This window comes from Bombus terrestris, chromosome 3 (genome assembly GCF_910591885.1).
Source record: "Bombus terrestris chromosome 3, iyBomTerr1.2, whole genome shotgun sequence".
Taxonomy (NCBI): Eukaryota; Metazoa; Arthropoda; class Insecta; order Hymenoptera; family Apidae; genus Bombus; species Bombus terrestris.
Genome location: NC_063271.1, coordinates 15,952,787 through 16,096,965, shown reverse-complemented (window position 1 = coordinate 16,096,965; position 144,179 = coordinate 15,952,787). Strand labels below are relative to the sequence as shown.

The window sequence follows — 144,179 nt, the reverse complement described above, 5'->3', positions numbered from 1 at the left end:
TGCGTTATATGCGTGCCGTTCAATAGGATGTTTGGTGGTGTCTTTTTCCGTAGCGTGAATGTAATATGGTTGCATTTATTGGGGTTTGCTTTTATTTGTTTTTCTCGTAGCCAATTTTCTATTTTTACGATGTGTTCTTGTAGTATTTTGACTGCCGTTTCTGGGTTAGTATGCCTGACTAGTATAGCTGTGTCGTCCGCGAATGTCAATACTGTGCTGTTGGTAGTTGTTGGTATGTTCGCCGTGTATAATGTGTATAGTATTGGGCCTAGGACGCTTCCTTGTGGTACCCCGGCCTTGATGTCTTTAACTTGAGAATGTGTGTCCTTGATTTTTATTACGAAGGTTCTGCAGCTTAGGTAGGATTTTATTAAGTGGTGTATTTGCTCCGGGAGTTGTTTCCTAATTGTTTGTAGTAGACTTTCATGGTTAATTTTATCGAATGCTTTTTCTATGTCTATGAAGAGGGCTGTGCAGTATTCCTTGTTTTCTAGTACTACTATTATTTCGTTTATAAGCCTGTGCATTTGCTCTATCGTGGAGTGTTTGTTTCTGAAACCAAATTGGTGATCCGGTATTAGTTTTTTTGTCTCTATTATTGGTTTTATGCGGTCGTATATTATCTTTTCCAGTATTTTGGAAAATACTGGAAGCAGTGATATTGGTCTGTAAGATGCAGTTTGGTGCGGGTCTTTGCCTGGTTTATGTAACATTTTGATCTGTGCTAATTTCCATGGTTTGGGGAAGTATTGAATTCTTAGAATTGCGTTGAATATTACTGTTATTAGTCTTATTGCTTTTGGCGGAAGGTTTTTTAAGATTTTACCATTAATTAGGTCGATTCCTGGCGCTTTGTTGTTTTTTGTTTTATCAATTATGTTTCTAATTTCTTGTGCCGATGTTTTAGGTATGGTGTATTCCTTGTCGGCTGCGGTAGCAGTGGTTTGTGGATCCTCCTCCGTATGACTTTTGAGGTTGCTGTTGTTGGTAATGTGTGGTGTGAATGTGTTGTAGAGGTGGTTGGAGAATTCTTCAGCTTGTTCTTCGTTGCTTCTTGCCCATGTGTTATCTGCTTTTCTGATTGCCGGGACGGGTATTATAGGCTTCCTTATTTTTTTCGCGGCTTTCCATAGTGAATAGTTGGTGTTCTCGTGTGTGGAGAGTGTCCCTATGAACTTTGAGAATTCGTTATCGTTGTGCTCCTTTATTTTGTTTTTTATTTCCTTTGCAAGTTTGTTTAAGTGTTTTTTGTTTTCTCGGGTTCTGTATTTTTGCCATTTTGCTTTTGCTTTTCTTTTTTCTTTGATTTTGTCGAGTATTTCTTGCGGTATTGTTATTGTTTGTCTGCTGGTTGGTTCGGGAGTAGTGGTTGTCCTTGCTGCTTCCTGAATAGTTGCTGTCAATGTTGCTACTGCCTGTTCTATGTGTTCAGGAGTTTTTAACGGGATGTTGCAGTTTATTTTGCTTTCTATTATTTCTTTGAAAGTTTGCCAATTGGTGGTTTTATTGCATAGTGTTTCTGGTTTGCTATAGTGAATTGGTTTGTTTCTGTATTCAATTATTATGGGTGTATGATCGGAGCTGAGCTCGAGGTTGGGTGTTATTTTTAGTTTATTTGTGTTTAGTCCCCTTGTAACTGCAAAGTCCAGAAGATCTGGTTTTTTGTTCAGGTCAGTCGGCCAATGTGTCGGTGTTCCTGTGGATAATATATTGAGGTTATTATTTCTAATGTATTTTTCCAGTGTTCTACCTCGAGGTGTAATGTTTCTTGATCCCCAGAGCGTGTGCTTTGAGTTGTAGTCTCCCGCTGCGATGTACTTGTCCCCTAGGTCCTGGAAGTATTCTTCCCACATTTGTGTTGTTATTTTGTGTCGCGGAGGCACGTATACTGCCGACAACTGGAAGTAGTTGCTGCTAGTTTGAACTGTAACAGTGGTTGCTTGTAAATATTCTTTGTTAACTTGGCTGTGAAGATAATGTTTGATATCGTTTCTGACTATCACTGCTGTCCCTCCGTGAGCTTTTCCTGAGGGGTGTTTGGTATCATATATGGTGTAGTATGGTATTTTCAAATAGCTTTTTGTAGTGAAGTGTGTTTCTGAGACAAGTAATATGTCTATATTATTATTGTATATGAATGTTTTAGTTTCGAGGGCCCGTTGTTGTAGGCCGTTTGAGTTCCAGGCTGCTATTTTTAGAGTGTCCGTTTTTATTTTTTGCTTAGCACGTTTGTAATTAGTTGTAGCATGACTGTGATTTGTTGGGTTTGCTGTTTGAGTACTGCATTTTGTTCGCTTATCATTCTGGTTAGCATTTCGGTGTTCTTTATGGATTGTTTGAGCAGTTCTTTGATTTCTGCAGTGTCGTTGTTACTATTGCTGTGGTATTGGTTATGTGTGTGTGTTGGTTGGCTGGTTACTTGAGCATAGCTTAGACCACCAATGGTGTTGGTGCTGATAGGTTTGGTGTTTATTGCTTGCTCTGTATTTGGTAATGTTTCAGGTTTTGTGCTGTCATGATGGGCTTGTGTGTTAGTGCTTGTCCTGCTTCGTAGGGGCGGGAACAGTTTTCGTTGTAGTTGTTTTCTTACTTCACAGCCTTTATAGCTGGCTGGGTGGTTACCGTTACAGTTGAAGCATTTAACTTTTTCTATTTTTCCTGAATATGGGCAGTGTGCAGTTAAGTGATTTTTTGCGCACTTGACGCAGGCTGGGCTTCTGTTGCAGTAGTTTTTAGTGTGTCCGTATTGTTGACACCGAATGCATTGAGGTATATCTTTTTTGTGTCGTGGTGGTTCGACTGTTACTATTGTGTTTAGTATTTGTTTGATATCATATATTTCCTTGTTATTGATTCTGGGTTCAAGTTCTATTAAGAATAGTGGTAGTGGTTGCTTAGTGTCGAATCTTGTTATATTGTTTATTGTTCTAGTTTGATGTCCAATTTTAGCTAACTCATCGCTTAGTTTATGTACGTTGGTTTTAGGATGCAATCCTCTTATGACAATTTTATAGCTCCTTTCAGTTTTAAGCTGATAAGTGTGGTAGATGGCATTTTTTTCTTTTAATGCTTTTATAACTTTCCTAAATGATTCTGGTGTGTTTGTTTGAATTTTTACTTGATCCAATTTTGTTTGCTTTATTGTGTAATTGTTTTTCTCTTCTAGATTATTTAGTAGATCAATGAGCGGGTCTATTATTTGGGCCTCGACAAAGATTGGTGGTGGTTTTGTAATATGGTTTGTTTGGGTAATGGTTTTACTTACGGGGTCAGAGTCTATTTCTTCAGTTAGTGAGTTGAAGGAGTTACTTAGTGGTAATTCTTGCAGCCATCGCTGCTTTTCTGTGACTGGGTTTCCTATGGCACTTGTGTCTGTGGTTGTTTTACGTTTTTTGCTAGCCTTCACTGGCTTTCAGCTTTCATCCTGGTAGTATCCTTCATGTTCTGAATTGCTATCTTCCTGTCCCCGATGCTCTTTTGTTTCTTCTGTCTCCATGTTGGTTTGTTTGGTTTTTATATAATATGTTTCTCCTTTTGTTGCTATGTTTATAGTTGGTATCTGCATTGTTATTTTATTTCCTCCTCACTATCACTTTGCAGCACTATTACTTTGGAGCACTTTTTCACTATTCACTTATACCTGGAGAGGACGACCGTCTAGACACGTCCGTCCTCCTCGGCTGTCCGAGCAGGAGTGTCTGAAAATTGTAGCGTATATCGAAAAACAAATTTTCGTTCTGCGTAAAATCTCGAGAAATTCTTCCTTTCTTCGTCCGTGTTACATGATAGACGAATGACGCATCAGATGACTGGTACGATTCCTTAGCATAGAAGAGTGAATTGAAATATTCACGAAGCGCGATGTACTGTTAACCAGTTAACCGTGGAATTTAGTTTTAGAAATCAACGTGAATAAAATGCAAATAAAAATAAACGACGACGAGTATACACGTCGAACACAAAGAAAATGTGTTACGTGTTCCTGTTATAAGTTTTACGACGACGTTAAACCAAAATGACGATGGCTTACATTTTTCTTCGAAAAAATGAATTATTTCCCACATAAAATGTTAAAATTGTAACAAAATAATAAAATTCGTAAACAAGAAAAATGTGAAAAGATAGAAGAAATTCAGTGGATCCTCCCAGTGTGGTATTTCTCGAAACAGAATATCGCACAAAGTGGCACTTCGCAAATCTAACACCAGCAACGTGAAGTGGATTCGATCAATGATATAACTGGTATAAAATTGGGGAAATGTTTTTTGATAGGAAGCGTAGGTTTTACGGTTGAACTCGTAGATGGTGGAGCAACTTTCGAAGCTCGTGTTCGTGGAATTGCATATTCGATAATTTATTCAACACACCTTCGACGAAAAAACTGAATCGCATTATATTTTCTGTATTATATTTCGATCGTTATCGGGGAATACCGGACACACGCAGTAAAACATCCACTCAATTTGCAAGCAGACAAAATTGCGTAAACAATTCGGGCATAGCCGATATATCGGTGAAAATAATCAACTGAGTTTATAAAAAGGAATACGTTGTACAGGGAATAACCGATATAACAAAGGAACAAATCAAATTTTTCAGTTTTACTGACAAAGCGAACGTACCACTAAATAACATTCTTAGCGCTTCTTACTAAAATTTGGAATTTTTATGGTAAATGGTAATGTTTTATATTATACGACAGATGAAACATACCGAGATTAACATTTTTCTCGACGTGTTTAATTCATGAAACGCGGTTAACTGTTTAAAAACGCTATCGACGATAGCTTTTCAAAAGATGTATAAATAAAACGAGGAGATAGAGCGAAATGAAATAACAACGAGTCGTTCGATTTCTCGTTATGTCGTGTTGTTAAGAAGCAACAGAAATGAAATTTCAATTTTCCATTAGAATCGACGGAAGGATCAAACGACGATACGGTAAGAGAAATCGCATGATTCCATTCAAGTGGCACCGTTTTGTCAACGCAGGCTAACGCGTGACCTTTCGTCGTTTCGATCAACATGGTTCAACATGGGTCATACCGCCTGTGCTGTCAGATGTTCAGCCAAATGGTGTTTGCATTTGTCGTAGATAAAACGCTTGGAAAACTCGTCGCGCACTAGTGCGCTTCTCCGTTTTCGCATGAAATCTCCGACTTTTTTCTACTTTCCTAGTTTCCTATTTTTTCTTTTTATCCGTTCTATACGATTCGCCTCTGAAAGATTATTCTTGCTGTACCGCTACTATTAGGTTGTCCGGAATGTTTCTCTCGTTTTATGAGGAAATAATAGACGCACGTTCTTTCTTTTATATTATTTTGTCGAATTACGTACGATCCGTTTTGTTCTGTTGAGATAAACACCGCGATATTTCACAGACTTACTTTCACGTTTGTACGAAGGTGCACTGTTGTAAAAAATTCTTTTTGCGAAAGAAAGACACTTTTCGGGCAACTTAATACGTTGTGTTCGTTTTATAAAGAAATAATAGACGCGCGATGTCCTTTCTTTTATATTAGTTTATCGAATTATGCACGAACATAATAATAGAGATATAAGGAAATGGATCGCACCTAATTCGATAAAATGATATAAAATAGAAATTGTTGCTCAACTATTACCATTTTATGAAACGAAAGAAACTTCTCGGACAACCTAGTACATCGAACGACTACCGTTGAATAAATTCTCTAAAAACGAAAATGTTTTTAATCGAATTAAACGATCGAGATGGCTGTAATACTTTTGTAGGATTTTACGAATACTTACCGAGCGTTGAAAGTTCGATGTGCTCAAATACTTATAAGCGATTTTTCTTTCTCGAGACGATTCCCTTTCATTCGCGAACAACCTGAAAATGGAAAAAATATCGTTAACGGGTGTATTCGTGATAATCGTAACAACGTCGTTAATCGATTTATCGATGAATCGTTACGTGTGCTTTACGTTCTTTGCGAGATTCCACGACAAATATCGTTACGCGCGAGTTAATCGAGTAAACGACGTTTAAAACGGTTTAAAGTTATTCCCGATATCGCAACTATAAATAGGGAAATGATACAAAGAACAGTGTTTTAACCCTTTGAGTGCTGTGGGCGCATATAGGTGTCTGGCGAAAGCTATCGGTGTGGACTAAGGACATATATATGCGTTTTCTGTAAGTGCTCGGCATGGACTAAGGACGCATGTATGGGTTTTTTTTAATTTTTCACACACAACTAAATTATTAACTCGTGTTATATTTATAAGGTTCAATAATGCGATAATTCAGGGATCGATTCTGAAGTCTGAAAATCGAGTTTTTTTTATTATGAAATGATTTGATAAAATATAAAAATGAACAACAATTAATATGCGTCTATAACAATCAATAACGATGATTATCTAAACGGGAAATTATAAGTCTTTGGTGCAATGTTTACCTGAACGTCCTGAGCTACCGATCTTTCTTCTTCAGTCTTTAAATCTTAAATCTTCAGTCTTCACAATCTCAAACAACTATTCTATAACCTTGTATGTCTCTCTAATGTAATTCTCTGTCCATCCGTCTGGGGAACACGTGCTTCTGCAACTGCTCGTCCGTGCAATAAAGGAAGATCGGAAGATCTTGTATCTTTGAATCTATCAGATTTGTTTTTAGATACAAAAGAAAATTAATAAAAATGTGACTTATTTTTATTCATTCTTTTGTACTGTTCGATCGTTCTCCACTATGATACGGTTTCAACGAAGAAACGTTTTATTTATGTTCAAGTGAGAGTTTTCTAAATCAAGATGAGAAGACAATGGTACAGCCCGAATGTGAATGTGGCAAACTATGGCGAGCCTCAAATCGTCATAGAGGAAAGCACATCGGGCGAAGAGGAAGAGGAAGGGCGAAGGAACGAGTCGCCTTCGCGTTGCATGGATCCCGATTCGACACCCTTAAATCCTCATCTATTGTCTCCCTGGCGAGAGGTCAGGAAACGCTCTCTACCGACTCCGCAATATACTTCCGAGATAACCGCATCACAGGTACTGTCTGATTGGTCATATCTAGAAGAACATACTTGCTTACGGGCCACATCCCCTTTCTTGATAATGTACTTTTAGTGTATCCTGTTAGCTTAACAAAACATAACGTTGTCCAACGTTTGCATAATATATTTAAATATATTCCTATTAGGTCATTTGTTGTCTGTATATTTTCCCTTTCGATTTTGTCCTGGACTTCGATAGGTAATCCAATGACAATCAGGTGTATCCTCACCTCTTCATCCATTTCCCTTTGTACTTCCAATATTAGTCGTTCTTTCTCTATTGCATATTCTACGAATGAATCTGAAAGGTATTTAAAGTTGTAAGCATATCGTATTGCCGGCCAACCTTTATTCTTAAAGGCTTTGAGAAATGCTTCTTTCCAATCTTCCCAGTTGTGTCCTCCAGCTTTCAATAGATTTGTCTGGTACCACCTTTTTGCTGTTTTTCCTAGGTACTTTCTCAAACCTTTGACTTTTTCCTCATCGCTTTTCATTTTGTATTTTTTGCATTCCTCTTCATACTCTGATATCCAGTTTGTGGCTTTCTGAGTTCCTTCAAATCGTTCTATATTGAAGTTTATTTCCTCTATTTCCCTCTTATCTCATCTTTGAAGGGTCTCTAGAAGTTTTTCCATGTCCAGGTTGAGTTTCTCGATTTCCGTCTTTGTTTTTCTTGTGGAGGTTATTTCTGCTTCCTCTAAGACAATGTCTCAGAATACGAAGTTTGAATCCATATCGGTATACAGTGCTGCTGTCTCATCGTCTATTGTGAGTTTAATATTTCTATATTGGCCTACCTTGGTTAGACTGTTTGCGGTCTTTTTCACTGTTGGTAAACTGAATAATTGTTGATGGTACTTTCTTTCTTGATATTCCGGGGGGAAAATATAGCACATTTCGTCTTTTGGTCCTCTGATAGATTCTATACTCTCTATCTTCTCCCCTTTCGCGTTCTCGGTCATGACGACGCGTAGGTTAACTCTCAGCGGCATGACGTGGCGAAAATCGATTTATAAGGTTCAATAATGGGATAATTCAGGGATCGATTCTGAAGTCTGAAAATCGAGTATTTTTTATTATGAAATGATTTGATAAAATACAAAAATGAACAACAATTAATATGCGTCTATAACAATCAATAACGATGATTATCTAAACGGGAAATTATAAGTCTTTGGTGCAATGTTTACCTGAACGTCCTGAGCTATCGACCTTTCTTCTTCAGTCTTTAAATCTTAAATCTTCAGTCTTTACAATCTTAAACAACTATTCTATAACCTTGTCTGTCTCTCTAATGTAACTCTCTGTCCGTCCGTCTGGGGAACACGTACTTCTTCAACTGCTCGTCCGTATCGATCTCTCCGTTAAACACAGCCTGTCGTGCTACCCGTAAAACAAAAAGAATCCCTATCCTACATGAACTCTAGGGATTTTACATATTTACTAAATTTAGTTTTCTAGTTTATTACCCAAATTCTAGTTAACTGTAAATTTCAATGTTTATAATAAATAATTAAAAATAACTAAAAAATAACGCTCTTGAATCATTTAATCTCTTTCATTTTAATCATTTAAACTACTATAACTTATTACGATTTGCGCTTTGAATAGTTAATCAACAGAGTTCAGTCTAACGAAAAAGTATTCCGTCCACAGCGATCGTCAGCGCTAGACACGCGTCGTCCGTATGGACGACATAGGCCGTGAGTATTCAGCACTCAAAGGGTTTATCGTCTGTGATAAAGCTTTTAGTTTCGAAAGCTCTGTTAAACTCGTTATGGTAAAATTAATAGACACTATAATCTTAACGAATTATCTTTTGTATTCGTAAGAGGCCCGACGATTTCTTTATTATGGGAAAATAATTTCAGCGATATTTTTCGCTTTTAACGCGTTTGCAGCGCGTACGCGTATATCCTTGCCTGTTGCGCGTTATACGTTTTAACGTATGTGCATAATTTTCTATCTACCAAATACGCGCAGCTTTTAACGAAGCAGAGCGAAACGTTTGTAAAATTGAAATGTTAGAACGATGTTTCCGATAAAATTCTTTGTTCCCGGCAGGTTGAACTGCGAGACCGATGCGTTTAAAAGTGCAATTTTCGAGGAATTAAACGCACGAAATTCTGAATATTAGTTCCTTCGTTATGCCTTTGTCATATTCGTTTCTATCTTTATCATTATTCGACAGGTTATTCGCAACTCGTGCAACGAAATAGAAGGATATCCATACGTTGATCCAAATTTCTTCTTTCAATCATATAATTGGCTTTCTTTTGCATAAAACGATATTATCGAAACGTTATCATAGATATAATCTGGTTCTGGAAAAAATCGAAGAACGTCGTGTGAAAATCGATTTTAATTTAAATTGTCTTAAATATCCTTTAACGAATACGTCGTATTCTTTCGTTCTATTACGTTTAAATTAACAGTTATCGTCCTTTATGTTGGCCATTTCCTTCGTTTACGTTCTTTTTCACTTTCTACCGTAATAGATCAGCCACGGATAGTCCATTTCGACGAATAGTTTCTCTCGATCGACGTGGAAACCGTCGAAAAGAAAGATTCAGGATATTGTAGCCGTTCGCCGATAAGGAGCGCCATTTACGCCGAAGGAGATCCGTTCTCTTAGAACGTTCATAGAGCTCTGGGTCTTTTCGTTCTATAGTATTAATATAAATCTAGAAATTGTACAGCCCAACTTTAAGTCTATCGCAGCTTCGTTCGAACGACGCTACTTCGTCCTGTACAAATTTCGATTCCTCCGATGAAACGTGTATTCACAGCAAAGTACTTTTTTCTGTAATCTTATTATGGCTTGCGAAAGTGTTCGAATAATCTTGATCGTTCCGAGGTGACGCGTATCACACGAACAATAGAAAACTCGGAAAATACCGAAAGGTCGGATGATACCGGCGTTCGTACGGTAAAATCGTAAAATTGATTTCGATAACTTAACATCGTACGTGCGTTTCAGTTTAGTTGACTATTTGATCGATTAAAAGTTCAATTAATCTACTTACTTTGTTCGCGCGGTGCCGGCGTTAAAATTTCGAAAAAAAAACGCGCAGTTAGGAGAAAGCTGGAAACACATCGTATAATACGAGACTCGGATAGCCGAAACTTCACTGAGCTGGCGGAAATTTTGCGTAGGATCGCGTATTATGCCAAACATTTTGAAATCCCGTTAACGCTGTAACGAGACACGACTATCGTGATTATGTTCGTTACATCAGTTGCGACTCTTCAATTTTTGTACTTTCGAGTCTGTCCCTATTTTAACGATAATAAAACATATTTGTAACGTTGGGAGAAGAGGTTTAATCAAGAAAATTGAAACGAAAATGTGCGATCTTTTTTCATTTTCTTCAAAACGAAGGTATTCTCTAACGTTGTAAGAACGTAATTGGGTCGACCCACACATAACTGGACCTGAAATGATCGAAAGGGCGTAGCAGGCTTTTTTTTTATTTATTACAAGCGTACAGTTTTGTCAGGTTCAGCCAAATATTAGGTTGCCCCAAAAGTGTCTTTCCTCTACGAATATGTCTTTTACGACAATGCATCTTTATATAAACACGACAGCTAATCTGTCAAATGTCGTGGTCTTTACCTTAATAGAACAAAATGGAACGTACGTAGTTCGATAAAATAAAGGAAACAAGAAACGTCGTGCGTCTATTATTTTCTTATAAAACGAAAGACTCTTTTGTTGTACAACCTGATATTTGAACTGTCGATAATTTTCGAGAAAGGTCCTGTAACTTCCATATACATTTTCCGATCCATTTCAAATTTTTCCAATACAATACTCGCGTCTCGTTACAGCGCCAGCGAAATTTCCAAATATCTCGCATGACACGCATCGCACATTCGTGAAAACATTCCGTGATAAACGTTGGAACGCTTTCTCAAGCCATTGGGTATATCGCACCGATGAATTTCGAAATTTCACTGGCGCTGTAACGAGACAAAACTATGCTGATTATTATTATTATACGTGCAAAATGTGGAACGGATTTGAAAATGTATCACACAAGTATCGGGAAAAAGATCATCGAATTATTGGAAAAACCAATTTTGTTTGCTACGTCGATAAGCCACGGTAAATAGCGAGATCGTTTTTGAGACTAATAGTGCGTTTAAAACTACTGTTCATACCGTGTGCTAATTTTTCACTAATACTAAATAAACTACGTTCGCAAGTAAATGTCCAGAATAACGTAATTTCCATCTGCATTGTTGGTTTCGTTTCAAATTTCACTGTTATAATTCTCGCAGCGATTCCTGTCTCGTTACAGCGTTAACAAACTTTCGGAAAGTGTCGCGTAATGCGCATTTGGAAAAAATTTTCCGTTGCGAACGTTGGAATAGCAGCGCGAGCCACCGCGCAAATAGCGGGAAACAATTTTTCCTTGGGAAACTTGGAAGCTCGTGTCATCGTTTAGAACACGTACCTGCGTTGTGTTTTATCTATGTTTGGTACTTTGAAGTCTAAGTATAAACCTTGTTTGCACGGTGCAACTAATCCGTGACAAATCGAGCAAAGTAGAGGCTGCATTTCATCGAATCAAGGAACGTTTGACGTGTACACCGTGACATACAGAAACTTGTACATCTCTGAAAGCCAACGCTTTGATGTTTAACGATGAATGCTCAATTCTCAGAAACGATGCTGTCATTGAAATTAAGCTAGTCGTTTCTGCCGGTGTACGCGGAATTTCCTTTCTATGGGCTCTCGCGTACAAACGTGTTTATGTTCATTTACACCGTCTTTCTATACGAGAGGTCTAATCAGTTCGTAGAGCCGATTTATCGGTTTCTGTGCGTACAGCTGCGTTACCGTTCGTCGAACGAATCATGCAAACCAGACAATTGCCCGATTTTAAGACGCGACGCGATAAACGCGAACAACTGGTTCAGTGGGACGACGATAATATCGATCAGAACGTTCTACGTAAAATTAGTTAGAAACGATCCGCCTGTTACGATCGAACTTGGGCTATTGGCATCGATTGTGGTAGTTACACTTGGCTAGCAAGTGTAATTAGAAGAATACGAATCCTTGGCAAATTAACGAATAGTTTCTTTCGAAATTTACTCTTAACCGAAGCATTTATCTTTTATACGATATCATACACAGCAACTGGAGAACCCGGAGAAGCGTTACCACTGCGAGAATTACGCTCAGCTAATAAACGCAAACGAACGAGAGACAAATATTCTGATAAGTTCGGCAAGCAAATGTTATCTCGTTTCTAGAAATAATTGTTAATAAGGAATATGCTAACAAGGAATTTGCTAATAACCGTAAGGTTGTATTAAGCGTACGATTTATGCTAAATATAAATTGCACGAATGCGACGACAGTTCGTAACAAATTGAGTTCGATAACGACAATGTTAATTGTTTATCGTTTGTGCAACGCCATGAGGCGATTCTTCTCGAAAAATTGCAAGTGCCGAAACGACGGTAATTAACGCCATATTATTATAAAATAAATTCTAGGTAGTTTTAACGCGAAAGATTTATACTGTTTGAATAAATTCTCGTTCGTAAGTATTTGCCCGAATGCTGGTCTCGTGCGAAACGTGATAATTAAAATTGCGGATTTTTAGCATACGCAATACACGCAAGAAGATATAAAATTGCACAAATATTTGAGATATAATTGTAGATGAAACTTTCAGCCTGAGATCCAATCGAACCGGTAGCCTTTCTAAAACCGATCTCTACTTTCAAATCAACTTTAAATTTCAGCCTGTTTTTATGAGAAAATTCTCAAACTAATATGATGCTCCTCGGACAGCTCTTCTCTGCCTTCTCTTTCGCTCTCCACTCGTCTCCCCCTAGAGAACAGCGTAATAGGACTACGTGTGCTCGTAGTCGGAGACAAAATTGGCGTTCAGGTGATATTCTACGGGAGCTTATTTTTCTAGATGACTCGTAACCCTGGCAAGTGTCAGTCTTTAATCTCTTAACGTACAATTTTGCTCCGCCTAACCGATCAAAGACGCGCAATTTCTTCCTCGATCTACGTTCGCGATCTAAAGACGCTCGATTATACGCACACAGAGACGCACGAAGATACTCGAAGACTCTTAGAAACTTTTCACTTTTCCTATATTACACGAAATATTTAGAAACTTCATTAACAGCACGACGAGCCACGATTATACGTGATTATGAAATTTCTAAAATTTCTAATTTCTCTGCAAAACCGTATCCAGAAGTTACATAAAATATTCGTCGCGCAAAGACGATGAAAATATTTGAGCAGTCAATTATTCGCTGTGTTAAGCCACGATATTTAGCGAAACGATCTTTATCACCAGTTGTAATGTTTAAGACTACTTCTATTCATGCTGTATACTAATTTTTCGCTAAATGTATATTTGCCATAAATGTTACAATTACAAGACATCATAACTGTTACAAGAGAAGTTTCCAAAGTTGCGATATGAAGGTTGATGTTTTTAATTAAAAAATTTTTGATCGCGAATAACCGTTAAAACGGTTTAAAGTTTTTTTGATTGCTGGTAATCGTTATCGACGAGAGAAATTTCACTTTGGTTACCAATAACCAACATAAATGACCGGATTTTTAAAATATTTTTTTTTTTTCTTTTTTCTGTTACGAGTAACTGTTATCCGTGGCGAGAAAATTTTATTTTGGTTATCGATGACCATTATCGATGGCAAAAATTTGCTCTACATTGTCAATTATCACTGGCTATGTTATCAATCGTTATTAACGTCACTGATAATTATTGGGTTGGAAACTAGGTGATTGCGAATTTTGTCAATATCATCTAATGACAAAACTCGCAATCACCTAGTTAACAAGCCAATAGTACGTGTGTTCGCAGTTATTCATAAAACTTGTGTGTTTTATCGAGCAAACAAAAAGATATGAAAATATATGAAACGAATAAGATGAAAGATATCGCAGTAGAATATTTTTATTAACAGTTGCGCCGTGATATCTTTTATCTTATGCTTTGTTTCGTACATTTTCGTATCTTTTTGTTTGCTTAATAAAACATATCAGTTTTATAATTAGGCTTCTTTACGTTGCCAGTGAAAACCGATTATCAGCAATGTCAATAAATATCGACGATAGGCGAATGTGACTAGAAAATATTTTTTTCATCGATATTGCTTGGCGATAATCGAAAATCAATTTCGTCATCGATAATGGTTATCGGTAGCTAAAGCAAAATTCGGTTTTCCTTGATAATGGACACTGTTCGATAACCGAACAAAAATTCAGGTCACTTCCATTGATTACTGTTTCAAATTAAATTCCCATGATCTAAAATTATTATCGAGCGACCGAGGAACAAATGGAATCGTTCGTAATGATTATTCGTAATCAGAATTATTAACGATTAAAATTCTTGAATCGTATCGCTTTTGGAGAAATTGAAAACTGGCTTTCGTTTAAATAAAAACTAGTTTCTACCCAATGATTTTCCTGCCAAAAAATATTTAACGTAGTTGTTATTTTGGAGCTTCGCTTGTAACTTCCACGTAGATTTCCAGATTGATTTCTAATTTTCCTATTGTAATATAACAATTAATACGATATAATATAATAATCTTAATATTAGATTATAAATATTAACATTGTAGGATTTTTTTATTTATTTATTTTATTTGGGTATGGTCGTTGTCACAAGATCACCGGCGATCTATCGGTTTCGTGATTTCTTGCGTTTCCGACGTGATACTGGCAACCTCACCATACACGCCTATTACATCAATGCACTCGTGTTCAGTGTCTCCATACACTGCACTCGCATTCAGTGTCTCCATACACGCCTATTACATCAATGCACTCGTGTTCAGTGTCTCCATACACTGCACTCGCATTCAGTGTCTCCATACACGCCTATTACAACAATGCACTCGTGTTCAGTGTCCCCATACAATATAATTTAGCTAAACTATAAAGGAACAAAATACCAGTTATATCAAGTTTAATGTTAGGAAAACCCAATATTTTAGATCCACCCGAGGACGTGTGATAATCAGAATGGCCGTGTCGGAGATGAAAGAACACCGGAGCCTCCCCTTTGGAGCGGTGGGAGGACCCCCTTAGTGCTGTAATCCAGATTTCATCATAGCCGCACTAAGAAACTGTTGTAATTCGATCCGACTGTACTTATTCGAAATTTATGATAGTGAGCTCGGGCTCGAGGCGACAACCGGTCGCCGAACGTAGTCGCGGTCAAGGGATGAACGTTTTATCTAACAAAGGCATGAAGTAACTCTATAGCTTTCCTTAAAAGAAATACTTGGGACGGGGCACGACGGTAAACATTTCAACGATTTCTGTCCCGTGGCTCGCCACACGCAGACTTTGTCCTTCGGGTAAGACGATTGCCAGATGCCAACGCATCTTCACAGTATATGTTTAGCTGGGCGAATATTAGCTACGAATATTAAATTTCAATTACACAAAGTCTCTCAAATAGACAAATGGCCTGTGCCTCAACTACGGGAAGATAAGAGAAATCTATTCTTCCACGAACGACGCTTCTCGCTAGCAACTTTCCCCAAGGACAGCTAATATCTTTTTCTAACCACCAACATGGAAATTGACCAATTAACAGCAACGTCAATTTCCCTCACCCTTCGAACGAAGACTTTTCTCCGCGAATCCGATGATCTCGTGCTCTTAGGTACACCCATCATAGTTTTCTTCGACAGCGTCACCGCGACGGAGAGTCACTCTCTAGTGCGATCTCATCAGTAATCGACCTGTCTTTCGTACACGTAATAATTGCCCCCTTGCTCTAACATACAGTGTAACTTAGACGCAAACGAAGGGTAAAGTTCAGCATCCGTTGACCGCGGAAACGTTGCCGGAGCCGAGACCATTGTCATAGTGCCGCGAATATCGAAACCTTGCGATTATCTATCGACGCTGTAATCTCCCTAATTTGTGTCAATAAACTCAACTATTGTTACACCGCACCTATGGCTAATTTCAACGAAGATTCACCGAACACCCCCACCCCCAATCCTGACGTGCATCCGACATATATATTATTATATTATTATATATTATTATATTAAATCTTCAGTTGGTTTAGTTGAATGTTCAGTAATGTAATTTTCACAAGGTGGTTTCGTATATTAGATGAGTAGTTGGTCGATATAATAATATGTGAATATATATATATATATACATTTCACAATGTAATTTTCCATTATGTAAAATATATATATGCATATGTATATGTGCGTGTATTGTTATTCTCATTGTTTCTCGGATCGTTAAATTTTCAAACTTTAAACAATATAGTAGTCGCTGCCACCAGAAACAGTCTAAGGACTGTTTCAATTAGATATTTCTTGTTAGATTAAGCAGCGTTGATTGGAGTTTAGGCCACTGGTCAACAATCTCCACGTTTCGGCTAACCTGCTATGCGCAGGAATACTAGCACTAGCACGGGAGAGGATTGTTTGGAATAAACAATTATATTATAAACAATTATTACTGGCGGAATTAATGACGAATTATACTAATTATTAATATTATTTATTATTTTAGTTATTAATTATTAATAATGATTAAAAGTTGACTCACCTGACGTTGGCCTCCGCTGATGAACGGGCAGGCCGCTGGGGTGATTCCGGTTTTACAAAGATTGACACTTGTATAATTTTTTTTTTGTTTTAATCTTTATTTAACTATTTCTTATTCTAACTGATAACAATTATTCTTCTTTATTTTAACTAAATTATTCTACTGAACCAACTAATCACAATTACTCTATTCTATTTCTTTATTCTAACTGAATCAACTGATCACAATTACTTCTTTTTAATTTCGTTAAATTCTCCGGAACGCTAACAATTTCTCTGACTCTGATTATTCTCTTATTCAACTGAACCGCTAACAATTTCTTTATTCTAACTGATAACGATTACTCTTCTGTAATTTCGCCAAAATCTCCCGAACAGCTAACAATTACTCTTACTCTATTTTCGCTAAATTCTCCCGAACGCTAACAATTACTCTTACTCTATTCTAACTGAACCAACTAATGACAGTTACTCTCTTTTCACAATTACTCTTCTTTATTCTAACTGAACCACTAACAATTACTCTCCTTATTTTCGCTAAATTCTCCCGAACGCTAACAATTAATCTGATTTGAATTGTGTCGCTACGTTTTTTATAATGACATCCCCAATGGGATGACAGTCATGTGACAGTTCGTTCCGGTGGGAATCGCAATGCTGCAGGTTTTTTAGAGTTTCCATGAGAGAACGTGGATTTTGATGATTGCTGATGTCTTGTTTGCTTCATCCCACGCCGTGTCTTGATTTCTCTTATACCTTTTCGATGCTGATGGAAACACTCAAAATACGTGATAAAATATAGATATTGCAGTGGTTTGTCTTTCGTCGAGATTGCGTCTGCAGTCCTTCCGAATCCTTTCCTGCTGATGCCAATGGGAACGATCAAGGCACGTGCAATCCGTTTTGTCAAAATTGCAAGGACTTTCCATACGCGTGTAGCAACGTGTCTTTGCCGAAGTTGCATCTGCGATGCTCTTGTAACCCTTCATAGCGGTGGTCATCTCGCAGTTCCGCCGTGGCTTTTGTATGTGTAGCACGCGTTATTTCTTGTTTCTTCCAATAAAATATTTTTACATAATGGTAAGTTTTAATATATCATTTTGAAGTCGTTGTAGTGTGATCGTGAGGGTTTGATTTAATTATAAAGTTGTATAGTTTTATATTTTGAGGTTATCTTGTATTCACAATGGCGTGCTATGAACTTTGGTTATATGAATCTCGATCAGTGATTTTTAATATGCGATCGCTATTTCGGTATTTTAGTTTATTGGGGTTTTTATCTTCTTTTGGTGATTACAGGTTATGTTGAGTCATGGACACAAAAGCGTCCGCGCCTGTGCGAACTGTGTGAGTATGTGTTTTTAGTATTCTATCTCGTTTCGCATGTTGTTTGTTTCCTTAAACTTGTGAATTTGTTTTAGCGCAAGAGGAGGAAGATATGTGAATGGTACAAGATGACGTGATCGACGTGCGTGTGTGAATATGTGCGAAGGATGATGCTGAAGTGGCGGTTTTCCACCCAAGTAGGCACAGTGGCACCTTCGTTGGCGTCGTGTCCTGATGATCTTTTGACAATTTGGTTTTATTTGACAATATGAGATATATTTTGCTCCTTGTAGATTTATATGTCCATATTTGTTATATATTAAATCGTGTATATTTTATATTACTTTCTTGTTATTAGGTTATTAGTTGTGTAACTCCAGTTTCTGATCTATGGAAAGTAGTGAAACGTCTTCACGAAATACAATTTCATTCGTTTTCCTCCCTTGCATTGGCACGCTGTGAGTGGTGTCGACTTCCAAATGAGGTTTGTGCATCTTGATTATTATGCGTTTAATGATAGATACGGAGGTATCTTTGTCAGAGGTTTCCATGCGGACTGTCTCGGTGTGTATCTTGTTATGATTTCTTTTATTTAGTTCATCCTGCTTCTTTCGTGTTTTATTCACTGCATATGATATTTCAGTGCAAGAAGAAGAAGAATTGTAAAGAATCCGTAAGTGGCCCTAGAAGACGCAGTCATCGTGTGAGGTGTTGTCGGCAGGAACGAAGAGTCGAAGTTGTTGAAGAAGTCGTGTGACATTTGTATTGTTTCTGGTTATATACAACGCTATTTCACATATCTATGTATATATATATATATTATTATATTATTATATATTATTATATTAAATCTTCAGTTGGTTTAGTTGAATGTTCAGTAATGTAATTTTTACAAGGTGGTTTTGTATATTAGATGAGTAGCTGTTCGATATAATAATATGTGTATATATATGTCGGAGATGAAAGAACGCCGGAGCTCCTCCTTGGATTCGCGGGAATATCGCAACTCTGTAACTTGGATTAAACAAATGCCGCTCCGATTGTTCGAGATTTATGATCATGAGCTTGGGCTCGAGGCGACAATCAGTCGCCGAACGTAGCCGCGGTCAAAGGGATGAACGTTCTATCTAACAAAGGCACAGAGTAACTCTATACCTCTCCTTAAAAGAAATAGTCGTAGCGACACGTGGCAGTAAATACTTCAATAGTTTCTATCCCGCGGCCCGCCACACGCAGATTTTGTCCTCCGGGTAAGATGATCGCCGGGTGTCGGCATGCCTTTGTGGCGTATGTTTAGCTAACGTGAGGACCCGCTATAGATCTTAAGATTTAGTCAAGCGAAGTCCGTCAAATAGACTTTGTTGCAACTACGGGAAGATAGGAGAAACCTATCCTCCACGAGCGTTGCCCCCCGTCAACAACCTCCCCTCAAGGGCGGCCAGCATCTCTTTCAAAACGCCGATATGGAGATCGATAGCAATAGCGCTAATTTCCCTCACCTTTGGAACGAAAGCTTTCTTTGACGAATCCGAGGATCTCATGTCCTTAGACCCACCCATTATAGTTTTCCTCGACGGTATCGTCGAGACGGAGAGTTACTCTCCGGTACGATCTCGACGACGATTCAAGTAACTCTCGGATACGTAGTGATTGCCCCACGCATTAACATTGAGTACAACTTAGACGCTAAAGAAGAGTAGAGTTCGTCATTCCGTTGACCGTGGATTCGTTATTGAGCCTAGGATCATTGTCATTAGCTTCTCGAGTATCAATTTATCGCGATTACTTGTCCAATTCCAACATGGTCATGTTTGCACTAGTAAATATCTCCTCTATTGCATAGTGATCACGTCTAGTGTCAATAGGGATTCGTTTACGCCCTTAACCCTAACTCTAATCGTAACGCCAACCTGACATATATATATATATACATTTCACAATGTAATTTTCCATTATGTAAAATATATATATGCATATGTATATGTGCGTGTATTGTTATTCTCATTGTTTCTCGGATCGTTAATTGGTTGAATATTCCATAATGTGGATTTCGTATATAATTCTCTAGGTTCGTAGAAATGTAATTCTATATATTTATTTCTTTGCGTTTTAATGGCTTAATAACGTATACATACATACATATATATATATAATGAATTTTTCCGAAAGATACGCGTACGCATGTGTATATCTATATATGTGTGTGTCGCAGAGCAATCTTGTATACAATTTTCACTTTTATTAGAATGCTGATGTAGTGTAGTATATTTTATTTCTTTTATTTATTTTATTAGATTACCAATTATTCAGATTCACGAAGTAGGTCACACACACAGATATGCATACACGTGTGTGTATATACATGTGTTTTCGCAGAGAAATCTCATACATTTGATTCGCGGCTTGTTTTATTTATTGGTTCATTTAATTATTTCATTTTATTTGTATTTTCTATGTCATTGCTGATTGGTTGTAGTGTTTCTTCTTATTGATTCATTTATTTCATTTTGATTGTCTGTCGTATAATTCTTTTTATTTTGATTGGTTAGTTATTAGTTAATTTATTATTATTGGTCGTGTTTAATTATTCATAAGTTATTGATTCGTGGCGTCACGTGCGGAACGCGGGACGTGACAATGTCCTGTCGTGACATGTCGTGACTGTCTTTATACGATCGTTTGCCGTCTAACGTTTTTAAAATATATCTATCTCCTTCCAAAATCTCGGTTATTACGAATGGACCCTTGAATTTCGGCTCTAGCTTGGTTTGGTTTCTTTCCTCGTTCTTGCGTAGTACGAAGTCGCCGAGGTTAAACTTAACCACTTTAGCTTTGTTCCTATCAAATCTTTCTTTGTCGTATTGGGCGTTACTTTCTATGTTCTGTACGGCCTGCTGTCTTACATCGGAGATATCGACTTCTTTTTCTTCGATATTGTCGGGTAGCAATAGGTCATACGGTCTCGCCGATCTACCGATTAGTAGTTGTAAAGGGCTCGAATTAGTCACGCGGTTGACGGTGCAGTTCAACGCTAGCTGCATTTCCCCAATCGCGTCTTGCCACGGCCGCCCGGTCGTCTCTACTGTCGTGAACATGTTTTTCAACGTGCCCATAACACGTTCTACTTGTCCGTTAGCCCTACTGGCACCAGTCGCTATCAAGTGAACTTTAATTCGTTTGCTTTCGCAGAACTCGCGAAATCCTTTACCCGTAAAACATCTTCCCTGGTCCGCTATTATCCGACAGGGACTCCCGAATAAAAATATAGCGGATTTAAGCGCTTTAATGGTGTTAAGAGAATCTATCCTACGAGTATGATGCAGGAATACGAATTTAGTGAAGGCGTCGATCAACACAATGACGTACTCCTTCGAATCGCTTTTACCGCTCAGCTTGCCCGTTATATCCATGTGGACCGTGTGCCAAGGTATGCTGGCCTTAGATATGGGATATAGTTCGGCTTGTATCTTACCTGAACTAGCCTTCGAAACTCTACAAGCATGGCAGTTCTCTACGAACTTGCGAACGTACTTCGCCATTCCTTCGAACCAGTAATACTCGTACAGTTTCTCGAGCGTCTTATCCCAACCCAAGTGCATAATTGACTGATGCACATGGTTAATAACGGACCACCTAAACCCTCTTGGAACAATAGGTAAACTGAGAGTCCTGCCTCTTCACGAATTTTACGTTATACGTTAATACGTAATAGTATATATCGTTATACGTTATATGGTAATACTATATATCGTTATACGTAATATGGTAATACTATATAACGTTAAACGTTATTACGTAATAGTATATAACGTGATACGTTATTACGTAACAGTATACAACGTTATACGTCATATGGTAGTACTATATAACGTTATACGTTATTACGTAATAGTATATATCGTTATGCCTTATATAGTAATAATACATAACGTTATACGTTATTACGTAGTAGTATATAACGATATACGTTATATGGTAATAATATACAACGTTATACGTGATATGGTAATACTACATAACGCTATACGTTATTACGAAATAGTATATAACGTGATACGTTATTACGTAACAGTATACAACGTTATACGTCATATGGTAGTACTATATAACGTTATACGTTATTACGTAATAGTATATATCGTTATGCCTTATATAGTAATAATACATAACGTTATACGTTATTACGTAGTAGTATATAACGATATACGTTATATGGTAATAATATACAACGTTATACGTGATATAGTGATACTATATAACGTTATACGTTATTACGTAATAGTATATATCATTTTACGTTATATTGTAATACTATATAACGTTATACGTAATATGGTAATACTATATAACGTTATACGTTATTACGTAATAGTATATAACGTTATACGTTATATGGTTATAATATACAACGTTATACGTGATATGGTAATACTACATAACGCTATACGTTATTACGAAATAGTATATAACGTGATACGTTATTACGTAATAGTATATACCGTTATACCTTATATGGTAATAATACATAACGTTATACGTTATATGGTACTAATATACAACGTTATGCGTGATATAGTGATACTATATAACGTGATACGTTATTACGTAATAGTATATAACGTTATACGTTATATGGTAATAATATACAACGTTATACGTAATATGGTAATACCACATAACGTTATACGTTATAACGTAATAGTGTATATCGTTATACGTTATTACGTAATAGTATATAACGTGATACGTTATTACGTAATAGTATATAACGTGATACGTTATATGGTAACACTATATAACGTTATACGTAATATGGTAATCCTATATAACGTTATACGTAATATGGTAATACTATATAACGTCAAACGTTATTACGTAACACTATACAACGTTATACGTTATATGATAGTACTATATAACGTTATACGTTGTTACGTAATAGTATATATCGTTATACGTTATATTGTAATCATGCACAACGTTATACGAGATATGGAAATACTATATAACGGTATACGTTATTACGTAATAGTATATAACGTTATACCTTATAGTGTAATACTATATAACGTTATACGTTAAGACGTAATAGTATATGACGTTATGCGTTATTACGTAATAGTATATAACGATATACGTTAATGGGTAATAGTATAAAACGTTATGCGTTATTTCGCAATAGTATACAACGTTATACGTTATTACGTAATAGTATATAACGTGATACGTTATTACGTAACAGTATACAACGTTATACGTTATATGGTAGTACTATATAACGTTATACGTTATTACGTAATGGTATATATCGTTATACGTTATATGGTAATACTATATAATGTTATACGTAATATGTTAATACTATATAACGTTAAACGTTATTAAGTAATATTATATAACGTGATACATTATTACGTAACAGTATACAACGTTATACGTTATATGGTAGTACTATATAACGTCATACGTTATTACGTAATAGTATATATCGTTATACGTTATATGGTAATAATACACAACGTTATACGTGATATGGTAATACCATATAACGTTATACGTTATTACGTAATAGTATATATCGTTATACGTTATATGGTAATACCATATATCGTTATACGTAATATGGTAATACTATATAACGTTAAACGTTATCACGTAATAGTATATAACGTGATACATTATTACGTAGCAGTATACAACGTTATACGTTATATGGTAGAACTATATAACGTTAAACGTTATTACGTTATAGTATATAACGTGATACGTTATTACGTAACAGTATACAACGTTTTACGTTATATGGTAGTACTATATAACGTTATACGTTATTACGTAATAGTATATATCGTTATACGTTATATGGTAATAATACACAACGTTATACGAGATATGGAATTACTATATAACGGTATACGTTATTACGTAATAGTATATAACGTTATACGTTAATACGTAATAGTATATATCATTTTACTTTATATCGTAATACTATATAACGTTATACGTAATATGGTAATGCTATATAACGTTATAAGTTATTACGTAATAGTATATATCGTTATACCTCATATGGTAACAATACATAACGTTATACGTTATTACATAATAGTATATAACGTTATACGCTATGTGGTAACAATATACAACGCTATACGTGATATAGTGCTACTATATAACGTTAAACGTTATTACGTAAAAGTATATAACGTGATACGTTATTACGTAACAGTATACAACGTTATACCTTATATGGTAGTACTATATAACGTTATACGTCATTACGTAATAGTATATATCGTTATACGTTATATGGTAATAATACACAACTTTATACGTGATATGGTAATACCATATAACGTTACACGTTATTACGTAATAGTATATATCGTTATACGTTATATGGTAATACTATATATCGTTATACGTAATATGGTAGAACTATATAACGTTAAACGTTATTACGTTATAGTATATAACGTGTTACGCTATTACGTAACAGTATACAGCGTTATACGTTATATGGTAGTTCTATATAACGTTATACGTTGTTACGTAATAGTATATATCGTTATACGTTATATGGTAATAATACACAACGTTATACGTGATGAGGTAATGCCATATAGCGTTATACGTTGTTACGTAATAGGATATAACGTTATGCTTTATATAGTAATCATATACAACGTTATACGTGATATGGTAATACTATATAACGTTATACGTAATATGGTAATACTATATAACGTTATACGTTATTACGTAATAGGATATAACGTTATGCGTTATATAGTAACAGTATACAACGTTATACGTTATTACGTAATACTATATAACGTTAAACGTTATTATGAAATAGTATATAACGTGATACGTTGTTACGTAACAGTATACAACGTTATACGTTATATGGTAGAACTATATAACGTTAAACGTTAATACGTTATAGTATATATCGTTATACGTTATATGGTTATCATATACAACGTTATACGTGATATGGTAATACTACATAACGCTATACGTTATTACGTAATAGTATATACCGATATACCTTATATGGTAATAATACATAACGTTATACGTTATTACGTAATAGTATATAACGTTATACGTTATGTGGTACTAATATACAACGTTATACGTTATGTGGTACTAATATACAACGTTATGCGTGATATAGTTATACTATATAACGTGATACGTTATTACGTAATAGTATATCACGTTATACGTTATATGGTAATAATATACAACGTTATACGTGATATAGTGATACTATATAACGTTATACGTTACTACGGAATAGTATATAACGTTATACGTTAATACGTAATAGTATATATCATTTTACGTTTTATCGTACTACTATATAACGTTATACGTAATATGGTAATACTATATAACGTTATACGTTATTACGTAATAGTGTATATCGTTATACGTTATTACGTAATAGTATATAACGTGATACGTTATTACGTAATAGCATATAACGTGATACGTTATTACGTAATACTATATATCGTTATACCTCATATGGTAATAATACATAACGTTATACGTTATTACGTAATAGTACATAGCGTTATACGCTATGTGGTAATAATATACAACGTTATACGTGATATAGTGATACTATATAACGTTATACGTTATTACGTAATAGTATATAACGTTATACGTTAATACGTATAGTAATTGTATATATCATTTTACTTTATATCGTAATAGTATATAACGTTATACGTAATATGGTAATACTATATAACGTTATACGTTATTACGTAATAGGATATAACGTGATACGTTAATACGTAATAGTATATAACGTTATACGTTATATGGTAATATTATACAACGTTATAGGTGATATAGTGATACTATATAACGTTATACGTTACTACGTAATAGTATATAACGTTATACGTTAATACGTAATAGTATATATCATTTTACTTTATATCGTAATACTATATAACGTTATACGTAATATGGTAATACTATATAACGTTAAACGTTATTACGTAATAGTATATAACGTGATACGTTATTACGTAACAGAATACAACGTTATACGTTATATGGTAGAACTATATAACGTTAAACGTTATTACGTAATAGTATATAACGTGATACGTTATTACGTAACAGAATACAACGTTATACGTTATATGGTAGAACTATATAACGTTAAACGTTATTACGTAATAGTATATAACGTGATATGTTATTACGTAACAGAATACAAGGTTATACGTTATATGGTAGTACTATATAACGTTATACGTTATTACGTAATAGTATATATCGTTATACGTTATATGGTAATAATACACAACGTTATACGTGATATGGTAATACTATATAACGTTATACGTTATTGCGTAATAGTATATAACGTCATACGTTAATACGTAATAGTACATAACGTTATGCGTTATTTCGTAATAGTATATAACGTTATACGCTATGTGGTAATAATATACAACGTTATACGTGATATAGTGATACTATATAACGTTATACGTTATTACGTAATAGTATATAACGTTATACGTTATATGGTACTAATATACAACGTTATGCGTGATGTAGTGATACTATATAACGTTATACGTTAACACGTAATTGTATATAACGTTATACGTTAATACGTAATAGTATATATCATTTTACGTTATATCGTAATACTATATAACGTTATACGAGATATGGAAATATCATATAACGGTATACGTTATTACGTAATAGTATATATCGTTATACGTTATATGGTAATAATACACAACGTTATACGAGATATGGAAATATTATATAACGTTATACGTTATTACGTAATAGTGTGTAATGTTATACGTTATAGTGTAATACTATATAACGTTATACGTTAATATGTAATAGTATATAACGTTATACGTTATTACGAAATAGTATATAACGTTATACGTTAATAGGTAATAGTATATAACGTGATATGTTATTACGTAATAGTATATATCGTTATACCTTATATGGTAAGAATACATAACGTTATACGTTATTACGTAATAGTATATAACGTTCTACGCTATATGGTAATAATATACAACGCTATACGTGATATAGTGATACTATATAACGTTATACGTTACTACGTAATAGTATATAACGTTATACGTTAAAACGTAATAGTATATATCATTTTACTTTATATCGTAATACTATATAACGTTATACGTAATATGGTAATACTATATAACGTTATACGTTATTTCGTAATAGGATATAACGTTATGCGTTATATAGTAACAGTATACAACGTTATACGTTATTACGTAATAGTATATAACGTGATACGTTATTACGTAATAGGATATAACGTTATGCGTTATATAGTAATCATATACAACGTTATACGTGATATGGTAATACTATATAACGCTATACGTTATATAGTAATAATATACAACGTTATACGTGATATGGAAGTACTATATAACGTTATACGTTATTACGTAATACTATATAACGTTATACGTTAATACGTAATAGTATATAACGTTATGCGTTATTACGTAATAGTATACAACGTTCTACGTTATTACGTAATAGTATATAACTTCATACGTTATATGGTAATAACATACAACGTTATACGTGATAAGGTAATACTACATAAGGCTTTAAGTTATTACGCAATAGTATATAACGTTATAGGATACACGGTAATCATATGCAACTTTATACGTGATATGGTAATTCTACATAAAGTTATACGTTATTACGTAGTAGTATATAGCGATATACGTTATATGGTAATAATATATAACGTTATACGTGATATAGTGATACTGTATAACGTCATACGTTATTACGTAATAGTATATATCATTTTACGTTATATTGTAATACTAAATAACGTCATACGTAATATGGTAATACTATATAACGTTATACGTTATTACGTACTAGTATGTATCGTTGTACGTTGTATGGTAATAATACACAACGTTATACGTGATATGGTAATACCATGTAACGTTATACGTTATTACATAATAGTATATAACTTTATACGTTATATAGTAACAGTATATAACGTTGTACGTTATAACGTAACATTGTATAACGTTATACGTTATTACTTAATAGTATATATCGCCATACGTTATATGGTTATAATATATATCGTTATACGTTATGTGGTCATACTATATATCTTTATACGATGTAACGTAAGAATATACAACGTTATACGTTATTACGTAATGCTATGTAACGTTATACGATATATGGTAATACTGTATAACATTATACGTTATAACGTAACAATATACAACGTTATACGATATATCGTAACACTATATAACGTTATACGTAATATGGTAATACTATATAACGTTATACGTTGTAACGTAACACTATATAACGCTATACGATATTACGTAACAATACACGACGTTATACTTTATTACGTAATAGTATATAACGTTATACGTTATAACGTAAGAATATACATCGTTATACGTTATTACGAAACAGTAAAAGGTATGTAAATATGAAACCGGAATTTTTGTATAGAAAAATACACGTGTATTGTATGATAATTATTCGTCATAAGGTAACACCATATAACGTTATACGTTATAATTTAACACTATATAACGTTAAACGTTATGTGGTAATGCTACATTACGTTATACGTTATAACGTATCACTATATAACGTTATACGTTATATTGTCATACTATATATCGTTATACGTTATAACGTAACACTATATAACGTTATACGTTATATGGTAATACTATATAACGTTATACGTTATAACGTAAGAATATACAACGGTATACGTTAATACGTTATAGTATATATCGTTATACGTTATATCGTAATAATATAAAACGTTATATGTTATATAGTAATATTATACAACGTTATACGTGAAATGGAAATACTATATTACGGTATACGTTATTACGTAATAGTATATAACGTTATACGTTATATGGTAATAATATACAACGTTATACGTGATATAGTTATACTATATAACGTTATGCGTTACTACGTAATAGTATATAACGTTATACGTTATTACGTAATAGTATACAACGTGATACGTTATTACGTAATAGTATATATCGTTATACCTTATATGGTAATAATACATAACGTTATACGTTATTACGTAGTAGTATGTATCGTTGTACGTTGTATGGTAATAATACACAACGTTATACGTGATATGGTAATACCATGTAACGTTATACGTTATTACATAATAGTATATAACTTTATACGTTATATAGTAACAGTATATAACGTTGTACGTTATAACGTAACATTGTATAACGTTATACGTTATTACGTAATAGTATATATCGCCATACGTTATATGGTTATAATATATATCGTTATACGTTATGTGGTTATACTATATATCGTTATACGATGTAACGTAAGAATATACAACGTTATACGTTATTACGTAATGCTATGTAACGTTATACGATATATGGTAATACTATATAACGTTAAACGTTATTACGTAATAGAATATAACGTGATACGTTATTACGTAAGAGTATACGACGTTATACGTTATATGATAGTACTATATAACGTTAAACGTTATTACGTAATAGTATATTACGTGATATGTTATTACGTAACAGCATACAACGTTATACGTTGTATGGTAGAACTATATAACGTTAAACGTTATTACGTAATAGTATATAACGTGATACGTTACTACGTAACAGAATACAACGTTATACGTTATATGGTAGTACTATATAACGTTATACGTTATTACATAACAGTATATATCGTTATAGGTTATATGGTAATAATACACAACGTCATACGTGATATGGTAATACCATATAATGTTATACGTTATTACGTAATAGTACATAACGTTATACGGTAATACGTAGTAGTATATATCGTTATACGTTATATGGTAAAACTATATATGGTTATACGTAATGTGGTAATACTATATAACGTTAAACGTTATTACGTAATAGTATATTACGTGATACGTTATTACGTAACAGTATACAACGTTATACGTTATTACGTAATAGTATATATCGTTATACGTTATATGGTAATAATACACAACGTTATACGTGATATGGTTATGCCATATAACGTTATACGTTATTACATAATAGGATATAACGTTATACGTTAATACGTAATAGTATATATCATTTTACTTTATATCGTAATACTATATAACGTTATACGTAATATGGTAATGCTATATAACGTTATACGTTATTACGTAATAGTATATATCGTTATACCTCATATGGTAACAGTACATAACGTTATACGTTATTACGTAATAGTATATAACGTGATACGTTATTACGTAACAGTATACAACGTTATACGTTATATGGTAGTACTATATAACGTTATACGTTATTACGTAATAGTATATATCGTTATACGTTATATGGTAATAATACACAACGATATACGTGATATGGTAATACTATATAACGTTAAACGTTATTGCGTAATAGTATATAACGTGATACGTTAATACGTAATAGTATATAACGTTATACGTTATATGGTAATAATATACAACGTTATACGTGATATAGTGATACTATATAACGTTATACGTTACTACGTAATAGTATATAACGTTATACGTTAATACGTAATAGTATATATCATTTTACTTTATATCGTAATACTATATAACGTTATACGTAATATGGTAATGCTATATAACGTTATAAGTTATTACGTAATAGTATATATCGTTATACCTCATATGGTAACAATACATAACGTTATACGTTATTACATAATAGTATATAACGTTATACGCTATGTGGTAATAATATACAACGCTATACGTGATATAGTGCTACTATATAACGTTAAACGTTATTACGTAATAGTATATAACGTGATACGTTATTACGTAACAGTATACAACGTTATACGTTATATGGTAGTACTATATAACGTTATACGTTATTACGTAATAGGATATAACGTTATGCGTTATATAGTAACAGTATACAACGTTATACGTTATTACGTAATACTATATAACGTTAAACGTTATTATGAAATAGTATATAACGTGATACGTTGCTACGTAACAGTATACAACGTTATACGTTATATGGTAGAGCTATATAACGTTAAACGTTAATACGTTATAGTATATATCGCTATACGTTATATGGTTATCATATACAACGTTATACGTGATATGGTAATACTACATAACGCTATACGTTATTACGTAATAGTACATACCGATATACCTTATATGGTAATAATACATAACGTTATACGTTATTACGTAATAGTATATAACGTTATACGTTATGTGGTACTAATATACAACGTTATACGTTATGTGGTACTAATATACAACGTTATGCGTGATATAGTTATACTATATAACGTGATACGTTATTACGTAATAGTATATCACGTTATACGTTAATACGTAATAGTATATAACGTTATACGTTATATGGTAATAATATACAACGTTATACGTGATATAGTGATACTATATAACGATATACGTTACTACGGAATAGTATATAACGTTATACGTTAATTCGTAATAGTATATATCATTTAACGTTATATCGTACTACTATATAACGTTATACGTAATATGGTAATACTATATAACGTTATACGTTATTACGTAATAGTGTATATCGTTATACGTTAATACGTAATAGTATATAACGTGATACGTTATTACGTAATAGCATATAACGTGATACGTTATTACGTAATACTATATATCGTTATACCTCATATGGTAATAATACATAACGTTATACGTTATTACGTAATAGTACATAACGTTATACGCTATGTGGTAATAATATACAACGTTATACGTGATATAGTGATACTATATAACGTTATACGTTATTACGTAATATTATATAACGTTATACGTTAATACGTAATAGTATATATCATTTTACTTTATATCGTAATACTATATAACGTTATACGTAATATGGTAATACTATATAACGTTATACGTTATTACGTAATAGGATATAACGTGATACGTTAATACGTAATAGTATATAACGTTATACGTTATATGGTAATAATATACAACGTTATGCGTGATGTAGTGATACTATATAACGTTATACGTTAACACGTAATTGTATATAACGTTATACGTTAATACGTAATAGTATATATCATTTTACGTTATATCGTAATACTATATAACGTTATACGAGATATGGAAATATCATATAACGGTATACGATATTACGTAATAGTATATATCGTCATACGTTATATGGTAATAATACACAAGGTTATACGAGATATGGAAATATTATATAACGGTATACGTTATTACGTAATAGTGTGTAATGTTATACGTTATAGTGTAATACTATATAACGTTATACGTTAATATGTAATGGTATATAACGTTATACGTTATTACGTAATAGTATATAACGTTATACGTTAATAGGTAATAGTATATAACGTGATATGTTATTACGTAATAGTATATATCGTTATACCTTATATGGTAAGAATACATAACGTTATACGTTATTACGTAATAGTATATAACGTTCTACGCTATATGGTAATAATATACGACGCTATACGTGATGTAGTGATACTATATAACGTCATACGTTATTACGTAATAGTATATATCATTTTACGTTATATTGTAATACTAAATAACGTCATACGTAATATGGTAATACTATATAACGTTATACGTTATTACGTACTAGTATGTATCGTTGTACGTTGTATGGTAATAATACACAACGTTATACGTGATATGGTAATACCATGTAACGTTATACGTTATTACATAATAGTATATAACTTTATACGTTATATAGTAACACTATATAACGTTAAACGTTATGTGGTAATGCTACATTACGTTATACGTTATAACGTATCACTATATAACGTTATACGTTATAACGTAAGAATATACAACGGTATACGTTAATACGTTATAGTATATATCGTTATACGTTATATCGTAATAATATAAAACGTTATACGTTATATAGTAATATTATACAACGTTATACGTGAAATGGAAATACTATATTACGGTATACGTTATTACGTAATAGTATATAACGTTATATGGTAATAATATACAACGTTATACGTGATATAGTGATACTATATAACGTTATGCGTTACTACGTAATAGTATATAACGTTATAAGTTATTACGTAATAGTATACAACGTGATACGTTATTACGTAATAGTATATATCGTTATACCTTATATGGTAATAATACATAACGTTATACGTTATTACGTACTAGTATGTATCGTTGTACGTTGTATGGTAATAATACACAACGTTATACGTGATATGGTAATACCATGTAACGTTATACGTTATTACATAATAGTATATAACTTTATACGTTATATAGTAACAGTATATAGCGTTGTACGTTATAACGTAACATTGTATAACGTTATACGTTATTACGTAATAGTATATATCGCCATACGTTATATGGTTATAATATATATCGTTATACGTTATGTGGTTATACTATATATCGTTATACGATGTAACGTAAGAATATACAACGTTATACGTTATTACGTAATGCTATGTAACGTTATACGATATATGGTAATACTATATAACATTATACTTTATAACGTAACAATATACAACGTTATACGATATATCGTAACACTATATAACGTTATACGTAATATGGTAATACTATATAACGTTATACGTTGTAACGTAACACTATAAACGCTATACGATATTACGTAACAATACACGACGTTATACTTTATTACGTAATAGTATATAACGTTATACGTTATAACGTAAGAATATACATCGTTATACGTTAATACGAAACAGTAAAAGGTATGTAAATATGAAACCGGAATTTTTGTATAGAAAAATACACGTGTATTGTATGATAATTATTCGTCATAAGGTGACACCATATAACGTTATACGTTATAATGTAACACTATATAACGTTAAACGTTATGTGGTAATGCTACATTACGTTATACGTTATAACGTAACACTATATAACGTTATACGTTATATTGTCATACTATATATCGTTATACGTTATAACGTAACACTATATAACGTTATACGTTATATGGTAATACTATATAACGTTATACGTTATAACGTAAGAATTTACAACGGTATACGTTATTACGTAATAGTATATAACGTTATACGCCATGTGGTAATTCTATATAACGTTATACGTTATTACGTAATTGTTTATGTCGATAAACGTTATATGGTAATACTATATAACGTTATAAGGTATAACGTAACACTATATAACGATATACGTTATAACGTAAGAATATACATCGCTATACGTTATTACGTAATAGTAAAAGGTATGTAAGCATGAAACCGGAATTTTTGTATAGAAAAATACACGTTTATTGTATGATAATTATACGTTATATGGTAACACCATACAACGTTGTACGCTATAACGTAACACTATATAACGTTATATGTTATATGGTAATGGTATATAACGTTATACGTTATAACGTAACCCTATATAACGTTATACGGTATATGGTAATACTATATAACGATATACGTTATTACGTAATCGTATATATCGTTATACGTTATGTCGTAACACTATATAACGATATACGTTATTACGTAATAGTATATAACGTTATACGCCATGTGGTAATACTATATAGCATTATACGTTATAACGTAACATTATACAACGTTATACGTTATTACGTAAGAGTAAAAGGTATGTAAATATGAAACCGGAATTTTTGTATAGAAAAATGTACGATTATTGTACGATAATTATTCGTTATATGCTAACACCATATAACGTTATACGTTATAACCCAACCGGCGAAAGTGATCACAACGTGCTCCTATCCTCCGAAGTGTTTCCTATCCGCCAGAGAGAAGAAAATCCCTAACGCATCTAACCCCTACCCAAACCTTACCTCATAGCCTCACGACTAGTTATTTATATTGAAATAGCTAGCTCGATGATGGCTCAGCAATCACCACCAGGCTCGCCCACGCAAACTTTCAACTACCCCGCACTACTCCTCCCGTGGCAGAAGTGCAGCAGATCCCCACGCGCCAACGACGCCAATAAGGCGAAAAAACGCAAAATTGAATCACCAAACACAAACTCAAACCAACAGCAAACAACACAAATCAACACCCACAATATGTTCGCAATACTAGAATCCTCAAACGACGCCATGGAAATCGCAGGCCCGCCACCATACCAACAAGCACAGAGAAGCCCCCCTCCCCCACCAATATTTGTTAATGATGTCATCGACATCCAGACAATGATCAAGTCCTTAGAGAGAGATATCTCCAAGGAGGACTACAACCTGAAGATAACCAACAACCAAGTAAAAATCCTGCCGACAAATCCAGAAGCCTACAGGAAGCTCACCAAGACACTTAGGGCCCTGAACGCCAATTTCCACACCTACCAACTCAAAGAAGAAAGACCTTTTCGGGTGGTGCTACGAAACATCCACCACTCCGCAGACATCGACGAACTAAAAATAGAACTATCGAAACTCGGCCATGAAGTCACCAATGTTAGCAACATAAGGCATAGAGTCACAAAAGACCTGCTATACCTATTTTTCATCGATTTAAAACAGAAACCCAACAACAAGGAAATCTACAACATCAGCCGCCTAATGAACGCCATCGTAAAATTCGAACCACCGCAAACCAAAAAGGAGATAGTGCAATGCAAAAGGTGCCAAAGATACGAACACACGCAGAAATATTGCAACCATACCTTCCGCTGCGTCAAATGTGCAGGAACACACCCCACCGACCAATGCAGGAAATCACCGGAAACCCCAGCGAAGTGCATCCACTGTCAAGGTGACCATCCTGCCAACTACAAAGGCTGCTCAGCCTACAAAACTCTGTACTCAAGCAAATACCCCAAACTTAGAACAAAAGAGGTAAATTACCAAACACCCAGCTCGCCGAAATTCACCTTTACCCCAATCCCCCCAACCAATCAAACACCCAGCCCTATCAAACTCACCACTCCCTCAAACTCCTATGCCCAAGCGGTACAAGGCACTCGAAATACACCAAATAGCCACAGGGATCCTCCCCAAAATAGTGCCCCCACCTCACCTAATACAGACAACATCTCTAGACTTGAAAAGCTAATGGAGAAACAATCAGAGCAAATAAACAATTTGCTATCGTTATTAACACACATCATGGATAAATTAATACGCCCCGACACAAAATAAAACCAAGACGCATAGCTCTGTGGAATGCCAACGGTCTAGCGCAACGCAAACTTGAGCTAGAACTCTTCCTAAAACACCAGCTAATCGACATAATGCTCATATCTGAAACCCACTTCACCGACAAAAACTACCTGAACATAAACGGATACAAGTTCTACCACACCCAACACCCCAGCGGAAAGGCCCACAGCGGCACCGGAATCATAATCAAATCAAACATCAAGCACTACGAACTTCCACCATTCCAGAAAGACTACCTCCAAGCAACAAACGTAGCAATAGAAGACTGTCATGGTACAATCACCACTTCAGCTGTATACTGCCCTCCCAGACACTCCATCGCCAAAGAAGACTTCGACAACTTCCTGGACACCCTGGGCAATAGATTCATAGCCGGAGGAGACTACAATGCTAAACACACCCAATGGGGCAGCGGACTGGTTACAGTAAGAGGCAAAAACCTCCTCAACAGCATAATAACAAACAACCTCAACTACCTTACCACATACGAACCCACACATTGGCCCACCGACAAACCACAAACAAAATACCCGATCTCCTTGATTTCCTCATAACTAAATATATCTCGTCAAGACACGTCCAAATCAATTCCTCGGCTGATCTCTTCTCTGACCATTCCCCCGTGATAGTAACAATCAGTTCAACTATCATCGAGAATACACCTAATGGCTCCATTCATAACCAACACACCAACTGGCAGCTCTTTAGAGAAATCTTCACACACACAACTTCAGCCTCAACTTCACTAAAAACCAATGAAGAAGTCGAAGCAGCCACGGAATATCTAAACACGAGCATAATAAATGCTATCCGCTTCTCCACGCCGGCAATAACGTCCATCAGCAAACACGAATATCCCCAGTACATATTAAAAAAAATAGCAGAAAAACGTGACTAAGAAGAGTATGGCAGACCCATAGAACACCGGAGGACAAACGCAAACTAGACAACGCAACTAGAAAACTATCCAAAACCATAAAAAACTACAATAATGACTGTTTTCACAAATATCTCGCCAGCTTGTCCCCCATCAGTTCGTTCGTGAGTGCCGAGGCGTGCAGACGTGTGTCCAGTGCCCTGTGAAGTTCACAAAACTCCACGTGACGCCCATCTGTCGAAAGCGAATCCAACTAACCTAGCCAGGGGTGAACAGCCTCTCGACTAGTTCTTTCACACTGAATTAACTAGCTCGATGATGGCTCTATCATTTCCAACAAGCTCCCCGGAGCTAAATTATCACACCGCCATTTTTCCTCCCCCGTGGCAAGAGGGCAACACATCCATCCTGGTAAACGACCAGCACACGAAAAAACGGAAGCTCGAACCGACCATGACAAACGTAAACAAGAATCAAACCAAACCATCAGCCAGCCAAGTGACCACCTACAATAGATTCTCAATACTGGAGTCCACGGAAGACCCCATGATTACAACCGAAAAGGTAAACAATCTCCATACTCAAAGAATTCCCCCTCCCCCACCGATATTCATAAACGACGTAATCGACATTCAGTCAATGATTAAGACTATCGAGAAAGAAATCAGCAAAGAGGACTACAAACTAAAGATTAACAACAACCACGTGAAGATACTGCCGACCCACCCAGACGCCTATAGAAAGTTAACCAAGCTATTAAAAACATTAGACGCTAAATTCCACACATACCAGCTCAAACAAGAAAGACCATTTCGAGTGGTGCTACGCAACATCCATCACTCAGTCGATCTAGACGAACTAAAGTGCGAACTGTCAAACCACGGCCACGAAGTAACTAATATCAGCAACATTAAGCACAGAATCACAAAAAACCCACTATCCTTATTCTTTATAGACTTAAAACAAAAAACAAACAACAAAGAAATCTACAATATCAATCGGCTGATGAACTCCATAGTTAAGTTCGAGCCACCTCTTGTAAAGAAAGAAATAATACAATGCAAAAGGTGCCAAAGGTACGGCCACACGCAGAAATACTGCAATCACAACTTCCGGTGCGTAAAATGTGCAGGTAATCACCCCACTGACCAATGCACTAAATCCCCGGAAACCCCCGCCAAGTGTATCCACTGTCAAGGAGAGCATCCTGCGAACTACAAAGGATGCTCAGCCTACAAATCGCTACATAATATAAGGTATCCAAAACTGAGACCCAAGGACATAAACATACAAGAACCTAAACCCCAAAAACTCACCTCACCAACAGTATCCTATGCGCAGGCAACGCAAGGAAACGTATACAACTCGAAAACACACAGTGTACACACAGAAAATAGAATTCCCACCCCACAAAGCACAGACAACTTTACCAGACTCGAAAAACTTATCGAGAAGCAAACTGAGCAAATTAACAACTTGCTGTCACTACTCACACTCTTCATGGACAAATTCATAAGCACAGAAGCAAAATAAAACCAATGCGAATAGCTCTGTGGAACGCCAACGGTCTAGCTCAGCACAAATCTGAGCTAGAACTATTCTTAAAACAACAGCAAATCGATGTGATGCTCATATCCGAAACCCATTTCACCGACAAAAACTACCTCAAAATACACGGCTACAACTTCTACCACACGCAACACCCCAGCGGAAAGGCTCACGGTGGCACCGGAATCATAATCAAGTCAATCATCAAGCACTACGAACTTCCACCATTCCAGAAAGACTACCTCCAAGCAACAAACGTAGCAATAGAAGACTGTCATGGTACAATCACCACCTCAGCTGTATACTGCCCTCCCAGACACTCCATTGCCAAAGAAGACTTCGACCACTTCCTGGACACCCTGGGCAACAGATGCATAGCCGGAGGAGACTACAACGCTAAACACACCCAATGGGGTAGCAGACTGGTTACAGTAAGAGGCAAAAACCTCCTCAACAGCATAATATCCAACAACCTCAAATACCTTACCACATACGAACCCACACACTGGCCCACCGACACAAACAAAATACCCGATCTCCTTGATTTCTTCATAACTAAAAATATCTCGCCAAGACACGTCCAAATCAATTCCTCGGCTGATCTCTCCTCTGATCATTCCCCCGTGATAGTAACAGTCAGTTCAACTATCATCGAGAATACAACTAATGGCTCCATTCATAACCAACACACCAACTGGCAGCTCTTTAGAGAAGTCTTTACCCACACAACTTCAGCCTCAACCTCACTAAAAACCAATGACGAAATCGAAGCAGCCACGGAATACCTAAATGCGAGCATAATAAACGCTATCCGCGTCTCCACACCGGCAAAAACGTCCATCAGCAACCACGAATACCCCCAGTACATATTAAAAAAAATAGCAGAAAAACGTAGACTAAGAAGGATATGGCAGACCCATAGAACACCGGAGGACAAACGCAAACTAACCAACGCAACTAGAAAACTATCCAAAACCATAAAGAACTACAATAATGACCGTTTTCACAAATATCTCGCCAGCCTGTCCCCCACAGCCGACTCAAACTACTCACTATGGAAAGCCTCCAGGAAACTCACGCGCCCCCCACAAATAATACCACCAATCCGCCGCCCGCAGCGTGGATGGGCGCGTAGCCCTATAGAAAAAGCCAACCTATTTGCCAAACACTTGACTGAAGTATTCCAACCCCATTCCTCCATAGCTGCAGCGGACGTCACCGAATACCTGCACACTCCCTTCCAAATGTCCCCTCCTATCCAACCCTTCACTTCTGCAGAGATCATAGAAGCAATCAGTCGCCTAAACCCCAAGAAAGCAGCAGGTCACGACCTAATAGGAAATAAAGCAATCAAGGAACTCCCCATAAAAGGGATTGCACTCATCGCATCAATCTTTAACGCCATCCTCCGCCTTGAACACTTTCCTAAGGCGTGGAAAATCTCACTAATCACCCTCATCCCCAAACCCAGTAAACCAATATATGAAACCAGCTCCTATCGCCCAATCAGTCTCTTACCTACCCTGTCTAAACTATTCGAGAGGATGCTCACGAATCGTCTCCTCCCACTCCTAGAAGAATTGAAAACACTCCCAGACCACCAATTCGGCTTCCGAAAACAACACTCAACAGTAGAGCAAATCCACCGCATAACCCACATGATCAGCCAAACCCTTGAAAAGAAAAAATACTGTTCAGCGGTATTCCTAGACATCCAACAGGCATTCGACAAAGTATGGCATGAAGGGCTACTCTACAAGATCAAAAAGATCCTACCCCATCCATACTACTCCATCTTAAAATCCTAGCAAAATCCAAAGCAATTAAAGGAAAAACTAAGAAAATTCTATTGGCTCACGGGCCGACGCTCCAAACTAAACATACAGAACAAAATAACCCTCTACAAGGCCGTAATAAAACCTGTCTCGACCTACGGAATCCAACTATGGGGAACAGCAAGTAATTCCAACATTGAAATACTCCAACGCTTCCAATCGAAAACGCTAAGATCCCTATTAAATGCACCTTGGTATGTTACCAACGAAACAATCCACCGTGACCTCAAGATACCTACAGTCAAAGATGAAATACACAAGTCCAGAAGCAGATATAACACAAGAGTGAACAACCACCACAACCCACTAGTCACCCAACTACTGGACACGACGGACCAGATCCGCAGACTAAAAAGAAAATAACCTCTAAATTAAATCCTTAGTTTCTACTAGAATCAACAATATAAAGCTATTATAATCCATGTCATTGTATCACGCCAAATTAAGTTACTGAAAATTCTCAACGAGAATTGATTGTAAATATTCTAATAAATTAAAAAAAAAAAAAAAAAAAAAAGCTTGTCCCCCACAGCCGACTCCAACTACTCACTATGGAAGGCCTCCAGGAAACTCACGCGCCCCCCACAAATAATACCTCCAATCGGCCGCCCGCAAGGCGGATGGGCGCGTAGCCCTATAGAAAAAGCCAACCTATTTGCCAAACACTTGTCTGAAGTATTCAAACCCCATTCCTCCGTAGCTGCTGCAGACGTTACCGAATACCTGCACACTCCCTTCCAAATGTCCCCTCCTATTGAACCCTTCACTTCTGCAGAGATTATAGAAGCAATCAGTCGCCTAAACCCCAAGAAAGCAGCAGGTCACGACCTAATAGGAAATAAAGCAATCAAGGAACTTCCCATAAAAGGGATTGCACTCATCGCATCAATCTTTAACGCTATCCTCCGCGTTCAACACTTTCCCAAGACTTGGAAAATCTCACTAATCACCCTCATCCCTAAACCCGGTAAACCAATATATGAAACCACCTCCTATCGCCCAATCAGTCTTTTACCTACCCTGTCTAAACTATTCGAGAGGATGCTCACGAATCGTCTCCTCCCACTCCTAGAAGAATTGAAAACACTCCCAGACCACCAATTCGGCTTCCGAAAACAACACTCAACAGTAGAGCAAATCCACCGCATAACCCACATGATCAGCCAAACCCTTGAAAAGAAAAAATACTGTTCAGCGGTATTCCTAGACATCCAACAGGCATTCGACAAAGTATGGCATGAAGGGCTACTCTACAAGATCAAAAAGATCCTACCCCATCCATACTACTCCATCTTAAAATCCTAGCAAAATCCAAAGCAATTAAAGGAAAAACTAAGAAAATTCTATTGGCTCACGGGCCGACGCTCCAAACTAAACATACAGAACAAAATAACCCTCTACAAGGCCGTAATAAAACCTGTCTCGACCTACGGAATCCAACTATGGGGAACAGCAAGTAATTCCAACATTGAAATACTCCAACGCTTCCAATCGAAAACGCTAAGATCCCTATTAAATGCACCTTGGTATGTTACCAACGAAACAATCCACCGTGACCTCAAGATACCTACAGTCAAAGATGAAATACACAAGTTCAGAAGCAGATATAACACAAGAGTGAACAACCACCACAACCCACTAGTCACCCAACTACTGGACACGACGGACCAAATCCGCAGACTAAAAAGAAAATAACCTCTAGATTAAATCCTTAGTTTCTACTAGAACCAACAATATAAAACTATTATAATCCATGTCATTGTATCACGCCAAACTAAGTTACTGAAAATTCTCAACGAGAATTGATTGTAAATATTCTAATAAATAAAAAAAAAAAAATGATACATGTTTCGATGATTGAGCCGTTAAACGTGATAAAGCGATGGAATTGTTTTGCACAGAAATTCTGGTTCTAAAATTATGTTAGGGATTCTAGGGCGTAATAACATCTTGGAACGCAAAGTTATCGATGTGTCGATGAAAGTTAAGCGAGCTTTATCGAAGCACACGTTCGAGTCTTTGGGCGATTGCTAGGAATACGCGTAATGTTCTTTTCTGTGAGCTGAAAAGTTGAACGACTATAAAAGGCGTTTGTAGAGGATTTCAAAGCGGAAGAAGAGGCAGATTATTTAATACATAATATCTTCCTTTATAATATATCTAATATCCTAATAATTAGATGAACGTAATACAAATGTTTAGAATCAGAAATTATCTGTTTATATAGAGATCTGTTTGATGCAAGATCTAAAATCAATCAAATCGGATTGTATGGATTGTGTATTTGTCTGTGTTAATCCTTTGACGTCGATACCAACGATGTATATAGCGAATGGCGGTTATCAGCCAAGATTATGAGCACGTACGCAAATAGACTAGAATATTTTGCAAGAATGAAATGTCTTGGTATGGTACGCTTTAATCTATCTATCCAAGTCAAAATAAGTATAAAAATCGCGTGGCAATCAACATATTAAAAAAAAAAAAAAAAAAAAAAAGGAGAAACAGATGCTTCTGATTGTTTTTTTAGTGCATTTTCATAAAATCCTCTAAATGTTTAATTCTCATGGAATAAAAGGGAGAGCATACGTTTGAATCTCAGCAGATTTTATTAATTCTTTGAAACCATAAATACAATATGAGTATTACATCAACTTTAGTTCATACATGTAACAACATATTATTCTGCACGTAACAGTTACATTTAATGAAACATTTACTTATCCAGTAAATCCATATTCTCTACTAAACGTTCGTTTATTGATAAAACTGCCATAATCGTCCACGCATTGTTCGCTTCCTTAATTATTTTTCAAAGTATAACGATAATCAATGATGCAACAGAAATATCACGTAACATCCCAACAATCTTACATGAGATTTTAGCTGTTTTTACTATACAAATTAAGTCATTATTAAAATAAGTCATTATAATAATATATATGTCGGAGATGGAAATACACCGGAACCTCTCCTTGGATTCTCGGGAATACCGTAATGTCGTAATTTAGATTAAACAATTGTCACCCCGATTGTTTGAGACTTATGATAGTGAGCTTGGGCTCGAGGCGACAACCAGTCGCCGAACGTAGCCGCGGTCAAGGGATGAACGTTTTATCTAACAAGGGCACAGAGTAACTCTATACCTCTCCTTTAAAGAAGTGGCCGTAGTGACACATGGCAGTAAATATTTCAAAGGTTTCTGTTCCGTGGCTCGCCACACGCAGATCCTATCCTTCGAGTAAGATGATCTCCAGATGTCGATATACCTCCGCAGTATGTTTAGCTAACGTGAGGACCCGCAATAAATTTTAAGATTTAGTCAAGCAAAGTTCTTTATTTAGACAAACAGTCCTTGTCGCAACTACGGGAAGATAGGAGAAGCCTATCTTCCACGAACGATGCCCCGTCAACAACCCCCCCTTAAGGGCGGCCAGCATCTCTTTCAAAACGCCGATATGGAGATCGACCAATTAGCAACAGCGCTAATTTCCCTCACTTTTGGAACGAAAGCCTTCTTTGACGAATCCGAGGATCTCACATCCTTAGACCCACCCCATATAGTTTTCCTCGACGACATCGTCGAGACGGAGAGTCATTCCTTCGTGTGGACTCATTGACGAGTGACAGTACTATCTTACAACCAGTGACTACCTCACGTCTAGTTAACAAAGAGTTAGACTTGAACTGTGCGATAACATACGTTCATCATCCCGTGACCGCGGATTCGTTCGAACCTAAGGTCATTATCACTAGAGCTACGAGTGCTTAATCTTGTTAATAAGCCTGTGCTAATAAACTCTCCGTTGTATCACAACAATGGCTAATTCTAATGAAAATCCATTAAACGCCCATCTCCTTAATCCTGACTCTAATCCGACATATATATATATTTATATAATATATTACAATCATTTAATAAACTTTCATTTTCATTTAATATTTTCATTTAATAATTTAATAAACCTTCGTCCCGCAAAGGCAAATAAATTCACGCATAACATTTCTCTTCAGCGGCATTGTTCTAGGATTGTATTTGTTGAAAGATGGATAGCATTAAGCGCTGGAATAAAGAATGACGAATCGTTATTCTTTAACCATCGTACTTAGACACATATTTATTGAGCTACTTGTATTTTAATCGAAGTTTAATATCCTCCATCTGTAGGCGTAAATATTACTGCCGTTGTTAATGTTATTTAAGTTTTACTACTGGAAAGGACATTTAAGTTTGAAGGCAGGCAAGTCTACTGTTCTTAAAGCTGACATTTTGACATCTAAGATTTTTTGTGTCTTTATTGACAAAAATATATTTGACTTTGCATATCTAAAATAAAGGATTTGCGTTATCTAAAATAAATAGTTCATCTTCCTTTAGAGAATTCAATGTGGTGAAATTAGGATATGAGATAAAAGAAATACTATGCATATGATTTGATTGAAATTTTGAAAGTGTATAGACCCTGTTTTAGAAATATCAGTATTAATTCGGTAGACTATAAATTTATATTACAAAATTGACTGTTTTCTACTTTTGTTGTACTTTTCTTCTACTTTCTGGACATTTTATTGAAAATGCTGGAGATTTTAAATCAGTAATTAATAAAGTAAATTCATAAAATAACTTTTAAACGCATTGCTATCTAAAGTACAAATTCTTACGTTTTTAAAAATATATTCTTATAGTTATTGTATGTAACGTACTTGAATCTTTACGTGTATGGTTAAAATATTTTGTCCGCATTTTATTCAGTCATTTAAAATATCAAAGCAAACTTATTTCAAGTGAAAAATAATCCTTATTTCTATAAGCAGTATTCATTACAAGAACTAATTTTACATATATAATCGTAACAAAAAAGAAACATTAAACAGGCATTTATAGTTATTGACATTTATCTTTTGTATGTTCATTTACGAGGAAATGGTACTTAATGTAAAAGCGACTGGATTTCATATTTTTAACTATTGTGTACATGTATTGAATCTTATTGTTCTTCTTAAAAATTAAATGAATACTCATAATCCTAAAACATCCTTTCTCTGTTGTACTAGATATATATACAATTAAAATGTGTAATAATGCGAATGATAAACTAGTTCGAATAATTATTTTGCTTAAACGTAAGTTAATTGAAATCAGATAAATGTTATACACGCATTATACCGTGCATTATGAACTATTGATTGATTGATGCTCATATTTAATTATTAACGAGAAAATTAGAAAAATCAAATTGAATTTAATCTGTCCTTCTTATATTTATTAAGGTGAGTTCTGGGACTTGAAACACTCGAGATTAGAAATTTTGATTAATGTTTCACATTATCACTGGACGCTTGTTGTAATATCTTTTGTACGAGATACACTATACATACACAAGATCAAAATGGAATTTCGAAACGGTCGTATCGTTCAACAAAAATCTCTTTTATCTTTGATCCTCTTCATAAAAATGCAATTCTCCTTTACAGAACATCATATAACATTTATTGTACGATATATTGTTCAATTATATTTCGAAATTTTCAGCTTCGAATCTTTGCTTAATTATACTGTAGAATTAAATATCATGCGTTATTTAAATATAGAGATAGACTAAACTTTTGTCCACATTTATTAAAGCTGTATCAACTGAGATGTTTAAATTTGCGAAATTTCATGGACTTTTATATTTAATTTTTCGTCATGAATCCCGCTTTGCGATACAATACATATTAGATTTATAATATCTTAAATTTACAGTACCAATGCTGATTTTATCGGAAGCTATTTGTTTGCAAATGATATCTTTCTTCGTTGGAATTACCCTTCACTTATAAATTAATAATTATTAACATTGAACAGTATTGTTAAACTTCAATAAAAATAGGATCGATAACTAAATGTTAGTTAAAGAAACTTCCTATTACAGGTATAACAAATCATATTGAATTTTATTTAGAAAACAATAATAAAAATGGGTGTCTTTTTGTGATAATAATTTACAGCATATCACTCGACTTATTCATATAAGAGATATTAGTTTGTTTAAATACCCTGTTGCACCATTTTATTCATTTTCAACCCAATTTTTTCACAACATTAAAAAATATTTTAAGCCTGAAGAAAAACATGAAAAACTTCTTATTAGCATGATTTCATGCTAAACATCCTCTTAAGATATTATAAATCTTTCTTGTTTACTAAAACCAGAGCCTAACTGAAATATACGAGTATCGCAACAGGATTAATCGTAATACATGATTAAATACAAGCAATATGTAAGCTATATTTTTACTTTTTACTTCAGAAATAAATATTTCACGAGCATCGTCTTTAGCTTAAGGAAAATAAACTTGTGAAATTTAATTTAAAGCTTCGTAAAACATGGAAATGTTGCAGGATAACAAATCAGGAAAGATATATTAAATAAATCACAGTTCAGGTATCTATAACATGTGATTCTCTTAACAAATCTGTTTCATTCATCAAGCAACTGCAAAATTTCCGTAAAATCAGAAGCGGTTTCACAAATTATAGGCATTCGTAAACATGATAGATAAGAGTTAGTATCGCGGCGTTTTAGAGTATCTATGAGCGTAATATGGAAAGTAAAAAGATGTATAATAAAAATAGTTCACTTTCCAAGCTATCACTAACATTGTAACGAATTATTATACATATAACGGCTCACGAAAGTACTCGGACGCTTACAGAAACTTTCCATGAATATTTTGTTGAAGCTTTTCATGAATTTCAAGATGCATTAGGCTGTCTCAAAAGTTTCTTTCGTTTTGTTCTATTACTACAAAATAGTTCATACATAAATCGATAAAATAATATAAAACAAAAAGTGTCGTGCATCTATTATTTCCTTATGAAACGAAAGAAACTTTTGAAACAAATGTAAATAGGAATTATAAGATGCTTATTGATTACCATCGGTATTTGGACAGTTAATTATGTATTGTATAAATAAGTCACAATATTTTTAGTAGGAGCATTTTTGCTACCTAATCAATCATATGTTAAAAAATACTCTTTACATTGTACATTAGTTTTTTGCTATGTGTACGTCTGCAATAAGCAACTTCTAGCTTCCATATATATATTTCCAAATTAGTCTCAATTTTTACCGGTGTAATCATGATAGACACGTCTCGTTACATTGAAGTGAAGTGAAGAAAGACACTAACACACATAATATATATTCGCAAAAATCTTCTATCTAATATTTTCGTCAACTACTGTATACACATTTATTAGATATTTGTGTGAGATTAAAATCGACAGATACGATAAAAGAATATTGTAGAGGTATAGCAATAAGAAAGTACAAGGAAAGTATAGCTCGTTAATTTGAATTACACCAGATTGTCAGTCATCTATTAGGTCGTGTTAATCTCTGAATAAATTCTTAAATAAATAAGTGTTAATTAAACGAGAGAAACTTAGCATTTATTAGTATTTGTGCTTCTACATTACATAATGAATAGGTCTTTTAGGGAAGAAATTCTTAGATAAAGAAGTGTTAATTAAACTAGAGACACTTAACATTTATTAGTATTTGTTCTTCCCCATTACTTCTTGAATAGGTCCTTTAGGGAAGCACAGAGAGACGGTTCGCTGAATTCCGTCTGCTTTTGGTTCTTGCTATTCCAAAACAAATTTGTCACTTCACCTGACATTGGTTTGTTCGAAGATACCGAGGGCTTTCCGCTCGACCCGGAAGCCCTCGGTATCTCCGTATCGTTTCCCTTCTGCGCCGTTAATATCTTCTCAATTGCGCTACCAAATACCTACGGACAAAATTGTTCTTATAAATTTATGAATATTATGTGTTTACGTATTTGAATGAAAATTTTTATGAAACGAGATTTCGCGTTAAAATACGTAATAGTAAATACGATAACTTACATGCTCTTTTTACCAAGATGAAAATGTATATGTAAATTTACTTGATGTATATGTAAATAGAAATATTTATATGTAATATTTATATGCTTGTATTTAAAATATTTTCATGCTTAAAGAATAAAGGTCATAATGTTATAAATATTTAAATCCTTGCACCTCTCCTTTATCGCGTAAGAAAGAGAAACTAAAAGTTTCACTCCAGAGAATGAGCTTCGTTCTAAAACAAATCAAATAACATATATTCAAGTATTTAACTGTTATTTAATATTCCTATATTATTAATATAGATGAGAGGTCGATAAGATAGTTTACAATCATTAAGTACAGTATCGCAGATCCACCATCAGAGATCAGTAATATTAAAATAAAATTCATGTTGGATTAAAAGTGTGGTTAAGTTGGGGCTAACCCCAAATTTGCAAATTTTGACCTAAGTCAAAAAGTGGCCATTTTTGCATCTCCTCGCGAACGAAAAATTCTTGTGCGACGTTTAAGAGAATTTATCAAAAAAAAAAAAGAAAGAATTATTAGCATTTATACGAAATGTGACATGGAAGTTGAAAAAGATGAGTGTAGAGATGAAAAAATTAAGCAGAGGTCAAACTTACGCGCTACACTTGATCTTCATTTTCTTTAAATTTTGATCCAGCTGATAAATCAGTAATTAAACCAAGGGAACTAAGTTTGAAATCAAGCGAATCTGAAATACTATCAGACTGTTGCTACGTGAGAACAATAGCCATCTTGTACTTCGTATTTGCTCGATTCCAAACTCTAATCGATATACCAGCAGAATTTACCAGCAAAATAATTATTCAGAGATTCTGTCGGTAAAACAATTGAAGTTTAAAATCGAACGAATCCGAATTACTGCGAGATCGTTGGTGGCTATTGTTCTCGTAGCAACAAACTGATGGTACTTCAGATTCTTTTGATTTCAAACTACAATTGATTTATCAATAGAGTTGTCGAAGAATTATTTTGTCGATATCGGTGTAGAACAATAGCCAACAACGATCTCGCTGTACTTCATATTTCCTCTATTACAAACGTCGATTCATTTACCAGCAGAGCATCTGAAGAATTATTTCACATGGATCATGTAGAAAAAAAAAAAAAAAAAACGAACACGAAAATGGAACTGTAATAACATTTTTTATTCCTTGTTGAGAGCCGTTCTTAAACATTTTGCAGGAATTTTCCCTTCGCAAGAAGATCGAAAAATAACCACTTTTGACGCTCTGTTTTCATCCCATATGAATTTTATCTTTAATATTACCGATTGATAATAATGTCACTGCGATATTGTCCGCAATGATTGCAAATTATCTTCTCCACGTTTCACCTATATCGATAATACAGAATATCAAACAACAATTATTTAATTTCACGTTGTTGTTGACTTTATTAATTTTTACGATAAAGTGCATTCTCTGGAAGAGATTTTACGATTTACGATTTTCTTTTTCATTCCTCCTTTCACCTATGATGGCTCTTAAACAAGAAACGATATCGTAACGAGAAATACAACTTACCTGAGCGTCCACTTTGGTTCCACTAGTGTTGTCCCATACGACCTCGCTATTAGGGGACTTTTTACCGAACATTTTCTTCATCGCCTTCACTACCTTCAATTCATCGAACCTAAGACTTGAACTGGCCGTTGCTAAATCTTCCGGCTTCTTCGACATTTCCGTCGCGGAAGACCCTACCGAGCTTAGGATCGATATCAGATCCCTATTAGAGCAGACCATGCCCGCAGCACCGAAAACGGGTGTTCTCGCGGCTCTTGGCAGTTCCGAGACGCGCTTTCGGAGAGAAGACGTCGGCGAAACCGACAGAGTAGGCATTTCAAAGAATCGTTGTTTCGGCTGTTCAGTGTAACGTTGAACAGAACTGTTACCCTCCAGCGGCTGCATTTCGTACACTTGCTCCGTCGACGTCCTGTACATCCTTAAGCGCACCTGGCAAACGGATTGCTTTTATTCGAAAGACAGTTTCTTTTTTATCATAATTCGTGCGTTATGATACATGTTTCGATGATTGAGCCGTTAAACGTGACAAAGCGATGGAATTGTTTTGCACAGAAATTCTGGTTCTAAAATTATGTTAGGGATTCTAGGGCGTAATAACATCTTGGAACGCAAAGTTATCGATGTGTCGATGAAAGTTAAGCGAGCTTTATCGAAGCACACGTTCGAGTCTTTGGGCGATTGCTAGGAATACGCGTAATGTTCTTTTCTGTAAGCTGAAAAGTTGAACGACTATAAAAGGCGTTTGTAGAGGATTTCAAAGCGGAAGAAGAAGCAATACAAATGTTTAGAATCAGAAATTATCTGTTTATATAGAGATCTGTTTGATGCAAAATCTAAAATCAATCAAATCGGATTGTACGGACGTATTTGTCTGTATTAATCCTTTGACGTCGATACCAACGATGTATATAGCGAATGGCGGTTATCAGCCAAGATTATGAGCACGTAGGGAAGAACAGAACTGAACGCTTGCTGTTCCAATAATGACGATCCATAAAAGTCTGAACTCTAATAAAAAAAACGCATGATAACGAATACAGCGCGTATTCTTTCGTATGTCTTCAATGAATATGTATAAGTTTGCTCGTAACAGAGTTGAAAAATGCCTGTAGCGTTCCAAGTTTGAACAACGTTTGTGTCGCGCGAAAGTTGATCAATATCTGAACCGCTTGAACGTTAACAAGTATCTTTTTCTGTGTTCGAGGTGTGAATGCCGCGAGTGTCATGACCAGCCTTTCACGTGCTCTTGGCGCGCCTTCTACTGGCAAAGATGGGTCGCTACTTGAACTAACACGAGATGTTAGTTTTCCGAGAAGATCACGATATCTCTGCGGGTGAGGAAGTTCGGCAACTTGTACCGCTGTAATATAATTCCAAATTACCCTGCGGAGATACCGAGTTTACGACACGTCCCTGGCGATTGAGCGCGGGATGAAGCAAATTTCTATGTTATTGCTTAATAATTTATGATTCCAATTGAAAAATAAGCTTCTTCGCGACCATGCTATAAGCTTCACCGACGAAGACGTGCTTCCTTAGCGAGGCTCCTGACGAACAAGGAATGAAAACCATAGCGACTCGATTCGTCCGTAATTTTAACTGTTAATTTTCGCCTATTTAATAATTGTTCTAACTCCATCTAAAAAAGAAGAAAAAAAAAGTAATTGATGAATCCACGTATGCGTACATTGTTATAAAGAACGATATGATGTGTAAATAATTATAAGTTACAAAGAATAAAATAATAAATAATACGATGAAAATTGTATACCTGGAGAGCAACGAATATGTGGTTCTTTCAAATCTTAACTTCGCACGATCGTATAGAAGTTCGTCAACTTTAAACTCGGTTTTTCTTAGTCTGCAAACTAGCGGAGATAGAGCGACTAAAATAAACGAAAGATCCTTACCTTCCTCGCTTTTAGGTCTGCGATGTTGTCCATAACGTCCAACTGACGATTACTGCCAAACAACGTCGATGACACTCTTTCCATCGTAACGACCGAATTTCTTCGGCCATCTAGCTGAGGAGCTGGTCCTGATCCTTCTCCGCCACGATCGCTCATTCGTCTCATCTGTCGACACAAACATCAAGATAGTTTCGATACGCGAGAACTGTCGTAGTGACGATCGAGCCTGGCGAAAGTCAAATTGACCAACTTCATCTTTGGACAATCTCATAATTTCGCAATTTCATCGTCCAAATACACGATTGATTCTCACAAAACCTCTAGTTCCTTAGAGCTTAACGCCACGCTCATCTTTTCACTTTTATCGCATATTGTCTCACCACTTGCGATACTTGTAATTACTTTTCACTACTTTTCAATTTTGGAGTTGGTCAATCTGATTTCCGAATGGCTCGATTGACTATGCGAGTCATGGATAAAGATGACAATTAAACTATTCAGATTAGTCATGTTGCTTCGTCAAACGATTTGAATTCAAGCAATTCGAAACCATTTTGTCAATGTGAACCTATTATTTTACCAATGTGAATCTGTAATTTTGTTTGAAATATCCTTCCAAGTTTTTATGATGATTCAGACTGGTCAAGTTACCTGAATCAAGCAACTAATTTCAAGTTACTTGAAACTATTTTGTTAACGTGTACAGTTGCTTGAATCAAGCAACTATTTTCAAGTAAGTTAGAATCATTTTGCCAATGTGAACCTGTAATTTTGCTTGAAATATCCTTCCAAGTTTTTATGATGTTTCAGAATGATTGCCACGTTAGAACGAAGTAGCTTCAATAAATAATTGATATGCAGCGACATAAAGAAAGTAGTGGCAAAGTAAAAATTTTAATGTAAATCTTTCGATGGATTCAAAGGCGTAATAAAAAAAGGTAATAAAAAGATTTCGAAGCAGAACTAGATTATTTGAAATTCTCTGACGAAAATGCTACGATAGAAGGTCCTTTAGTGCGGAAATTACGTTACAGAATTTTTTCGAATGGAAAGAACACAATGTAGTTATTGATTTTGAAGAACGTTCCATAAAATATTGAGTTACTTAAGCTGCTTATATTTTGATTTTTGTAAATAAGCAAACGCGTATTGTTTATCATTTTATTGTTAACTTATTTATTCCATCTTTTCTATTATTCGTTATTTAATATTAAAAATTATACTTATTTTCTTAAAGTTGATTCATATAATTATCATGCTTTCCTTTATGAATTAATTGAATGTTAACGCGTCGCGTAATTTATAAGTATTAAGAAAAATCGTTTATTCGAGTACATTATTCACCTGGTGTAATGTCACTCAATTAAGAAGCACGAAAGAATATATTCTTGTTCGATTTATCGCGAAAAATAAAATCTTGCACGTGTGTACAAGCTGTTGGTTTCATCCAAAAACTACGACGCATGGGATAGAGAAACAGATATATATGCAAATGCACGTAATATATAAGAGAAAAACGTATGTACGAGTCCATAAATCGAAGTACGAACTGAAAAGGGAAATTTAAATTTTATCGAAAATTCTACTTCTAATCGACGTCTGCGTAAGATACGAGGACTAGCTGTTGGCGAGATACGGAAGCAATTTGTAGGTTCGAAGGGGAATATCGAGAAACTGGTGGAATACGCGAAGCTGTCGCCAAATTTTAACGTCTAATAACTTCCAATGGCTGTCTGATATCCGCACGGTAACACTTCCAACGAAATAACGAGAGCGATTCGCAAAAGAAAATATCGACTCGCAACATTCGCTCTGGGCACGTGCTGCGTGAGCGCGTCTGCGTAATCCGTTTTTAACGGGCGAAAAAGTCAGTGTTATTGCTAAAGCGAACGTACTAGGAAAAAGGTAGCGAAGCGTAGAACTTTAAAAATAAAACAACATTTTTCCACGTTATATTCCTTCTGATATTTACGAAGCCTTCGTGTGCCAAAAGAATCTGACATTCTAATGTGACAATAAACAGGACATCTTTTAAGCAAAAAGAAAAGAAAAATACATATATCTCGAGTTCTCATTGGGATTAGGGGCGTGTAACGAATCTTCATTTGGATTAACCATTGTTGTTATACGATATGGATGATATTTACTGGTACCGATATGATTACAGTACCGATATGGTACAGAGTTTGACAAGTAACCGTGGCAATTAGATACTCGAGATGCCAATGACAATGATCTTAGGTTCAATAACGAATCCACGGTCAAAGGGATAACAAATACGTCTTCTTCCAAAGTCTAAGTCGTACTGAGCTTACTTGTCCACAATTCAAGTGTAACTTGTCTACTTACTTGTCTACAGTATAAGTAGAACTCCCTCAGTCCAAATGGAACTGCACTTATATACTCGTCTCTGTACCCCTCGGGTCAACTATATTTTTAAGGAGATCTATACAATTACTCCATAGCTTTGTTAGGTAAAAACGTCCATGCCATGACCGTGGCTACGTTTAGCGACCAGTTGTGTCACTTCGAGCCCAAGCCTACTGTCATAAATCTCGGGTAAACATAGTCGGATTAAATCATAAACAACTACTTCTGAGTTTTATTATTTAAGTGCAGCTATAATAAAAAGTCTAGACTAAAGTATTGGGGGTCTTCCCAAAAATTCCAAAAGAAAGGCCCCGATGTCCTTTTATCTCCAACATGTATATAGGAGAAATAAAATAGTATAGTAATTTTTTAATTGCACACTAAATTAGTATTAAATTCCATACGATATTTTCAAAGATCTTGTATCTTTGAATCTATCAGATAATTTTCGAGAAAGGTCCTGTAACTTCCATATACATTTTCCGATCCATTTCAAATTTTTCCAATACAATACTCGCGTCTCGTTACAGCGCCAGCGAAATTTCCAAATATCTCGCATGACACGCATCGCACATTCGTGAAAACTTTCCGTGATAAACGTTGGAACGCTTTCTCAAGCCATTGGGTATATCGCACCGATGAATTTCGAAATTTCACTGGCGCTGTAACGAGACAAAACTATGCTGATTATTATTATTATACGTGCAAAATGTGGAACAGATTTGAAAATGTATCACACAAGTATCGGAAAAAAGATCATCGAATTATTGGAAAAACCAATTTTGTTCGCTACGTCGATAAGCCACGGTAAATAGCGAGATCGTTTTTGAGACTAATAGTGCGTTTAAAACTACTGTTCATACCGTGTGCTAATTTTTCACTAATACTAAATAAACTACGTTCGCAAGTAAATGTCCAGAATAACGTAATTTCCATCTGCATCGTTGGTTTCGTTTCAAATTTCACTGTTATAATTCTCGCAGCGATTCCTGTCTCGTTACAGCGTTAACAAACTTTCGGAAAGTGTCGCGTAATGCGCATTTGGAAAAAATTTTCCGTTGCGAACGTTGGAATAGCAGCGCGGGCCACCGCGCAAACAGCGGGAAACAATTTTTCCTTGGGAAACTTGGAAGCTCGTGTCATCGTTTAGAACACGTACCTGCGTTGTGTTTTATCTATGTTCGGTACTTTGAAGTCTAAGTATAAACCTTGTTTGCACGGTGCAACTAATCCGTGACAAATCGAGCAAAGTAGAGGCTGCATTTCATCGAATCAAGGAACGTTTGACGTGTACACCGTGACATACAGAAACTTGTACATCTCTGAAAGCCAACGCTTTGATGTTTAACGATGAATGCTCAATTCTCAGAAACGATGCTGTCGTTGAAATTAAGCTAGTCGTTTCTGCCGGCGTACGCGGAATTTCCTTTCTATGGGCTCTCGCGTACAAACGTGTTTATGTTCATTTACACCGTCTTTCTATACGAGAGGTCTAATCAGTTCGTAGAGCCGATTTATCGGTTTCTGTGCGTACAGCTGCGTTACCGTTCGTCGAACGAATCATGCAAACCAGACAATTGCCCGATTTTAAGACGCGACGCGATAAACGCGAACAACTGGTTCAGTGGGACGACGATAATATCGATCAGAACGTTCTACGTAAAATTAGTTAGAAACGATCCGCCTGTTACGATCGAACTTGGGCTATTGGCATCGATTGTGGTAGTTACACTTGGCTAGCAAGTGTAATTAGAAGAATACGAATCCTTGGCAAATTAACGAATAGTTTCTTTCGAAATTTACTCTTAACCGAAGCATTTATCTTTTATACGATATCATACACAGCAACTGGAGAACCCGGAGAAGCGTTACCACTGCGAGAATTACGCTCAGCTAATAAACGCAAACGAACGAGAGACAAATATTCTGATAAGTTCGGCAAGCAAATGTTATCTCGTTTCTAGAAATAATTGTTAATAAGGAATATGCTAACAAGGAATTTGCTAATAACCGTAAGGTTGTATTAAGCGTACGATTTATGCTAAATATAAATTGCACGAATGCGACGACAGTTCGTAACAAATTGAGTTCGATAACGACAATGTTAATTGTTTATCGTTTGTGCAACGCTATAAGGCGATTCTTCTCGAAAAATTGCAAGTGCCGAAACGACGGTAATTAACGCCATATTATTATAAAATAAATTCTAGGTAGTTTTAACGCGAAAGATTTATACTGTTTGAATAAATTCTCGTTCGTAAGTATTTGCCCGAATGCTGGTCTCGTGCGAAACGCGATAATTAAAATTGCGGATTTTTAGCATACGCAATACACGCAAGAAGATATAAAATTGCACAAATATTTGAGATATAATTGTAGATGAAACTTTCAGCCTGAGATCCAATCGAACCGGTAGCCTTTCTAAAACCGATCTCTACTTTCAAATCAACTTTAAATTTCAGCCTGTTTTTATGAGAAAATTCTCAAACTAATATGATGCTCCTCGGACAGCTCTTCTCTGCCTTCTCTTTCGCTCTCCACTCGTCTCCCCCTAGAGAACAGCGTAATAGGACTACGTGTGCTCGTAGTCGGAGACAAAATTGGCGTTCAGGTGATATTCTACGGGAGCTTATTTTTCTAGATGACTCGTAACCCTGGCAAGTGTCAGTCTTTAATCTCTTAACGTACAATTTTGCTCCGCCTAACCGGTCAAAGACGCGCAATTTCTTCCTCGATCTACGTTCGCGATCTAAAGACGCTCGATTATACGCACACAGAGACGCACGAAGATACTCGAAGACTCTTAGAAACTTTTCACTTTTCCTATATTACACGAAATATTTAGAAACTTCATTAACAGCACGACGAGCCACGATTATACGTGATTATGAAATTTCTAAAATTTCTAATTTCTCTGCAAAACCGTATCCAGAAGTTACATAAAATATTCGTCGCGCAAAGACGATGAAAATATTTGAGCAGTCAATTATTCGCTGTGTTAAGCCACGATATTTAGCGAAACGATCTTTATCACCAGTTGTAATGTTTAAGACTACTTCTATTCATGCTGTATACTAATTTTTCGCTAAATGTATATTTGCCATAAATGTTACAATTACAAGACATCATAACTGTTACAAGAGAAGTTTCTAAAGTTGCGATATGAAGGTTGATGTTTTTAATTAAAAAATTTTTGATCGCGAATAACCGTTAAAACGGATTAAAGTTTTTTTGATTGCCGGTAATCGTTATCGACGAGAGAAATTTCACTTTGGTTACCAATAACCAACATAAATGACCGGATTTTTAAAATATTTTTTTTTTTTTTTTTGTTACGAGTAACTGTTATCCGTGGCGAGAAAATTTTATTTTGGTTATCGATGACCATTATCGATGGCAAAAATTTGCTCTACATTGTCAATTATCACTGGCTATATTATCAATCGTTATTAACGTCACTGATAATTATTGGGTTGGAAACTAGGTGATTGCGAATTTTGTCAATATCATCTAATGACAAAACCCGCAATCACCTAGTTAACAAGCCAATAGTACGTGTGTTCGCAGTTATTCATAAAACTTGTGTGTTTTATCGAGCAAACAAAAAGATATGAAAATATATGAAACGAATAGGATGAAAGATATCGCAGTAGAATATTTTTATTAACAGTTGCACCGTGATATCTTTTATATTATGCTTTGTTTCGTACATTTTCGTATCTTTTTGTTTGCTTAATAAAACATATCAGTTTTATAATTAAGCTCCTTTACGTTGCCAGTGAAAACCGATTATCAGCAATGTCAATAAATATCGACGATAGTCGAATGTGACTAGAAAATATTTTTTTCATCGATATTGCTTGGCGATAATCGAAAATCAATTTCGCCATCGATAATGGTTATCGGTAACTAAAGCAAAATTCGGTTTTCCTTGATAATGGTCACTGTTCGATAACCGAACAAAAATTCAGGTCACTTCCATTGATTACTGTTTCAAATTAAATTCCCATGATCTAAAATTATTATCGAGCGACCGAGGAACAAATCGAATCGTTCGTAATGATTATTCGTAATCAGAATTATTAACGATTAAAATTCTTGAATCGTATCGCTTTTGGAGAAATTGAAAACTGGCTTTCGTTTAAATAAAAACTAGTTTCTACCCAATGATTTTCCTGCCAAAAAATATTTAACGTAGTTGTTATTTTGGAGCTTCGCTTGTAACTTCCACGTAGATTTCCAGATTGATTTCTAATTTTCCTATTGTAATATAACAATTAATACGATATAATATAATAATCTTAATATTAGATTATAAATATTAACATTGTAGGATTTTTTTATTTATTTATTTTATTTGGGTATGGTCGTTGTCACAAGATCACCGGCGATCTATCGGTTTCGTGATTTCTTGCGTCTCCGACGTGACACAGGCAACCTCTTGTACCATGGCTCCGGTATACACACGTTCCACAGAGGTGGATGACCCATGGTCAAGTAGACTTTCTTAGTTAATCAAGGTTTTCCCCGATATTACAATATTACAGCAACGATAGTTCCAATGCGGTGCATTTGATACACGTCCGGCAGTGAAAAATGACGAGGATACAACAACAACAACGTTCGAAAAACTTTGAACCGCAAGGCGGGTAATGCTTCGAGAATTCCTCTTTAAACGAAGAACTTCGATGCAGTTGAACGTTCTCAAATTAAAATTACGCCAACTATGTTCGAGTAGTGCGCTTTCCAGCTTTATGCTGTTTTTACGTTCTGAAGAGAAAAATGATTTAAGTATTTCGGGTGGAAATTCTGCGAGTAGAACGAGAGTTTTAGTTCTTGCTTTTCCAGCAGTTGTCGTTTTAATAATTTTAACCTTCTTAATACAACCTGCATGCGATAGTTTCATAGTTGAAACATTTATTCCCTGGCACAGCACTTAAAAATGATATATGTACGGTTTTCATTATCAGATTCGAATACGCGCGTATTGAATTTAGTTAAAATTTTAATTGAATATAAAATACATTATCGCTTGTTTCATTGGATAATGTAACGAATTTCTCGTAATAATATAGGAATTTCATCAAAACGAGTAAATCAACACGTTGATTGACGAAGTTTGAACTACCTGTTGAAAAGTTTAACAATAATGTATTATATATGTATCTGTTCATCAACCATCACGAATCAGCCAAATAATAATTGGAAATAAATTTCATTGATATTTCGTTCCGTTAATAATTAATATGATATTGCCTATAAAAGCGAACATACTTCTTTATTAATACGTTGTCTCAGCGTAGTTTTAATATGTAGATAGATATGAGAAAGACAAAAATAGCGGAGATAGTTCAACGTGCAAGTTTGATGTACGGTGCCCGGGCCGAGTGATACGAAGAAGCAAGCACCGCGTGATTCTTCGTGGAAATATAAATGAAATATATATAGCATAAAAATTTTTGCATTCTCGACGTGGTTGTCGAGAAAATTGAGTTTGAAAATTTATCAAGCATACCGGAACGTGGGTAATTCCGGACTGGACGGGACTGAATAATCGACATGGAGGTCATTTTACGTGTGGAAACAAGTCGAAAATGTGGAGTAACATGTTCCCGTTTAAGGCTTCATTTTCGAGATAATAAATGTTAACGATTAAATGAGAAATTTTCAAATTTATTTTTCTGGGAAACAAAGCGTTCTACGAAGAAATGTTATTTTACGTTTTCGACTTATTTTCACACGTGAAACCACCTCCTGTCGATTATCTAGTCCTACTTATTCCGGAACATACCGTCGTTTAAGTATACTTGATAAATTTGCAAATTCGACTTTTTCGCCAACTAAGTCGAGTTAAAACTAGCAAAATGTTATTTTTAAAATAAAAATTAGATAATAGAAAGTAGATAGAAAATAACATTTTGTCAGTATATATATAATTATATATATAATTTATCAAATTTCATCTGTCGGCTACAAAATGAAATTCATTTACGCACGTGGAGTTCTCATTCACATTTGTCGGAGTTATCATTCAACCTCAATGCACAGATTAAACATAGATTATTATATAGATATATAGTACACTCTATACAGCATAAACATTGTATTAATTATCGGTTTATTATTATTATTATTATTACCTATTTATCGCAGCAAGGTTTAAAGGATAGTGCTGTCTGTGTTACGAAACACGCGCGTTGCATGTTAATTGGTGAAGTAACTTTACATGTGAGAACGACGAATGTAATTTCTCTTTAATAGACAGAACATTGTCGAAATTTTCGACAAATACAAACCCGTAACACGTAAGTAGGAAAGCGATAAAAGTCAACGATTCGTTTATCGCAATTTCCACTTTTAACAACGTCTCAAACGTTATTCCAGCGTATATTGCTCGAAATTGAATAGAAATTTGTGCAAGTTCTTAGTTAATAACGTTAGAGAAACGAATAGCGCGTTAATAATTTGCAACTCGTATTAGTTGGTGAAAGTTTGCGTATTACGTGTTCCGGTCGAAAAGTTTATCGACTTGATAAATTAACATAGCATTGTGACAGCGTAGCAAAGAATACGTGCTTAACATTCGATTAATATTACCATTCGCTTGAAATTAACTTCTTCGTGAAAATTTAATATCGATAGGATAAAGAGGATATCACGCGGATTATCTCGAGATCAGAAATTAAATTACTTGGTAATTTGATGTTAAAATTTCTTATTATACACAATGTGTTTCAGTAATTGAATATACGCGAAATTAACTTACGATATTATTCATCGAATTATAATGAAACAATTAGCTAGCAATTCGTTTATTCTATTATTTTATTATGTGTATGTTGAACAGAATTTTATACGTTTCTCGTACCTACTACGTGGTAGACATAATTTATTATTATGGTTTATCATCGTTTATAATTTAATAATCATTTAACGTTGAAATTCGATATAATATTCCGGCGGAATTATTCTTTCACTATCATAATGAATTTAATAGCAGCAAATTTTATATATAAACGTAATAATGAATGCAACGAAAGTAAAGGTATTATATTCACTTTCGTTAAAGTAATCGGTTAATCATTAGAATACAATCTAACGATTATCAATATTAAAGAGCATCGCTTGTTTACTTCTTATAGCTTCGCCGCCTTCCGCATATTTTATATCTTCGTTCAACGTTTTAATTTTAGTACACGAACATTAACTTTCATAAATCGTCAGAGCTAATCTGTTACAATGTAATCAGGAAAGATAATTAAAAACTGAGCAGGTTAATTAGCCTAGTTCCATAAAGGACCAAATTAAAAATCCAATCAACAACGTACTTGAGCCAAGCTTAAATTCGATGCATGTGTTAAATTAACATTTCAACTTATTAATAATTCAACGATACTCTCCGCTGCAATGATCCTTTTTTTTTTTTTTTTTTTTTTTTTTTTTATTATTTTATTTAGAACGAAATACAATAGCCTGCTATTTTATTTATTGCCGTTACACGCTGTCGCTATTATCAGTTGTTTCGGAAAACTAGAAATAACAGGGAACTACATTTCTATATATCCGTCGCTCGTTACATTACATTGACGTTTCATAGATATTTATAACGACGGTCTCTGACATTTACGTTGTCGATCGATGTAAGATAAATGAATTTCAGGAAGGAAGAGAATTGACATTTGATCATTTCAATTGCAATTACACGTAATCACAAACCATTTCGATAAAGGGAAATTTAATTTTACAAATACGAAATAAACCGAACAGATCGTCAACATATTTTTAACCCTTCAATAAATAGACACAGTAGAGGCCATTCGATTCTGAAATTGAAATCTGAATTTTCATTTCGGTTATCACGGTATAACGGAGAACTTTAGAATCTTTAACGTTCATGTACGTCCGAATATAAAAGGAAAAACTTAACGAGTAAACGCACGTTAGATTGATTTTTATGAAACAGAAATTACAATAAATGAAATTATCACTCAGAAACATTCACTCAGCGTTTCGTCTATCCTTGGTTCGTACGAATACCGAAAAATTCTATTTTATCATATCATTTATCTAGTAATCCTGATCAATTATTTTCTAATGTTATAGAAAACCAGCAGGTGTTGCAACGTTCATTAACGAGCATGTACACATGTTAGCCATGAGATGTAGATTATACCTTTTAGTAAACAATTTCATTTGCCGTGGAAATTGAAGTTAGGACGTTTTAACGCTTTTTATTCCCCTTTTTTGCTTCTTATGACGCTATAACCATAACGCACTGGCAATGGTGATAATGTTTTTAAACTTTCTTTCTTTTGTTCATATTATGTTGCACATAAATATACGTGAAATAAGGTAATAATAATAATAGTAATAATAATAATAATAATAATAATAATAATAATAATAATAATAATAATAATAGTCGCTTATAAGTTTCCACTCACAGGGATGTTGTTACATTAGGCTGTTGCAATTTGTTTGAAACGACAAGTATATTCGTCAAACACAAAGTGACTGCTACAATACAGAATTAAGTTGTAATAAAACGACCGTTTCATTTTTTAATGTTATTACCAACAGGGCTCGTCGTGAGGCAAAATATTACCACTTCTTCGTGACGACTATACTCGTCGAAGACGGCTAACTGGTTAAGTCTATCCGTTTAATGTACTTATCATTTTCCACAGCTGCCTGCTGTCTTCCTATGAAATGTTCTACTTTTCTCTTATAAAATTTCTACGGAGACGAGTTCCATTGTCGCAAATTTCGCTCCTCGATCAATCGAATTATTTATGGGATGCTCCGACAACCATAATAGGTAGAGCAACGCGATGAAAATAATATAATACGTTGATATAACGTATAAATTAATTATATCACGTATCATGGAATGATATATCATCGATAATGTCATTACCAAAGCGTCGATCTGAATAGTTTCGTTTAAGTTTGATAGCTAATCGCTAGCAAACTGCGTCGTAATAAATTGTCCTGGCTGATAGGAAGCAATTATACAAATTGAACGCGCGAATAGTCCGAGGAATTGTCTGAAGAAAGCATTATCTCTTGGAAATTTCATTAGAAGGTAAACACTGCGTGGGTGGAACCCTATCTGTAAATTTGCAGTTATTTCTTATTGGGTGATCTCCTCATTAATTTTACAGGGGGTGCTAACAAGCAGACTGACGAACGAGGGTAACATTCCCTTTTGAACGCTTCTGCGAATTCTCCGTTGCCTTTGCCAGCTTTCTGTCCGATTATACAAAATCTATCAAACGAGAATTTATCAATAAACCGCAGATTGTCGTACAAATTAATATAATTGTATACATTAATATAATTGTAAATATTATTGGCGGAACGCACAAATTTTCTAACAAACGTATAAATATTAGCGGCATACTTGAAAACCACAAATACGATAAGTTCGTGTTTGTTCATTCGATGACCTTCGTGTCGCTTGTTGACTACAAAGAAATATTTTGATAAATAAGACATAATCGATAAATAATAATTATAAAAATAAACGAATAAGTAAATCTAGAATATTTTGCAAAGGAACAGTAATACTGGAGCAACTCTTCTGTTGGTCCAACTTAATAAACTTGATTGCAGAAGATAAAATTCTCGATCGTTGATCAAAGCAAAGTCGAAGACGAAGTGCAAAGACACCTCTCTACACGCTGGAAGCATAAAACTTCACAAGATAAAATAAAAGATCGAAATCGTAAATTTGAAGGGATAAAGTCGCTGTTCCGATGTAAGCGAGATATCATTAACTTTCACTCTCACCTACGAATGGTCATAAATGTCTCAAAGCGTACAGAAGACACCAGGGAGAAACGATATAGCATCGATAAAACTTTTATTATTAAAAAAAAAATTACCACATTCGAAGTTTTTATTGAAACGCTCCCTGCTAAAAACCTTTAACGCCCCCCCCCCCTATATCTTCTTCTTTTTATACCTCGGAAGCAGTTTCACAAGTTTCCTGCCCTTTTCATTATTTTAGACCTAATAAGAAGATATTTTTAAGGTGAAAAAGACAGTACGTTTATCATCGATGTCAGTCCGGTTAGATTCTATGGTAAATTCATACAGAATATCTTAATCAGTTAATTGTCTTTGACGAGTATACTCGTCGTGCGTAAAAAATAGTTAAAACTTGCTGTTTTCAATTGCGATAAATTTCGGCAATAAAGTTGAAAAATAAAAAAGTCGTTTCGTTACAACTTAACGCTAGAACTACCGATAGTTGACACGAAGCTATTTCTACTAAAACCAGCGAAAATGACTGGTCTTTAAAAAATACGTAACAATGGAATATTTTTATATTTAGTGATTTATTACTTTCTTACAGAAGGAATTCCATGTTATGTAGTGCATTTTTGGGATTATTAATCCATCTGGGACCATCATCCCTGAACTAGGATTGATACACTTATAATAGGATTGATACACTTCCTGATAAATGTTATCATTATATCGAATGACACGCAGTAAAAATTTTAAGAACGCGTGGCAAGTTGTACAAAACGAGGCAACTGGTTAATTGGGATTCAGATTGTGGGAAACAGATTGTGGGACCTTTTTACCCTTTTACACCTTGACAAGTACCGGTAATTTTAACTGATATTGGTATAGGTAGCCTTGATACATTATTTTGAGTTTGAATACATAAAAAACAAAACAAGATTCATTATATTATTCTTTTAGTTATCGTTGCAAAAGTCATTACATCATTGCGGAAAAAAATATAACATGAAGTAGGAATTTTAAAATAAAATTGTAAAACCAGTCAATTTCACTAGTTATTCTGGTTTAGTTTATTTGACAACTTAATTCCATACTACACAGTTGTACATACCCTGTGTTTGAATATACTCGTCATCGCTTTTTAGGAAAACGTTTTCCAAACAGGTGGCAACAGTCGACTGGCCAAGTAGATTATTAGCAACTTCGTCAAGAAAGTTTCTAATTTTATGAAGGAAACGTAAAATGTAGAAATTGGTAATTTTAAACACGAAAAAAATGTAAAGATTGTATAGCTTCAGTATAGGTTCAGTCGCTATCTCCCTTTCAGAACATTTTAGAAATCATCTACAAGATCATATTGACCATTAATTCTCAATCTTTTCGTCCCCTTCGTGTCTCTTATGTCAGATTGAAGGGAATGTCAACGATAATTTACCTTCTACCCTTGGTGAACAACTTTCAGATAGAAATGGCGGAACCTTCAAGATATATCGAATGATATTTATTAAGCCGTCCCATTAGGGTGAACGAGAACGGAATGTAGCATTAACTTGGTACATAAAATCCCACCCCACTTTGTCTCCAGCATATTGCTTGTACGGTTCTGCAACCATGTAACATTTGCCCCTAATGCGATACAAGTATGAGAAGAGCTTCGGTATGTTGCAGCCTAAGTATCGTGAATTACGAGCGCAATAAAAATGTTAATGCTACAACAAGGAAAACAACGTTCCGATTTGTTTAATTCTTTTAATTCGAATCACGAAAAAAGCACATGTTCATTCAAAATGATAGTAATCCGTGTTATGAAAGAAGCAAGGACGAGCATATAAATTGATTTGAATTTTTCAAAATATTTGTTCAGATGGCGAATCGAAGAGATGAAAGGCGAATCGAAAGTTGAAAGATTTCGGAATAAATTATTTTTTTAACGTTCTGTACGTGTGCGAATCTTCGAAAGATTTTCAAATTTCCGTTGCTCTAAACCCAGATAAAGAAAGCTTGAAAAATAAACCTCTACCTTGTTCATCGCAAAAACTCAAGTCGTTTGATCTGACCTTACGAAGAAATTATTCAATTGCGAAGGATGTTGCGATAGTATTGCCGTTCACTGTACATGACCATTCTATGGCAAATCGATCATTTTTTCACGTCGATGTCAGGGATTCTTTTTTTTTCCAACTTGCCAACTCGAGAAAGCGAAAAAACTTTCGACAGATCTAACTCACGAAGATGGAAGAGATCGATTTACGTAAATGGAAAGATGCGTAGCTATCTTTGAATAAATAAAAAACTTACATATTATTTAAACGAAAAAGGTCGTTTCAACAAAGATCCATTTTGAGATCAAAACAAAGATCCAAAATTTCTCCCTATCGCGCTCTCTTTTCTCTCATCTTTACACACTCATTGTGTAATATCATGGTCATATAGCAATTTCAACAATGTTTCGACCATGTAACGAGCTATCCTAATCACATCGAACTACCACGGAAAATGCAGTCGAACAAGCAGACTAACGCCAATGATTCATAGACTCGTGGCAAACGAAAATTAATCGCTGCGAGTCTTTTTCCTGTCGTTGCTATATACTATGTATGTATGTATATATGTACGTACATTTATATATGTAGCTTGCTCCGGACATACAGACTAACAGATAATAACCGAAGAGAAATATCCAGGCTGTGTCACACGACAAAAGCCACTAGCATGATTTAGGATGCCACCAGTGTTAAAGGATATGCATCTATTATTTATAGTGATAAAAATTCTATTACTTTCTTCTCACAGTACTGTGTCTAACTAGACTGTGAATATTTATTGCGCGCTCATATTTCCACGAAAATAATTAAGAGAGACACTTGAACCGGAAGTTGCCGTTATTTGTTAAATATTATATTAGATCGTGGCAAAAGTTTCTTTCGTTCTATAAGGAAATCATAGACGCGCAACATTTTTCTGTTTTCTATTATTTTATCGAATTACGTACGATCCATTTTGTCCTATTAAGATGAAGATCGCATTGTTTGACTGAATTTTCGTGTTTGTATAAAGATGCGTTGTCGTAAAAGATACGTTCGTAAAACAAAGACGATTAGGGGACAACCTGCTGTTGTTACAAGCAACAGGTACTCTACTTTAGATATTTTATACGTTTACGTATACGACATCCGATACGTTTTTACACGTTATGAGCACGTTGTATCCATTTCTGCATGATTTCAGATTTCTCTTGAACGTATAAAACGACCACGATATACATATTCCAACGAAAATAAATAAAAACGCGCTTCATTAACCAGGCACACGTCAACGCGTAAATTCAACAAATTGTGGAACTTTGAAATTGCACGCAGAGAATACGTGGATGCGTATGGCGCAATTTTTATTTTCTGCCACAATTCACCCTCGGAGAGTGAAATCTACCTCTGAAAATTTCCCGCTATTGCTGTAACATTGACGGATACTTTTATCGAACGATAGGCGCTGATCGAAAGATGTAACTCTCGTCCGAAAAGTTTCTTTCTATGTATACTTGTGGCTTGAAAGCTATAACGGAAAATCGGAAAGTAGGCCGATTCTCGGAGGTGAATTTCATCCCCTTAGAGCAACTTTGGACAGCGAAAGAATGTCCTGTACGCGTCTCGGAAGTTTCATAATCTTTCGAAACTTGTCTTGTAAGTAGAAAATTTGCTTATATCTGTTTTGAATATTTTATACGCTTCTGCATTATTTCGTACACTCTGTGTACTCGTTTTCGAATTTCTCATAAACGCAGAGAAAACGTACGCGACGACTGTTCTATGCATCTCGTTTTTTGAAAATGAACGATAATCGCAAGAACTTGTAACGTTGAAGAACGAGCCACTGACTGTCGTCGTTGATCTTTCAGATCATCCTCGCTTTTATTTAATTACAGCTAAGTGGAAAACATCGGTAGCGAACACAACGTCGTCGATATCCCGTACAATACGTCGTGTTACGATATTACGGTGAACATCATTTGTCAGCATAGGCTTCCCGTTGCTTCGGCTTGCCATCTGATCTTTACAATTCTTGCGAATACGCCTTTCAACGACGCTTTAAACTCGTGGCCGTATTCCAGGACAACGCACACCGCGCCCGATAGAAATATCGAAAGCGAAAGCTTTCTCTTGTTGGCGGATGAATGCCCGTGAAAGCTCCGGATCGATAAGGGACACGGTATGTTAAATTCTTTTTCTTCGAAACAGGTCTGATGCAGCTTTCGATTTCCCGGAGAAGCGATTCACGCGATAATCGTTTCCCTTTGCGACGATTCTGTGAAAAGCTTCACACGCTTTTCCGCTACACACGACAGATCGTCACTCTTTCTATCGAATAATCCAAGCCGAATCCAAGTTCGACAAGACCAATTCCGCAAAATTCCTGTCTCTCGCTATTCCTCGTGTAGAAGATTTACTAAGTTGAAATTTCACAGATCGTAGCTGCTAAGCTACTCGTAAATTACTCGCAAATCCTTTCGTAACTTGTATCTCGTCCTTGCATCGTGTTTCTGCATATTCTTCCCAATAAATTCTAATTAAACCGCGGATCCATATTTTGGAGAATGTAAAAAGGTAGAATCTCGGTTGAAAATTGCCTTACCAACCAATTGCTGTAGAAAACGCTACTTTATATATTTTTTCGTGTTCCATTTCGAATTTCCTATGAATGGAATTCAGGAATCCTAGGAATGGAATAAATGGAGTATTAAAATCTTTCCGTTTAATTACAAGGTGGTCACAAAGCGGAAAGGTCAATGAAAATATTCTTGTCGCGCTTTTTCTCCTCTGCGATCTTCCGAGACGTTAAGAAAATCGAAATTGTAGGATTTTAAAAACGAACGTAAGACTTTGACGTTATTGAGAAAAATATTTTGACGTGAAACGATATCGCGATAAAGCCCGCTTAAGCTCGGTATTATCCTCGACGTAGAATAAACTTCTGCCCTTTTTTTAACTCGTCGAAGTTGCCTTAAGTTGTTTTAGCTGTCATCCTGCGCTACTTTCACTATCACTAAAAATTTCTCTCAGAAATTCCAACGAGAAGCAAAATTAAATAAATCGGCGTGCATAGTAATTGATTGCGTTTTGTTATCACGACAAGAATCACGTTAGTAGGAACGCAGTTTCAGCTTTTTTATTCGCCGCCAAAACGTTCATTTTTAATACTGTCAGTTTCGTTTGGATGGAAAAAGGGAAAAAAGAAAGGGAGATAATTCGGACGTCATACTCGGCAACTTTGCCTTCTTAATTAGCAGCGAGTCAACGACTTGTACGAAATTCTCCACATTAGTCGGCGGCAGCTAATCGCGACAAATGGCGTGCAACGATGTGCAACTTGTCGTACAGCTGCGAAAAAAGCTATTCAGCTCGTTCGAGCAGGTTCAGTAATTTTAACGGCATAAGACATGTCCAACGTTTCGTGGAAAATTTTATCTGCGCTCTGTTTTTCTTTTATCGTTTTATTTCCGTGACTTGGAGATCACTTCCAGGCTGAGCAAAGGGAATATTTTAATACCAGATCAAAAAGGGAAACAGCCTATCAAATCGAACGATGGAAGGTTTTTTAAAATAGATGACAAATCTGCCAAGTTCTGGGTCCCGTTAAGAGCATAACTAACTTACAACTGCGTGATAACTAGATCGCTGGTGTTCACGCGTAAATTCATTCGTACCTTCATCGAAGCGATAAAAAATATTTTTTAATAAAATTTCGGATCGATGGAATTACGAATTTCCATAAAAATATGCGAGCCAAATTAAAATTTGTTTCGTCCACTACCGATATTGCCACATCTACAATGTGTTTTCCGCTTCTCACGTTTCGCGTATATTCTTTTTTTTTTTTTTTTTTTCATGCTACACGAATTTCCATAAATATATAAACATCGGCAGTCTAATTGAAACCCTGAAACCCTCGAACCGATGTATTTCGTTCGAAAATCAATTAAAGCGATGTTTTTCGATAATTCGAGAAATTAGTTAACAACGAATTCGATTTGATATGTTTTCATTGGACGCGTTCGCTTTAATTGCCCTTTCATCGAACGCTTTGCCTCGGTCCCCTGTCTTAAACATTTCCTCGGAGGATGAACTTCTTAACGGACTTGATGAACGGTGTGGACTTAACGAAGGTAATTTTTTATACTCGCGGAATGATCTTTTTCAGAGAATCTTAACGATGGTCGAGCTGATAGAAGGAGCAATGCATGTCTTTTAAACGTCTTCGTTTAAATCATTACGAGATATTCGAATGAGTTGTAATCGACCATAAGCGTATCGTAATTGAATTATTAATTATTTATTAGAACAAACGATAATTAATATATATTTCTCGATGATACGTTTCTACGTGATATATCTCTTTTTCGTGAAAATTATCTCCTGAATTTTCCACCGTTTTGTACACCATGGTAAATATGTTCGTGAAATAGCTTTCACGATAAAAGTCTCTCGTACCTGCACGATAATAAAACTGTTTTTATTAAATCTCTTTCATTGTTTTCGAACAGAAAATCTATTCTCTGTTGTTTCTTATACGACGCGAAATACGTTCTACGACAGTGCGTTACCGTATAAAGGTTAAACTGTGTACCGTAAAAGGTCAGACCACAATTGTTGAAAAAGTTGTTTTGAAAATAATGGAAAACGTCAAGATAAAATCAGCATTTCTATCGGTTTAATATCTTTGCATGGAATACAAATTTTATTAATTTTAAAACAATTGGCGTTATTTTCAGCAAATTATTCGGTAAAAAATTCGATCGATATTTCACAAACTGGTTGTTCAACGGATATTCCTTTCTCCGTGGTTGCACAGAATACACATTATTTTTTCATTTTTTTTTTTTTTTTCCTTATCGAACCTCTGAATTCGTATCACAGTTGCATATAAATATGCACGACGTAAAATTGCGTTAGACGCTTAATTTGCAATTCTTTCGAAGAATAAAAACACGCGAGTAGTATCTCTGCAGTAAATTAATAAATTTACTTGAAGGGTACTTGCGCGAAGAAAACATTGTAAATTGCAAAATTGAATAATTTTGATGTTTTACCGGAGAACGTTCTACGTACCGATAAAAATACCGTATTATGAAATTTAACTGTGATTTCCCTTACCGAATAAGCTACCACTAACACTGGAAGATTGTGTCGCAACGTCGTTTCTGTGAAAAAAGAATATAAATTTCAATAAACATTGGTCGATCGTTTCTTAGCTTTCGTCTATGCCATCGATCTCGACGAATAGAATTTCCTTTGCAAGTAACAGCCGACACACACACACACGCCTCTCTACCCGTACGCTTCCCTCGTTCGTGAATCTGGAATATGTTAAGGCTGAACTACATCAAGTTTTCTCCTGCTGGCGAAAAAACTTGTTTCTTGGCACTCGAGGTGATTTCTACGAGAACTCTTAGCTTGGTACGTTAAGAGCTGTACAGGCTACGCCGCCAAACTATACGTCGCTTGATAACTCGAATCACTTTGAATCGCAAACAACTGCAACACGAGCCAGAGAAGCGTTAATGGATTGCCGATCCCCGAACCGAGTGCCAAAACGCACTCTACGCGCACTGTTTTTACTCTGCTCAAACCGAGGAGGAAAAAAAAAAAAAAAGAAATAAAGGCACCTCATCCTCGTTGATCGATAGAATCGTTCTGTTTTGTGTCTGTTGGGGTAAACGAAGTAGCACAAGGTACGTTCCATCACGTTGCGAAACTCGTTCGCACATCGAAGGTAAATGAAGATACGTTTGAAGGAATGAATCCAATTAACTCCGCGAATTGGATGTGAATTCGAACAAAGCCAATAGGAAGCTGCGTCGATTCTCGAATTCTTCCAATAATTGGACAATAATGCCGGCCGCGGGTCAAAGATTGCCGCGCCGGGTTGAACGATAATCGATACTCGGCAATTTTATCAACGAACAATACGCAAACTGTTGTTTCGCGACGGACACTATCGATAGAACTGACGGTCGATGACGCCACTCGAGAATCGTGCAAGGAACAGCAGTTATTTCTTTGCTATTATTCGGATTAAAGGTTTCCATGCACTTCACCACATTCGAATTGTTAAATTGTACCGCTGTTGACGTACTTGCGTCATCTGCTCCCATTGCCACGCGCTCGAGCGTCGCATCGAATTTTTGTTGTTCGCTGTTATTCAAAGTCACGTCAATCACAAAGGCTTTCGGCTGCTATTTCGCGTTAATTCAATTCGAGGATCAAAAAGCGGAATAATCGCGTACCAATAATCGCGACATTGACGCGAACGAGGCGAGTTATTGTTCCCTCGAGTTTGCCAGCAACCTATATGTTTGTTTTATATTCGCTTCTCATTATCCTCGCTCTCCTGGGTAGCACAGAATTTCAGTTACGTTTCTCCTTGGTTTACGTCCATGGTCTACTCTTTCAACCAACGACCTTCGCGTCTCTCCTACTGAACATCTACGCTCGAAGCTTGAAACTTGAACTTCACCTTCGAACGTACCTCTAACTACTTGTACTATCGCTGCGCCTAAACTTCGACAACGTACAGACGTACAAGATGTGAAACTCAGTGTGAGAATATGCAAAAGACGTATCAACACGACGGACCACGAACAGGCCACGAAGGTCTATTACGAAACTTCAAGACACAAACGGAAGTTGTGTAATTAAAAGAAAATAGTTCGACGTATTACTACGAAGTAGCTCAATTTCCTTAACACTTTGACTGACACGCCGAAATCACATGTTTCACTCAGCACGCCACGGGAATATTTTTATTGTTCCAAGCATATAATGGCAAAATAATAATAAAATGACGATGTAAGACAACATTGTTCCCCAATGGACCATTTATCTTATTGGTGGTCAGGGGAGGCCACTGTGGCGCCTTGGTAACAATTGATAGCGACGCATTATAACAAGGCTTCGTTTATTTCAACAAACCAGTCTCATTCGTTATTTCGTCGCAAGCAAAACGTCCAGAATATATCGTTGAAACGTGTAGAAGATATTAGTAAACAGTATTTGCTCATTCTATATATAATAGTAAGGTATGTGCACACTTCTAACTTGAATTATATGATTATAAAGCAGCATTTACGATTATTTTCTAGTAATCTTAACTTAATGAAGAACGAAAAAGATTTCAATTTGAACGTTGAATCGCGAAAATTTTAAATATAATATAAATTAATATAAATTTTAAATCGCGAATTTTAAAAAGCAGGAAGGGCAGGCAGGGACACGGCGCAGCACGCGCTGGAGCTTTGTCCGGCGTGGGAGCTACACAGCTACTTCCTGCGGCACGTCATAGGTGAAAGATTGACACACCCTGGGCGATTCTAAAAACGATGTTGAGAGCGAACCATAGGAATACGAGGCTATCCGCCTCTTTTGCGAGCGAGCAGAAAGGGAGAGAAAGAAGAACTCTCACCCTTGTAGGATAACGCATGCAGGGGGATGGCGGTCAGGCGGCCCTAGAACCGCTTCATCGCCGTCCCAACGGACCCACGACTAAAACAGGGGATAACGCTAGGGGCAATGCCCCCCCTCCCCATCCTAGCATCAAATTCAACAGTCGGAGAATTATTAGGATTGGCTCGAACAAGAGGACGACGGAAAAGGGTGCAACTGAAGACAATTCATGAGAGGTTCCTGGAGCACTCCTGTCGTACGCGTAGGATGATCATCGTGAAATTTTAGTCGGTAAGAGTCCGACACTACTCTACTGTTACCGATTATTAGCAGCAGCGGAGTGTTCATGAGGATTTCTTCACGTACAAAAAGAAAGAAAAAGGTGGAAGAGTAATAAATAGCAAGAAGAAAAATACCGACTAAACAGTCGCAAATTCTTTTCATAGTTGCAACGTGAATCCCATAGAATTGGATAAAGTAAATTGATCGAAAAAATGACGAATGTTAATGTTACGCATGAACGCAACTATCCTGTTATCGGGTTCAAGAATGCGCATGGGTCGTGGCTTATTAACGCGTATATCGTCAGGCACATAGCTGTGCTGTGGTACTCCGGGACACAAGGACCTCTGTTTTCGTGTTACCTAAGGGTAGTTACGGTACAAACGGGTCGATTGAGCGGTCGATGAGAAATTTGAGTAAGTCTCTCCCTGCGGAAACGCGAGTTTGGTCGACTAGTCTGGGTCAAGGGTCTAGCGACGGATAAAATTTTCGCGTGCAAACGCAAAAATTTAATTGCGTAGATTGGTAAAACCTCGGTTCGGTAATAAATAGAGTTCGCTTAAAAATAAAGAGACCTCGTTTCAAACGAATCAATGTGCACAGTGCACGACGTCGTAGTAATGATCAGTGGCTTCTTCTTTGCAACTTGTAGCGAGTTAGACAATGAGTTTCCACTATATCTCGTTTATCTCACGAGTAACCCGCGCATCTCGCGAATTAGAAACGTAGTTTAAAGTTTCGATATCCAGTAAACCACTCGTGGCCATCAGCGACGTGTTTTTAACATTTTAGATCTTGTTTAGCAGATTCGCTTGTTTATGAGACTCTGTTGTCCTCTTCGATTTGTTCGCGCAGTATCGCCCGACGGAACGGAAATTGCAAGCTGCAAGCTGCTCTTGGCTTTATTTGCAAATTTATTCGTGCGCACATATTTCTAATTACGATTAACATCACCAAGCAAGAGCAACGCAATCGATTGTCACACGAATCTCTTGACACGTGCGTTTTATGGCGAGAAAGAGGCAAAACCGTGTCGGCGGATTTGGCACGACTTGCAAATTGCCAGTGTTACACGGTCGAGTGAATAAATATTCGCGTGTCTATTTCGTTCGTCGATGGAAAAATTTTATCAGCTCTGTAACTGATACGTTTTACGGCACGACGAACGATTTATAGCAAATTCTTAATGCTTACGATATAATTTGCCAAGAGTTTATACCATCGAGTTTATAGGAGCTTGATCGAATATCCTGTCAAGATATTTGATATTTCGAATTTACATCTATATCGATAAAATCAGCAACACGGTAAAATGATACAGCAGTTGCCCTACGCGTTATTTTATATATTTTTATCAATAGCGTAGCATCGTTTTAGAAAATTATTGTAAGAAACTACTAGAATTATTTTCTGTTTATTATTTTACGTTTTTCTCTAATTTCAAACGCCACGATCAAGTTGGAATAAAGTTAAATTGAAATATATCGATAAGGAGTGAAATTGCATGGCATATGTCAAAAAATAGACGAAATAGATTTTCATGATCTTGATGGCGTAAAGCGTCAAGCGTAATACTAGCAATGTCAGTACTAATGTCGATACCGGCAGTAAATTGATCTTGGTGGTTTAACGCACGGACAATCAAGTGCAACCGTGCAACATGCGGATTTAATCAAATTACATTAGAAAATTATGTATGTACACGAACGATACATGGCATATTTAACCTTTTGTATTCCTGTGTGGAGTGTGACTCGACATCAGTTTTTACCTCAGGAACTCCTTTGTCGAGTCCCACTAGACATTCTTTCAGACCCACCTTTTTTTGTGAAACGCGCGAAAAAAAAGCCAGGATTGCATCCTGGAAGTTGTTCCAAGATATACCATACACTTAAAAATTACAAGGTACGACAATAGTGTGAATAAAACTGGTATTTAAATGAATTTGTTTCTTCCTTTGTTTATTTAAATTGTCTTCTTTTTTAGTTAAAGTAAATTTCAAATTGAATTTAAAAGCGTTGCGAGCTGCTGGTAACGAAATTGAAATAAAATTCGGAGTGCAAAGGGTTAATATCAAAGTCACCTAAAGAAATCGAAGTATCCGATATGATTGAAACTTAAAGACAGCCTCTCGTTTGACAAAACAATATTTTACCATTAAGTTCTTTTCTATCAGGTAAAAGCTAATTCTCGGATTATCGAAATCCACGATTACAAATATTAATTTCGACAAACGTTCTCGAGATCGAGCCTCCGTTCATCGATTAAAATATAAACTGTGTTTATCTGAAATTGCTCGTACATGCTGCGACGTAGAATTTTTTTTCAACGATGCTCGACAATTTCACTTTCAATTGTAAAAAATGTTACGCATCGAACGGAAACACCTGACTCGAAACGATAACGTTTCATCAGAAAAATCGGAATGTTTCTATTTTTCTATGTTTCGTAGAACTGGCGTTTCTCGTTCGTCGTTTAATTCGTGTTTTGAATGATGTTGAGTTTGACGTTGACTGATCGAAGAACGAGTGGATGAATTTGTAATAGAAAAGTATACTGAAATGATTAAAGGTATAAATATAATATAATATTGATTCAGATCCTTAATCTTTTAGTATTACTAGAAAATGGAAGGATAGGGAGCACGTTCATAAATTTATGGCAAAAGAATATTACCAAAAAAGGTAAGCTTCTGGCTTTGGCTAGAGGCTACAGGGAACATAAAGAGAAATCTGTTTATTAGTTTCTTTGTTCCTAGACCTTGCAACCCAGAACATAATATACATTCAAGGGTAGGATAATATGCGCCGCTCCTTATTTGCAATATATCTGCGTAATAGCAGTCTCCAGGCCATGGATATACATAAATAAAGATGTAGAATTTTTCATGAAGTTACTTCAACAGATGAAATATACGATAAATCGCAAGTTAATCACTTCTAAAACAGCGTCTTTTTGTGATTTTTTTTTTAGAAGGAAAAGAAAGAAACGAAGTTATTGAATTTTGAGGTATGTTTTTATATATATTTAAAGAGTACAAAAAATTTCTTTTTAAAGTAAAAGAAAAATTATAACAGCGTAAAATTATTTCTAAGCCTATTTCATGGGCTGCATTTTTCAATCGGCGTGATCCTCGACTGAAACGAAGAACCAAAAAAGGATTAAATTATTATATATTTTTCTTTTCTTTTATATCTTTCTTTTATGGACTAAAAAAAAAAGAAGGCGGAAAATAAAAAAATGTGTTTTTTAAGAAGAAAGAATAAACTTCAAGGTGCTATAACAATTATTTAAATCAACTTTTTGACAAACTTTTTTAGTTCATCGAGAAGAAAAATATATAATAATTTAATCCTTTCTAGTTTTTCCGTTTCAGTCAAGAATTACGAGGTGAATCTTTCACGCCGACTGAAAACGATTAGAAATCTGATATAATTTTTTTGTTAACATTAAAAAAAATTTGTTGCATTCGTTAAATATATATAAAGCCACACCTCAAAATTCAATAACTTCGTTTCTTTCTTTCCCTTCTAAAAAAAATCACAAAGAGACGCTGTTTTAGAACATTCTAATTCAGGACACCCCGTTAAATAATCATATCGTCGAAGTACGTAAGAATTTAAAGCGAGGATCAGCTTCGTGACAGAGCTCGTCTCTGCGTACGAGCGATAAGTCAGGAAAACGTTGATATTTAACTAAAAGTTATTACCGTATACGCGTAAACGTGTTCCTGTCGCATCTACTTCACGCGCTGCAACGCTAGGCGTTCTGACGCGTCATAATCTTTTAGTCGGCTAAATGTAATATCAATCGTTAGCAGAGAAACGTGAAAGCACTTCGGAGTATTTCTATGTACGAGGATTTATCGAGAAAGATATTAAAAATACATTTATCAAACAGCTTACAGCTTAAACAACTGCACACGCCTCTCTGCCTGCGTCTTTACGTAGAAAATATTTTTTCTATCCAAGAGATGTACGCAGATTTTTCCAACTGACCGTATTTTCACTGTATTAAAAGGCTCTATACTACGAAACACGTAATACTTTCTACGAAACCATTTAATAACAAAAGCGACGTAGAAACGTTCGTTCTGTTGCACAGGCGAACGATCAAAATGCGTTTCTTCCATTTCACAGATTTTACGGTATTCAGAGAGACCGCTGCGGATGTTAAACCGCGTTCGACAAATATGGCGGAAGACGATTTATCTAAAGTTGTCAGAAAACGAGAACAGTTTATATAATTGGAGTTTGTATAATGGAAGCTTACCAATTTTTCTCGCTACGTATCGCTCTTTGCTCGAATAATACCAGCAAACGTTCCGTTAATTGGGCGTTAATTAAAGTTTTGTTTCAATAAACGCATTTATACTCTACTTGTATTTTTACGATACATCCCGTATTTTACGATAAATCCCGTATTTTACGATAAATCCCGTGTACGCAGCGAACGCTGAAATGCTTCTACATTTCCATGCTAACGGTCCATGTTACCATTTAGCCGACTAATTGTCAGTGATTAATAAATTGTGATAATTGCTCGATAAAAAGCGAAAGAGTGATAAGTGAATTTATGATACGATTAATCAGCTCTTCCAGATCTCTTTGAAAGCGTGTGCCTAGAATGTGTCGCAAAAGGTAAGCGGTGACGAGTATACTCGTCAAACACGGAGTACGTGTGGCTGTTATAACGTAGAATGAAATTGCAACGAAACGACTGTTTTATCTTGTAATTTTATTAATGTCGGGCTAACATTTGGCAATGGCGTAACTCGTATGATGTAACTGAGTGAGAAAACGTTGTTTATAAAGCTTAAAGTGTCGTGTAAGGTAATACCCCATACAAAATGTTTTATGGAAACATCGATGGATCTCGAAGAGGAGTTTCGCGTTTTACACCTTTCGCTGAAAAGGCGGATGCTGAAATGACGTTATAATTCACATTATATGCAGGTGAGAGGTCAATGATAAAAGATAAAATGTAAAGACACGATGGATCTGCTATATTCTACGTTCCATCGAACCACGAAGTATCTTGGAGCCTTTAAAGCGTACGGAACAGAAAATTTCGTTATCGAAGCAGATGAGAATGTAACAATGTAATGGTGCAAAATTACAATACATATATGCGATATAAAAAGATAAATCTGTTCGTTTCTCACTTGTCTTTTCAACAAAATCCATTATCTTTTATTATCGTAAGTCAGCAGCTAGAATATACGATTAATTCTAAAAATAGTGCAAGTGACTTAAGCATTTAAGAGGCACATTTTCGAACAAACTGCTCGTAAAATTGTACGACGCGTAAATCTCACTTTAGAAGATCGTATATTTTACGAAACGTTTTATTGCGTGTCGGAAAAATACTTTTTAACGTGTTCGAACGCCGAACGTCGAAACGCGTCTAAAAACGAGATACAGCGGCGATCGAAGGGAAGTTTAAAATTCACAAAACTGTGTACGATAACTGCACCTTACGTACTAATTGCAACTTTCATCACCAACAACGTTGAAGACAGTCATCCGTATCAAGCTTGTTCGCAATCCAATTCTTCTTATCAATTACAACTTTTCTTTGTTTCTAAAACTGTCGCGTTTCTTTTATCCTTTTTTTTTTTTTTTTTTTTTTTAAACTTCCTCTCGTCCTCCATCGTATACGACTTGCTGCAATTTCACAGCCACCGGCACGTACGTGCCACAGAATAGACGACCATCGTCGACGATTTTGAACAAATTTTAGAAAGAAGAAAACTTAATAAAATTCGTGATGTATCAATTTGAAGCTGCCTCACCTTATCCGCCAACGTAGATGAAGCAGTAAATACACCGACGTACGGATACTGTTTGCAACCACTGTGCGTCTACATTTCTTTTCCGCCCCTGTCTTTCCCATTCGCCCACACATTTTTTCCCCCCTCACGTATCTCGCACACACGCGTGCGCTATACGCACATACGGAGAATTACAGCACGCGAACCACACAAATTAGTCTCAATTACGAATTAATAAAGAAAGTCGATGTTTCCCGCGGAGATGATCCGCGAACTATATCTTCCGGGTATTCGGACGTGATTTCCATTTCGAGATACGATTTGGAATGCCAAAATGAAATTAGCGTGGAGATTTACGTCCGCCAGCCGTGCGATCGACCGATTGCCTCGAAATTAGAGTTGATTGTGGAACAGATTGGAGTTTGTTACTGGCGACGGTTAGCAAACTGTGGGACGGATCGTAAAAAGGATTTCGTGCGGCGTATCCTCTGATTAATAGTCTTTTGAACTGTTCATTAAGACGAAACACTGCTGGGTAATGGGCGGAGAGAATTTTCTTGAAATCTGTTTTGCTCCGCAGGGGGTAGACGATCCACGGATATTTTTGACTTGGACGAATTCTACCGACATCTATGGAGGCGTCTCCTAGCGAGCGATTCGTCGTAAGATTGTTGGGGGCAGACCAATTGGATTCAAAAACCCGAGTACGACGAATTGAAAAATTTCGAAAGCGGAACAAAACCAATTTTCATATCAATGACTGAATCTTTCTGACGATTGGAAAATTGGACGGTTTCCCGAGAATTTCGTGAAACCACGTGTATATATGTCCGCGAATCTTTTCGTCGAGTCTGAAGAATAAATGCACGAATAGAAAATTAGATAACAAACATTGGATCGAGGAAAGCCGTGGAAAACATTAAATATCTTTGCATAGACAATTTTTATCGGATTGTCGGGACGTTTTTATCGAAGTTTCAGTCCTTTTCTATTGCGATTATCTGTGTCGCGGAATGATTTACATAAAAATGAATTGAACAAAGGTGAATGTAGAATACGAAATTACCTTTTCCCCAACTTTCAAGCTTTCCCTGCAGTAATATAAAGATTCATGTTCCCTTCGTACATAAGATCGAATGTAAAACTTCTAAATAAGAAAGCCAAGCCATCTCTTTGAAATCAGAAATGGTCGATCACTTGAATCTGAATCTTAACAAATAAACATAGATGGTGGCTTCAAAGGTTATTCGATATAAAGAATCTTCGAGTTCGTCATCGAATCTACATGCAATCGCGAAAGGTTAATCGCTGTTCCACGGAGTCTTTCTCGCCCGAAACATTTTACCCGTATTTTATTATGCATCGCTTCTAATTTAACCGACTTATCGAAACAAACGAAATTTACCTATTGCGTAAACTCTCTCGAATAGGACGATGAAAAATAATTTCCAAACCGCAGGTAGGTAACTCATTGTCGGCGCATTGAAATTCAAATTCTACGAGACACCCGTACACTGCACAGATCGTGGACAGATGGAACATTGGAGGAGACAGAAACGCGAAATTATCGGTAGCGGAGAAAGGAGAAACGAGGTTAAAATGGAAATATAGAAAAAATGTATGAAAGAAGAATGAGTCTAAATATCACATGGCAGAATTGAACTCTTCAGGTAGGTTTCTCCTTTCGATAGACCAGAGGTTACGTGCACTGCATTTAAATGAAAATTGAATTTCCTGTATACGTACTACAAAGTATAGAGTAATTTGCCCATGCGAGATAAAATTTCAAAAGAAAATTCACCTTCATTCGCTTTCTATTTAGTTCATTAGTTTCGGGAATAAATAATACAGACAGGTAATTCTATTTTTCCCTTTTCGATCATTCTTTCGATCTTTACGTATTAAGCTCTTTCTTTATGTTGCCTGAATTTTCAATACTTGGGAAAATTATTCCCACAATCACGCAATCCAGAATTTCGATTAGTTTTTATTTATTTATTTATTTGAGACGTTAAATATTTCCAACTCTAATTTACTGTCGTTCGAGAAGAAGGCGCGAAAAAGTCGGGTTTAAATCGAATAGACGAGAAGAAGAAGGAATTTTATAACGTTTAAAGCCACGTTTTATTTAATTCTATGGAATAGGTTCGCGGAATATTTTCAATTATTCGATAAACTTAGTTTCTCGTTCGAGCATAAACATGCGCTTGCACGTTTCGTCCACGCATTTCCTGCGATACCACGCTCAACGATTAACTAATTATATCATTGTAGAGTATATAGGCTTATTAATTAATATAATAAATTATTATATACTTCAGGTGAACGTACAAGCGCGCGTGTGTGTGATGACTTTATTCGAAAAAAAGAATTTGTTCTTGTCGTTGCGTTGTTCGTTCATTCATTATTCATCTGATTAGTAACATCTAATATCAACATAATACTCGGTCCTAATAGTAATAGCAGTAAGCTGGCTTAATTTTCCTCTAATTTTTAAAATTCTAATTTTTAAAATTTTAAATTTTTAAAATCTAATTTTTAATATTCAACGCTGTTTAACATTTCATCCTTGGAACACTCTCAGTACGTATGTATAAATAGTGTGTACGTGTGTATTTTTTATCGTAGTTTAGGGTATCTTCCACCTCAATTTCCAAATAGTTTCCTTTAAATTCATTTTTATGAAACAATACTGACACGCAAGAAGGGTACATCAAACAGTCTTCGACTGTTACTTCCTCGTCGATTATTCCACATCACTTAGAAATATTATTTGAAATTTTTATATTTACATTGTGGATATACGAATATTTATATTTTTACGGTCACACTAAAGTGTTAAAACCCGGACAGATATTTGTTGTACTTCTTAAATATCCTAACGAAGATTATACTTTGAATGTCCTATATATCGTTGCATATTCTGTGAATTCTATGCATCCTTAAATTCTATTACTCGCTTCTTTTATCTTCCGAATCTTTAAACATTTCCCACACAAACGTACAAAACTCTATGATCCGCTTATATCTCGTATACGCGTCACAATCTGATTGTTTCGCACAGAACATGAAACCGGTATACCTGGTCGTTAAAACGTCATCAAATTAATAGTGAAACGAACGAATGATGATATTCGTCACATCGTTATTGCTACTTCAACCAACAACCAATCTCGTTCTTTCTGCTCGAGTAAAAAGTCTCGTTAAAAATACCAGTTTTCATTTTATATAAAAAGGAAAAAAATTCCGACCTTACGATATTAATTCTATGCTAATTGAACGTAGTTATCTTCGAAGAAATTGGCTTGCGCGCTTCTTATGCATAAATGCAGCATTTCCGCGTAAGCTGATTCGTTGTTTGCTAGGTCGCGATTTAGCGAGCCATCGAGAGTCAAAAAGCAATTTCGCTTCCTTTCTTCGACCCTTGTTCCAATTGGACCGAAACTACGCTCGTTACATCGACGGAAAAAGTACGAAAGATTTCGCAAATCGGAGGAGACGACGCTGGGAACAACGGAAAAGTTCCTCGAAACGTTTATCCGTGGTCGTATCTCGTGCGAGTAATTCCAACCGATGCCCGGGATAAGCGTGACCCGTATTCCATACCGCCGGGTGTTCATCGATGTCACTGAAATTTTCTCTCGCTTTCAACTTCTCTACGCTAGTTAATAAAGCGCGGCAATCGTTGCAGGGTATCTCTCCCACGCGTTTACGCCGAATCGCCTACAACATGAACCGATATCGCGCCTTTTTTCGTTTACTATTGCGCAGCTTCAACTACGACCTTTCCGCGACACGTATTTCAATGCTAGCGGCTGCGACAAAAGCCGCATGAAGCACGGCGAAATAAAAGCGCGTCAGAGTAACGCGGAAAACATTGTTCGTACTTTTCGTTAAAAAATGATTTGGAAAAGAATTTTACCGTTGCAAAAACGGTGTATGTAAATGGTGGAGATAGGAACAAATGGATAATAGATTTTTTCTTTTGTAGCGCGGGCGATAATATTTAACTTTATCAAGTAAATAGAATACCCGCTCGTTCGACGAATTTTGTTTTACGATCGAGCCCCTATGACTTCAAAAACCTGCACGAGGCTGCAACAATTTTGTTTGATTCCTTTCGTTTCGCTGCCTCCTATAAGTAAAAATAAAGCTTGCTTTAACTCGAATCATCTACACGTCCGGATACGTTATTTTAGCTCTGTAACTCGAGTTTAGAACACGATCTAACCCAGCCCAGACTTCTACATGGCCAAGTTTACCTGTGCGAGTACAACTTCCATATTGCCGCTACTCTAACAAGTTGCTCTCTGCAACTCTAACTTTTCCAGCTATACGTTACGAGCCGTCAGGAACCAATCTTTCTTTCTATTGTTGGCATTGTCTGGAATAACCATAAAGATATAGAGATACAGAGTACGAGAGTCGTACGTTACCGTGTAAATGGATGCGATATGAGAATGGGAAGAGAATGCCGTGTTAGACGGATAAAGGCGCCTTTTGTCCTTGTTCAACGCTAATCTTACCAAGCCCGGTGAAACGACATAGAAAATTTTATTTAAAATTGTGCATTTGCCCTTATTCATTTCGTTCGTCTAACTTTATGCACATTCTTATATTTTTCGATTTCTCAATTTTTGTCAATACGAGGATTTACATAAAGTTGAATGAACAAAAAAAGAAGAAGAAAAAATAACGACTAATGTACAATTTTAAATGAAACTTTAAACGAAACCTTCAAACTCGTCATTTGACTTTGTCAGATTTGGTAAGAGTTAGTGTTAATCAGGTACGATGGTTAATCTGTACACACTTACGTATGTAACTGCGATAACAAAACTTTCCAACGGTTTTGTCGATACAAGTATAACATCGAAGCGTAAGTGCCAATAGGCCTAACCAGTCATCGATATCCCTACAATCCCTCCACCAAATATTTGGAAAAAGGCGTGACGAAAATGACGTTCGAAAACGAAAATTCGTTTCCTTTTGTCGTCTCTCAATATCCCCACTGCGCACGCGGTTGATAGGCGTCCTTGACCGTTGTCACGTGTCAACGGTCACGGACGAAAATGACGTTCGAAAAATAAAATTCCTTTCTTTTTGTCGCTTCTCAATATCCCCACTGCGCACGCGGTTGGTAGGCGTCCGCTACCGTTGCCACGTGTCAACGGTCAAGGACGAAAGGACGTTCGAAAAGGAAAATTCCTTTCTTTTTGTCGTCTCTCAATATCTCTACTGCGCACGCGGTTGGTAGGCGTCCGCTACCGTTGCCACGTGTCAACGGTCAAGGACGAAAATGACGTTGGAAAAATTAAATTCCTTTCTTTTTGTCGTCTCTCAATATCCCCACTACGCACACGGTTGGTGGGCGTCCGTGACCGTTGTCGTGTAACAATGGTCGTGGACGAAAATGAAGTTTGAAAACTAAAATTCCTTTCTTTTTGTCGTCTCTCAATATCTCTACTGCGCACGCGGTTGGGGTAGGCGTCCGCTATCGTTGCCACGTGTCAACGGTCAAGGACGAAAATGACGTTCGAAAAATAAAATTCCTTTCTTTTTGTCGTCTCTCAATATCTCTACTACGCACGCGGTTGGTAGGCGTCCGCCACCATTGCCACGTGTAAACGGTCAAGGACGAAAGGACGTTCGAAAAGGAAAATTCCTTTCTTTTTGTCGCCTCTCAATATCTCCACTACGCACGCGGTTGGTAGGCGTCCGCTACCGTTGCCACGTGTAAACGGTCACGGACGAAAATGACGTTGGAAAAATTAAATTCCTTTCTTTTTGTCGTCTCTCAATGTCCCCACTACGCACACGGTTGGTGGGCGTCCGTGACCGTTGTCGTGTAACAATGGTCGTGGACGAAAATGAAGTTTGAAAACTAAAATTCCTTTCTTTTTGTCGTCTCTCAATATCTCTACTGCGCACGCGGTTGGTAGGCGTCCGCTACCGTTGCCACGTGTCAACGGTCAAGGACGAAAGGACGTTCGAAAAGGAAAATTCCTTTCTTTTTGTCGCCTCTCAATATCTCCACTACGCACGCGGTTGGTAGGCGTCCGCTACCATTGCCACGTGTAAACGGTCACGGACGAAAATGACGTTTGAAAAATAAAATTCCTTTCTTTTTGTCGCCTCTCAATATCCCCACTACGCACACGGTTGGTAGGCGTCCGCGACCGTTGTTACGTGACAACGGTCACGGACGCCCACCAACCGCGTGCGTAGTGGGGATATTAAAGGGCGACAAAAGGAAACGAATCGGATCAAGAAAACATTTGTTGAATCGAGAGTTGTACGTAAAGAATCGAAAACGAGAATTGTTAATAAATATACTATTAAACATCTACACATCCTGCACCAAATAACCTCACGTATTTACCGTACGAATGTGCGTGCGTTATTAGACGAACGCATTATATATATATTTCGCATTTTCAGTCTTCGTCGTCGTCGATCCTTATCGTTTGAAAAGTCGTACGGTTCCAGAGCATTTGGTCGCAGTCGCAGACCTTTCGGTTAGCGAGCTCGTTAGCGACTGTCTTATGAAACTCTGGGCAAAGAATCACGAGAACTGCGTGCGGATGGCGAAGTATGAACCTACAGTTTTAGGTCTGAATTTAGATCCCGAACGATCGGAACCACACTGAGACAAACGTCTGTCTTTCTTTGTATATTTACGGAAATAACGCGAGACGAAAAATGTAAGACGCAAGTTGTATCCCAACTTCTTCGAAGGTCGACGTCAGACGCATATCGATGGAAGCTAAAGGTTTTTCGTCATTGCGCCAGTCATTTCCACCGTGTTTTTACCAACACCTGTCAAATTGGCGGGCAAAGGAAAACGCGTATCTTCTTTCCAAACGACCAATCTAATTTAAAATAATTCGGTGTTGGTTGCACGAAGCAAGGGATTTGTCTGGAATAAAATGTTTTAGCTATCAAAGATACAATGGCCAAAATGTTCTTAAAAAAGATTTAATTTATTTATACGATATGAAGCTGTTAGTTGTTGCGACCTTTCTGAGAAGCGTGTTAAAATGCGTCGCGAAAAGTAAGCGACGACGAGTATACTCGTGAAACGTGGAGTATGCGTGGCTGTTATAACACAGAATTAATATTCCACGGATGCTCTGACAAGCATATAGCCTGAATTGCCACGTATTTTTCGAACCATTGAAAAGATCCTTTGGTTCTAATTTGCATTTCTACTCGAAATACGTTTATCGAATTATACAGGCACGATTTTTTGTTCCGCAAACTTTTCCCATATTTCACGCAACTTGAATATCCATTCTTCCAGAACCTCTCAGGCTTTCCGGCGGAAAACTTTTCAATATGATTTTTTACATCGTCCAAAGAGTTAAAAATCCGAACGAACTTTCCCAGCAGCGTTTAACACGTGTAATATTTTATTAAAAATCAACGAGCATATTTAAAAACATTTACAGTAACGTTTTTTCAGCGTGATATGCTTAAAAACATAAATGAAAACATACTTGAAATTTCCTCAATGGAAAGGTACTAAGCAAAGCTTTTATTTTATTAAATTCCTTAAAAATCGGAACGAACTTTCCGACCAACCGATATTATACCTAATATATCGATAACGATTTCGTATTATCCATCGTATCCATCGTATCCATTCGTATTACACATCGAAGATGTAAAGGAGATTGCAACGATTTGTCTGAAAGTTTGTGACCATCACGGGTGAACGAAATCCGATATCTCCGAAAAAAAAGAACGAATTAGAATGCGTGCAAATGACAAAGAGGAAAATTAATTGTTTATCCTTTCGCGTAGTCGATGTTCTACTATTCTGTCAATTTGACATATTTGAAACGAGAGACGCATTAAGTCGCAAAAATGACAGGGGTTGATCTTTTGCGTCGAATCAAACGAATTCGAAGAGGAAGCTTAAAACGTTTCCTGAAAAGATGAACGCAATTCAACCTTCGTATTCCTTCGAATTTCCGCTTGTCGAACCTCATTTGCTCGACGTTTTCGATAAGAAGAAACCTCTAGAACTCGGAAATTTTTGCTCATCCCTTGGGCTTCGAGCTAACAAGGTTCGACTTTAGCATTTTACGTTATGAACACTTTACATACATAGAGGAAAGTGGCCAAATATGGAACAGGTCTCCCTTTCTTTCTTAATCCGATCGATGATGAATGTCTGCCAAACGACTATAGGCTACTTCACTCAGTTAGTCGTTCATTTTCTGAACGTTTATTTTGCCAGAAACTATTTTCGCTAAATTTTAGATTTATTATTCTGGTGGCAAAATGTGGATCATCGAGTAGTCAAACAATTTGATGCTCGGATCTCGATGATTGCGAACAACTACATTTCTGTTCTGTTAACCGATGTGAGTGTTCCATATTTTACCTTTTCTGCGATGTCGATTCGATATTAAGAATTTATTTATAACGTTAGAGATATAAGGCTAACACTTAGATGGAGCGTAATTACAAGAATCTTTTACGTATCGCAACTGAGGGTAAAATAACAAAAAAAGAATAAAATAAAAGAATAATAAAAATAAGGTTTTGCGTGTGTGTGTATGATTAAGCGAGAATACAAGGCAAGAGGGAGGATAATTATTGTAAATCGAGTTTATGGCCAGCAGTCTAAACATAAAGTATACTACGTTGCAAGCTACGTATGCGAGTGAACGTAAAAACTGTATTACTAGCGTTACGTTACAAGGCACACGCACGACCGAAATGACAAAGTTAGGATAAAAAGATTAGAAAATAAAACCAAGCACACTGTAATGGTATTCCGCGACGTATTTTATTCTGTAACGTTATATCTGGTATGGTTATACCTTTCGATAAAAATCACAGATAATAAACCGAGTCTCCGTTTCAATTGTAAGAAAATAAATTTCATTTTGTATTATGTGACGTTGCACTTTGTACAGCCAATCAACCGTTTCTCATATTTCGAAATATACACATAGCGTTTTATGCGTAAGGAGAGATAAGAAGCACACGGGACACTTGTGTACGTACGTTGTAAAGGACTTTCAATTTTGCATATGTGTCATCACGCATGATATAACCGGACCAAAACAGTGGATACGGCGATATGTGTTTGACACGGCCAACCAGCGTTTGATTTGCGTTGAAATCAAATTTTTCGGTTCAACTTCACCGAAACTTCGCGCTGAAATAACGCGTGATACACATAGCTTGCATTTCACTCTCAATATTATTTTGATCGATATCCGAGCCGAAAGTACTTGCCATTTCGATTCAATAACGCACTTACGTATTTATATCTCATTTATATGTGTCCTATGGTTTTAAAAATATTACGAGGCTGTACATGACGATAACAAGCGAAACGAGAAAGTAGAATATTGCTTGATTTTCGATGTTACATCGATGTTTTAGCTGTATATTCTACGATCGATGGAAATTCGTCAAGCACAATGAAATTTGAATTTTAATCAAACCTTCGAACTAAAAGTATTTTCCATTTCGATCTCATAATACAAATTCTATGCCATATATTCGTCATGTCTTTTGAAATATTATTCTCCGATCACGATAACAATAATGACAATGACGTAGAATACATTTAACTTTGCACATTATATCCGTTATTATATATTCTAATATTATATATTCTGCAACCGATTAAAATTTCCAAAGTACAAATCGAATTTCAACTAAAGTTGATTAAAATCAACTGTTCGAACCGAAGGTATTTTCCATTTTGACTTAATAACGCAAATAATAACAAGAATACTTATTCATATTTTTTCTTCTGTCTAAATATTATTACAATCATGCAAGGTGGTGTGCAACGATAATAAAAAAATCGAGATGACAGAAATGGCCCTTAAACTGCGCAACTATACGTGCAATTCCAAGCATTTCAATAACAGTCCCCGGAGTAGGAAACACTTCAAGTATGCGCTATCCTTGAATAAAGGAGTTAGACAAACTGACCGTCTACTCATTGTGGAAGCGCTCGATAATTACCAGTTCCTGGGGATTTTCTTCCTTACCGGTGTCCTCAATGAAAAGTTAGTCCATGTATATTACTTTAAAGATTCAACCGGGATAATTAAGTTTCGAAAGTCCTTTAGACGCAATCGTTTTACGGAAGCCGGAAAAAGAAGAGAAATTAAATTTCGTGCTACAACGTTCGTATAAATATCAGATTTTAGATGCAAAGTTTCCAATATATTTTTCGATCTTTTTTTTTCTCCATTCGATATGATGATTACGGTGACTCGAAGTTGTTCCCATTCGTTAGAAGATGCGTATGTACTAACAATTAAATAATTTCCTTATAAAAGGAAAGAAACTTTTGGGACAAAGTAATATGTTCCTTCTTACGATAAAATACCCACTGTACGTAATATTTGCGCGCAACGATGGTAACAATAATATTAATTTCTTGATCCTTTTTTGTTTTTATTTGTACAAGGTTTACGATAGTTTCATTAATATAATTGCGCGTAATTAACGACATTAAAATGCGATCGATCGATACTCATTGAAGACTGGGTTGTTTAAATTGGAAGTTTCCATAACATTCATCCCTAATCATCTATGCAGATTCGAGATATGTACCGTTATACCGTGTTGCGTGAACAACGAAATAAGCGTAACCCGTATCATCGGTTGACACAGCCAACATAGTTAAGGTAAACCAATTAAGGCAACGAGTTAGTAAAACGATTACCCTTCACGTTTTCTCCGCGTTATAATCGTGTACGATCCGCCTACCATGAGAAAGGTTATTTGGCAATAGACAAAAAATAGTAAAAAGTCATGTAACAACTATAGCAAGAATCCGATATTAACCGGTTAACCGAGTCATTTTTTAAACTAGTTTTTTAAACGTAATTTATTTTTAACGGAAATTAAACGTCGCGTAGATAAAAGAACAGCAATTGGTAATTTGTATACTGTTCGTGGATTTCTAGCCATGGAACGTTAAAAACATAGACAGTTAAAATACTATAATAATACGAATCCGACAGACAAGCAACGATAATTTATTGAAAATTGGTAATGAAAAACGAACGGAATTTGCAAGAAAACAACGTTATAAGTTGTTATTTTTAATATTAGACGCTTGCCTATTATTGGGTTGGCTGGCAACTTAGCGATTGTGGATTTTGTCCTTAGGTGGTATTGACAAAATTCGCAATCACATAGATGCCAACCCAATATTTATCGTATGCAAGAAGAACCTTACGATATCTCGAGCGATTTTAATCGAGGTATAGTTGCAAACAACTTTTTTCATTAACTGCTGCAACTGCTATCTTAAAGTATATAAGCACGAGCGGAATATTTGGAAAAGAAGCGAAGAAAGAAACGTTTTGCGTTTGTAACAAAATTGAAGGACGAACATCTTTTAGACAAACTGTCAAGGCGGATATTCATAAATAAAATTGTTCGTTGTATGACTACGGATACGGTGAAGAAAGCTTTCTCGCTTTAGTTAGAGTTTAGACATTCCCACGTCGGATAAATAGATTCGCAAAGCGGAAATAATAGTCTTGCGAGTTCTTCTCGCAAAAAGTACGACGTTGGCTGATAACGAATTAACGAAACTTTACGAGATCTTGTACGTCGTGTAATTGGGAACTTCGTTCGGGTACGAATGAAACTTCTACAGGAGCGACGGGAAGCATAATATCGCCGACAGCCTCAAAATATTTAAAACAGCCACAATGTGATCAAATCGCGAGTTTAAACGAATGATCCGTTAATAAATATCAGACGAAGCAGGGAATTGTTTTGACGGAAAGGTAATAAAAATTGGTTCAAGTTCGTGGAATTTTCCTTCCGATGCCAAAATACCTGATGGAAATATCTACGTTAAATTTTTGAGATTCGAAACTTAGCGAAAGAAATAATTTGATTCTAACGACAAGTTCTTCGTGTATCATAATCTTTCATAAGCAGATTAATAAGCAGATCAACAAATACCGTCGACATCTTTAGCTAATTATGCAATAACGACGATGAAATCATTGAATATATTCGTTTAACCGCATCGCAATTATGGTACAGATATCTCACGACATTGCATATACACAGCCCGTACGATGGCCACGGACAAGTTATTTCACGACGCAATACGTTTGTACGACGCTACGAATGCGTTATTTCGCAACACAATACCGTTCGTACATTCCCACGGACGAGATATTCCCCGCGTCTGTTTTTCCGCAATTAAGCACAGCTCTCGCCCTAATAAACAAACACTTGCTTTTATACGAGACGTTTTTGTCACATTCGGATACGTATTATAATTTATCTCACAAATTTCCTGCCTTTCTATCCATTGTATACGTCAGAGACGAAGATTTCTAGTAGAAACACAATTCCATTGATTTTAACATCCAGATGAAATACGTACGATACACGTATTGCGTAATATTTGTATCATTATGTATGTATCATTATGTTAATACAAATCTATACAATATATTCTTACAGGATTTATCATAATCGACAACGTAACGATCTGCAATGTTTATGAAACTTCGAATCAAAACATCGATAAAAACGGGATCGACGAAGCAGAAAATACGAGTCCCGTCGGATGCAATCCGACAGTTTAAAATCTGTTGTTCTTGATATCCGATCTTACTTTAAAATCGAAGCGTTCGTAAACCGATTAAAATCATAACTGCTTAATTACGATAATCAGGTGAACTCATTGGCCAAGGATCAAGGGTCTAGAATTAATATCGAGCTTAGTTGTTGGGTCACAAATAGGTCGTATACACCCGCTTGATGGCTATTCGACGTGCTTTGACCATAAAGGTTCGCAATACTAGAGTATCTTCAACGAAACGCAGTGTAACGTTGCAGCAGACAATGAGAGGCACCCACGTGAAAACGTACATACTTCATGGCTGCTGTCCCTTTCATTCTCGCTTTCTTCTTAACTGACTAAGAACGAGGAAAGGAAAAAAGACTTGTTCTCGACTTTTCATTTTATCCCTTACGTTACACGAAGGCATTGTCAGCGTCTCTTTGAGATTTTGCTCGGCGCGTTTCTTTCGCGTCGCCTATCGTCGATGCGCGATATTATTCGATATCAACGAAACAATTAAGACACGCCATTAAGACACGTATGGTCTCGCCCTTGTAACGCCACTGTGGCTGGGAAACTATATTACGCGTGATATAAAACGTATTATAGCAACGTGATATAAAGCGATAAAAATTATGTGGTTTATATAGTTTGTATCTTCTACTTCTTTTAAGACAGAGAAATTTATAGCGGCGAGGATTTGTAGAGCGACAAGTAGGTACATACGTTGATTTTTAAAGGCTTGTACAAGATTTTTAAACGGAAATTCAATTTCGTTGGATTCTGTTTAATTGGATTTGAATTTTTAAAAGGTAATGAATTTTCCCGATCGAACTGTTAGTTTAAGCGCGGCCTTTAATTGTATCACGAACATTATTTTACGTTACTCTGCAACGTTTCCTCTATGTAATATATTCGCGATCTTCGCCTTAAGAATTACTCAAATATTTGGTTTTAATACGAAGGATTGTTTTAAAGATCATTTTCACCTCTATAAATATTTATTGTGTAAACCGTGTGTATAATTTGCGTAAAGCTTAAAAGATTTCCAATTTAACATTCGCACGTGAATTAAGACTGTTACTTGGAAAAATCATCGAACTCAAGAACCACACTCTTTCTCGCGTTCAAACTTATCCGCCTGTGCAGTTCGTAAATTCACTTCTTAGGTTTCTAATGAATTTTCAAAATAAACCTTCAACCTATCTATGTATGTATCTATACGATTAAACAAACCGTGGATTTTTATGCATTTCTAAATAATTCGTAGATATTATTCTAAATATCCATGGAACTATCGATTAAAGAATTATTATTCACGAGAATATAAGAAACAAAGTAGTAGTATACTTATAGCATTCTATCTATTCACATTAAATAAGTGACATTTAAGTTAAAAAATTATTTGTATATTATTATTTATACACTTTTGTTTGCATATATCATTATAAAAATTAATGGAATAAACTAATAGGATAACATATTTCTTAAACAAATGGAAAAATGAAAAGTCGATGGATTTTCATTTAACAAGCGTGTATCATTTGTAGCGTTATGACAACTTCGCGATCCATTTGCTCAGCAAGTACTATCTTCAATAACTAAATCGTTTTAAATTAGTTAAATCTTCAGTGTCCTATTTTCCTATTCACTAAACGACATTTTTAATACGAATCAATTCGTTTCGCTAAAGACACTAAAAATTGATTATTAAAATAGAATTATACGTTTTATATATTTTACACTAGTTCTCGTTGTCATATGATTACAATAACCTTAATGAATAAACGATCCTAAACAGTAACAGCATAAACGAGCTTATCTCAAGTATATCAATATTATACCAATATGTAGAAGTTTATATTTCCAAAATACCTGTCTTTAAAAGTAAAATAATAGCAAACAAGGCAGTAAATAAAGTAAACGATCGTATTGCTCAACAGTCTTAACAAATAAAGCAACGATGCTAAAAGTAACAAAAATTGCTCCATAGCATATGTCCTCACAATTAAATTACGAATTAAAAAGGAGAATAGGAGTAAAATTAACAAATCGAATGTAAGCAAATGAAAGAATCATTCTGTATTATGTTTCCCTCGCTAGTGGCGGGATATTCAAACTTTTAATAATGATAGCGTCTCTTCAATCAAGAAATCACGCATCCAAAAACTTTTACCTCGTAATAACGGTATTATTATACCATCGAATAAGTAAAAAATTAACACTCACCATGAAACCGGTATAAGTAACGAAGATTTACAGCTTTGGCCTTTGCGAGACAATATGCCCTACTGCGCAGTTATAGGCGTAGATTGTACACCCGAATTGTCCCGTTTGTCGATGGATATTACCTGCAACAACTTCCGTGATACATTTCTTGCGCTACGCGAATAGATGCACCTGTTTGCGTGCCGCTTAATATCGCGTACGCACGAAACAGCTCGAGAATTATCCACGAATTCTACGAATTCGCAGTTACTAATCGCTTACCAAACGTCGATTATATCGTTAGCGCTTGAAAAGACATTCGAATGTAATTATTGCAAAAGATAAAGGAGCTTTGTAAAATAGACAATCCAATTCCTATCGCGTTCACAGTCGAAGCGGTACTGTGAGGCTCGTTGCGACCCGGCGTCCCTTTATACGATCGACCCCCGAGCTCAATAGCCAATCAGCGTTACGCATTCTCCAACGTTCAAAATCCTTCCGTTGGATCCACGGACGGCCGATGTCAGTTATGTGAGGGGGTGGAAAGCACTTTTGGCGGTATCACGTGTTGCTTCGCTGTAAACATGGACGATCTGGATTTGATTCAATTATCCAAAGCGAGAGAAACGGTGTTTGAGTGGTGGCGCGAAAATTACCGATTTCGTTGCGCATATTGACAAAGTTATGGCGAGGGATCTGTATGGTATGTACTATGTAGCTTTTCTCGCGGACTATGTTTCTTTATATTGTATATCGAAGTACGCACCTAACGTTTCAAGAGAAGCTTTGCATGCCTTGTATAACTTGAACTGTAGTTTAGATTTACAACTTTACTTTAGTCTTTATGTTTTCTTACTTTTCAAGAGGTAATCTGCGATACTTGTAAATAGATACTACATATATATGTACGTTAACTTGTAATGTGTAATATTCCTGTTTGGTTAGGTCTACATTTTCTAATGTGACAAATATCTGTATGGTGGCCATCTTGTACAAGTAAACTGATATTATTAGCGTAATTTTACAAATTACAAGTCATAAATTATTCCTTTTTCCAAACAAGGAAATATACGAGAAAAAATAGATCAGATTCTTACGATTATTTTTGTGAAGTTTTGTAATATACGAATTAGCATTTTTTTTTTCTTTTTTTTTTTTGCATTTGAAAAAATCATGTATTCAAGTATTCATGAGAAAGGGGAGACAGAAAAGAAATGCAAAGATGGAAAGTTTCGAATATGTAAAACGTAGTGAAATCCGTAAATGATTTCATAACTGCTCTTGAACATTTCTTACAAACAAACGAGTCATCTCATAGTTTCCTACAGGAGAAGTACATATTCATCAGAAAAAATTCCATTGATGCTGTCTATGAATGCTTATGCATCCAGCGAAGTCTGTGATTATTTTCTTTATCTGGAAACATACGTTATAGTTTTGAAGGTTATTTTTACATTATTTGTTCACAATCGTTATAAAAAGACCGGAAATGTATTCAGGTCACGCACATGCTTTACTGCTTTATACGTACCATCGATGTTAAAAAACAACTCGTATCGAAAGGATTAATATAATTTTTATTTAAATTTTTTATTTCGTATTTATAGACGAAAACTGTGTTGTGTTGTTTGTCCGCAAATATGTAAAACGATTCCATTATATTATAAAGTTCTGAAAATCGATAGTTTTCGTTATACATTTCGTTAGTTAAAATAGTTAAATGACTTTCCAGAAACAAATCATGCTTCATGGACATTTTGAGCTTAATTAGCGTAAAAGTTAAACCTTGTTCTGTAATTAGTTAAGTTACATGAAATTAAATGGATTTCAAGTAGCTGGTATGTAAATGATACTTAAACTAACATGTAATGCTTAAGTCGTAAAATAAATATACATATAAAATCAGTTAAATTTAGGGAATCAATATCGATAAACGCGAAACTATAAATAACATCTTTAAGTCAAAGATTATTTGAAAGAATTTCAATTTCACTTCAAACTTGAAAGGATATTTCAGATCAAGTAAATAACAAATTTATACCGGTATAGTGATCTCATGTTTCTTGAATTCAAACAATTTGTGTAATCGGTACGAGAATGTATGCAATATGGGATATTAAAGAAAATCGCATTAGGCATTATTGCACCATGTACGTCATAAATCGTCGATGAAAGCTCTGAAGTGGACAAAAAAGTTTATAGCTTCGATAAATAAACTGTTCTTTGTAAATGATAGGTTAAAAAGTAGGTAATCAGCATTAATATCAATAGGATATTCCATCGAATAATTTTAAGAATCTTTGTATTATAACATATCCTTTAGATAAAAGATAATTGTTAGTTTTATAACGAAGAATCCACAAGTGTTTCCACAGTAACAAAGTAATTAACGTTTCCTTAAGGGACTAATTCTTGTTACAGATTTCTTTCACCTTCATCTTTGAAACTATTCATAAATTATATTTATATCTTTCAAAAAATCACATCCTAATCCTTAATAATGCTCACAGTTTTGTAGTATTTAATATCTTTTGATTTATTCGAGATTTCTTCAAATCTAATACAGAATTCAAAATGTTTCACGTATTTATTATAGTCTATAGATTATGCTTACAGACTTGGTTCATGTATGTATGTATGTGTATTATACATTATTGTATTTAAGAATTTATATGATCGTCCCATGAAATACCTCTAGTCTGTAGGAAACAGTCTGTTGCTACTATGGTTTAGATGAAAGAATATTATGACATGTCGTTTAACTGTATGATACCATCTATTAATGTACCAACGATGACTTTAATGACAGTCTAATAGATATTGCGCTACAACTTTGATCGACGTGACTTATTTCTATGATGCACTTCGACAAGCTGATTTCAGCCAAATCAAGTCAAACGAAGTTTCTTATATTTAATATTCATATAAACTTACTATGCATGTACGTAGTTTGTTTCAATAGCATCTACGTACTTTAAGAAACTAGTTGATGACGTTGTTTCAATAACACAATCATAGTGGTTTTTAGAATAATCATGATTCGAACGCAGACTATTAGGGGATGATATGTTTTAAGAACAAAAATTATAGTTTTCCCTTCTAAAACATGAGATTGAGATTGAAATAATTTTGAAAGAAGAGCCAAATAATTTTAATTCTTTAACCATTTAACTCTACCTTAATAACAAAATACAAGAACGTGTTAAGTATACATTATTACTAATTTAATTATTTATATCACTAATAAACAATATTCTTAATTCTCAATTCTTATATCATTGAATTATACTATTAATGAAATGATTTTATATAACTTGCAATTCAATGGAATAAAAACATGAATGAAATATTTAAACATACCTACGTACATAGATTTCCAATAATTTTACGTAACTTTATGGATTAACACGTTACAATATATTTTGCATATATATACGGTATATATCTGTTACATTTATCAAAAATGATTCTTGTTCAATTACATTCGCCACTTATATCGCGGAAGCGTAAAATTATTTCAAACAATATGAAAATAATTTATCGTGAAAAATATTTTACGTATTGTTTCTCGTTTTTATCGTAAATTAAGCACGTTCCCATTTCTTGCCATAAGAAATAATGGATAATCGATAACAACAGCGTAACGAAAGTAAAAATTATTGTTCATTCACGTTTTGAACGTAATTTTATCAGCTGTACTTTTTCAGCTACTTTGATTTTACTTAATTTCAAAGAACATATTTAAATAATAGCTGGCTTAACGTATGAAATATAACGTCGAAACATTACCGCGACTGTCTTGAACAGATTTCCGCCTGTAGATGACTTTAAACGTTTCCGTATCTCGTAATTTGCGAGAAACGAATCTCAACATTTCTACGAGACCTTGCTCTGTCCATCTTGCAGTTCCTTCCTTGATTGACTTTCAAATTTCCCCCTGGATTCTAGGCTGTTTCTGTCATATAGAGTGAAGAGTTCGCTGGCCCTCGAAGCAAAGAGACAAGCAAAAAGAAAGTCTGCCTTTGCGGTTGGAAGTAAGCATAATTTACGATACGATGATCTAATCCCTTCATCACGCTTGGAATATACATGGTTGCCTGTAAAAGGACGCAGTTTTATATTCAGCAAGTTGCAAAGAAAAGATCTATGTCATTTTGTAATCTTATAGTACTCACTCGAGAGAAAAGGAAATTTTAATCAACGTTATATAATATTTGAAATCCAATTGCTGGGTCAAGAAGAAGAGAAAAATATCCTTCGCCATTGATAAGAAATATTTCATTTGACTTTCTGTTTTAATATACTGCGGGCACGAGAAAATATTTGCGCGTGTCCATATTTTCCAATGAACCGTTTTCCTATCAGCTTTTATATTTCAAATCAAATCCTTATAATCGTATGAAAGTACCAGTAAATAATACCAAGTTTAATACATGTATCATGTATTTATATTCATATTATTTAAATACCTTTCGTAGTCACTGTATAACTGCCATCTGTGGATAATACATAATTCTCTATTTATTCCTTCTGTAGCCGATATTGCACGACATGCATTATTTATTGATTTGTACGTGTGTCCACAATAGGTAGATTTCTCTCTATGTGTATTCATAAAAAAAAATTCGTTGAATTCAAATCAGATGATGGAGGAGATTATTTTATTGGACACGTTTATTCTATCTATTCTATCGAGGGTTCGATTTAAACGTTCGATTTAAATGTTAAATAAAAAGTACGGTATATCAAATAAATAGGATTAATTTTTGGATCTACGCTTATCAGATATTTTATACTTCTCTCATTAAACATGTACTACAAATTTACGAAGTTTTAGATTACTTCCTTGTAACATTCTCTCTCTCTCTCTCTCTCTCTCTCTATATATATATATATATATATTTATATATATATATAAATATACAAATATGTACATATATGTAAGATCGCAATCCGGGGATAATTCAGGGATCTATTCTGTAGTCTGAAAATCGAGTTTTTATTATGGAGTAAATAATAAAATAGAAAAATAAACAACAATTAATATGCGTCTATAACAATAAATAACAATAATTATATAAACGGGAAATAAGAAGTCTTTAGTACAATGTTTACCTGAAAATCGAGAATCGATTATCAACGTCCTGAGCTATCGATCTTTCTTCTTCAGTCTTTAAAATTTTAAATAACTATTCTGTAACCTTGTCTGTCTCTAATGTAACTCTCTGTCCGTCCGTTCGCGAAAAATTTGCTTCTTAAAATGGTCGTCCATAAAACAAAAGAAGGTCTGTCCGTGAAACACAGCCTGTCGTGCTACCCGTAAAACAAAAAGAATCCCTATCCTACATGAACTCTAGGGAGTTTACACCGCCCCTCGAATGGGGAGTGGAACAGATTCCCTTCAGATCTCCGATTACCGTTATCCACTTCATATATGGAGTTTGAAATCCTTCTTAGAATTATGAAAGGTCCTTTCCTAATTTCTTCCAGCTTATTTCTATTCATTTTTTTTCCGTTATGGGTGAAGACCATATCACCGATTTTAAATTCGTGTTCTCTTCTTTTTTTATTTGTTGATTTGTTTGTTGATTTCGAAATTTCTTGTTGAGTTTTTGAATGCTTCTTCTCTGTCTCTTTTTAGGTTTATCTTATTCTCCATTATTTCCTTAGGGACTATGATTTCAATCATTTTTCCATTCAGTAAATGATTTGGGGCAAACCCCGTTACACTGTGTCTGGTGTTATTGTTCTTATCTTATTGTTCTTATCTTCTATGCTTTCTTCTGTGATTTTTGTCCAGTTTCTCTTATTTTTGTCTGAATTACATCTGATCCTGTTTACTAATGTTTGATTTACCCTTTTGTTCAGTCCATTGGAGGATGGGCAGTCTGTCGAGGTGAAAATTAATTTAATGTTCCTTTTCCTCCTATACTCTTGAATTTCTTTGGATGTCATTACTGGGTATCGGTCTGCAAGGATAATTTTTATGGAATCAGTTTCTCCTGTCGAGTCTATAAGTTTTATGATATCTTCTGTGTGTTGTGTTTTAGATGTGGACATAAAAACAGCCCTTGAAAAATGATTGATGAGTATGTGCATGTATTTCTTTGGTGAGTTGTTATTGGGTGAAATTGACCTGGGAAATTCAGTGCTTCATAAATCACACAAGGTTGTTTCTTGGGCGGTGGCTCTGGCTTTCTGTCCAATCTTGTGTTACTCCCTTGTGTTTTTCTTCCCTTCGTCTGATATTGCCCCAAGAATCCTATTAAGCCATTTGTTGATTGTACTGTTTCTTATTGATTTTATCTTGAATGTGTATGGGTAACCCAATAACAATTAGATTTATCCCTGTCTCTTCAGAAGTCTTCCTCCTTACTTCCAATATTAATCATTCCTTTTTTATGGCATATTCAGTGAATGAACCTGAAATGTATTTAAAGTTATAAGCGTATCGTACTGCAGACCAACCTTTATTGCCAGAAGCTTTTTGAACTGCCACCTTCCAATTTTCCCAGTTGTATTCTTCATCCTTCAGCAGATTTGTCTGGTACCATTCTGATGCTGTTTTTCCCAAATATTTCTTCAAATTCTTGATCCTTTTTTCATCAGTTTGGATTTCGTATTCGGTTTCATACTCATATTAGAGTATGGAAGGGATGCATATGTGAAATATGAATATTTCATACTCCAATCTGTGGTTTTTTGCGTTCCATCAAATTGTTTTATGACAAAGTATGTGCCTTCTCTCTCATGCATGTTTTGTTTCTGGAAGATCTCTAATAATGTTTCTGTTTGAAGATTGGGCTTTTCGATTTCGGTCTTTATTTTCCTTGTGGGGATGATCTCCGATTCTTCTAAGTAAATATCTCGAAACACGAAGTTTAAACTTGTACCGATGTATGACGCTGCCGTTGCGTCATCCATCGTGAGTGCAATGTTTCTGTAATGGCTTACCTTGGTTAAGTTGTTTGCGGCTTTCTTCACTATCGATAAACTGAATAACCGCGGATGATGATCTCTTGCTTGATATTCTGGAGGAAAGACATCACATACTTCATCTTCTGGTTTTCTTATGGATTCTTATGCATTCTATTTTCTCCCCCCCCCCCCTTGCGTTCTCGTTCATGGCGATACGTAGCTTCACTTCTAACGGCATGGCGTAGTGAAAATCGATTTGTAAAATCGTAATTTGGTGATAATTCAGGGATCGATTCTGTAGTCTGAAAATCGAGTTTTTATTATGAAGTAAATAATAAAATACAAAAATGAACAACAATTAATATGCGTTTATAACAATAAATAACAATAATTATATAAACGGGAAATAACAAGTCTTTAGTACAATGTTTACCTGAAAATTGAGAATCGATTTTCAACGTCCTGAGCTACCGATCTTTCTTCTTCAGTCTTTAAAATCTTAAATAACTATTCCGTAACCTTGTTTGTCTCTAATGTAACTCTCTGTCCGTCCGTTCGGGAAAAACGTGCTTAAAATGGTCGTCCGTAAAACAAGGGAAGATCGGTCTGTCCATGAAACACAGCCTGTCGTGCTACCCGCGAAACAAAAAGAATCCCTATCCTACATGAAATCTAGGGAGCTTGCATATATATATGTATCCTTTTAAAATTCTAAAAAATTATACAGATTTATAAAAATATAGTTAAAGACTTTGTAATATAGCGGTTTTTAAATACATATATATAGTTTTTAAATAAATGTTAAATTCCTTCCGACTATTCGTATCACATTACGATTATGCTCTTTTAGTTCTATAGCTTACGAAGTTAGTTTAGAAGTCGAGGCTTACCTCACAGGCTTACACAAAAGTATTGGTTGAAGTTTTCCTATCAAAAAAAAAGTAAAAAAAAAAGGAAAAAGTTGTAATCGCTTTAATCCGCAGGTTGTAGTTAACACGTTTGTGTTTCGATTTAAAAGTTAATTCAATTAATCCATAATATCGAAATGTTGCTAACTGTTATTTTATATTTTTTTTATATTATTTGATATTTAATCGTTTGATGAATACCATAGATATCTGATATTTAATCATTTAGATGAATTTCATAGATATGTAATATTTCATCGTTAGATGCGTTCCATCACAATTTAATATTCATCTGCCCACGTTCTCTAAGGGAAGATTTCATATAAACTAATATTCATAACGTTTTAAGACATTTATAAAATAATTACGTAACACTTTATGTTAATTTGTAAGTTGTAATCGCTTTAATCCGCAGGTTGTAGTTAACACGTTTGTGTTTCGATTTAAAAGTTAATTCAATTAATCCATAATATCGAAATGTTGCTAACTGTTATTTTATATTTATTTTATATTATTTGATATTCAATCGTTTGATGAATACCATAGATATCTGATATTTAATCATTTAGATGAATTTCATAGATATGTAATATTTCATCGTTAGATGCGTTCCATCAAAGTTTAATATTCATCTGCCCACGTTCTCTAAGGGAAGATTTCATATAAAATAATTTTCATAACGTTTTAAGACATTTATAAAATGATTACGTAACACTTTATGTTAATTTGGAAATTTAAATAAATTAGAGAATTATCAACACCATTCGTTGTTATAACGATGCTTAATAACTCGAAATACAAACAGCTTTCAAGTAATCGGATAAAATTTATTATGCTGCTAAAGTAAAAGTATGATTTATACAAGGTAAAATCTTCTTTGTAAGTAGTGTGATGCTCGTAATGTCAGGCACACGAAGTATACGCGCATATTATATCACGTAATTTCAGCTTTATTCCATCTGTTAATCGCTTGGTTTGAAGAAGCCGTAAGTAACATGCGAAGCCATGGCGTAAAATAGTTTTATTAAACTTGTAAACAGATATAAGAAATATAGTCGTAGTATCCAACTGCAAGTTCAAATGCGAAAAATAACGTTCGGGAAAATTTGTGACATGGTGAGAAATTTTATACTCATATCCTAAATTGATAACATATATATTATTTGTAGAAAATTATATTTATTTGTATATATGTAAACATAATATCTATTAATGAAAAAGTTAATTAAGAAATATTCTATTATTATTACTATTCGTATCTATTATTTTTCATTTAATAAAAAACTAGTGTACACCAACTCATGTTCATTCTACTGATCTTATTTTTACGGTTCGAAATATATATCGAATTTCGATTTTCCATCGTGTTTCACTTATGATTCATAAATATTAATTAGCATGCGATTAATTGGTGTTATAATTCAGAATGTTCGATATTCATTTACATTTATATTACTTTCACGTTATAGTTAAATATTTAACGTTGGTTAAATATTTTATTATTTGAAAGACTTGTGGCTATACTTCATATGCGACAAAAATTGAGAATTATTCACGTTTTTTAATTTAACGATCCTACTTTTATTTCAATTAAATCTCGATTCTTAAACTTTCATTTATTCGCGTCAAAATTAAATCCTAAGCTTCAATCCTACGCTTCCCTATGTAAAAACCTTTTAATCCTTATTTTTCGAATAGTTTGCGAGAATTGATTTTCGCGCAAGAATTAACGCCACTCAAGTACTAATTGATTCCATCTCCAGAGCGCTTAAGTGACATTCGATTGTCGCTTGAGTAGTTCTTATCCTCGCTGTAAAATACGACAGAATTTCGATTCCTCGATCATTAATTACATTATGAGACTACTTTCTCACGCTTTTCCATTCCACGCCGTGATTCCGCTCGCCTAACTACTCTTTCGTTATAGCGCCGATCAGACTTTCAACAAGGTCACGATTAATCTCGATAATGAAATTTCCATCACTATCGCAATAAAAAAGATTATTCTACGTTAAGCTATATCTTCTTTTTTTAATTGACAGAATGCATCAATACGTTGATCGCCACGTGAAATTTATAGATTTTGGCCAATAGATCGAATAGAAACACAGAGTGTGATTCTACGTGAAAAATAAGAAAGATAGGAAAAACACCTGGTATGATTTATTACAATTAATTTTTTTTCATCCGAGGATCGAAATTGAGGATTTAACCGGTGTACTTAAATTTTTACAAATTTTATTCCACATTTTCCACTCGGTTTTTCACGTAGAATCAGTAATTGCTCGCTTTTGCCGCAATATTTTTCAGCCCATTTACATTATTAAAAGAAACGTTTTACTTTTCCAAGGTATATTGTATTACATTCGCGCACTCTTCTCCGACAACGTTACCTAATTCCTTCATATCGTCGGAAATTTCTTGGTCCGTGAGATTTAGCCTATTTTAGCGATCCTGGAAAATTCAATGAATAACAGTCGATTCGATCGATTCGCCAACTGGAAGTTACATAAGTCCGTCGATTTTTATTTCCACGAACTGTTAGAATAGGATAAAATTTTGTTGCCATAAATTGTATTTAACGCGGAGTTATCAACCACGAGCTATTGTATAAAGCTTATTACTTATTGTATAGAACTTTTACTATATCGTAGATCAATAACGTACTAACATTATGAAAAATAATTTCACGTGGCTGAGATACGACGGAGATTCGGAAGATTTTGGAGATTTATGCTCGTAATATTAAGACTTATGTACGCGACTCGAATATTTATGTATTCTCCTTCAATATCCTTAATCCCTTCGATATGACGTATAAAATTTACAAATTGCCATTTTAACACAATTCAAATATAGTTCACGTGGACTACACGCGAACGATGTGGTTTCGAATTTATTAACTAAGCGTTATACGTTCCTCAATGTGGACATTACTTATGTACATGGAATGTACGATTATAGTTAGAAACGTGGCTGAAAATACAGATTTGTTAATGGTATAAGTTACAGTTGCACAATGATGAGTCATAGCAGAAGAGATTACCATAACTTCGAATATAACTTTTATCGTTACAATTATATGTTAACGTTGTATTTGCATCTGACAGTTTGTTGAATTGCGTAATATCACGAAGATGGCGAACTAAGTTTAACTTGGTTTAAGAATATAAATTTAACGATAAGTAAAATCTACCAGTTTCTTCCCTTTTTTCTTCTTTTTTTCTTTTTATTTTGTTTATTTCCTTATTTCGTGAGTTTCGTATAATTCCTATCTATCCAGGAATAATTTAAATGTAGAAAACAATTCAACGAAATGAGAAATTTAATATATCAATTAATAAGTATTATATTTGTTTGGAATGTTATTTCTGCAAAATTGTTTAGAATTGTTCTTTGGATATTTAATAATACGTATCTTGTAAGTTAACGAAGATACTCGCGATTTGTTTTTTTTTTTTTTTTTTTTTTTTTTTTATTTATTAATGTAACTTTTACATACTGCTGTGTCCGCTAAAATAAATTCAGATATTATGGAGGTTTCAAATACGTAACGACAAGAAGATATTGTGCCTGGAAAATAGTAGTAAATGTTGAATATGTCGATGTTAAAACGTCTTTAATATATTCGGTATAAATATATCGAATTTAATTTATTTTCAAATTACATTATTATTTAATGCTCGCGATTAACAACCATTTCCAATTACATATTTAATGATGCATCTATTATCAGAACTTATTAAAACATCGCATCTCATCGAAGATCACGTTATTCTGTGATTGTTTCGTACTCGCTACGTTTTATGTACGTACACGTAATGAGAATTAAAATTTATCGAAGGAGGAGCTGCGGTCTGCGAATAATTTTTTAACAAAAGCGAAAAAAAGAATCGTGTTAAATCTAACTAAGTATCTCTGTCTGTTGTTACAAATATTAGGTTAAAATTGTGTACGAGACGAATAAATCGTAGAGAAATAGGGAATCGAAGAGGCAATTATGGCATAGAAATTAACAGGAAAAAATAATCTTATCTGTTAATTTTTATAGGATAGTTTGCTTTTTAATTTTTATCTATAGGCATAAGAGTAACCATTAGAAATACTTATAGAAATTTAATGGAATTTTCTGTTAAAATTACATCTACCTTGATTGAAGGAAATTTTAATTAATTTCGTTCTTAAAACTCAACGAATCAAAGTAAATGCTTAACATTCGTCATACATTAATTGAATTCGCTAAAATTGATGTACCAAATACATTTCACCATGATGAAAATGTTTTAACGTTTGCATCGATATAATAGCGTTTGTACTGGTGTATTTATCGATGATATGTTTACTTGAAATACGTGAAAACAAAGTATAGCTACAACAGGCTGTTTAAAAACAGAATGTAAATTATTGAACGTACTTTCGTACTGTGACGATAAATCGTGGGGATTGTTAATGAATTATTATGCACTCGGTAATAAAATACGCTTGCAAAATACAACATCTTTTTGCATGGAAGCTTTGATATTAATATTAAATATGCAAACAGTATATACAGCGTGATGAAGGCTATTCATTTAGTTTGCTTATTACTTTACAGAATGTTATAAACGTTAACTTCATATAGTTTAAGAAAATTATCACGGAATGCACGTCACGTTGCGCATGGAACATTTGCGGTGACATTTCAAAGGCTGATTAACAGAATGTTATTATTGTACCGTAGAGAAATACGATTAGTGCGCGGAATTTACTCGATACTATAGTAGAAAAATGGTAATACGGCGTTTATTTAATTAGAATTTCATTTTACGTTTTAATCATTCTTAAGCAACCTTCCTCTTCTATATTTGTAAAAGAGGAAACGAACACCTCGCTTTTTTTCTTCTGGTAACTTCAATTTTGTAATTTTGCTAATAACTTAACGTTATAATAACTAAGATTAATATATTGTATAATAAAAATCCGTAATTCTTTCGAAGATTGACGTTATGTAAGGGTAAAGCTGTAAGTAAACGTTGGTTTATAAATATGAACGTTAACGGTATAGCAAACGTTTATTAAAGTAATAACGCAAATAATAAATGAAATATTTCCTTAAAAATGAAAGTATGTTGATCGAATGCAGTTGATTGTTACGTTTGACAGCCTATAAAATTTTTCTGAGAATCGTGTTAAATAATGAACGTAAAAAATATTACTTTTTGCATAATTTATCATTAAACATGTTTGTTTAATAGAGCGAGTAAAACAGTCCCGGAAGGATTTGAGTTCTCATCGGCCCTTTTTTCCCAGAAATTACGCTCTTGGTGCAACAATTTCAACAATTTTCAGCAGTTGCCAAAATTATTTTAATACAACTTTCAGCTAAAAAATTGTAAGAAACTGTTAGAATTTAATATTAGGAAAAAACGTAATATCGATGTTAAAAGAATTTATAAAGCGACACAGAAAGGACTTATTAATTTCTCGAAAGCAATTGAAAAGAAAAGCATGTTTCTCTTTTTGGGATGCTTTTAAAGTCAGGTGTTCCATATTAAGTGCAATTAACTAGCAAATATTTATATTTGCGCAGTTCCTTCATTTTGAAATATTCGCAAAATTTGCTGCATATTTCGTGTTCGTTCCATCTTCCGAAATGAAAATAAAAATTTTTATTCAATGTCTGAATATATTTCATTATATTCTATCTTTCTCATGATTGAAAGTTTCTTCTTCTTTTTAATAATTATATCGTAGCAAATACACAAAGATATTCAATTTTGTACGATAAAACAATCTTTACTGTAACATCGTCATTTCACTATTTTATATTTCACTATTTGGAGAAATATTATACTTCAGGTAGTATACATAAAGATGAGACTTTGAAAATATAATTCCAACGAACGTTAATTTAATATTAATAGTTTTCACAACTAACAGTTTAATCCTACGCTCGGTATTTTACCGACGGTAGTTGGTAAGAGAATATTTCTTTTTAAAAAAATTCGTCTCCCTCATGGCTATGTTAAAGAGAATCAATTAATCATTCAACTGCTTCATCATGCTTAATGTGAAAATGGCAGAAAAGTTATAAATACCTGCTATCAATCTTTATACACGTAACAATTGATTTAAATAATTAACTGCATTATATCCAATTATAAATTGCAGAGTACTGATTAATTGCAAAGCGATCATCTGCTATCGCCAAGATATTAAATGAATTAATATCCTCTGTATCGATCAGTAATTTCATTCTCTGTATCTATATGGTGTTTCCTATTAATAAGTTCGCAATTTCACAACTTCCTAAATACGATATTGATATTATATAATCCTACTAGAAACGAAGTACTTTTAATACTTTCCAGATAAATGATTATACACTTTACAAAAGTATCTTTGGTCTGAAAAATCTGCAAATAATCCTTGAATACGTATTCGAGGTAAAATACTCTCGATGTGTATTTTACTCTTCTTTTCTTTTCTTTATTTATTTGTCAAAAAACAAATATATCATTACGTGAAAGTAGCCGATACGATATTTAGAGCATTTCGAAGTTTTCTCTTGGGAGGTTGCAATTCAGAATCCCAAACATAGTTGCAGTAAATCCACGAACAATATACTTAGGCAGAGCGCTCAAATGAAAGCAATAACATTTGTCCCTTGTAGAACTGGAATCGATTTCTCTGCGGCTATTCACCCCTATAAAACATGCAACTGCGGCAGTCTGTTGTGAAATGGTCGATGGGGAATTTGTGATTTCAATTTACGATCAATCGTCCGTTATACTTCACGTCGCTAATGCGATAAATTTACGAAGATGTGCAGAAACGGAAAATAGAAAGCGATAAGTTTTATTGCAACGATTAAGCTGCAATTTCCTATAAGTACGCGGAACGCCAAAAGTAAGAAATATAAAAGACAAATGCTTGCAAGAGAAATGCTTTTCGCAAAAACAAGATATAATAATAATAATATACGTATGTTCGTGCAGTTTGCTACTTTCACGAATACGACTGAATAAACCGAAACGGATAGAGATTTATTTCATCCTCTACGTTTCCTAAACGTTTCATGGACTTTTGCATTTTTAAAATTCCCACAAATGCACGAACATCCGCGATCTAATAATCTAACGATGAGTCCGCTATTTCGGAAGATATTTCTATATTTTGGGTAAATCGTTGCTTTGTAATATTTGACATAAGAGATGCTCGTTAACGAACGCGTAACGTCAGATATCCACGTTTACCGCGACTCTTTCAGGAGAAGAACTTTGCAGCTAGGAGAGTTTTAAGGAACTTTTAATTTAGAAGAATTTTAAAGAACGACCGTAACATGTATATCCCGACGCAAATGTCGTTCCTGATAGGAGAATCACACAGTCGAGTTCAGCAATCGAATCGATGTTCAACAGATGCGAGGGCAGAAGCAGACGAAGAATAAAGAGAGAATAAACACGCGCTCGTTAAATCAGCGCAACGAGTAAAGTAGATCTAGCCATTATTCCGTTCTGAAAAGGAAGACGAATGGAAGAGGAAAGGAAGGTTCAAAAGAGCATCGTTCGCTTTGATTATTGACACACGCTCACGCTAATAACGGTCATTGAAAGGCGAACGGAGAATGAGAATTATTGAAACTTGGAAATATCGAAAGCTTGAAGCTTCGCTAATTAAGAGAAGTCAACTGTCATAAACGTCGATGAAGATCCTATCGACGGAAAGTTAGGAAATTTAATCTTTTCCCTTTACGTTTGACTCGAACGCAAACAGTTCGATCTGTTTCTCGTTTAAGGAACGACCTAACGAGTATACAGAGTCTTTCGCGTACATTACTCGTCAGAAGTTTCGAGTCATTGCGCGTTTCATCAAATTTTGCAGAATTTAAAGAATCGAAGACTTCGCTTTGATAAATTTTTAATTAAAGAAACGTATAGTCGAGTGCAGGCGATTATTGCTGATAACTGTAACATTTATTTTAGTAACGAAATTGACAGGAGATTTGGCATAGATAATACAGGAAAAGTATTTTAAGCTTTCCATATACGAGGGAGAAAAAATTTAATTATTTATATCGTAAAGTGGCGTCAGGGAAAACCGGTGTCTTATTTCATGAATCTGAGTCTTCTATCGAGTAAACGTTCCTCTTTAATAAAATCTATAACGTGTTAGAACGATACAACAATTTTAGTTATTCCGTAGAGTATTACGACAACAGTCTTAGACCATTTGCATGATGATCAGGATCGCATGGTCAAGCAGAGAAGTAAGTGTCACAGTGTAAAAGAAAAATAGTGTAGTATCGAAAAAAGGATAGGATTAGGATAATTTAGGTTTGTAAAATTCTCCTAATACTATTTATTAAGATAAATAAAAATAACAAAGATTAATTGGACAGAGAACGATAAATGTTCAACTTGAACTAAAACACTAAAGTCTTATTCCGTTCAAATCACTCTCTATAACTAACTATAATCACTCTCTATAAAATCAACTCTATAACTAACAACTCGATCTCTCTACAACGCTAGCAACTCTACAACTCTCGTCTTCGGCATCTGCACTCGCACGCTCTCGCTTCTCAACCCATACTGCACGCCTCTTGCATTCGTTCTCGCTGGCGTCTCAACTAACTCTACCCTTAGCGTCTCTTTGTCTTTTCTCGTCCCATCGAACACGTGTCCCGAAACCCCGTGGCCAGGGTCACGCAGGCTCTTTCCACAAAACTGTCCACTTGAAAGGACCGACGACACATTGATGTACTCGACGGCGCCACGGCTCTCGCCACTTTGTATACGGTTCGGCCGATATCTTGGGCCTTTTGCCCACGATACTACAATAGTATCGGTGCATGACGTAGGGATGATGTACGGTGGTAAAGCGAAAGCTGAAGGACATTCGAATAAAAAGAAATAATAAAAAGAAAATAGTTATCGGTTATACAATGTGAACAAAATTACGTACGTGTTTAGAGCAACGACGTTGCCTACTACAGTTGTACGGTAACGAGCTTTAGAATTTAAAGCCTGGATATTACTCTCGCGATGCTCGTCGATTATACGATGGACATTTTTCTAATAGCGTTCGTTCGTGAGTGCCGAGGCGTGCAGACGTGTGTCCAGTGCCCGGCAAAGTCCACAAAGCAGCAGTGACCATCCAGTTGCTGCTGAGTGCCGAGACGTGCAGACGTGTGCCCAGTGCCCTGTGAAGTTCACAAAACTCCACGTGACGCCCATCTGTCGAAAGCGAATCCAACTAACCTAGCCAGGGGTTAACAGCCTCTCGACTAGTTCTTTCACACTGAATTAACTAGCTCGATGATGGCTCTATCATTTCCAACAGGCTCCCCGGAGCTAAATTATCACACCGCCATTTTTCCTCCCCCGTGGCAAGAGGGCAACACATCCATCCTGGTAAACGACCAGCACACGAAAAAACGGAAGCTCGAACCGACCATGACAAACGTAAACAAGAATCAAACCAAACCATCAGCCAGCCAAGTGACCACCTACAATAGATTCTCAATACTGGAGTCCACGGAAGACTCCATGATTACAACCGAAAAGGTAAACAATCTCCATAATCAAAGAATTCCCCCTCCCCCACCGATATTCATAAACGACGTAATCGACATTCAGTCAATGATTAAGACTATCGAAAAAGAAATCAGCAAAGAGGACTACAAGTTAAAGATTAACAACAACCACGTGAAAATACTGCCGACCCACCCAGACGCCTATAGAAAGTTAACCAAGCTATTAAAAACATTAAACGCTAAATTCCACACATACCAGCTCAAACAAGAAAGACCATTTCGAGTGGTGCTACGCAACATCCATCACTCAGTCGATCTAGACGAACTAAAGTGCGAACTGTCAAACCACGGCCACGAAGTAACTAATATCAGCAACATTAAGCACAGAATCACAAAAAACCCACTATCCTTATTCTTTATAGACTTAAAACAAAAAACAAACAACAAAGAAATCTACAATATCAATCGGCTGATGAACTCCATAGTTAAGTTCGAGCCACCTCTTGTAAAGAAAGAAATAATACAATGCAAAAGGTGCCAAAGGTACGGCCACACGCAGAAATACTGCAATCACAACTTCCGGTGCGTAAAATGTGCAGGTAATCACCCCACTGACCAATGCACTAAATCCCCGGAAACCCCCGCCAAGTGTATCCACTGTCAAGGAGAGCATCCTGCGAACTACAAAGGATGCTCAGCCTACAAATCGCTACATAATATAAGGTATCCAAAACTGAGACCCAAGGACATAAACATACAAGAACCTAAACCCCAAAAACTCACCTCACCAACAGTATCCTATGCGCAGGCAACGCAAGGAAACGTATACAACTCGAAAACACACAGTGTACACACAGAAAATAGAATTCCCACCCCACAAAGCACAGACAACTTTACCAGACTCGAAAAACTTATCGAGAAGCAAACTGAGCAAATTAACAACTTGCTGTCACTACTCACACTCTTCATGGACAAATTCATAAGCACAGAAGCAAAATAAAACCAATGCGAATAGCTCTGTGGAACGCCAACGGTCTAGCTCAGCACAAACCTGAGCTAGAACTATTCTTAAAACAACAGCAAATCGATGTGATGCTCATATCCGAAACCCATTTCACCGACAAAAACTACCTCAAAATACACGGCTACAACTTCTACCACACCCAACACCCCAGCGGAAAGGCTCACGGCGGCACCGGAATCATAATCAAGTCAATCATCAAGCACTACGAACTTCCACCATTCCAGAAAGACTACCTCCAAGCAACAAACGTAGCAATAGAAGACTGTCATGGTACAATCACCACCTCAGCTGTATACTGCCCTCCCAGACACTCCATCGCCAAAGAAGACTTCGACCACTTCCTGGACACCCTGGGCAACAGATGCATAGCCGGAGGAGACTACAACGCTAAACACACCCAATGGGGTAGCAGACTGGTTACAGTAAGAGGCAAAAACCTCCTCAACAGCATAATATCCAACAACCTCAACTACCTTACCACATACGAACCCACACACTGGCCCACCGACACAAACAAAATACCCGATCTCCTTGATTTCTTCATAACTAAAAATATCTCGCCAAGACACGTCCTAATCAATTCCTCGGCTGATCTCTCCTCTGATCATTCCCCCGTGATAGTAACAGTCAGTTCAACTATCATCGAGAATACACCTAATGGCTCCATTCATAACCAACACACCAACTGGCAGCTCTTTAGAGAAGTCTTTACCCACACAACTTCAGCCTCAACCTCACTAAAAACCAATGACGAAATCGAAGCAGCCACGGAATACCTAAATGCGAGCATAATAAACGCTATCCGCGTCTCCACACCGGCAAAAACGTCCATCAGCAACCACGAATACCCCCAGTACATATTAAAAAAAATAGCAGAAAAACGTAGACTAAGAAGGATATGGCAGACCCATAGAACACCGGAGGACAAACGCAAACTAAACAACGCAACTAGAAAACTATCCAAAACCATAAAGAACTACAATAATGACCGTTTTCACAAATATCTCGCCAGCCTGTCCCCCACAGCCGACTCAAACTACTCACTATGGAAAGCCTCCAGGAAACTCACGCGCCCCCCACAAATAATACCTCCAATCCGCCGCCCGCAGGGTGGATGGGCGCGTAGCCCTATAGAAAAAGCCAACCTATTTGCCAAACACTTGACTGAAGTATTCCAACCCCATTCCTCCATAGCTGCAGCGGACGTCACCGAATACCTGCACACTCCCTTCCAAATGTCCCCTCCTATCCAACCCTTCACTTCTGCAGAGATCATAGAAGCTATCCGTCGCCTAAACCCCAAGAAAGCAGCAGGTCACGACCTAATAGGAAATAAAGCAATCAAGGAACTCCCCATAAAAGGGATTGCACTCATCGCATCAATATTTAACGCCATCCTCCGCCTTGAACACTTTCCTAAGGCGTGGAAAATCTCACTAATCACCCTCATCCCCAAACCCGGTAAACCAATATATGAAGCCAGCTCCTATCGCCCAATCAGTCTCTTACCTACCCTGTCTAAACTATTCGAGAGGCTGCTCACGAATCGTCTCCTTCCACTCCTAGAAGAATTGAAAACTCTCCCAGATCACCAATTCGGCTTCCGAAAACAACACTCAACAGTAGAGCAAATCCACCGCATAACCCACATGATCAGCCAAACCTTTGAAAAGAAAAAATACTGCTCAGCCGTATTCCTAGACATCCAACAGGCATTCGATAAAGTATGGCATGAAGGGCTACTCTACAAGCTTAAAAAAATCCTACCCCACCCATACTACTCCATCTTAAAATCCTACCTAACCAACAGACAATTCATAGTTAAATGTCTAGGCGCCACTTCCGCAACATTCCCAATAGAATCCGGCATACCGCAAGGTAGTGTCCTCGGACCCCTACTATTCTCCATCTACACTGCCGACTTACCCGTATCAAACGAGGTAACAATAGCAACATTTGCCGACGACACAGCACTATTAGCTACCCACGCAGACCCGGCAATTGCCTCATCCACTCTCCAGCGAAGTCTCGACTCCATGGAAAAGTGGTTCCAAAAATGGGGTTTTAAAATAAACGAAAAAAAATCCTCCCATGTAACCTTCACGCTCCGAAAACAAACCTGCCCCCAGGTCACCATTAACAACACAATAATCCCAAGCAAGGACTCCGTAAGATACCTGGGCATGACCCTGGACAGGAGGCTAACCTGGAAAAAACATATCTCGGAAAAAACAAAGCAACTAAAGGAAAAACTAAGAAAATTCTATTGGCTCACGGGCCGACGCTCCAAACTAAACATACAGAACAAAATAACCCTCTACAAGACCGTAATAAAACCTGTCTGGACCTACGGAATCCAACTATGGGGAACAGCAAGTAACTCCAACATTGAAATACTCCAACGCTTCCAATCGAAAACGCTAAGATCCCTATTAAATGCACCCTGGTATGTTACCAACGAAACAATCCACCGCGACCTCAAGATACCTACAGTCAAAGATGAAATACACAAGTCCAGAAGCAGATATAACACAAGAGTCAACAACCACCACAACCCACTAGTCACCCAACTACTGGACACGACGGACCAGATCCGCAGACTAAAAAGAAAATACCCTCTAGACTAAATCCTTAGTTTCTACTAGAACCAACAATATAAAACTATTATAATCCATGTCATTGTATCACGCCAAACTAAGTTACTGAAAATTCTCAACGAGAATTGATTGTAAATATTCTAATAAATAAAAAAAAAAAATTTTTCTAATAGTTTACAGTAAAAATATTCCTACGTCCAATAGATTGAATTTCAACTTGAAAAATAATATTAGAAAAGACTGAAAACTTCACGATTCCTAGGATTACGTGTAACATTGCGTCTGCGGAGCCAGAAAATTGATCCACGGATTGGTCTCAAAGGAAAGTTATTTATAAGTCAAAGAGTATCGTATTGCATCGTTCTTTCTTTATTCGAAGCACTCGGGAACGTTAGCTGTAAACATTTCCATTGTATCGCGATCAACGAAGAATGATTCGTTTCGTAACTATAATCGCATTTTCATCCATAATGGACAAGACGAAACAAAGCGAAAGGAAAGTTGTACGTTCTCAATTACTCCTATACGGAACAAAGATCAGAAGTTATAAGTTATAGTCATAAGGGGCGACTTAATTGAAAATTACCAATACACTTGACATCACGCGTTGCTCGAGAGCGAAGTTACGCGGATGTTTATATCGTCTGGGAGTCCCAGAGCAGCAGTTAAGGGTTAATATCGAGAGCGCAGCGATGGTAAACGTTATAATAATACAAAGTTCCGATATTCTCTAACTCTAACCATTCTACAAATTTCATCTTTAAACGGTATCGTGATCTGGTCCTGGTTTAACCAATTGGCCGTTTTCCACTAGTATACTCGTCACGAAGAGATGGCAGTATTTTACGTTACGACGAGCCCCGTCAGTACTAAATTGAAAAATAAAACAGTCGTTTCGTAACAACTTAATTCTGTATTATAACAGTCACCCGTACTCCGTGTTCGACGAGTATACTCGCCATCGCTTACTGTTCGCGACACACTTTTAGGTACACGCTTTTCAAAGAGGTCGCAACGGCTAACTGCTAAACTTTTTTATTCTGACATTGAAATTTAACAAGAATAAATCAATATCAGCGGCAATTTCAGTTCTATCCTTGGCACGTAAATACAATATAATTTACCTTTAACGAAAATGAATGCAATTATTCGTAATTATTCGCGATACTATTTACTTATATATTTTTCTATGTTGTCTTACGTATCTGTTATTTGTAATAGATGAGATCGAACGAGAAATATTAGAGGATCAGCAGCAGGGTTAATTTATCAGTGTAAAAATATGCGCAAACTTCCACGATCCAGTTATAACACGCGATATAATTCGCTATTTGCTTAGCTCGCTTCGCCAACTGCCAGCCTCGCTAGCTTTGTCCATGAGAATCTATTAAGATTATCATTTTAATTACACGTTGGTTGATCGAACGACCAACGAGAAACGCGGCCGACAATTTTGATTAAATAGCCGCTAGCGTTACCGAGAACACGGCCCGTGTAAAACAATTTCGCCAGACAATTTTAATTATCGAATTTGTTCGGCGAGACGCGCAAACAAACAAACCGCAAACAAACCGGCTTTCACCTCGTCAAAGGCTACGTTTCACGCGAAACTCGCGCCAGTTACAGCGTTAACTTGCTTTGTAGTATTCATGGTGAAATCGCCAATTCATTTCCACCGTCTAACGAGAAAGACGAAACGGACGTATTCTCGGTGAACGCTTCCCTTTCGCGTCTCTGCCGTTCTTCGAATCGCTCTGCTTCAACGCAGTACAACCAGCCAGCTCTCTCGTTCGACAGCTGACAAATTGCCTGCGTAACTTGTTTGCCGCGACCGCGAGAACTATGTTTTAAGTCGAATGATCGTCAGATGTTACGAACAATTGGAAATTATCTTCATTTCCCATATCGCTGGCCGATGCTCACGATCTGTTCAGTTTGGAAAACATGGAACAGCTCGCTGGACGATTAGTTTGAATTTTACGGAATCGCGTTTGAGGTGGAATATGCCGAGATCGTAGAATCGTTGATGTTCGACTGCTCCCACGAATACTCTGGTGTCTGTACGTTTTATCAGTCGAACCTAACATTTCTCAGTGACGGATAAGTTTCTTTTTAAAAAATCTACACATTCTTTCCTCTGTTCGATAGAATAGAATTCCGATAAATAAGAATTTGGTATGAAACTAACAACGTTCCAGCCGTACAGAAAGAAAATACAATTTAATTAAAAACGTGGGAGGTGGTGTAAGAATCGGCGATAGAATTCATCAAGAGTACGTGACGTTGGAAAAGCTACAGTCACAGATGTTAGAAAATGGAAACGTGATATTGAGCATTATGTAAAGCACGTGGATTGCTCGAATGATGGGGTAACTGTGGGGAAACCTTAAATACACTGATGTAATGGGATGGTTTCGTTGTGATAAAGACGATAATAACGACGATTTTATACAAATGGAAACAGCCAGCTAAAACGATAATGGAGAGGCACTTTCCCATGCCGAAGCACCCATGCCACTCGAAAAAGGGGCTTCGATCGTATAAAATTTACCGCGCAAAAGCTCCCAGGTACAGAGAAAATGTAATTTTACGCAGTTATTTCTACCGAAAGAATCGTGTGACGTGGTGCTTAAAAAGATATGGAATGTATAAATATTCAAAAAATCAATTTTATAAAATTAAATCTATCGATCCATTAATAGGATTAAAAGAAAGGAATACATCCGAAATGTACACAAAATTGAAGGAAAGGAAGATTTGTATAAAAATTGTAATAATACGATGCAGCAATTTCACGATACCATTTAATTAAAGTGGGTGTATATATTTTTGAGAGCATCCTCTGTATATCAGAAATATATTACGAAATAGAAATATGTTATTACTGGTTTTCCGATGAGAATCCGAAGTGTATCGAAAATTTAATCGGCGTAGATATTTATCGACGCAACAGTTGCAATTTCACAGATACAAATATCTTGCGAGTTCTCTCATCGTCGTAATTTGTATCTCCTTTATATACATCGTCTGTCTGAATATTCTTTCTAATATTCTAATTAGACTGTAGATTTTGATGCAAATTCATATTTTTGAGAATATGATTGAAAAGAAAAAAAAAAAAAGAGAAGTAAAGAGTATTTTGTATATTTTATATTTTCTTTCGTATCACGTGCATTTTGTACAATTTTATTGAAATTGGATTACAAGAGCCAAGCAAATCGAACATCAAACGGACTACGCGTCGTGTGTTACTTTATAGGAAAATCACGACAATGTCTGTAACATTCGTAGTATTTTACAATCCTATCTACGATAGCAATTAAAAGTTCATCAAACAGATGATTACATCACGTACGAGCCATTTGAAAGTCAAATTGTTCCATTTTCCGAAAATTTATTCTTTCTAACTCTTTAAGAGTATTACATCGTGGCTTATTAACATACTAAATAATAATTGACTGTTCGAATAGTTTGATGATTTTTGGAAAGTACGTGTCCCTGATAAATATAACTTCTATGCACACTTCCAAATCCGTTTGAAATTTCACCGATACGATCAAGTTAGGCGTGTCTCGCTACAGTGCTGCAATGATCATTTCGAAATGCTTCGTATATCATATACGCAAAAAGTTTCCAGCAACGTTGAAACAGCTTCGCGAGCCACGTGTAATTTATTTATAAAAGATTTTTGCAACTGTCGAGACATCTTGGTATCTGTTAATAATCGTTGAGATATCATTGCAATCAAGTAAGTGCACTGTATCATACGCGATAACGAAGTTACTCGATTATTCGAATGGTATGTACTGGGATTAGTTTCGATGGATGTTTGAATGATGACGGAATATTTGGCCAGCATAAGAACTGAGGCGTGTATGGCGTTATGTTGTTGTCGTCGGTGATAGTAGTAGTTGCCGGCTGTAGATGCCGCTGCTGGAACGCTGCTAATTATTCTTTTATTTTGATGCGTGGTAGAAAAATAGGATGATCACGGGCGCCGGGAATCAAACCCGGGTCCCGAACGTTCGAAACCTAGAGCGCTAACCACTTCGCTACCGTGTCCGTTGCTTAGTCAGTGTCGTGTAGCGGTATTTGTTGTCGAGTGCCGCTACAGAACTGATCCCTTCCATATCGATCGCGTTTATCGATATTTGATAAAGAGATCGTTTGCAAATTACATTTACCGTCTACTGTTGCTCACGAAATTATTCCAACTCTGATACGTGCTTCTTTATAAATATATCGCGTGTGTACGTGTATGTTACATATTATATTACATATCGCATATTACATATTATATTGTATTTTAAGTAACAAGATATTTAGTGCGAATGTATATTTCGCAGAGATTCCAAAAGTGATTAAACAGTCAATTATCCATCACATCGATGCATCTCAATGTTCAATGGGACAGTATTTAGCGTCTATAACATGTTGAAGATAGCTCTTTATGGTGTATCTCGTGGAGGAAATTAATTTCACGAAATTAATTAAACAGTCAATTATCTGTTGTACCGATACGTCTTGATATTCAATGGAATAATTTTTGATATTTATTATACGCTCAAAATACCTATCTATACTATGTACTATTTTTCCCCCCAAATATTCGCCACAACTATTTTCTGTCTTTTACATTTGCACTTTCACGATGATTTCAAATTCTACCAATGTGATCGGGATAGTCGTGTTTCGTTACAAAACGAACAAAATCCCGAAGTCTCGTGTAACGGGCTATAGGAGGCGTTGGTGCGTTCTTTAAAACAGAATAACTTTTCAAAAATTGAGTCAAACAATTTGTTTCTTTCCTTTTTTTCTTTTTTTTTTTTTTTTTTTACGATTTAGAAGAATTGGAAAGATTAACAATAGGTGACGTGTAAAGAAATGTTGAAAGAAGTACAATTAGTCGGAATAGCGAAGAAGAAAGTAAAGGTAGCTTTTTACAACTTTTCTAGCTGGACCTGTAATGAAGATTTAAATAACACATTTCGAAGATTTCCTCTAACTCGTCGAGCAAAATTCAAATGATTCGGTCCACAGTTGCAGACGAGTTATTTCGTTCGAATGAACGTACGAAACGAAAGATATTTTTACGGCGAGTGTCGGACTATTTTAGCTTTCGAGGCATTGTAAGTTGAATTTTAGTTGCGGTGTCGACAAATCATTGATTCAGTGACAGTGAATTTTCTTTTTCCTGGATGTGATGCGAATGCGCAGAAACTTTGACGTCAAACGTTCCCGCTGAACGAACAGGACCTTCCGGCTGCCATGGATATTGATTTTCCTTGGGCTTCAAGGTTTCTGGAGCAGCTGTACCCATCCAGCGCAGACTCCGGCTATTCTCAATATGGCTGTCTATTGTACCCAAATCCGCCCGTTTTGCGTTGCAACGCGCTCGCCGCCATACACCAGCATGCGATCAATGCGCCAAGGACATCAGCCGATCGCAATTTAAACAGCCGAATTTATTTTCGAATGTGACGCGCTAGACGTTATCAACATGGCCGATACATGTACCCTGTCATGTACTTCCTGATCGTCGCGTCTATCTCCATGGTCGTAAGCATCAATGGTAAGCCTCGCATTTCACTCGCTTTGTCGGGCTGCTTAAACCTTCGCCTCTTTAATTCGACGCGTTTCTCACACGTTTCGCCACGAATCAAATTACATTTTTCTGAAATTAAAAATTCGCCGATACGCGTTGTCCATCTTCGGTATTTGCGAGAGAAGAAAACGATTCTTGCGCCTTATTCGTCACGCCGATTTTCACGTCGATCGGAATACCAAAGTTGATCGACTCGACAATGTATTGACCAGTTAGCCGTTGCGACTAATGCGACTAAAATGCGTTAGAAAGGACAGAACAACTACTTTGTTCACGCTGTATTATAGTTTTTTCATAATAATTATTTATATCTCTTCATTTGTTCGTTTTACCTGGTCCTGGCTTCCAAATGGTCGAAACGTCTTCAAATTTACGAATATATTTTAGTTTTCGCTGAAATTGCAGTTTAAACAGCAAAAATTGCTTTTTACGCGTGACGAGTATACTCGTCAAGAGTAGGTAACTGGTTAAGACGGAAGATAATTTGCCAGGATAGACAATGGCGGTATTTCGTCTTTGAGAATTTTTAATTTGAGGAATTTTTCTTTCAACAAAGAGCGTTTCTGTAATGGAAAATGGAAGTTTCTGTTTCTTCCCATTTTCCTCTTTCTTTCTCGAGGTTCCTTTCAGTTACATGGCCCTATTTGTTTTACGAGCAAGTTGCGTTTTAGGAGCGTGTTTCGTTGAGGGAGTTTTCACTAGATGTCTGAAGGAACGATTTATAGCGAAGATCTTCCTCTACATATAAACTGCATATAGAGGAAAGTGCACCTGTTGAAGCCTTCACTCGTAGGTGTTAGCCATTTGTGTTACGAATCGTGTAAACAACGATCATCGTACACGGTGCATTTAATTGACTTTTCTTCCGTGATAAGCTTCGCGATGAATTCTCATTTCGAGGCTACCTTTTTCATTTACCGTCTTGCCTATGTTTCCTATGTATAAAATAAATAATTCATACTGAATACATCTATTTCTATTTTCTCTTTTTCTTTAGATAAGAAGAATATTACAATCAACTTTCACAGAGAATTTTTAACATTAGATCGTCCCAAAAGTGTCTTTTATCTTATAAGGAAATAATAGACGCACAACATTTTTTGTTTTAAATTATTTTATTGAATTACGTTTAATCCATCTTATTCTATTGGAACCAGATGTGAAATAAAACAGTATAATTTTTAACTTCATGAAATATACATAGAATATTTCGTGGATATCGAATCTGCAGTCTTGCGTAGATCCAATTGTCGTATAGATGCAAACGTAGTCGTATACCGTCTGTTTAGTCTTCGGAGATGATCCAATCTGTTAAGAAGCTGAAACTCTAGAGGATTGGTACGATTGGTCAAACTTGCGTGGAAGCGTTTTTCCGAACTTGGAAATATCTTTCATAACTGTAGGTATTTTTAAGTACCCGTGTATGATTTCGTTGATTACCTGTCAGTGGATAAGCGTTAATAATGCCTTAAAATGAAATCGTTGAATGCTCTCGGAATACGTTTAATTGAAATAAATCGAAATAAATTTTTCGTAATTTCCAGATACGTTTACGATATTTTGCTTGCCAAGTCTCACCGTCGGACGTATCGCAAGAACAGCAGGAAAATTTGGCGAAATATCGTTAGAGACGCTATTCGACGGAAAAGCTAAACATCCGAAGAATTCCGTTGTAAATAAGAAACCTAAACCGATGTTTCACCTTATTAGACGATTTCCTCGATGATATCCCTTTCCGCAATCTTCCTAGCAATCTTGTCAACGAACGCGACGAAATTTCATCTTACGCATATCACCGATGTGTCTGTAAATGTCAAGACTAATATCTATTTATTTTTACAAAAATGTACAAAAGTCTGACGTTAATGAAAGCACGACACATTTGTTTGAAAAATGAAAGAAAGGAAGAAGTAGAAGGAAGTAATTTCTAAGAAATAAAAGAGAGAAAGATGCGAAGCATTAAAAAGTAGACAACGATTTGCCCAACGTCTTACGTCCGATTCCTACGTCGATTTTAATAATCTTTAGAAATCTAGGATAAATCACGATTTCTATTAATTAATACGTATTTGTCGGTTGATTGTGTCCGATGATCAGGCCAACTGTTAACTACGGAACATCGAACTCACGCAGCGTCGGAACGAGCAAACGATTTATGGTGTCATCAGTGTGATACAATGGAAGATGGAGAGAGATGCGCCAATCTGACCGGAAACTTCACCACTTTCGGGCACAAGTGCACCGGTGACAAAAGGACCTGTATGGTAATGACAAATGATAACAGAGATTCAAACGCTTGTTGATTATACACAGGTCACGCACGTGTTTCAGCAGATGTTTGATATTTTGCTTTGATCGCGTGCTTTTAAAGCAAACAGAATATAGCAAACAGCTAGCTAAAAGCGATATTAGTTATCGTCAACACGAGAGCGAAAGAAGACTGTTCAAGTTTCAAGTTCAAGTTCACAGTTTCATTTCGTTCATAACGCGATTTTAGTGTTTGGAAATGTTCAATATAGTCGATCAATTCAGTTTCATAATAATTACGTACTTTATTGAAATTGTTTCCGCTTTATAGGAACATATGTACATGGTGTACACATTTGAGGGAATATGCAAATGCAATTTTTTGTTTGTTCTTCTTATTTATTGATAATCAACAATGATATTGAATATGATATAATTGTACAATTTGCACATACACGGCAAAAATTTTACGAAATCCGTAATCGATATTAACCGACCGAATTAACAATGAACGAGTCGTATTCTCTGGAAATGATGCGAGATATTCTGGAAAATTGATATTCCCTTGACTAAAAATATGTTACGTTCACACTCACTCGTGTTCGTTACAAGTTCCAATGTGAAATGTCATACAGAGTGAAACAAGGAATTGTTGCAAATATTAATTTAATTTTAGTATCAAGAATCATTCTACGTACATGTAGAATTCTTTCTCATCTTTTCTTTTCAGTCTTCTTTTTTCTCTTTTCGCTCGATACTATCAAGTTCGTGGTTTAATGCCGCCCAAAATGAGCTCGTACTCGGACAAAATTAAAAGAAATACTATACTTTAGCGTACGAGTGTCTCTTGCGATCCGCTAGGACATGTCATATAACGAACATCGTGAAAGTTAAAAATCTGCAAATATTCCTTTCACGTTTGCTTCTTTCTCTTCAGGTAAAGCGATTTTCTTACACTACCAGCACCGAAGATTCAACGTCTAGTCCACAAACTTGGTCGGTGGAGAGAAAGTGTACTAACAAATGCGACTCCGGATGTATAGTGGTCGGTGAACGAACAAAACTCTCCGCTTGCACCACTTGCTGCGAGAAATCGTTTTGCAATATCGGTACCGGTGCTGCGAACGACTTGACGATAAGAGGGATCGATCTGTTTCTAGCTTTAATATTACAAATTACATTAACAATTATCATGTATCCGTCCTGACATTGCAGACGAAATAACACACGATCGTGAATCATTTTAGTCACCGATGAGAATAATTGGTTCCATTAACGCGTTTATACGTACATTGTAACATATACTGTAATATTACACAACAACACGATACATAAGATTTGTCGCATTACCAATGAAAATGCTGTTTTCATTTTGTAAATGTATACATGGAGTTTCATTCCTTATGTGTTTCATAATAATATTACGATGAATATTGATTAATAAGTCAATAAAATTACGACGATATCGATAATACGAAGCTCAGAAATAAGAAAATAATAATGATGTTCTCGTTCTACTGTCGATAAATCAAAGAACAATTGACAATATAGAAAGGGGATGTTCTTAAGAATATAATAATTCATAATTATAATAATTACAAATACAATCAAATCTACGAGAATGAGATTTAAAACACTGCTAAGTTATTACTCGATCGTTCAACGAACCAATGTAATTTAAATTGTAAATTTTAGAAAAATTGTTATAGCAATACACTACCAATAAATTGTATAAAGTGACAAACTTTTCTAAAAAAAAAACTCATTAATCTCGATATAATAATAAATACTTTTTATCGATTTCCATTTTTCCATTATCCTCTACTTAATTCCCAAGGATGTCAATGAGAAACATATTAGGTTGTTCCAAAAGTCTCTGTCTGTTTTATAAGAAAATAATAGATGCACAACATTTTTTCTTTTATATTATTTTATTGAATTTTGTATGGTCCGTTTTCTACTAATAGAACAAAATGGATCATAATGTAAAACAAAAAATGATGTGCATCTGTCACTTCCTTATAAAACGAAAGAAACTTTTGAGAAAACCCAATAGAATGGGAATTTTCTCGTGGACACATAACATTAGAAAATTGTACACAACTTTTATTTAAATTCCTTCGTACGATCTCTGTACAATATTCTTTTATTAATTATACCTTAATTTTCTTTTTATTTTACTTTAATTTTTAAGTATCCTCCGATTGGTTTCCAATTATTTTGATTATTTTGCAGGAAGCGAACAATTTTAACGATCGGCATATTTTTCGATACTCGTGAACAAGAGTGTACAACCTGGACGTTTATACACACTCACATTTCTCTCAAACGCACAAACATCCGCATTCCGTTTATAATACTAAAATTTCGCTGGAAACAAGGAAACGCGAGATCAGGTATCTACTAAATCGCTTAAACTATATAGTTTATACCAGCGCGTTTACAGCTGTAACCAATTAACGTAATTACACTGCCTAAATGAAAGCATTCAGTTTATACTCGTGCATTCTGTTCTTTCAACAGCATCCTGGAAATCTGCGTGTTATCATTTTCGTAGAAATCGAGAGAGCTTAGGTTGAATGTAGATCCGACATCGTCAAACGGAAAATTACAAAGTTCTTGAATTCCTGGAAGGTTCTAACGGGATATAGGGTTTTGTTCCAATGGAAAACGCATATTCGTTTCTAGGAATCGGTTTTAATTAAATTTCCACATCCGTGAACAAAGGGATATGATTTATCGTGCGATAGCATATAATGAAAACTAAGGCAAAGAATGGAATTATTTTGTTTTCGTAGAAAACGTGAGACGACATCGCCTTGTTAAGAGGAAATAAAACCATTCCAGGAAAGAATAACGATCGTCGTTAAGCGTAATGTAATTTCTTTCTAAAGAGTCATACTAATCTATCGCCCACGCGTAATGCCTCGATGCTAAGCATCTCTCATTTTGCATCTCGTTCGTTGCCATTCATCTCGTCGTGTAAAACGCAAATAAAATGGAAAGAAATATTTTTTATTCCAAGAAGCAATTATTCAAACAACAATTTATCAACGGATAAGAAAATCAGAAATGTCCCTTTTAATATTTTTAAAATTAATATTAAAACCATCTTTCTCTTCTTTTTTACACTCTTACTTATCTGAAATTCTTTATCTCCTAATTTCGATAAACCATTTTACAAAACGTAGGCTATTGTCCGTTTTACGTTTAACTGTTATGAAATTTTGCAGTCCATTTACGCATAATCTTGCGAGTAAAGTACATTTTGCCAAAAGTAATCGAGCGACTGTCTACTTTTGAACAATACTGTACCCAACAGCTACTTACAGTGCCTACAAAAAGTATTTCTGTATTATTTCTACTATTGTGTTTATCCCAGCGTGTTAATCAATTCTATTAATTGAAAGCATATTAATTGTCCTCTGTCTGCAAAAGCCTTACTGACATTTACACGCTGGATCGTTTAGGATCATGCAATATCTGTTTACGTTCTCGTGTTTTAAAAACTGTGCTCAAAAATTCTTGAATACTCTTGCAAGTTGCTAGAATATCTTCCAATAATTTTCATATCGATACATGTGAATCTTTTTAAACGAAGCGGAATCTAAGCAAAAATATGAAGAAAGTGGAAAATCGCTTAAAGTCACTGGTCGAAAACCATCCACTATGCAGATGGACAGATAAATTTCGCGTCACTTGATAGTACTATCGTATGACTACGAACTATTGACACTAGTTGAAAGTGAAATGTAACGGCTGATGAAAAAAAATTGAATAAGATAGAGATACCGTAAGTATTAGCATTAGGTTGGCATAAAAGTTTCTTTCGTTTTGTGAGGAAATAATAAATGTACATTTTTTGTATCATATTATTGTATTGAATTATGTATGATCTATTTTGTAGTAATAGAATCCATTTTATTTTATTCGTACAGAATTCATTAATAATAACATTATATTTCCTTATAAAACTAAAGAAACTTTTGGGACAACCTAACGCATATAAATACCTTTTCACAGCCACTGTATAAGATTATAAAAGATACTGATATACAGGATATTATTAGCTGTAGCTGCACAGCCACCACGCACTCAGCATCGCAAATATCGAAAGCCCTGAAGAAAATTTGATGAAGAAATGCTGTAATTTTATAAAACTGAATTCTAATCGACGAGACGAGTAAACGTGTGACAGATATCGTAGAATAGAAAAAAAAGTGTGTAATAGGCAAAAAAAGAAATGTTTAATATAAATTTTACTTAGAATTCATACACGTAAGTAGATATGACTTTTCTGCCAATCACTCACTGTGCATTATCTGACATAATTTATCTCTCGTACTTATTCTTTCATCCAGGCAAAGGAAGCTGTCGGAACAGATTTAATTCCCGTTCATTAGATTCGTCGCCTTACTGAATACGATATTCTCGAGTTCGCGGTTCAAGGGAAAGCAAAGAATTCTGGTGGGGTCGAGAGCAACGTTCAAGATGAAATCCTCGGCCCTTGTTAAATCGTCTCGGTCGGGGTCGAACAATGCGTTCGCCAGCATCCTCGTTTCTCGGTGATTGCACATAAAGCTGCCATTATTAGAACTTCAGTGAGCGGTAAGCGCTGGTGCTTTTTCCAGTCTCGCGTTCGCGCTTACTCTTGCGCACAATTCGCCGCTGCAATCGCGTGCGTTTCCAGCCGCGTTCATCCGTCCATGTGGCTGCCAGTCGTAGCACGAAGCTCGTTCGTCGCGTTTACTCCACTTTTTTCATCGAAAAATTTTATCCGGAATATCACGTTCGACTCGACGACCGATTAATTATCGTATTTTACTTTCACCGATGGTGCATCATTTTCATGGGAAACGTTTAAATTTCCACGTGGTGCCACGTGATGGAAAAATTGGCCACCGGTTGCTGCACGACGCTCCTTCGTCGCGCTTATTCCACCTCTTCGGCGAAACGTTCCATCCGGAACGTCGCGATCGACACGAGATCGAAATTAATTATATTCTACTTTCTCCAATGGTGGATCGTTCTTGCGCGAAAGAAAAATTTTAAATTCCTACGGCACGTGGTGAATAAATTGGCCACCAGTTGCTGCACGACGCTCCTTCGTCGCGTCTACTCCACTTTTTCGTCGAAACCTTCTGTCCGGGGGGTATCGCGATCGACCCGAGATCCGTTCGATCGTCTTATCCTTCCGTCCTTTTCGCGAAAGTCGTTCGAATTTCTGTGACGCGCGCGTGGAAAATACTGGCGCGAATCTTCGAGTTAGTGAGAATCTTTGGCTCGAATTTGATGATTCGTTCGCGTGGGAATCGCACGGCGAGCCGTGCGATTGTCGCGATCGCTCTTATCGCTCGCTCCACTTACGTTCCGCTTCGTTCTATCGACTACTAGTTTGCTGCATTCCCGGTTACTTCACTGGTGGTGAATCGTTAATCGACGCGAGTTACCGCCGACGAGTTTGTTACGATACGCAAGTACAGTGGAAAAAGGAGTTTAGCGAAACAGTTTCGTAAAGCTAAACGATTGGACGAATCGAAAGGAATTGGAAGTCGTTCTAAGAATTCTGTTCGAAGACAGCTTTTAGAAGGCGAACGGCGATTGAAAAAAGAAGAAATTGAAACACGTGGAAGGAAATCGAGAAACGTTCGAATTCAACGAGGCAGTTTCGTACGCCTAGAGACGATGATCGAAGGAAATTGAGAAAGATTCGTCTGTATTTTAAGATTCTGTATCAATTTGGTATAAATAGGTCGAGCAAATATTCACGGTTAATCTTTTCGATAAAGCACTACCTACAAAACCACTGCATTCTATGATTTCATTTCATCTCTGGTGTACCGTAGAATCGTTCCCTTCTCCATTATACGATCGATTAAACAACACCCTGTGTATTAAAACCAACGATTCATCTTCGTATTACTTCTGCGCGAGCTACGTGATAAAGCGCGAGACATTGAAAATGTTAGAACGCGAGAGTATCGTCGCATCCGCGTCTATATGACACGGCGTTACATGACAATGTAACGTATATGTCGTTGATACGTTCCAGTCTGGTCGTATTTACAATTTCAGAAATTTTGCAACTATTTTTTCATTTTATCCGTAACGAGAATAGCGAAGATAAGACAGGCAAACGTGGTAAAACGTTGATAATTCGGTTACAGGGAAATCGAATAAATTTGAAGTTGAAGAAAGTAAGAGAAAGTGGAAACGAAGCAAACGCGATTCCTTAAGCCACGATGTTCAGGGATTTTATAATCTTTCCGGTGACGTCTTCGACGTGGAATACCCAGAAGCTGAGAAATTGATTCTGTACGATGAAAAAGACGATGTCTCCACAGAATACAACGATACAATAGCGGAAGAATTATCGATCGACGTAAATCCTGTTGAGAAATGCTCAGTTGGTATGACCGCTAGTTACTAAAAGGTTACTAGGGTTATGTTGGTACGACTCCTAACGACGCTCTTTTGTCTTGGGAGTCGACCACGTCTTAATTGCTAAGACGCATTGGGAAAGATTAGGCGTTTGCTGTGTGATTTGGTGTTTTGTATAAGAGAGAAAATAAAAGGTGTGATAACCAATCCGAGTGGATCAGCTTGATTATCAACCCCAACCTATATAAAATAACAAATCCCGAGGAAATTGGATACTTCTCTGGTCCTAAATGGCAAAGGAACAGATTATCAAGTAAGTATTATTTTTCCAAATGCCATTCTTGTACAATCGTTGCTTTTCTACTTACCACGTACAATATAGCGGTTAATAAATTAACGAATCATCGAATATTACTGAAAGAAAGAAATTGTACTGATATTCCAATCTATCGTGTACAAAAGTAATAATAACAGCATGTAATATAAGAATAGCTTATCTTCAGCCTTAAAAGGAACTCGGTTTACAATTATTCTCCCTATTGCGTTCCACTCTCGCTTGATCTTCTACACGTTCATCTATATTTCGCTGTTTTTAATTTATTTTATTATTCCCTGTCTATTATACATATGTATATTGTCCATTGCACGAATCTTTATCTATCTTGCCTAATTTAATGTAAAAAAATAGAAAAATAGAAAAATTTGCTGGAGGAATACGTTTACCAAAATTTGTCAAGAATTTTAAAGAAATTTGCAGGATGAAATTCACGGTGATACCGAATTGATATTTTTGAAATTATACTTTTGAAATAATTATTTATATCATAATAATTATTCCATGAATACTTGCTCGTAGATATTAATTTATGCTTTTAATAATCATGCGTTTAAGCTATCAAGTCGAGTCGAGTAGACTTTCTAATTTCGTGGAAGATAAGTCGATTTCTAAGATAAGTCATTTCTAGAGAAAAGACCAGCTGCTAAGGATTCGCCGCCACGATGGCTAGAGCTTGGAATAGCTGCTGATTACTCCGTGGTAGATTTTCATGGAATTCGAGTACAACAATATATCTTGGCTCTTTTAAACATCGTAAGTAATACCAAACGAAATTCTGTTATTATATTTAGATATAGAATACCTCCTCCTACATATGTACGCAAGCAACCGGGAAACATAGGGCAGAGTTATGCGTATCTCTGTATTTTCAAGGTACGCTACTTGCTTTCAAACATCTCGATCGTATACTCGGATGGAAGCTCTGTATTTTCTGTTTACATTGTTCAAAGCTTACACGTATCTTTTAAAAAGTTCAGCGAATAATTTATCCGTAATGGAATTTTGTAATCGATTAATTTCAGCCATTCGGCAATTGGTTTTCCAATGCTGTTGAGATTAATAACGTACATTTCCTAAGATAAATATAACGAATAAAATTAATTTTTTAGGAAAATTATATAAGATACGATGTATTTACGAGAGTTTTGAATAATAATTTATTTGTAAGGCTGTAATACTGTTTTAACGCCTGTTACATTTTCGTACGTATTTTAATCCTAGGTCAGTGCAATTTACATGGATCCATCGCTCGAATCCAACATGATTCTAGTGATCGTACGAATGATTTTATACGCGGAAAAACGAGACGGTATGGTAAGCGATTTCCATTAAATTATATCATTTAAGTAAAGTAGTAACTATCTGAGATACGCATATGCGAGTGTCAATTATTTTATTTTCTACTTATCTGTACAGTGTATGGTATATAAATTATATAGGTCAAAATATCTGCGCATGACGTTTTAGGTCGATAAAATGCAACGAGTTCCATTTTGTTAAATTGTTAAATTAAAACCTCCCCTCAAGGACGGCCAGCATCTCTTTCAAAACGCCGATATGGAGATCGACCAATTAGCAACAGCGCTCATTTCCCTCACTTTTGGAACGAAAGCTTTCTTTGACGAATCCGAGGATCTCATGTCCTTAGACCCACCCATTATAGTTTTCCTCGACGGCATCGTCGAGACGGAGAGTCACTCTCCGGTACGATCTCGACGACGATTCAAGTAACTCTCGGATACGTAGTGATTGCCCCATGCATTAACATTGAGTACAACTTAGACGCTAAAGAAGAGTGGAGTTTGTCATCCCGTTGACCGTGGATTCGTTATTGAGCCTAGGATCATCGTCATTAACTTCTCGAGTATCAAATTATCGCGATTACTTGTCCAATTCCATCATGGTCATGTTTGCACTGGTAAATATCTCCTCTATTGCATAACGATCACGTCTAGCGCCAATAGGGATTCGTTTCACGCCCTTAACCCTAACTCTAATCTTAACGCCAAACCGACATATATATATATATACATACATATATATATTTTATACATACATACATATATCAATTTTTATACACACAATTATACATATTTATATATGTATGTATATATATATATATATATATATATATTTATATAATATATTACAATCATTTAATAAACTTTCATTTTCATTTAATAATTTAATAAACCTTCGTCCCGCAAAGGCAAATAAATTCACGCATAACATTTCTCTTCAGCGGCATTGTTCTAGGATTGTATTTGTTGAAAGATGGATAGCATTAAGCGCTGGAATAAAGAATGACGAATCGTTATTCTTTAACCATCGTACTTAAACACATATTTATTGAGCTACTTGTATTTTAATCGAAGTCTAATATCCTCCATCTGTAGGCGTAAATATTACTGCCGTTGTTAATGTTATTTAAGTTTTACTACTGGAAAGGACATTTAAGTTTGAAGGCAGGCAAGTCTACTGTTCTTAAAGCTGACATTTAGACATCTAAGATTTTTTCTGTCTTTATTGACAAAAATATATTTGACTTTGCATATCTAAAATAAAGGATTTGCGTTATCTAAAATAAATAGATCATCTTTCTTTAGAAAATTCAATGTGGTGAAATTAGGATATGAGATAAAAGAAATACTATGCATATGATTTGATTGAAATTTTGAAAGTGTATAGACCCTGTTTTAGAAATATCAGTATTAATTCGGTAGACTATAAATTTATATTACAAAATTAACTGTTTTCTACTTTTGTTGTACTTTTCTTCTACTTTCTGGACATTTTATTGAAAATGCTGGAGATTTTAAATCAGTAATTAATAAAGTGAATTCATAAAATAACTTTTAAACGCATTGCTATCTAAAGTACAAATTCTTACGTTTTTAAAAATATATTCTTATAGTTATTGTATGTAACGTACTTGAATCTTTACGTGTATGGTTAAAATATTTTGTCCGCATTTTATTCAGTCATTTAAAATATCAAAGCAAACTTATTTCAAGTGAAAAATAATCCTTATTTCTATAAGCAGTATTCATTAAATGAATACTCATAATCCTAAAACATCCTTTCTATGTTGTACTAGATATATATACAATTAAAATGTGTAATAATGCGAATGATAAACTAGTTCGAATAATTATTTTGCTTAAACGTAAGTTAATTGAAATCAGATAAATGTTATACACGCATTATACCGTGCATTATGAACTATTGATTGATTGATGCTCATATTTAATTATTAACGAGAAAATTAGAAAAATCAAATTGAATTTAATCTGTCCTTCTTATATTTATTAAGGTGAGTTCTGGGACTTGAAACACTCGAGATTAGAAATTTTGATTAATGTTTCACATTATCACTGGACGCTTGTTGTAATATCTTTTGTACGAGATACACTATACATACACAAGATCAAAATGGAATTTCGAAACGGTCGTATCGTTCAACAAAAATCTCTTTTATCTTTGATCCTCTTCATAAAAATGCAATTCTCCTTTACAGAACATCATATAACATTTATTGTACGATATATTGTTCAATTATATTTCGAAATTTTCAGCTTCGAATCTTTGTTTAATTATACTGTAGAATTAAATATCATGCGTTATTTAAACATAGAGATAGACTAAACTTTTGTCCACATTTATTAAAGCTGTGTCAACTGAGATGTTTAAATTTGCGAAATTTCATGGACTTTTATATTTAATTTTTCATCATGAATCCCGCTTTGCGATACAATACATATTAGATTTATAATATCTTAAATTTACAGTATCAATGCTGATTTTATCCGAAATTATTTGTTTGCAAATGATATCTTTCTTCGTTGGAATTACCCTTCACTTATAAATTAATAATTATTAACATTGAACAGTATTGTTAAACTTCAATAAAAATAGGATCGATAACTAAATGTTAGTTAAAGAAACTTCCTATTACAGGTATAACAAATCATATTGAATTTTGTTTAGAAAACAATAATAAAAATGGGTGTCTTTTTGTGATAATAATTTACAGCATATCACTCGACTTATTCATATAAGAGATATTAGTTTGTTTAAATACCCTGTTGCACCCTTTTATTCATTTTCAACCCAATTTTTTCACAACATTAAAAAATATTTTAAGCCTGAAGAAAAACATGAAAAACTTCTTATTAGCATGATTTCATGCTAAACATCCTCTTAAGATATTATAAATCTTTCTTGTTTACTAAAACCAGAGCCTAACTGAAATATACGAGTATCGCAACAGGATTAATCGTAATACATGATTAAATACAAGCAATATGTAAGCTATATTTTTACTTTTTACTTCAGAAATAAATATTTCACGAGCATCGTCTTTAGCTTAAGGAAAATAAACTTGTGAAATTTAATTTAAAGCTTCGTAAAACATGGAAATGTTGCAGGATAACAAATCAGGAAAGATATATTAAATAAATCACAGTTCAGGTATCTATAACATGTGATTCTCTTAACAAATCTGTTTCATTCATCAAGCAACTGCAAAATTTCCGTAAAATCAGAAGCGGTTTCACAAATTATAGGCATTCGTAAACATGATAGATAAGAGTTAGTATCGCGGCGTTTTAGAGTATCTATGAGCGTAATATGGAAAGTAAAAAGATGTATAATAAAAATAGTTCACTTTCCAAGCTATCACTAACATTGTAACGAATTATTATACATATAACGGCTCACGAAAGTACTCGGACGCTTACAGAAACTTTCCATGAATATTTTGTTGAAGCTTTTCATGAATTTCAAGATGCATTAGGCTGTCTCAAAAGTTTCTTTCGTTTTGTTCTATTACTACAAAATAGATCATACATAAATCGATAAAATAATATAAAACAAAAAGTGTCGTGCATCTATTATTTCCTTATGAAACGAAAGAAACTTTTGAAACAAATGTAAATAGGAATTATAAGATGCTTATTGATTACCATCGGTATTTGGACAGTTAATTATGTATTGTATAAATAAGTCACAATATTTTTAGTAGGAGCATTTTTACCCCTAATCAATCATATGTTTAAAAATACTCTTTACATTGTACATTAGTTTTTTGCTATGTGTACGTCTGCAATAAGCAACTTCTAGCTTCCATATATATATTTCCAAATTAGTCTCAATTTTTACCGGTGTAATCATGATAGACACGTCTCGTTACATTGAAGTGAAGTGAAGAAAAACACTAACACACATAATATATATTGGCAAAAATCTTCTATCTAATATTTTCGTCAACTACTGTATACACATTTATTAGATATTTGTGTGAGATTAAAATCGACAGATACGATAAAAGAATATTGTAGAGGTATAGCAATAAGAAAGTACAAGGAAAGTATAGCTCGTTAATTTGAATTACACCAGATTGTCAGTCATCTATTAGGTCGTGTTAATCTCTGAATAAATTCTTAAATAAATAAGTGTTAATTAAACGAGAAAAACTTAGCATTTATTAGTATTTGTGCTTCTACATTACATAATGAATAGGTCTTTTAGGGAAGAAATTCTTAGATAAAGAAGTGTTAATTAAACTAGAGACACTTAACATTTATTAGTATTTGTTCTTCCCCATTACTTCTTGAATAGGTCCTTTAGGGAAGAACAGAGAGACGGTTCGCTGAATTCCGTCTGCTTTTGATTCTTGCTATTCCAAAACAAATTTGTCACTTCACCTGACATTGGTTTGTTCGAAGATACCGAGGGCTTTCCGCTCGACCCGGAAGCCCTCGGTATCTCCGTATCGTTTCCCTTCTGCGCCGTTAATATCTTCTCAATTGCGCTACCAAATACCTACGGACAAAATTGTTCTTATAAATTTATGAATATTATGTGTTTACGTATTTGAATGAAAATTTTTATGAAACGAGATTTCGCGTTAAAATACGTAATAGTAAATACGATAACTTACATGCTCTTTTTACCAAGATGAAAATGTATATGTAAATTTACTTGATGTATATGTAAATAGAAATATTTATATGTAATATTTATATGCTTGTATTTAAAATATTTTCATGCTTAAAGAATAAAGGTCATAATGTTATAAATATTTAAATCCTTGCACCTCTCCTTTATCGCGTAAGAAAGAGAAACTAAAAGTTTCACTCCAGAGAATGAGCTTCGTTCTAAAACAAATCAAATAACATATATTCAAGTATTTAACTGTTATTTAATATTCCTATATTATTAATATAGATGAGAGGTCGATAAGATAGTTTACAATCATTAAGTACAGTATCGCAGATCCACCATCAGAGATCAGTAATATTAAAATAAAATTCATGTTGGATTAAAAGTGTGGTTAAGTTGGGGCTAACCCCAAATTTGCAAATTTTGACCTAAGTCAAAAAGTGGCCATTTTTGCACCTCCTCGCGAACGAAAAATTCTTGTGCGACGTTTAAGAGAATTTATCAAAAAAAAAGAAAGAATTATTAGCATTTATACGAAATGTGACATGGAAGTTGAAAAAGATGAGTGTAGAGATGAAAAAATTAAGCAGAGGTCAAACTTACGCGCTACACTTGATCTTCATTTTCTTTAAATTTTGATCCAGCTGATAAATCAGTAATTAAACCAAGGGAACTAAGTTTGAAATCAAGCGAATCTGAAATACTATCAGACTGTTGCTACGTGAGAACAATAGCCATCTTGTACTTCGTATTTGCTCGATTCCAAACTCTAATCGATATACCAGCAGAATTTACCAGCAAAATAATTATTCAGAGATTCTGTCGGTAAAACAATTGAAGTTTAAAATCGAACGAATCCGAATTACTGCGAGATCGTTGGTGGCTATTTTTCTCGTAGCAACAAACTGATGGTACTTCAGATTCTTTTGATTTCAAACTACAATTGATTTATCAATAGAGTTGTCGAAGAATTATTTTGTCGATATCGGTGTAGAACAATAGCCAACAACGATCTCGCTGTACTTCATATTTCCTCTATTACAAACGTCGATTCATTTACCAGCAGAGCATCTGAAGAATTATTTCACATGGATCATGTAGAAAAAAAAAAAAAAAAAACGAACACGAAAATGGAACTGTAATAACATTTTTTATTCCTTGTTGAGAGCCGTTCTTAAACATTTTGCAGGAATTTTCCCTTCGCAAGAAGATCGAAAAATAACCACTTTTGACGCTCTGTTTTCATCCCATATGAATTTTATCTTTAATATTACCGATTGATAATAATGTCACTGCGATATTGTCCGCAATGATTGCAAATTATCTTCTCCACGTTTCACCTATATCGATAATACAGAATATCAAACAACAATTATTTAATTTCACGTTGTTGTTGACTTTATTAATTTTTACGATAAAGTGCATTCTCTGGAAGAGATTTTACGATTTACGATTTTCTTTTTCATTCCTCCTTTCACCTATGATGGCTCTTAAACAAGAAACGATATCGTAACGAGAAATACAACTTACCTGAGCGTCCACTTTGGTTCCACTAGTGTTGTCCCATACGACCTCGCTATTAGGGGACTTTTTACCGAACATTTTCTTCATCGCCTTCACTACCTTCAATTCATCGAACCTAAGACTTGAACTGGCCGTTGCTAAATCTTCCGGCTTCTTCGACATTTCCGTCGCGGAAGACCCTACCGAGCTTAGGATCGATATCAGATCCCTATTAGAGCAGACCATGCCCGCAGCACCGAAAACGGGTGTTCTCGCGGCTCTTGGCAGTTCCGAGACGCGCTTTCGGAGAGAAGACGTCGGCGAAACCGACAGAGTAGGCATTTCAAAGAATCGTTGTTTCGGCTGTTCAGTGTAACGTTGAACAGAACTGTTACCCTCCAGCGGCTGCATTTCGTACACTTGCTCCGTCGACGTCCTGTACATCCTTAAGCGCACCTGGCAAACGGATTGCTTTTATTCGAAAGACAGTTTCTTTTTTATCATAATTCGTGCGTTATGATACATGTTTCGATGATTGAGCCGTTAAACGTGACAAAGCGATGGAATTGTTTTGCACAGAAATTCTGGTTCTAAAATTATGTTAGGGATTCTAGGGCGTAATAACATCTTGGAACGCAAAGTTATCGATGTGTCGATGAAAGTTAAGCGAGCTTTATCGAAGCACACGTTCGAGTCTTTGGGCGATTGCTAGGAATACGCGTAATGTTCTTTTCTGTAAGCTGAAAAGTTGAACGACTATAAAAGGCGTTTGTAGAGGATTTCAAAGCGGAAGAAGAAGCAATACAAATGTTTAGAATCAGAAATTATCTGTTTATATAGAGATCTGTTTGATGCAAAATCTAAAATCAATCAAATCGGATTGTACGGACGTATTTGTCTGTATTAATCCTTTGACGTCGATACCAACGATGTATATAGCGAATGGCGGTTATCAGCCAAGATTATGAGCACGTAGGGAAGAACAGAACTGAACGCTTGCTGTTCCAATAATGACGATCCATAAAAGTCTGAACTCTAATAAAAAAAACGCATGATAACGAATACAGCGCGTATTCTTTCGTATGTCTTCAATGAATATGTATAAGTTTGCTCGTAACAGAGTTGAAAAATGCCTGTAGCGTTCCAAGTTTGAACAACGTTTGTGTCGCGCGAAAGTTGATCAATATCTGAACCGCTTGAACGTTAACAAGTATCTTTTTCTGTGTTCGAGGTGTGAATGCCGCGAGTGTCATGACCAGCCTTTCACGTGCTCTTGGCGCGCCTTCTACTGGCAAAGATGGGTCGCTACTTGAACTAACACGAGATGTTAGTTTTCCGAGAAGATCACGATATCTCTGCGGGTGAGGAAGTTCGGCAACTTGTACCGCTGTAATATAATTCCAAATTACCCTGCGGAGATACCGAGTTTACGACACGTCCCTGGCGATTGAGCGCGGGATGAAGCAAATTTCTATGTTATTGCTTAATAATTTATGATTCCAATTGAAAAATAAGCTTCTTCGCGACCATGCTATAAGCTTCACCGACGAAGACGTGCTTCCTTAGCGAGGCTCCTGACGAACAAGGAATGAAAACCATAGCGACTCGATTCGTCCGTAATTTTAACTGTTAATTTTCGCCTAATTAATAATTGTTCTAACTCCATCTAAAAAAGAAGAAAAAAAAAGTAATTGATGAATCCACGTATGCGTACATTGTTATAAAGAACGATATGATGTGTAAATAATTATAAGTTACAAAGAATAAAATAATAAATAATACGATGAAAATTGTATACCTGGAGAGCAACGAATATTTGGTTCTTTCAAATCTTAACTTCGCACGATCGTATAGAAGTTCGTCAACCTTAAACTCCGTTTTTCTTAGTCTGCAAACTAGCGGAGATAGAGCGGCTAAAATAAACGAAAGATCCTTACCTTCCTCGCTTTTAGGTCTGCGATGTCGTCCATAATGTCCAACTGAAGATTGTGCGTACTTCCTCTACCGCTCGGTGGTGCGGACATTCTAGACTCTGGGTCTCGACGACTCGGCAATATTCTGGTCACGACTCCAAAAGGAAAACGGGCGATTGATTCGCGACGATTACGGCCAAACAAAGTCGGTGACACTCTTTCAATCGTAACGACCGAATGTCTTCGGCCACCTAGCTGAGGAGCCGATGTTTGAGAGAGGGTGGACAGGAAAGTAGCTTCCCTCGGCGATGGTCCTTGTATTTTCGAGCTATCGCGGGAAAACGCGGTCGTCCAAGTACACGATTGATTCTCACAAAACCTCTAGTTCCTTAGAGCTTAACGCCACGCTCATCTTTTCACTTTTATCGCATATTGTCTCACCACTTGCGATACTTGTAATTACTTTTCTCTACTTTTCAATTTTGGAGTTGGTCAATGTGATTTCCGAATGGCTCGATTGACTATGTGAGTCTTGAATAAAGATGACAATTAAACTATTCAGATTAGTCATGTTGCTTCGTCAAACGATTTGAATTCAAGCAATTCGAAACCATTTTGTCAATGTGAACCTATTATTTTAACAATGTGAATCTGTAATTTTACTTGAAATATCCTTCCAAGTTTTTATGATGATTCAGACTGATCAAGTTACCTGAATCAAGCAACTAATTTCAAGTTACTTGAAACTATTTTGTTAACGTGTACAGTTGCTTGAATCAAGCAACTATTTTCAAGTAAGTTAAAATCATTTTGCCAATGTGAACCTGTAATTTTGCCTGAAATATCCTTCCAAGTTTTTATGATGATTCAGATTGGTCAAGTTACCTCAATCAAGCAACTATTTTCAAGTAACTTGAAACTATTTTATTAATGTGTGCAGTTGAGTGAAACAAGTATTTTCAAATAACTTGAAGCTATTTTGTTAACGCGTACAGTTGCTTGAATCAAGCAACTATTTTCAAGTAAGTTGGAACTATTTTGTTAACGCATACAGTTGCTTGAATCAAGCAACTATATTCAAGTAACTCGAAACTATTTTGTCAGTGTGAAACTATATAGACACTAGTTAATTCCCATACACATATATAATGTATAATGTATAAACAGAGCTATTTTTTCAGATCAGAAGGTACGATCAATCCTTTTCTTTAAATATATTATGCAATAATATAATAACGTTGGACAACGTTATGTTTTGTTAAGCTAACAGGATACACTAAAAATACATTATCAAGAAAGGGGATGTGGCCCGTAAGCAAGTATGTTCTTCTAGATATGACCATCAGACAGTACCTGTGATGCGGTTATCCCGGAAATACATTGCGGAGTCGGTAGAGAGCGTTTCCTGACCTCTCGCCAGGGAGACAATAGACGAGGATTTAAGGGTGTCGAATCGGGATCCATGCAACGCGGAGGCGACTCGTTCCTTCGCCCTTCCTCTTCCTCTTCGCCCGATGTGCTTTCCTCTATGACGATTTGCCACATTCACATTCGGGCTGTACCATTGTCTTCTCATCTTGATTTAGAAAACTCTCACTTGAACATAAATAAAACGTTTCTTCGTTGAAACCGTATCATAGTGGAGAACGATCGAACAGTACAAAAGAATGAATAAAAATAAGTCACATTTTTATTAATTTTCTTTTGTATCTAAAAACAAATCTGATAGATTCAAAGATACAAGATCTTTGAAAATATCGTATGGAATTTAATACTAATTTAGTGTGCAATTAAAAAATTACTATACTATTTTATTTCTCCTATATACATGTTGGAGATAAAAGGACATCGGGGCCTTTCTTTTGGAATTTTTGGGAAGACCCCCAATACTTTAGTCTAGACTTTTTATTATAGCTGCACTTAAATAATAAAACTCAGAAGTAGTTGTTTATGATTTAATCCGACTATGTTTACCCGAGATTTATGACAGTAGGCTTGGGCTCGAAGTGACACAACTGGTCGCTAAACGTAGCCACGGTCATGGCATGGACGTTTTTACCTAACAAAGCTATGGAGTAATTGTATAGATCTCCTTAAAAATATAGTTGACCCGAGGGGTACAGAGACGAGTATATAAGTGCAGTTCCATTTGGACTGAGGGAGTTCTACTTATACTGTAGACAAGTAAGTTGAGTTACACTTGAATTGTGGACAAGTAAGCTCAGTACGACTTAGACTTTGGAAGAAGACGTATTTGTTATCCCTTTGACCGTGGATTCGTTATTGAACCTAAGATCATTGTCATTGGCATCTCGAGTATCTAATTGCCACGGTTACTTGTCAAACTCTGTACCATATCGGTACTGTAATCATATCGGTACCAGTAAATATCATCCATATCGTATAACAACAATGGTTAATCCAAATGAAGATTCGTTACACGCCCCTAATCCCAATGAGAACTCGAGATATATGTATTTTTCTTTTCTTTTTGCTTAAAAGATTTCCTGTTTATTGTCACATTAGAATGTCAGATTCTTTTGGCACACGAAGGCTTCGTAAATATCAGAAGGAATATAACGTGGAAAAATGTTGTTTTATTTTTAAAGTTCTACGCTTCGCTACTTTTTTCCTAGTACGTTCGCTTTAGCAATAACACTGACTTTTTCGCCCGTTAAAAACGGATTACGCAGACGCGCTCACGCAGCACGTGCCCAGAGCGAATGTTGCGAGTCGATATTTTCTTTTGCGAATCGCTCTCGTTATTTTTTTTTTTATTTATTTATTAAAATTCACAATTTGTCCAATTTGGACATTTGGTGGAATTTTTTAACGGTTAAATTAGCATGTTGGTGGCTACCCCCAGCGGGGTACCATCCTCGTGTTTCTTAGGTTATGTCCTTTATAAGGTCTGCTGGGTGCTTCCTTTTTAGTGCTTTCCTTCTGTCCATATTTGTGATTTTGTATGTTTCCGCAGCTAGCCGGTTTATGTGTGTTGCTATTCTTAATTTGTATTTCTCGGAGTATCTGTTGATTTCTTCCTTGACCGTTGGCATTCCCAGGTCCCTTCGTATATCTTCGTTTCTGACGTACCAAGGTCCGGTTACAATTGTCCTGAGGATTTTAGCCTGTATTACCTCTATTTTGTTTATATGGCTCATTGCTGCCGTCCCCCATAGTGGTATTCCGTACGTCCAGATTGGTTTTATGATCGTTTTATATATTTTTAACTTGTTTTCCGTGCTTAGTTTGGATTTTCGGCTTATTAGCCAATGCATTTGTCTTCTTGTTTTCTGTATTTTTTCTACTATTGATTTGATGTGTAGTTTCCAGGTGAGTTTTTGATCTAAGTGGAGTCCTAGGTATTTGACATGCTTTGTTTGCGTTATATGCGTGCCGTTCAATAGGATGTTTGGTGGTGTCTTTTTCCGTAGCGTGAATGTAATATGGTTGCATTTATTGGGGTTTGCTTTTATTTGTTTTTCTTGTAGCCAATTTTCTATTTTTACGATGTGTTCTTGTAGTATTTTGACTGCCGTTTCTGGGTTAGTATGCCTGACTAGTATAGCTGTGTCGTCCGCGAATGTCAATACTGTGCTGTTGGTAGTTGTTGGTATGTTCGCCGTGTATAATGTGTATAGTATTGGGCCTAGGACGCTTCCTTGTGGTACCCCGGCCTTGATGTCTTTAACTTGAGAATGTGTGTCCTTGATTTTTATTACGAAGGTTCTGCAGCTTAGGTAGGATTTTATTAAGTGGTGTATTTGCTCCGGGAGTTGTTTCCTAATTGTTTGTAGTAGACTTTCATGGTTAATTTTATCGAATGCTTTTTCTATGTCTATGAAGAGGGCTGTGCAGTATTCCTTGTTTTCTAGTGCTACTATTATTTCGTTTATAAGCCTGTGCATTTGCTCTATCGTGGAGTGTTTGTTTCTGAAACCAAATTGGTGATCCGGTATTAGTTTTTTTGTCTCTATTATTGGTTTTATGCGGTCGTATATTATCTTTTCCAGTATTTTGGAAAATACTGGAAGCAGTGATATTGGTCTGTAAGATGCAGTTTGGTGCGGGTCTTTGCCTGGTTTATGTAACATTTTGATCTGTGCTAATTTCCATGGTTTGGGGAAGTATTGAATTCTTAGAATTGCGTTGAATATTACTGTTATTAGTCTTATTGCTTTTGGCGGAAGGTTTTTTAAGATTTTACCATTAATTAGGTCGATTCCTGGCGCTTTGTTGTTTTTTGTTTTATCAATTATGTTTCTAATTTCTTGTGCCGATGTTTTAGGTATGGTGTATTCCTTGTCGGCTGCGGTAGCAGTGGTTTGTGGATCCTCCTCCGTATGACTTTTGAGGTTGCTGTTGTTGGTAATGTGTGGTGTGAATGTGTTGTAGAGGTGGTTGGAGAATTCTTCAGCTTGTTCTTCGTTGCTTCTTGCCCATGTGTTATCTGCTTTTCTGATTGCCGGGACGGGTATTATAGGCTTCCTTATTTTTTTCGCGGCTTTCCATAGTGAATAGTTGGTGTTCTCGTGTGTGGAGAGTGTCCCTATGAACTTTGAGAATTCGTTATCGTTGTGCTCCTTTATTTTGTTTTTTATTTCCTTTGCAAGTTTGTTTAAGTGTTTTTTGTTTTCTCGGGTTCTGTATTTTTGCCATTTTGCTTTTGCTTTTCTTTTTTCTTTGATTTTGTCGAGTATTTCTTGCGGTATTGTTATTGTTTGTCTGCTGGTTGGTTCGGGAGTAGTGGTTGTCCTTGCTGCTTCCTGAATAGTTGCTGTCAATGTTGCTACTGCCTGTTCTATGTGTTCAGGAGTTTTTAACGGGATGTTGCAGTTTATTTTGCTTTCTATTATTTCTTTGAAAGTTTGCCAATTGGTGGTTTTATTGCATAGTGTTTCTGGTTTGCTATAGTGAATTGGTTTGTTTCTGTATTCAATTATTATGGGTGTATGATCGGAGCTGAGCTCGAGGTTG

At 35.6% G+C, this 144,179-nt stretch overlaps 4 protein-coding genes and 5 long non-coding RNA genes across 19 annotated transcripts in view; 4 read left to right on the top strand and 5 right to left on the bottom strand.

The window, feature by feature from the left end:
* The window catches only part of LOC125387199, a 15,721-nt gene extending 7,255 nt beyond the window's left edge, over window positions 1–8,466 (bottom strand). For 2 of the 3 annotated variants that reach the window (XM_048414602.1, XM_048414604.1), the window contains exons 1-3: window positions 8,213–8,226; window positions 6,426–8,077; window positions 5,773–5,854 (exon numbers count right to left, since the gene is read on the bottom strand). The gene's annotated coding sequence lies outside the window, so the exon portion shown is untranslated. Of the gene's footprint in view, window positions 1–5,772; window positions 5,855–6,425; window positions 8,078–8,212 lie in introns of all 3 variants that reach the window. The other variant, XM_048414603.1, reaches the window with a different exon arrangement.
* Window positions 8,467–17,260: 8,794 nt separating this feature from the next.
* LOC125384670 lies at window positions 17,261–18,275 on the top strand. The gene is made up of 3 exons (XR_007223311.1): window positions 17,261–17,702; window positions 17,922–17,969; window positions 18,044–18,275. It is a non-coding gene; the product is annotated as an uncharacterized LOC125384670 (long non-coding RNA).
* Window positions 18,276–47,974: 29,699 nt separating this feature from the next.
* Window positions 47,975–140,923, bottom strand: LOC125384768. Of its 4 annotated transcripts, XM_048404643.1 has the most exons (5): window positions 94,592–94,746; window positions 94,331–94,452; window positions 51,901–52,065; window positions 49,991–50,419; window positions 47,975–48,337 (listed from the first exon to the last, which is right to left on the bottom strand). In XM_048404643.1, the coding sequence occupies exons 2-5, from the start codon at window positions 94,331–94,333 to the stop codon at window positions 48,119–48,121; spliced, it is 816 nt and encodes a 271-aa protein (XP_048260600.1). In that variant the 5' UTR covers window positions 94,334–94,452; window positions 94,592–94,746; the 3' UTR covers window positions 47,975–48,118. The 4 variants fall into 4 exon arrangements, 3 of the variants coding, with proteins under 3 accessions (XP_048260600.1, XP_048260598.1, XP_048260599.1); XM_048404641.1 differs by lacking the exons at window positions 94,331–94,452; window positions 94,592–94,746 and adding an exon at window positions 140,556–140,895; XM_048404642.1 differs by lacking the exons at window positions 47,975–48,337; window positions 94,331–94,452; window positions 94,592–94,746 and adding exons at window positions 49,742–49,800; window positions 140,556–140,923.
* LOC125384774 lies at window positions 51,460–51,900 on the bottom strand. The gene is made up of 2 exons (XR_007223535.1): window positions 51,762–51,900; window positions 51,460–51,629 (listed from the first exon to the last, which is right to left on the bottom strand). It is a non-coding gene; the product is annotated as an uncharacterized LOC125384774 (long non-coding RNA).
* LOC125384770 lies at window positions 94,870–124,857 on the top strand. 4 transcript variants are annotated; one of them, XM_048404646.1, is made up of 3 exons: window positions 94,870–95,012; window positions 122,976–123,142; window positions 124,063–124,857. In XM_048404646.1, the coding sequence occupies exons 1-3, from the start codon at window positions 94,994–94,996 to the stop codon at window positions 124,330–124,332; spliced, it is 456 nt and encodes a 151-aa protein (XP_048260603.1). In that variant the 5' UTR covers window positions 94,870–94,993; the 3' UTR covers window positions 124,333–124,857. The 4 variants fall into 4 exon arrangements, 3 of the variants coding, with proteins under 3 accessions (XP_048260603.1, XP_048260604.1, XP_048260602.1); XM_048404647.1 differs by lacking the exon at window positions 94,870–95,012 and adding an exon at window positions 110,353–110,383; XM_048404645.1 differs by lacking the exon at window positions 94,870–95,012 and adding an exon at window positions 120,294–120,845.
* Window positions 100,224–101,122, bottom strand: LOC125384773. The gene is made up of 3 exons (XR_007223534.1): window positions 100,809–101,122; window positions 100,446–100,732; window positions 100,224–100,278 (listed from the first exon to the last, which is right to left on the bottom strand). It is a non-coding gene; the product is annotated as an uncharacterized LOC125384773 (long non-coding RNA).
* LOC125384772 lies at window positions 126,889–129,481 on the top strand. The gene is made up of 2 exons (XR_007223533.1): window positions 126,889–127,403; window positions 127,487–129,481. It is a non-coding gene; the product is annotated as an uncharacterized LOC125384772 (long non-coding RNA).
* On the top strand, window positions 129,640–131,454 carry LOC125384771. Of its 2 annotated transcripts, none has more exons than XR_007223531.1 (4): window positions 129,640–129,819; window positions 130,472–130,596; window positions 131,065–131,157; window positions 131,311–131,454. It is a non-coding gene; the product is annotated as an uncharacterized LOC125384771 (long non-coding RNA). The 2 variants fall into 2 exon arrangements; XR_007223532.1 differs by having other exon boundaries at window positions 131,065–131,152; window positions 131,311–131,432.
* LOC125384769 lies at window positions 135,304–137,863 on the bottom strand. 2 transcript variants are annotated; one of them, XM_048404644.1, is made up of 2 exons: window positions 137,317–137,863; window positions 135,304–135,666 (listed from the first exon to the last, which is right to left on the bottom strand). In XM_048404644.1, the coding sequence occupies exons 1-2, from the start codon at window positions 137,731–137,733 to the stop codon at window positions 135,448–135,450; spliced, it is 636 nt and encodes a 211-aa protein (XP_048260601.1). In that variant the 5' UTR covers window positions 137,734–137,863; the 3' UTR covers window positions 135,304–135,447. The 2 variants fall into 2 exon arrangements, 1 of the variants encoding a protein (XP_048260601.1); XR_007223529.1 differs by lacking the exon at window positions 137,317–137,863 and adding an exon at window positions 135,785–135,926 and having other exon boundaries at window positions 135,521–135,666.
* Window positions 140,924–144,179: the final 3,256 nt, after the last annotated feature.

Bases quoted from the DNA above. Each gene is read 5' to 3' on its own strand.
- LOC125384770 (XM_048404645.1), top strand. From the start codon at position 120,785: ATGTACCCTGTCATGTACTTCCTGATCGTCGCGTCTATCTCCATGGTC. The intron at 120,846-122,975 runs GTAAGCCTCGCA...TCCGATGATCAG, and splicing joins CATGGTCGTAAGCATCAATG to GCCAACTGTTAACTACGGAA. The intron at 123,143-124,062 runs GTAATGACAAAT...CTTTCTCTTCAG, and splicing joins GTGACAAAAGGACCTGTATG to GTAAAGCGATTTTCTTACAC.
- LOC125384769 (XM_048404644.1), bottom strand. From the start codon at position 137,733: ATGTACAGGACGTCGACGGAGCAAGTGTACGAAATGCAGCCGCTGGAG. The intron at 135,667-137,316 runs GTAAGTTGTATT...TTTTGTCCGTAG, and splicing joins GAACCAAAGTGGACGCTCAG to GTATTTGGTAGCGCAATTGA.
- LOC125384768 (XM_048404641.1), bottom strand. From the start codon at position 140,747: ATGTGGCAAATCGTCATAGAGGAAAGCACATCGGGCGAAGAGGAAGAG. The intron at 50,420-51,900 runs GTAAGGATCTTT...TCCGTTTGCCAG, and splicing joins CAGACCTAAAAGCGAGGAAG to GTGCGCTTAAGGATGTACAG. The intron at 48,338-49,990 runs GTAAGTTGTATT...TTTTGTCCGTAG, and splicing joins GAACCAAAGTGGACGCTCAG to GTATTTGGTAGCGCAATTGA.